Source organism: Panthera uncia, chromosome X, assembly GCF_023721935.1.
Source record: "Panthera uncia isolate 11264 chromosome X, Puncia_PCG_1.0, whole genome shotgun sequence".
NCBI classification, from domain to species: Eukaryota; Metazoa; Chordata; class Mammalia; order Carnivora; family Felidae; genus Panthera; species Panthera uncia.
In genome coordinates, this window is record NC_064817.1 from 15,269,750 (window position 1) to 15,413,928 (window position 144,179).

The 144,179-nt window shown below is 37.2% G+C and overlaps 1 protein-coding gene across 5 annotated transcripts; it reads right to left on the reverse strand.

Annotated features, from left to right (window-relative positions):
- Positions 1 to 1,963: 1,963 nt before the first annotated feature.
- RPS6KA3 (ribosomal protein S6 kinase A3) lies at positions 1,964 to 119,265 on the reverse strand. 5 transcript variants are annotated; one of them, XM_049643573.1, is made up of 22 exons: positions 118,785 to 119,264; positions 87,431 to 87,487; positions 59,091 to 59,207; positions 53,391 to 53,472; positions 44,155 to 44,235; positions 43,285 to 43,364; positions 42,577 to 42,683; positions 38,249 to 38,286; positions 37,898 to 38,040; positions 37,649 to 37,719; positions 28,334 to 28,422; positions 28,071 to 28,135; positions 27,893 to 27,995; positions 24,734 to 24,858; positions 22,617 to 22,742; positions 18,027 to 18,116; positions 15,952 to 16,110; positions 13,796 to 13,957; positions 10,628 to 10,704; positions 9,981 to 10,098; positions 4,629 to 4,769; positions 1,964 to 3,341 (listed from the first exon to the last, which is right to left on the reverse strand). In XM_049643573.1, the coding sequence occupies exons 1-22, from the start codon at positions 118,851 to 118,853 to the stop codon at positions 3,219 to 3,221; spliced, it is 2,223 nt and encodes a 740-aa protein (XP_049499530.1). In that variant the 5' UTR covers positions 118,854 to 119,264; the 3' UTR covers positions 1,964 to 3,218. The 5 variants fall into 5 exon arrangements, with proteins under 5 accessions (XP_049499530.1, XP_049499526.1, XP_049499528.1 ...); XM_049643569.1 differs by lacking the exons at positions 1,964 to 3,341; positions 4,629 to 4,769 and adding exons at positions 93,116 to 93,152; positions 94,129 to 94,222 and having other exon boundaries at positions 9,011 to 10,098; positions 118,785 to 118,860; XM_049643571.1 differs by lacking the exons at positions 1,964 to 3,341; positions 4,629 to 4,769 and adding exons at positions 93,116 to 93,216; positions 94,129 to 94,222 and having other exon boundaries at positions 9,011 to 10,098; positions 118,785 to 118,860.
- Positions 119,266 to 144,179: the final 24,914 nt, after the last annotated feature.

The window sequence follows — 144,179 nt, forward strand, 5'->3', positions numbered from 1 at the left end:
TAATGTGTCCTGGCCCCAACAGCAACGACTTCTTAAAATTAGGTGAGAAACGGTTGATTCAAACCCATACTTGGCAGCCCTGGGCATGTGAAATGTGAATCTCTACTGCATACACACCACACCACTCACTAAATGGCTTTTCCCACACATTAACCTTGAAGCATCTTGATTCTGTGCCCTGGCAAAATCACTACATTTTTGGATTTCTGGGGTTGCATGTGAATGAACAAATCCGCATCAAAACTGTTAAAGTTAAGGAAGGGTCTATTATTGTACTTAGAAAGAGGCATCTCTATAAATTAGAAGGAGCTGAAATGAGTTACATAAAAAATTAAAAGGACAAAACTTACCTTAATTTAACATCATCACTTGAAAGAGAAGATATAAAACACATGGTAGTGTAATCCATATTTTTCAGCGTGTGCTTGGCAAAGTTAAATGCAATCTTCAATTCTAGGTATTATTTTGGATTATAAGCTAAGAGGGGGGTTGTAAAAGTGGCCTGATAGTTTCGTTCCTTCTTTCACACTGAAATATCTTTAAGACTGAACTTAAACCTTTCTGGGAGAAGCCCTGGTAACCAGCAGAACTAACTGGTGAAGGGCCCAGAAGAAGTGGACTCAGAAATTAATGAAAAGGTAAACCCGGTGCAAGCACTACATTTAGAGCACAATTGTTGGCCAACTTGCCTAAGTCAAAGGCAATAGGAAACCCAGGACCACAGATGAAATAAATTAAGGTTATGAACTGCATTTTAGGCAAAAGCCTTCACTTGTGTGAACATATGACTTGATATTCTCCAATAAAACTGGCAGCTGGAGTAGGCAAAGAAGGCAATATCTTTGAGGGCAATCAATTTGGCATTCATATACCAGTAGAGTAAATGTCCTAAGAACTATATATATATATATATATATATATGATTTGAACAAGTCTGCTCCTGGTTGGGTGATAATATGAAGGGAAGGCAGCATGGTGTTATGAGGGTAAAAAACCAAATGAGAAGTCTTTGCTTTGGGTCTTAGGTTCTTTACATGCAACATGAGAAAGCTGGAGTAGATAATTTATAAGGGTTTACACATTTACTTCTGGTTCTAAGATTATGATGGACAAAACACCTAAGCAATTATGGAATTGCAACAGTGTCCAAAATTTGCAAATGTATCTTTTTTCTGTCCAGAGTTACATTAACATTTTAAAAGTGACAAGAATTTGGGATGGTCATAGTTTGAAATACTGAATAGAGAGAGAAAGGAAAAAAAAAGGTTTCTTTCCAGGCAATGGGAAGCAGTTTTTGATAGTTAGCATTTGTAAAAAAAAAAAAAAACACTTTCTTCTACTAGATCTTCTGAAATCCTTCCTCCTATATGTTTTTTATTTAGAAGATAAACTTACATTTGATTTCGATGTGATAATCATTTTGTGTCACTTAAGCAAAATTAATGTTACAGACTCTCCCTTTCTCTTTAGTTGCACAGAGGAGAAATTAAGAAATGATAAGTGGCTTCCAAGACATTTAACTAAAGTATGCTTTCTTGGCTTTGTACTTTCAAGAGAAGATTTAAAGCTTCAGGCAGGAGAAAAAGACTTCTGATGTAAATGGCTTAGTACATGACTAAGATCCGTTGGGTACATTTCTGATAAGGCTAAGCTAAATCACTTTCTCTTTGTTCATGTTTTTCATATTATAAATTGATGTATGGTAGATAGCTTGACCAAAATACAGGTAATAATGGATACAAAAGTTTCCTTAATTAAATGAAACTGTGAAAACTACCCAGATTAGATGTAGATAATGAATACTGTAATCGAAGCAGACCCAGTGACCACTATGAAAGCTGATCAGTTCTGAAGTTAAAGGAAAAATTATAAGGCTGTAAATCATCAGAAGGAATTCAGAAAACACTCAATGGTGAACATTCACTTAGCCTACCTTAGCTATGATTTCAGGTGAGAACAGATATTGTTTGATCAAGAATGTTTTATTCCCTCGAATAAAAAAGTTTAAATCCAATTTCATATAGAGGCTGGTGGCCTTTATTACATTCAAATTAGTGTTTAATATAGAGCATTGTAATGGGACAGAACTCATTATGATTTACCTTTTTTCCAAAAAAAGCATACTTTTCTTGCAGGTATACAAGAACATGTATCCTGTTATTCATAAGCGAAATTCTGCAACTTGATCTATTTAAATATGAAAGATCCAATGGGACTTGAATGACCTGTTGCTAAATTTTCCTTTGCCAATCTCTTCACCATAACTCTTAAAGGCCTGATGTATACTGGCAAAATCCCAAATTATATGCCAAATACTAAATATGGATACTATTCAAGATTAAAAGTGCAAGAACTACTTCCTCAACTAAGGAAAAAAGAACCCTAAGGAGTTGCAACGTATATGGACTAACTTCATAGTTGTACTCTTGATGTCATGCCACACACATGTGATAACTTTCTCTACCGTAACAGCTCTCTAGGTTAGTCTGACAAAGCACCTGACTTTAAGAAACAAACAAATGAACGAACCAGTGAAACAGACATGGGGAAAGATATGTACATTTTGGAAGTATTACATTCAACAGCTGTTCCACAATCTGGCCATTTTTAGGGCTGTCCAACAATACTGTTAATCCAGGTGAACTATTTAACCAGATTTAATAGTCAATTGATTAATAATAATAGATTCCAAGTTAAACAAAGCATGTATACATTAAAGAAAGCAGTACAGAAATGTACTGTATATGAACTGTTTACAAAAACATACAAAATGTTGGATGGCACAAGGGATACAGTGCTAATAGAAACGGATTGTTTAAGCTAAGTGCTTAACATAAACTGTCCATCCCTATAACTAACAAAGAATATTTCAGGGACATGAAATATTTCCTATAAAAATAATGCTATATGGTGTAGAGTACTTTATTCAGTGTATTTTTAGGTGGTATTCATATGTTCATTATTCTCGTTGATTCAGTGAATATGTCTTCATCATGTTTCCATTTTCATTTCATCCGAAGCTCCAGGAAAATCTAACTTGCTAACAATCATTTAAAGCGAGAAGAGACGGAAGCAGGAGCAGCAGCAGGAGCAGCAGCATTATGGGTACCAGCTGGGACAGTGTGTGCTTGCAGGTGTCTCTCAGATATGTGCTACCTGTCGCCAGAACTTGTGCTATCAGCTTACACCATGGTACCAAATATCTCAGTGAGGTCACTTCACAGGGCTGTGGAGGTGATTTTTTTAATACCTCTCCGCTGAGCAAGAGTAGAACGGCCTACTGGTTCCAAAACCGGCGACTGATTACGGTTTAAAGCAGAATACGTAGCTGCCATGGCACCCTGAAAACAGGAAAGAAAGGTCATAACACAAACGACAATGGGTAGTCATATGTACACAGAATATGAAATTGAGATTCCCCCCTCCCTATTTTCTTCATATGAAAATGTATACAGATTTAATAGGGCTCATAATGAAAACAACCACCCTGGTCAAACCCTCTGATTTACCTAAAGTTGAAGATGCAAATGTGGGTGGCTGAAATTATGGATGAGAAAGGACAGGGATGGTCTTATAACAAGCAGTCCTCACTTTTCTCAGGACTATTCAACTTGTTGTTTCTTTGCAATCCTTTAATGTGAGAGGTAGCAAAGCATGCTCTTTGGAACCTGTATTTTGCCACCACTGGTGACCTCAAAGTTTGTTTTGGGTTTTACATAAGAAAGTAAAGTATAGAAAAAAATTAGGAAATGCTTAAGCTTATCTGAATGATAAATTCAGAAGTCATTCTTTTTTAAAAATTTTTTTAACATTTCTTTTATTTTTGAGAGACAGAGACAGAGCACAAGCAGGAGAGGGGCAGAGGGAGAGGGAGACACAGAATCTGAAGCAGGCTCCAGGCTCCGAGCTGTCTGTCAGCACAGAGCCTGATGCGGGGCTTGAACTCATGAACCGTGAGATCATGACCTGAGCCAAAGTCAGACGCTTAACTGACTGAGCCACCCAGGTGACCCAGAAGTCATTCTTAAACTAGTTTTTTTTTTTAACTTTTAAAAAATGTTTTTGTTTATTTTTGAGACAGAGAGAGACAGAGCACGAGCAGGGGAGGGGCAGAGAGAGGGGGGGACACAGAATCCAAAGCAGGCTCCAGGCTCTGAGCTGTCAGCACAGAGCCTGATGTGGGGCTCGAACTCACCGACTGTGCCACCCAGGCGCCCCTTAAACCAGTTTTATTGTGATATTTTGGTGTGCCTTGACTTTTCCTTTTCTTTTTTAACGTTTACTTATTATTGAGAGACAGACAGAGCATGAGCAGGGGAGGGGCAGAGAGAGGAGGAGACACAGAATCCAAAACAGGCTTCAGGCTCTGAGCTGTCAGCACAGAGCCCAACGCGGGGCTCGAATTCACAAACCATGAGATTGTGACCTGAGCTGAAGTCGGATGCTCAACCGACTGAGCCACCCAGGCACCGCGACTTTTTCTTTTCTAAAGTACTCACTATAAGGGAATCCCATTCGAGAAATGGAAACAGGATGAGGGAAAGGGAAAGGTGGTGTGGGCATGGAGAGGGCGGCTCAAAGTCTTCTGCAGAACATGTGGAAAAGAGTGCCTGAATAGGGACACTCACCTTGACTAGATGGGGCGCGTCCTGTCTGTTTAGTTGGTATTGCGGCAGTTGGTCCCAGTGGACAATCCAAGGATGCCTGAGCACGAGGGCAGCCGTCAGTCTCTGATGAGGGTCCACATGAAGCATCTTTGACACCAGGTCCTGGGATGGGAAGAATAATAATAAAACAAATTTAAATCTTTCTGTTTGTTTTTCTATAGCCCTTGACACTGGTCAGCATTCTTCCTTAGCTTCTATGACACTATTTTTTCCTGGTACCAAACCTTTGGGCTCAAAGCAATTTGGTCAACATGATAATTTCTTAAAAAAAAAAAAAAAACAAACAAAACAAACAAACAAACAAAAGCAAAAACCTAAGTCTGTTTTCTCTTCCCTTAGTTAACAGTAATTTTGGTGCATTACAAAGAGTAAATTTACCACATTTATGTATCTTAAAGTACTTTGGCTCTTTTTTTCATCTAGATATTCTGATTTTTCTATACCTTTGTAAGTTTATTTCTAAGTACTTTTTAGCTACAGACTTTTTTTGTGCTGCTTGTAATAATGAAAAACAGAATGTAACTGCCCAATAATATAAATTTAATTGGAGGGCTCCAAATGCCCCCTACAAAAGATTAGAGTTTTTTTTTTTTTTTTTTTTTTTAAATAGGCTCCATGTCCAATGCAGGGCTTGAACTCACGACCCTGAGATCAAGAATTGCATACCATACCAACTGAGCCAGCCAGGGGCCCCAGATTGGAATTATTTTTATTTTTTCCCACTTCATAAGCAACTTATAGGCATTATAAAAAAAAATTAAGAACTACAGAGAAGCAAAAGAACATGAAGAACTCCCAGAATCCCATTCTTCAACAAGAGACAAATGCTTTCTATCTATCCAAATGCTTTCCTATGCTGAGGTATAGATCCATATAATTGCTAGTTTTATACTTTCAAAACTAACACAGTTACGATTTATAAAAGCCTTCTCTAACTTGATTTTTCATTCAGAATGTATCTACTAAGTATCCACTGAAGGCCAGGTATCCTGCTAGGCATTGGGTATTTAGAAATGAATAAGATAAAATGAACTCTAACCTCATGAAGCTTTCAGCCCAGTGAGGGAGAGACAAAGAATCAATTACAAAGCAAACAGTAAGTTCTTGGATGGGATGAATAAAGAGGTACAGTTGAACACAAAGAGACGCTTAACCTGAACAGGGTGCTGTGGCTTAGGAGTGACTTCCTTAGAGGAATGTGAGACCTGAAGGATGAGCAGGAGATGGATTAGAGAAGAGGGCGGGGGGGGGGGGGGGCGGACAGAGTAATTCAAGGAGGCAGAGCCGAGTGTATTTAGAGAGCCCTCAGGGATAGGAGAACATGCCACAGTTAAGGAACTGAAAGGAACGGCAATGTGGCTGTAACAAAACCTGCAAAGGAGACAGTGGCAGCAGATAAAGTGAGAAAGGTGAGAAGGGACCAGACCCTGAAGGCCCTTGTAAGCTACATTAGCAAAGGTGCACTTTTTCCGGAGGTAAGAAATCATTTAAAGCAAAGGAGTAATACAGTCACGTTTGTACTTTAGAGAGATTATGCTCACTAAGTGTGAACGAAAACGGATTGCAGGGTACAAGCCTGGAGACTCCAATGTGAGACCGGTGAGAGTTGATGGCTTCAGGGCAGTATAAGAAATGGAGAAATATGGATGGAACTGAGGTACTTAGAAGAAACAACAGAACCCGGTGGCTGACTGGATATTGGGAATCGAGATGTTATTCTAAGGATTCCTCTGCTATTAGATACTACCAGTTTCTTATTTTTAGTTTTCATTAACAGCTAAGAGCGGGAATAACTTACTGAACAGAATTAGAAATAAAAAGTGAAACAACCAGTAACTCCCCTTCAAAATTCTTAAAGTGCGAAAATGTTCTTCAAGTACATAAAAGGTTGCAAAACTGCTGAGGGACACAACAAAACTCTACTATAACTTTAATCAAATCTGTGCATTAAGCAGTGCACTTGGGCCAAGTCACTGAGAACCACTTCTCTTCCTCCTGTTCTGTTACCCTTCAATGGCTATTCCTCCTAAGCTTTCTCATTAAATGGTGGTGGCTCCCTTGAATTCCTTCCATAGCTCTCATCACTCTGCTCAGAAAAGCTCCTTTGTGCTCATGGCTGTAGCTACTCCAGATGATGACAACTTCCAACTCCACAGTCCACCCAAGACTTCTACTTCTTCCTAAAATCTACATCCATATAGCCAGGTGCTTGATGAACACACATCTCTTAATTATATATCATAGTCACATTTCAAATTCTTAATTTCCAAATCTGTAGTCATCACTCCTCTCAAAACTACTTTTGCATTCCACATCTTGGTGAAGGACACCACTACCCTGCTCGTTTGCCTGACGTGGAAATAAGGACTACATGCTTGCTATCTGCTTCTCCCTTGCTTCTTATGTCCAATTAACCACCGAATCTATTCTGCCTGCCAAATTTCTCTTCCATTTGGCTCAAATCCTGCTACAACTGCTCTAGTGTAGATCTTCATCATTCATGACCTGAACTACTGCAAAACCTTACAAGTAAAGTCCCTAATATTAGGTCAGTGAGGAATGAATGAAATAATGTAGGTAAAAGTACTAGCATAGTTCTTGGCACATAAATGCCCAGTAAATGGTCCTGTTCTTCTCAAAGCCACATATGAAACATATGGCCCATATGACTGATGACATTCACATGTGCAATGTACTCTTGAGGTGACATATCAGATTGATAGAACCCCCCTTCTTCCCAATATTGTGGGTATTCAATTATCACATTATACTTGCAAACTCAAGTCTTTTTAAAAAAATTGTTTTAATGTTTATTTATTTTTGATAGAGAGAGGGAGAGCGCGAGCGGGGGAGGGGCAGAGAGAGGGAGTCATGGAATCTGAAGCAGGCCCCAGGCTCTGAGCTGTCAGCACAGAGCCCAACACGGGGCTCAAACTCACCAATCATGAGATCATGACATGAGTGAAGTTGGACGCTTAAGTGACTGAGCCGCTTAGGCACCCCAACAATCTCAAGTCTTAACTGGACAAATTAGCAAAAGTTGTTAGTAATGATGTAACATTTATAAGAAAGGCTGTGACTTAGATCCCATTTTTATCTCATCCTCACTTTTCTTTCGCCCAAAACAGCATACTGGCATGCAAGTCAATGAGAACGAAATTATCAAAATTAGAGCAAGGTGAGGTTATCTCTAGAATTTATTTAAAAAGCAGGCAGTGGGTAAACTCTGATACTTCATATGGTGACATTACTTGATATGCCTCACAACTGATCATGACAATGTGTGGTAGACTCCATGGATAAGAATTACCCCACCACAGAATAAACTTAAACAAGGAAAATTTTCAGGGCGCCTGGGTGGCTCAGTTGGTTGAGTCGGTTGAATCAAGACTCAGTCTTGATTTCGTCTCAGGTCATGATCTCATGGTTTGTGAGATCGAGCCCTGTGCTGGGCTCTGTTCTGACAGCACAGCCTGCTTGGGATTCTCTCTCTCTCTTTCCCCCTGCCCCTCCCCTGCTCTCTCTCTCTCGATAATTAACATTTTAAAAAAAGAAAATGTGATCATGAAAATGCTTAAGATTTTTCAACACTTCTCCAATACCTAGAATAGACCCCAAATCCTGAGCATAATCTACAAAGCCTTTCATAATCTGGGCTCATCAGCTACCTTCTCACGTGTACCCTGTACTAGTCCCATCAAACCGTGTGCAGCAACCTGGAGGCGTTCTGCCATGCTCAGGCTGTCGTGACCACAAATAGCATGTGTTGCTCTCTCAGCCTGGGATGGAATACATCCTTCTGCTCCCTAAAGCTGCCAAGAAAGTCCCTTCACTGCTTCTGGAAAGCTTTCCTGGAAATCTTTCTGACTGAGCACCATCTGTGAACTTCTTCAACATAAAAAAATGTACCACTGTAACAGCACACGTGACACTGTACTGTATACTTGGGGCCATCTCCCAACTAGACTGTGAGATTCCTGAGATCAGGAATTCTATCTCAGTCACATCTTTTATCCCTGGACTTTCACTTATTAAGCAGGTTGTAGGTGCTCAATACATGGAAGAAAAAGAAATCCCCAGAAAAATGAATCATCTGGTTTAAGAAATGTTACGGCTAAAAAAAGGGAAAGGATACCAGGTCATTTTAAATCAGTTATAAAGCCAAATGTTATCTATATAGACATTAAATTGGCTAACATAGGCTTCACCTCTAGGCCAAAAGTATCAATCGACATTTGTTACATGCCCTATTTACTTACACAATCATCTCACCTCAGGCTTCCACCTCTAAGAGAAACCAGCAAGCACTTTTACCAGTAATTATCTTCTTTATCTCCTCTATGTTTTTCTTCCTTGGAAGTGGAAAACTCTGCTCTTCTTTTTTTTTAGGTTTTTAAAGATGTTTATTTATTTTTGAGAGAGAGAGACAGAGCACAGGTTGGGGAGGGGCAGAGAGAGGGAAGGAGACACAAAATCCGAGGCAGGCTCCAGGCTCTGAGTTGTCAGCACAGAGCCCGACGTAGGGCTCCAACTCACGGACCTTGAGATCATGACCTGAGCTGATGTTGGAAGCCTAACTGACTGAGCCACTCAGGAGCCCCTCTTTTTCTTTTTAGTTTTTAAATTTTTTGCTCTTCTTTTTAAAAGAGCATTTTCTATGAGTAAAGTGGAAGCAGAGCAGAATTGGAAAGCAAGTCAGCCAGAGGATGGCAGATCTTTCAGGGACAAAGGCTTTTCAAGTGGATTTCAAACAGACACTATAAAACTATACTACTGTTTACTGTGAAGAAGAGGAGACCCCTTTCTACATAATATGGACCAAAAAGAGAACATAGTATAGTCTATTCTAGGGAACAAGGGCTTTGGAATCAACTGTTTAATTTGAAGCACCCACATGTAGCTGGTGGGTAACCAAAAACAAATTCACACCAAAATTCTGGGCCTTGGTTTCCTTCTGTGAAATGGAGATACTAACGCCTATTTTACAGGGTTTGTTAAGAAGATTAAATGGGATAATTTAGGAGAAGTGCAGTGTGAGGCACAGAATAGACACACGAATCATGAAGACTACCACCATTATTATTCATTATGTTTGTAAGTAAGAAGTAGTTTTAGATATATAGATAATAACAAAGCCAAACCAATACCTCTGGGAAACAAATTAATTGGTCCATTTGTGAGTTCAAGTTATTTGGTAACATCACTTCAAAATACTACTTCATAAACAAAAGTTTTTAACTGGCATGATTTTTTCTCACTAGGGATTATGAAAAATTATTTTCTCAAAAGTTTATTATAGGAAGCTATACTTGCCTTCGCTGTGTCTGAAACAGAATTCCAGTAACCACCACTGAGTGAGAATTTCCCGCTGCCTATCCGTGCCAATATTTCCTCTGGTGTATCATCAGGGCCATTTGCAAATGGAGTGTAACTATTTTATAATAAAATTAAAATGTTAATGAATAAAATTTCTTTTTGGTTGGTAATCTTCACATTTCTTTGCAGTATCCAAGAGTACTCTGAGTAATTTAATGTAATACTTCATTGAAATCTCCGAAAGTGAAAAACATCAACATCATGAAGCTTCATAAAGCGCCAGTTCAAGGTATAAGCTATGAACTATTAATTAGACTTAATATATTATAAAATAAATATTTTAAGATATGGCACATAAGAATAAAATATTTAAAGTAGTGTATATTTATGATGTAAGAATACAAAAAAGGCATGGAAAAAAGTCAAGCTAAGACCTTAAGACATTAGTAAATGGTACATTATAGAAAATCATCAATGATACAGTTATAAATATGTATTTACAAATCCACACACACATACAGGATTGTATTAGGTAATAGGAGAAAACATGAAAAGAAGGATATTATAATGCAGAAATGAAATAAAACTAAATAATTTGAAGAAAATATTGATGAATAAATGCTTGCAAAATATGGTCCACTCACCCAGTAAGCATTGTATAGAGGAGGACACCAAGACTCCATATATCACAAGCAGCATCATAGCCTTGTCGTTTTAAAACCTAGAAAAAATAACAATTAGTATTAATACACCACTGTTTACTTTAGAGATGTGAATAGGCCATGAACTACACTGTATCTTCTAAATCAGTGTATTTAAGAAAAACCTCAACAGAACATGATTAGCAAACAAGGCAATAATATATTAACCCTATTCCAGAACATTCTATGACTAATATTTCATATATATGTAAAATTTCATTTTGGTATTTGAATTAGCATTTATTGAGTGCTGCTGTAGCATAGAGAGAACTATAAAATAAATTGAAGCTAAATTTCTTTCCTTCCCATCCCCACTCCCCTCTAAGTTTCTTATTTAAATGAATATATATTTAGTTTGTATAAGGCTGCAAAACTGGTTACATAAAACCATACTTTTAAGAACACATATGAAAGTACAAATGATAGAGTGCAAAATTATACTTCTACATATATAAAATGATTCACTTGAGCATTTAGTAATCGCCAACTATTCCTAGGAATGAACAGTGATAAACACAAAACACTCTGGTTTCCTTAAGAAAATCAGAATATGGCAGGGGAAATAAATAAATAAATAAATAAATAAATAAATAAAGTTAATAATCCAATGTGGTAAGTATTTTTTTGGCTGATTTTTTTAAATGTTTATTTATTTTGAGAGAGAGAGAGCAAGCAGAGGAGGGGCAGAGGGAGAGAGGAATAGAGAATCCCAAGAGGCTCCATGCTCAGCATTGGGCCCAATGCGGGGCTTGATCTCATGACTGAAAAATCACCACCTGAGCTGGTATCAAGAGTTGCACTTTGACAACGGGGTAAGTATTATAACAAAACTATATTTAAAGTGGTCTGAGTATAAAGATGAGGAAACAATTCATTCTTGAAATGTGGAGAGAAGGAAGGCTAGGGGGCAGCCTGCTTGTACTGGGCCTATAAGTAAGAATTCAGGAGGCAAAGGGAGGAGGTTGGGGAGGGCAGAGACACTCAAAGGGCAGAGGCAAGTGAGCAGAGCATGCTTAAGGAGAGGCAAGGATTCAGTGTGGCCAGATCTCTAGGTAGGGTACACTGGAGAGAATGAAAGGCTTTTACATGTATCTTGTTAAGGAATTAAAATATTTTTCCTGTAGGCAATCAGTTGTCACTGAAGCATTAAACAGGGAAATAAAATAAGTAGATGTGTACACCAAAAGGCTAACTCAAGGTATAGAGGAAATGCTGGTAAGAAGACAGACTGGAAAAAAGGCCAAATGACAGAAAACAATTTGTATCAAACCAAGTGAAAGGCTGTGAGGAACCACACCAAGGCAGGACATGGAGAGAAAGAGATGTAAAGATAAAAGGAACAACTTAGTTCAGATGAGATGTAGAGGGTAAAGGATAAGAGGTCTAAAATATTCAGGAATCAGAATGGAAAGGGTTTGGTGACCCACTGGATGTAGAGAAATGATGGGGAAGGAGGATTTTAGGAGGGCTTCCAAGTTTTAACCTGGATGACTAAGTGGTGAGTAGGAGACAAAGAGTTAAAAGCTCAAGTCTAAAGAGAGTTTAATTATGGAAGATTTCCTGAAAAAGATGAATTCAGAGGCTTTGAAACAAAAAAACATCCAACGTGCCAAGGCAAAACAGCTACATGGTGATTTCAAGAAGCAGATTGATTGTGTGAAGCAGAAAACACTGATGGGGAAAAATGAAATGGCTAGATGAAGTGACTATGCTTGGATATGTGTCAGATGCTGTGGGTATGTGGACAAACAAGCAGAGAGTCTGTCCCTCATTAGCTCTAGTACCACCAGAACAGGTGCAAGGAGTCTTTTTAAAAGTATTATTTTATAACTCAAAGTAAGAAAATTACAAAAAGTTTGGTAAATATAATGCAACCATTCTAACACTACCAACTATTATCATTTTTTGTGAAATATATAATGGTAAATGCACAGACTTTGCAGCCATATTGCTGGGGCTCAAATCTCGACCTGACCTCAAATAAATTATGTAACCTTTCACTGTGCACCTGGTTTCCTATAAAAATTGAGTGAAAGTACTTACTTCACAAAGTTATAATTAGAAGGAATTATTACCTGTAAACCCTATGTTGTGAGGATGAAATCACTTAATACATGTGATTGGCACATAACCCCTATCTTAGGGTTGACTATCTTTTTTTAAGTTTATTTATTTGTTTTGAGAGAGACAGAGAGAGCATGAGTGGGGGAGGGGCATAGAGAGCAGGAGAGAGAGAATCTCAAGCAGACTCCATGCTATCAGCATGGAGGCCAATGCGGGGCTCGAACCCAAGAACCATGAGATCACGACCTGAGCTGAAACCAAGAGTCAGATGCTTAACCAAGTGGGCTACCCAGGTGCCTCGGTAAACTATTACTTTTTCTTATCTAGTTCATAGTTATGTGTTTTTACACAATGATAATAAAAAGACAAGAAATCTTGAGGGCAAAGCAGTGGATTTTAGATTTGCTACAATGGGGAACAGAAATTTCTTAGGAAAAGAAGCAACTTGATCAAAGTAGGGCTTGAAAAAGACTTCAGTAATGCTGCAGCTCTTCTGTGGAATGATCAGAGATCAAGAAAGGGAGCAAGGTGAAATTAGGCCATGGCAGTCATTTGGGGTGTGGTGAAGGAAGCAGGGCCTAGGATGGCAGTTTTGTGAACAGAAGAACCTCAAACTGGTTTTTGAGGATAACAGAGATGATACCTAGTTATGTAGCTAAAGACAAGAAGAAACCATGATGTTTTAGCCTCAGAAACACAGGAAGATGGTGACAAAACCAGTAAATTAAAAAGGATATTAGGAAAGGATGAGAATAAGCTACTTTCCATTTAATTCCATGCGCTGACAAGCACAAAAGTGTTAGTGACAGTAGACCACTACAGATGAGTGATTATGTAGAAAGACAGAAGTTAGGGCAAGAAAAGGACTAAGTAGTAGGGGACTGAGGACAGGATGAACTACCATCAGAAGAAAAAGAGCTGACATTTTATTTTAATTATTTGTTCAGTAAGTCTTCAATTAAACAACTATTAACTACTCCATATTAAACACAGCAAATGAGTTTTTAAATATACTGAAACACTGGAAGCAAATAACTTCACAATTACCTCTGGTGCAACAAAATTTGCAGTATAACAAGGAGTCATAAGAAGACCGTTTTCTGCTCTTAGCTGTTTGGCAAAGCCAAAATCACAAATTCGAATAGATTCTGGATTGCCAGATTCATCCACGTAAAGAATGTTGCTAGGTTTCAAGTCTCTGTGAACCACCTAATTGAAATACAAATTAAAGAGGTACATTAACAATACAACAACACATTTCCATGATGGAAAATTCTTTATTCACAAACTGTCAAGCAATGTACTTAAGAGGATGTGAGTGCTGACCTTCAAATGATCTCAACATTATAAAAGGCTGATAATGTAAGCATAACTCTCTAATACAGAACCAGGGCAAGGAAAGAAGGAAGAAAAAATAGTATGTACTTCCCTCCTCTTTGTCCATTGAGTACGTAGGTTAGGTCAAGGTAAAATGCAAATAGCAGTAATATCTGCCTCTAGGTTATTCATTTATTCAACAAATATTTATTGAATGCCTATCATGTGCCAGGGTATTATATAAGAAGCTCCAGATACCATATTAAACAAGACCTGTAAGATCCTTGCCTTTCCATGCTAGGAGCTTGCACGGTAGTGAGGAAGGCAGAGAATAAACAGGTGATACGTCTCTAGAGGAGGTAACATCTGGTCCAAACAAGCTGGAACAGTGAGGGACAGTCATTCTAAGGAGAGGGAACAGCATGTATAATGGATGTATGCAACAAACAAGTGCTGACAGGCTCAATGGAACAGGCACTGGGTTTAGGGGTAAAAAGGAAAAAAAAATCCAGACTTTAAGTACTGCCTATTTAATATCCAAGTGACAATGTCACACATACTAAAAGATATTGTTCCTTTAGATTTTTGTAATATTTCTCCCCCTTTACTTACTTGAGTACTTCTTTCACATAAACCTTGACATTCCTTATTAGACTTCTATGTTCCTTCTACCACTAAATTCTGAGTCTAGATTTTAATCAATCACCTCAGTTTTAGTTTCTAACATTGAGAACATTACTTCTCCAGATCATCTGAGTAACTAATTACTGCTGAAGCAATGGGAAAAGAATATAGAAGACTTAGATGACTGCAAGGTCATCAATTCTCCAGCGACTATGGAGTCCCACTAATTCTTAGCTAGTATACTAGGCGAATCTGGACCATCTAGAAATCAAGAAGCTCTAGAATGAAAGTGACACTTCCCACTTGTTAGCTTCTAGGAGCAAAGACAAACAAAATGAGAATAACATATTGAAAATAAACTCCTTAAGAAGTAGTCTCTTAATTTCCTTTTATTTATTTAAAAAAAAAATTTTAAGTTTATTCATTTTTGAAAGACAGAGGCAGAGCACAAGCAGGGGTGGGGCAGAGAGAGAGGGGACACAGAATCTGAAGCAGGCTCCAGGCTCCAAGCTGTCAGCACAGAGCCCGACGCGTGGCTCGAACTCACGAACTGTGAGATCATGACTGGAGCCGAAGTCGGATGCTCAACCGACTGAGCCACCCAGGCGCCCCACGTATTTATTTATTTTTTAATGTTTATTTATTTTTGAGAGAAAGTGCGAGCAGGGCAGGGGCAGAGAGAGACATGTGGAGAGAGGATCCGAAGTGGGCCCTGCACTGATAGCCGCGAGCCCAATGTGGGGCTCAAACTCACAAACCAGGAGATCATGACATGAGCCAAAGTCGAACGCTCAAACAACTAAGTCACCAAGGTGCCCCTCTTAATTTCCTTTTATAAGTGAATACAACCCATGATTCTATGGTTCTGCTTCTAAACTTGCAATGGATCTAATTCTCAAGAGCACAGAGTGGCCTAGCAAAAATGGTGATGCGTCTTCCTGGTCAGAAGACCTCACTCACGTTTTGTTGGGAAGCATAAGAACTTAATATAAACAAGTCAGGATTTCAAAGTAGCACTTCAACCTTGGTGGGAGAAATTTTAGTAAATGAAGAACAGCAAAATAATTATTAAGCTAATAGTAGTTATTTTCCATTAATGTATAAAGTAACTTCTACCTTTATAATTTTAGTTCAAACATTCAGAAAGAATAGGTTAAAAAAAAAAAAAGAAAAGGTGAAAGTGTGTGTGTGTGCATGTATATATATGTATGTATGTGTGTGCATGTGTGTATTTGTATATATAAAATGTTAAAAAGACTTACCCCTTGTGCGTGAAGATATTCAACAGTTTTGGTTATAGTAAAGAGGACAGCACTGGCCTCTCTTTCAGAGAAAAATTTCTGTCTAAGAATTTTATCCAGCAATTCACCCCCTTTCATAAGTTCTGTCACTACATACACGTATTTTCCATCATCATATACCTGTAAGATTTAACACCAAAATGTCAAAAATTATTTGAGGCTTTACATGTGCTCAGAACAAAGTCTATAGTCAAGGAAATTTTTATTTATCACAACTGATAGAGGATATAAAATTTACAAGCCATTTTATGCATGCAAGAATATTAAAACAGGAATTGATTAGATTGAATGTCAGAAAAATAATCTGCAACTTCCTTCTGTGAAACCTAAGTCATGGCAATCAAAGTAACGATGGGCATCGTATATGAAGGGGTACTGAACTGTTGCTCTCAGGTTTGTTTCTCTTGATCTTTCTATCGATGACAGCGGGGACTGTGATTTTCCTGGAACTTCTGCAACTGCAGAACTTCCATATTTACATAAACAGTACAATGAATCAATTCTGGTTTTGATTAAACTGAAATACAAGCTGTGGCACAAATTCAGTAGGAAGATCAAGTAGCAGAAAGATATTCCATCTAACCACACAGAAGCATACAAGTTTCCTCCCAATGCAGAAATAGAAAGTTCATTGTAATTTTGGATTTGTACTTCAGGCAATCCCAAACTGAGATAGCCTCTTTATTAAGCTTCAGTTTCTTTTATTCCCCATCACCACCGGGTTACTGCACACCTTTATTTAGCTCCGTAAGAGGTAGTGGGTGCTGGGGCCCCAAATATGTAGAAAACAAGGTACCTGTCCTCAATGTTTTTATTCTAGTAGGGAGAAACAGACATAGAAATAAGTTAAAAAAATGTTGGAGATGCTATGATAAAAGCAGGAAAAATTTTAGAGACCTTGGAATTTGAAATCAAAGAAGGAGGAAAGATGTAAAAACCAGTAACAGCTTAGGGAGTTTCCAAGTCAAGGAAGAAAGAATTTTCTGTATTTCCTTTTTTATTTAGTTGGTCAGATTCTTGGGAGGTTATAGTAATTAAAGAGTCACTTAAGATATGCAGCTTCACATTTTAATGGGACTAAGTTAACATTCTTCTTCTAACAATGAGCAGTGATAAATTAATCTCAGGAAACTGGAGTTTTGGTTAGGAAAAAGGAAGAGTAAACTTTGGAATTCACAAAATCTCAGAGGTGAAAGGCAAAAGGTACCTTAGAAATTCTCTGGCTTAGTTGGCCATGTGACATATCAGGTCTATGACACCCAGATATGGCCTTTGAGCCTATGTGAGCACCATCAGCAAGAGAAGGTTTAATGCTGCCTGGGGAGTTCACACCCTTCGCCAACAGCTCTGGTATGATAAAACCACAGGCAGAAAGGAAAGGATACCTCACTCGTCTAGGGTGTGGCGATCCGAAGAACAGACCTCCTGGAGGAAGTAATGTTTTAGCAAAGTTTTAGAGGAACGGTGGTTAGCCAGGCAAAGAAGGGAAGTGGTACTGTTCATTGAGGAAACCATAAATTCAGACAGAGCAGCATGAGAAAAGGAGGAAAGCTGAAAGATGTGTACATACTAGAGCATGGTTAGAGCATGGGGTATGAGAGGAAGTGTGAAAACTACTGCAGACAGAGGAAGGCAAGAACTGGAGGTGAGTGGGGGTATGAGATGTAGGTAGGCAAGTAACATATCTGAGTGTTTGCTTTCTCAGGCAGTACTGTGGAAGAGAGTTTGGGGAATCCATGGAGTCTGAGACTAGTTAATCCCTAATACTAATTAATACCCACATGTTCCAGTAAATATAGGTATTAAAAGCAATAACGTCAGTAACATTTTTCTTCTTAAAACAAAAATACAAAAATTAACTACATAAACATATTTTTCTTTATAGCTGAAATTATGCTACATATGTTGCACTCCAGTCAATTTTTTTAAAACTTACGATATTGAGTTCTTTGTCTACCACATGATATTTGAAAACATTCCCAGAGCGAGTTAGACAACTGATTCAAATGATCGGAGTTAAAGAATTTACTACTTACATCCTTTAGAGTAATGATGTTTGGATGCTGTCCATAACGAAGAAGAATTTCAATTTCTTCTGTTGGGTCTCTCTTGCTTTTATCAATAATCTAAAAGGCAGATATTTATCATAAAATCTCATGAACTATACAGTCACAAACCTTAAGTATTAAAGCTACAGATCTTAAGTATTATCTTATATAAATACTAGACATATGAGCCATTTATCAACCAGTCTTATTCAAGTCCCTGGCCACACTGTCTAATCAAAATTTGAAAGCCAGTCTAAGTTTAGAACTTATTAAATACTCAAAGGCCTCAAGAAAAGGTACCAAGAACATCTCTTTCTTCCATCCTTGAATGTCTTTTTTTTTTCTTTCTTTTTTTTTTTTTTTTAATATATGAAATTTACTGTCAAATTGGTTTCCATACAACACCCAGTGCTCATCCCAAAAGGTGCCCTCCTCAATACCCATCACCCACCCTCCCCCATGGGTTTCTGTTATGTTTCTCAGGATCCACATAAGAGTGAAACCATATGGTATCTGTCTTTCTCTGTATGGCTTATTTCACTTAGCATCACACTCTCCAGTTCCATCCATGTTGCTACAAAAGGCCATATTTCATTTTTTCTCATTGCCACGTAGTATTCCATTGTGTATATAAACCACAATTTCTTTATCCATTCATCAGTTGATGGACATTTAGGCTCTTTCCATAATTTGGCTATTGTTGAGAGTGCCGCTATAAACATTGGGGTACAGGTGCCCCTATGCATCAGTACTCCTGTATCCCTTGGATAAATTCCTAGCAGTGCTATTGCTGGGTCATAGGGTAGGTCTATTTTTAATTTTCTGAGGAACCTCCACACTGCTTTCCAGAGCGGCTGCACCAATTTGCATTCCCACCAACAGTGCAAGAGGGTTCCTGTTTCTCCACATCCTCTCCAGCATCTATAGTCTCCTGATTTCTTCATTTTGGCCACTCTGACTGGCGTGAGGTGGTATCTGAGTGTGGTTTTGATTTGTATTTCCCTGATGAGGAGCGACGTTGAACATCTTTTCATGTGCCTGTTGGCCATCCGGATGTCTTCTTTAGAGAAGTGTCTATTCATGTTTTCTGCCCATTTCTTCACTGGGTTATTTGTTTTTCGGGTGTGGAGTTTGATGAGCTCTTTATAGATTTTGGATACTAGCCCTTTGTCCGATGTGTCATTTGCAAATATCTTTTCCCATTCCGTTGGTTGCCTTTTAGTTTTGTTGGTTGTTTCCTTTGCTGTGCAGAGGCCTTTGACAAAATCCAGCACCCTTTCTTAATAAAAACCCTTGAGAAAGTCGGGATAGAAGGAACATACTTAAAGATCATAAAGGCCATTTATGAAAAGCCCACAGCTAACATCATCCTCAACGGGGAAAAACTGAGAGCTTTTTCCCTGAGATCAGGAACACGACAGGGATGCCCACTGTCACCGCTGTTGTTTAATATAGTGCTGGAAGTTCTAGCATCAGCAATCAGACAACAAAAGGAAATCAAAGGCATCAAAATTGGCAAAGATGAAGTCAAGCTTTCGCTTTTTGCAGATGACATGATATTATACATGGAAAATCCGATAGACTCCACCAAAAGTCTGCTAGAACTGATACATGAATTCAGCAAAGTTGCAGGATACAACATCAATGTGCAGAAATCAGTTGCATTCTTATACACTAACAATGAAGCAACAGAAAGACAAATAAAGAAACTGATCCCATTCACAATTGCACCAAGAAGCATAAAATACCTAGGAATAAATCTAACCAAAGATGTAAAAGATCTGTATGCTGAAAACTATAGAAAGCTTATGCAGGTAATTGAAGAAGATATAAAGAAATGGAAAGACATTCCCTGCTCATGGATTGGAAGAATAAATATTGTCAAAATGTCAATACTACCCAAAGCTATCTACACATTCAATGCAATCCCAATCAAAATTGCACCAGCATTCTTCTCGAAACTAGAACAAGCAATCCTAAAATTCATATGGAACCACAAAAGGCCCCGAATAGCCAAAGTAATTTTGAAGAAGAAGACCAAAGCAGGAGGCATCACAATCCCAGACTTTAGCCTCTACTACAAAGCTGTCATCATCAAGACAGCATGGTATTGGCATAAAAACAGACACATAGACCAATGGAATAGAATAGAAACCCCAGAACTAGACCCACAAACGTATGGCCAACTCATCTTTGACAAAGCAGGAAAGAACATCCAATGGAAAAAAGACAGTCTCTTTAACAAATGGTGCTGGGAGAACTGGACAGCAACATGCAGAAGGTTGAAACTAGACCACTTTCTCACACCATTCACAAAAATAAACTCAAAATGGATAAAGGACCTGAATGTGAGACAGGAAACCATCAAAACCTTAGAGGAGAAAGCAGGAAAAGACCTCTCTGACCTCAGCCGTAGCAATCTCTTACTCAACACATCCCCAAAGGCAAGGGAATTAAAAGCAAAAGTGAATTACTGGGACCTTATGAACATCCTTGAATGTCTTAAGCCCTTGTAAATGTAGTCAACTTCTAACCCCTATCAATACAGAAAATTAAGGAAAAGATGTATATATAATACCACCACTAGCCATCTGTTTACTAAATTACCTTTACTTCCTTTAATAAAATGCTTCAGTGGAAGAACCCATTAGTTGTAAGCTACTTATAAAGAATTAATTAAGAGTTAAGTGGAACAAGCTCAATTTTGAAGCTAGGCAGAAAGCTAAGCAGAAAACCACACCTAGAATTTTACTTGGCTAAAGTTAAGTTTAATTATTATAATAAAGCCCTTTAAAATACTAATATAGCTTTCCAATCCTTTTATGTCAGCTGTTTCTTAAAAATACATCTCTTAAAGTTTTAATCTGTTAAAGTAATATTATATTTTTAAAAGGATAACGCGTTTTGGTTTCATTTTGTCCAGAGGGTAGTCTGAAACAAATTTTGTGACCTACATATTTTCGATTTAGGCTTAGTAATTAATGTACGCAATAAATAACTCCAACGCTCCAGCAATCCAGGAAAGAGTTTGCAACTCACAGTGTGAGCCAAATCTGCTATCAGAAGTGAATTTAGTTGTAAAACAGTTCCGTATGTGAAGAACAAGGAATACAAACATAGGTGTACAATGTAATCAAATGCAAATGACAGTGTGGAATTAGGCAAATGGATGATTAAGAAGAAGGTATATTGAATAGACATGCAAATTCAAGGAAGATGAGTCTTCTGAAGACGAGAACACAATGGAAGGTGTTATTCCTAGCAACAATCTCTTTCATCTGTTAATCTGAGCAGAGCTTACATTTCATTCATACTTTTGCTTGCAGATCTTTGATTTGTAGTAATTTCAGTAAAATGAATTTATGCTGGAATTTGTTTTATGAATCTAATTTAAGTCACAAGACTCCACAAATAGCTTGGAGATATTCTCAAGGTTTTGGTATACTGCTCCTGGTTTCTGTAATTCATAGGGGGCCTCAGGGCATTTCTACTTTTTTCTGATGTGTTTATGGAGACAAGATACATCCTTAAACTGCCTACCATGTACATCACTCACCTTATCTCCTTTCATGTAAGCAATCAGAAAATTTCTATGTACTCCATATTTCACTATGAGCAAAAAGTAGAAGAGCAAATTAAAATGCCTTTTTATGGTTCATCCTTACACTTTACAGAAGGCCGGACACTGATGACTTTTAAAGCAATTATATCCAAGTTTAGAATAGTAGTAACAATTTTTTGTGTATGTGTGTCTTCCCAGCTATTTGCTATGCATATATAAAAGACATTTATTTTATTTTTACACAGTGAAATCACGGTAGATCTGTATGATAGATGGATGTACAGAAGTAATAACAATTAATGCCACTCCCCTACTAACTCAACATTTATAGATCACTAAACGCTTATAGATCATTTCTAAGGTTCAAAATAAGCTGAAAGCTTTAGACATTGAATTGTTTGCACTGGGAGAGCAGAGACTACCATCCCAAGAAGTGAAAAGGCAGAAACCTGAATACAGTATTTTTTCACTTTCAACTAAAGGTTTGTAATTCAAACTTTATCATACAGCCATGTGCTTTGGTTTTTGACTTAGAAAATTCTTACTGTCTTGACCCTTGATGAAATTAAAACAGCTAATGATAACAAATTTTATAACGGTGGTGCATATTCTTTTATTGGTGCACAGATTCTTTTAAATGTGAAGGACAGTATGAACACTTTTTGCCAGAAAAATGTAAACATAAAAAATTTGGCATACAATCTTGAGGAATTCCCTGACTCTTAGACCACAAAATTGGGGACTTTTTAGAGTAAAAGAGTGTTACTAAAAATCAGGTGTAAATGATACTGTCTTGAGCAAACTGTAGGTATGTACTTACCTTTAGTTTACAGGTGAATCCATGGTTCCAGATTAAGGGCCCTGAAGGTTGCAGATATTTCAGTTTACCATACCCCTCCCCGCCTTTTTTAAATAAGAAAAAGCACATTTACCAAAGAAGAGTGTAATTTTTAAGTGGTACGGACATGCATGAATAAGAACTGTTAGAGATGCATTTTAAACCTAAAAGTATTTACCTTTACTGCAAACTCCATGTTCGTAGCTTTATGTATGCATCTCTTGCAAACAGAGTAGGAGCCAACGCCAATATCTTCTTTTACTTCATATCCATCAGTAAACTGAATACTGTTTCTGTGCAACTGCTACAAACACAATTATAGGTTGACAAAGAGTTTTATAGTGACTATGGTATAATTCATAATAGTGGAATATGTTACTCGGTATGCATTGTTGATATTAACAATAAATATAAATGAGTATCGGCAAAAATAAAAATGAATCTTTACAGCATTTATTCTTCCACAACTGTGTATTTTAGCAGTGTCTACCATAAAATGTACAGCAAAAAATAGGGTAAAAAACTTGTGTTAAAAAGAAAAAATTGAGTACGTACAACAGAAAACACAGAGTTATTGATAAGGAGCTGAAAGCCTTGCCTGTGATTGAGCCCTATTCCACTCCCCAGCCAATGCTAGGTCCCTGAAGTACTTTTGCAAATAGGGAGCAGTGTGAAGCCTCCGGTACGGAAGAAAAGATTTAGGAGGATTCAGAATGAGAACATCTGGATGCTTGTCTCAGATGCACCTCTTGCAGGCTATGTAACCCTGAACGTGTGTTTTTTCAGAGAGCAATGGTGAGGATTAAATAAAATATTTGAAGGTGATACCTGTTATTGTCATTGCGGACTATTAGTAGCCATGCCCTCTGTTCTCTACCCTCAAGTCGGAGCTTCAATAGACCTTCTGCTAGAGAAGCTGTTAATGGGTTAAGGACTAAATAACATGGGGTAGGACGGTGGCTAGCAAATGAGCGCTTTCATAAGTACGCTGAGGGAAGTTGTGCTGCTCTTGGCTATACTGAAGGGAGAGCATCCCCTGCCACACCTGGTGTCTATGCGCTTTGTATAGGTTAAAATTTGAATTCTGTAGAATATATGTTTGTGACTTCTATGTTAGGTAGAGAAGTTATAACTTATAAACTTCCTATACATCACATGCTTGTTACAGTAAAAGGGACAGACTATTTCAACCATGAATTTTATTTAAAAACCAGTGCTTAAAATGGTTTTCTCGAAAGTGGAAAGATGACTAACCCAGGAAAGAAATGTTAGAGCAAAAGCAACTTCATCATGGAGCAAACTCAAGCACTAATTAGTACCCTAAAAAGCAATCAATGCTTCAAAAGACATATCTAGCTCCCTCTATGATTAGGAAGATGAATTACATTTATCTTTCCATGATACTAGGATGGGAAGGAATAAATCTAATGGTTTATACTATTTGTGTTCCTCGAATAACATTTAATTTACTAGTCCAGTCTCCTGTTACAAACACACAGACATCTAGAAACCTGCTTCTGTGGCTTTTACCTCCTTCTCCAACTCTGATACACAGATGGGATAATGAGGAAGGGCACACCCTAAGGTAGTACCTACAACCATTTCTTCCTAATAGCAATGGGGATTCCCAATGAACAAGGATACAAAACACGGAAAACATAAGACTGAAGTTCACGCTTATTTCTTATACATTTCTATGGCAGAAGTTGGCAAACTATAGTCTCTGGGCCAAATCTGCTTCACTGCCAGTTTTTTCTTCACTGCCAGTTTTTATAAATAAAGTTTTATTGGCACACAGCCATGCTCATTCACTTAGCTACTGGTCTATAGCTACTTTTGTGTTACAATGGCAGATATGAGTGGTTGTGACAGAGATCATGTAGCCTACAAAGCCCCGAACATTTAACTGGCCCTTTAAAAAGCAAGTCTGCTGAACCCTGTTCTAAGCTATCAGGGAACCAGGAGACCTCAGTTCATCATAGCTGACCTGACAGAGAAGATGAAACAAACTAGGCCTGATAAACATTTTTTCCTGATAAACAGGAAAGGGTGGAGACAAGATGGTGATATATGTCTCAACTCTCTTAGAATTCCCCTTTTAAGTCAGACAGATATCCAGAATTTTAGTGCATGCCATCTTTTTAAAAGCAAATGAAAGGAATTTCTAAAAGCAATGTCAATGGTATAAAATTTATTTTAAGCTGCCCACTTAAAATCAGATCAAATATAATGATCCACACAGTGAACTCTATCTTACAACATTTCACACTTTAAATTACTTATACATTCACTCACCTGAACAATTGAATGCACACCAACTGTCTGCATAGCTTGGCTTTCATCATCTGAGGTGATAGCAACAAAACTAAACCCCCGAAAAAGCTGATGTGCATTAGCACTGGGTGGAATGCCAGGTGAGTCTGAAAAGAGTAATACATTACTGAGAAGGTAATACTTGAAAGGTAATTAAGGGAATAACTGTTGACAGTATGGCCTTTCTCACTAATTCTGGAATTTTACTTCTTAGGCACCCAGTGCTTTCAGGATAAGTCAGTAAAATCAGCCCTGTCCTGATGGCTTATAGGTATCAGAGCTCTAACATCCTAGTTCTTCTGAGCCCAGAAAATAGCTAATTCGTTGAAGAATATAATAAATCGATGAATTACTGGGCTAATGTTATTGTAAATTAGCAATGATCCATAGAATTTTCTGTAGTGATGAAAATTTTCTTTATCTGTGCTGTCCAATATGGCAGCCCCCAGCCACATGCAGCTCCTGAGCATTTGAAATGTGGTTAGTGTGACTGAGAAACAAAATCTTAAATTCAGTGCTATGGCTCCTGGTCATGTGGAGATACATGTTCATCTACAGATAATTTAGGAGAAAGGAATTTAGGCCAGTAATCTTAATACACAATATCAGAATCTGGAAATCTCAACTACAAGTTAAAAATTACTGTATTTAGGGGCGCCTGGCTGGCTCAGTTGGTTGGGCCTCTGACTTCGGCCCAGGTCATGATCTCACAGTTCGTGGGTTCGGGCCCCGCGTCGGGCTCTGTGCTGACAGCTCGGAGTCTGGAGCCTGCTTTGAATTCTGTGTCCCCCTCTCTCTGTGCCCCTTCCCTACTCACGCTCTCTCAAAAATAAACATTGAAAAAAAATTACTATACTTATATATATATTTAAGGATCAAAAGTAATTTTGAGGACAATCATGGCATGTAGTCCTTAAACTGTATCTTGTGACATGACATATATTGTTATTCAAATTATTTATGTGGAATCTACTGGCATTAACAAAAACAGAAAACTACTTTTAAAATATAGTTAATATTTACTGTAAAAATAAAATAACAAATGTACTACTCATAAATGTAAAGACACAATTAAGCATACTAATATTTATAATCATATTATAAAGGCTAAGGGCAAAAACCAAATAGGCAAATCTACTTAAACATCAACTCTGCATAAAGTTCTTTTTTAACATCAGCTTCATAATATCAGCAATAAATACTGTTTAGTGAATTTTAAATCAAGGTGACAGTATTCTACTGAAGACTTTTGCTAACTATCTGGGCAGAATACAATATAGAATTGTGCTATTCTGAGGTCTTTCCTCTATCAGGACAAATTGTAATGAGAAAGCAAAGTAAAACATTACCATCTATCACCAATTCAATGCATATCACTGTTAATGTTTTTGATAACATTGTGCTCATGTATTAATTCAAATTTCTAAGACTGTCTTATAAAAATAATAAACATCCATCAATGCTTAACACAAATTATGAGGATACTGACTGGAAAGTTTTTTAAAATTTATTTAAATTTATTTTTTTAATTTTATTTTTTAAAATTTACATCCAAATTAGCATATAGTGCAACAATGATTTCAGGAGTAGATTCCTTAATGCCCCTTACTCATTTAGCCCATCCCCACTCCCACAACCCCTCCAGTAACCCTCTGTTCTCCATATTTATGAGTCTCTTATGTTTTGTCTCCCTCCCTCCCTGTTTTTATATTATTCTTGCTTCCCTTATGTTCATTTGTTTTATATCTTAAAGTCCTCATATGAGTGAAGTCATATGGTATTTGTCTTTCTCTGACTAATTTCGCTTAGCATAATATCCTCCAGTTCCATCCACGTAGTTGCAAATGGCAAGATTTCATTCCTTTTGATTGCTTAGTAATACTCCATCATATGTATATATACCACATCTTCTTTATCCATTCATCCATCGATGGCCATTTGGGCTCTTTCCATACTTTGGCTATTGTTGATGGTGCTGCTATAAACACGGGGGTGCATGTGTCCCTTCGAAACAGCACACCTGTATCCCTTGGATAAATGCCTATAGTGCAATTGCTGGGTCATAGGGCAGTTCTATTTTTAATTTTTTGAGGAAACTCCATACTGTTTTCCAGAGTGGCTGCACCAGCTTGGATTCCCACTGACTGGAAAGTTTTATAGCAAGGTTTGAATGATGTGCTCTATGGAAAATACATACAAGCACACTTTTTATTTATTTGCTTGTCAGTGATAAACCTGGGGTCTGGTACACCTAAATGAGGGAGTATTAGGGTGCAAAACATACCCTTATGTGTACACACACACTAATAAATATAGATTACCATTTCAAAGATAATTTCTCTGTAATAGTCACTGTTAATGCAATTTTAGGATAAGGCATGACACAGGATATGAAGCATTTTTAAAAATGTTTATTTATTTTTGAGAGAGAGATAGAAAGAGAGCATGCACAAGCAGGGGATGGGCAGGGAGAGAGGGAGACAGAGAATCCCAAGCAGACTCCATGCTGTCAGCACACAGCCTGACGTAGGGCTGGAACTCACGAACCATGGGATCATGACCTGAGCCGAAATCAAGAGTCAGAAGCCTAACCAACTGAGCCACCAGGTGCTCCTGAATTACTTTGAAATGAAACTTTACAAGTACTTGCAGAATTGTACTTAATATTAGAGTTTTAAAGAGCACTATCTATACTGAATAGTGTTTTAAGTAGAAACAGCTACAGGTAAATAAACACACAACCAAATAATTTTTTCACATAAATAGTATCAAAGTTTAAGGCACAACATAATTTGCTAAAAGATTTTTTTTAACTTTGAGAGAGAGAGGGAGGGAGAGAATCTTACACAGGCTCCATGCTCAGTACAGAACTTGATGTGAGGCTCGATCCCACAACCCTGGGATCATGACTTGAGCCTAAATCAAGAGTTGGATGCTCAACTGATTGAGTCACTCAGGTGCCCCCATAGTTTGTTATAAGGTTCAACGTGGATCTTAACTGCTATAAAATGCTGTAAAGGATTTTCGAATTATCTAGTTACCTTAGCATGCATATGGTAGGAAGGGGAGGTATGAGGATAGCATAAAGACTTATATATCTATATATAGTCTTACATTTGGGTTTTCACATTTTCTCCTTACCTTTGGGAGTTTTTGCAGTAAACTCAGGATCAAAATAGAACGTATCTTCAGGTCTGCCAGTTGCAGGTTTAAAAGGTGGATGAATTTCTCTTCTGTACAGTTTCTAGAGGAAAAAGGAGAGACTTAGATATGCGTTAATTATAAAAAAAATTCAAGCACATTTTCATTCTATACTTACATTCCAGTCTATTGTTGAGAAAAATGAGTGTCTTTTAATTTCCTCAACTCCATCTGGTCCTGCACCTATCAAAAATTAAATGGTTTAGAATTTTTGATTAAATATTTTTATTTCAAGGAGGAATATATAGTTTATTTAGACTTTGCTTTTAATATTTGCCCTAATATGTCATAATTACACATTAAAAACAAATATCCACCTCCCCCTGCCAAAAAACCCCAAATACCAACAAACACAAAAAAGAAACTAATTACAATTTTTACCTAATCTGTTTGCAGGGTTTCGTTTGAAAAGCATTCGCAAAAGACTCTGGGCTTCAGGACTCAAAAACTGTGGCATCCCAAGTTTGGCTCTAAATAATAAATCCACATAACAACATTTTATTTTCTGGAAGTATCTGTATTTCATTTTAAAAACTTTTAAACTAGTCTTTTCATTTTAAGATAATTGTGGGTTTATACTAAGTTGTAAGAAATAATACAGATAGATCCTGTGTACCCTTTCCCCAATGGTAATGTCTTACAAAACTAGAGTATACTATCACAACCAGAATACTGACACTAATGCAATCAACTTATCTCATTTAGATGTCTCCAGCTTTAATCGCTGGAGTTTGTTTGTGTGTGTACATGGAAGTTCAGTTCTTTGCCATTATGTTATAGGTATAGGTCCCTGTATCCACCACCACAGTAAAGATACTGAACAGTTCATCACTACCAGGATACCTCACACTGTCCCTTTATAACCATACTGGCCTCCCTCCCTCTCCAATTCCTAACCTCTGGCAATCATGAATCTATTCTAAATTTCTATAATTTTGTCATTTTAAGAATGTTACGTAAATGGAATCATAAAGCGTGTAATTTTTTCACTCAGCATAAATTTCCTGAGATTCATCCAAGTTGTTGCATGTATGAATAAATCATTCCTTTTAGTTGCTGAGTAGTATTCCATGGCATGGATGGACCACAGTTCATTCATCCGTTTACCTGTTGAAGGGCACCTGGACTGTATCTAGTTTTGGATTACTACAAACAAAGATGCTAAGAACTTTTGTATATAGGCTTTTGTGTGAACACTTAATAGAATTTTAGTCCATAATCTTCTAATAAACTTTTCCATTTTTTCTGATTTTTGCAAAAAGCACTACTGTGAGAGTAAAATGATCTGAGTCTTAGTTCCTGCCCTGTTACTAAGAACTTTGTGACCTTGTGAAAAGACAATCCCTTTGGGTCTGTTACCACTCCTTCATAAGCAAAGGGTTGACCGTTACATCAATGGCTCTCAAACTGTAGCCTTGGAATTTTTTTTCAAAAGGAATTTAAGAAATCCACTATTTTAAAAATTTTTTACTTTTAATATTCATTTATTTTTGAGAGAGAGAGAGAGAAAGAGACAGAGCATCAGCAGGGGAAGGTCACAGAGAGGGAGACAAAGAACCTGAAGCAGGCTCCAGGTTCTGAGCTGTCAGCACAGAGCCTGATGTGGGGCTCGAAACCACAAGACATGAGATCATGACCTGAGCCGAAGTTGGACACTTAACTGACTGAGCCACTCAGGCACCCCAAAAACCCACTATTCAAAACTGCTAAAAGAAATGTACTTCATATGCCTATTTTTTCCTCCCATTCCCTTTAATAGTCCCACAAGGAAGAGGAGCTGGTGGGAAAGGGGTCTGTGGAACACCTAAGAGTCTGTGGCACATAGTCTGAAAACCACCAGCCTGAATGAGCTTGAGGGTCAGTTTCAGCTCTAATATATAATTTTATTCTTTTTCCTAACCTACAAATTAAGGTAACTACTGATCCCATAAGTATGAAAATAATAACAGAGCTGGGGAAATGGCTAGCGGAGAAATTTCTACTTCAGAAATAGATCCATTTATTATTCAGTGAGTTGTTATTGTGCTACTATGTGCCAGATATTGCCCAGTGCTGAGGAAATAGAGATAAAGATAGGCCCCCACAGTCAGCAAGGAAGACGGAGACAGATAACCCTAGTACATTAAGAGAAAACTTCAGAAGGACATATGGAAAGACTGCTAAGGGAACAGCAGGGGATATCTAATTTAACATGAGAGACTATCAAAGATCTTAAATGCAGTTTAAAAGTTGAGAATTTATTCATTTGGCAAGTGTCCCCCTAACATTTTACTAAATAACATTAATCTTTCTAGAGCTCAGCAACAACATTTAAAAATATTTCATGATCTAATGAATTTGTGGAATACTATCTATTTTACTCCCTGTTGGAGACACAGAATAAAATACATTGTATATAAAAGGCTGAAAAATCTAAAGTAAGGAAATCATTATTTTTCTAAGCATTTGTTTCCAGTATGTCTTTTTCAGAGAATACCTATTCACATCTTGTAGGATTAGGGCTCTACCAAACAAATCCGGAAAATACTGCCATATTAGGTAATAGGTAGATAGCAGAGGTTTCTTTCTTTTAATTAAAAAAATTTTTTTAAAGTTTATTTATTTCTGAGAGAGAGAGAGAGAGAGAGAGAGAGAGAGTGAGCAAGTGAGCATGAGCTGGGGAGGGGCAGAGAGAGAGGGAGACACCAGAATCCGAAGCAGGATCCAGGCTCTGAGCTCTGAGCACAGAGCCTGACATGGGGCTCGAACTTGTGAACTGTGAGATCATGACCTGAGCCAAAGTCGGACACCCAACCGAATGAGTCACCCAGGCGCCCCGTAGAGGTTTTTTTTTTTTTTTTTTTTCTCTCTCTTTGAGAGAGATAGAGGGAACATGAGCCAGGGAGAGGAGCAGAGAGAAAGGGAGAGAAAGAATCCCAGGTAGGCTCTGCACTGGCAGCACAGAGCCTGATACAGGGCTTGAACCCAAGAACCATGAGATCACGACCTGAGCTGAGACCAAGAGCAGGACACTTAACCAACTGAGCCACCCAGGTGCCCTTAGCAGAGGTCTTTAAACAGTGCACTAACGTGACCAAATTTATTTCCAAGAAGGTAACTGCAAAGGTAGTAGTATAGAGTGATCTGGAGTAGAAAGCAGTGGTAGGTTGTAGGCATTCTATTTAGGAGCTTGACCCAAAGTGTAGGTAAGAGACCTCCATGGTCTGAGAACTGTAAGCAGTGCAATGCAAAGGAAAAGCTGGGACAGAAATATTTCTGAGAGCAAATTTGATGAATACCTGCATGTACAAGAGAAGGGAAGAAATCAAGAATGATTCCAAGTTTCTGGCTCGGGGAGTGAAAACACAACAAGAAGAAAAGAACAGCAAACAGATAAATTTAGTCATGTGTTTTCATGTTTTGGGAGAGCCATGCAGGTGAGGACATGCAAATACAGGTCTGATGTCTGGTTAAGAAAGAATAATTTGAGAGTAATTAAAATGCTGAGAGTAGTTACAGAAAAGACTGAGGTCAGCCAGGAAAATGAGCACAGAAGGGAAGAAAAGCCTATCAAAGATGAAACCCTAGGAAACAAGAACATTTAAGCAGTGGTCAGAAAAAGAACAATTTGGGCATTAAAAATAATGAATGCAATTATTTGTAATTGCTGAATCACCCTGATTATTAAATCCCAGGGGTTCATTATAGTAAAATAAGAAAAAGTCAAAGCTAACATAAAAGTCAACTCACTGGACACCATCCCCACTGGAGGTAACCAGGGCTCTGATAACTGGAAATAATTAAGAAAACAATCAAACACTTATTCTGCCTTTCTTGTTTGAGCCTTATTTCAAGGTATTTCAACAGCCCTAGTTGATGAGAGAAAGTTCACGGTTTTGGAAAATATCAGCTAATAAATGAAGAAGGAATAAAAGTAATAGAAAAGCACAATTTTGGAATCCCTACTAAAATTGTTATTTCAAGTAATGATTACCAACGTTTGAAACCACTAGATGAAAGCCTGCCAGGGAACGTTGCATAGAGGGATCAGGTGTAATCATGGGAACTCATCACTTAAAGTTGGGCAACCAGGTGTTATAACCCTTCTGATGTGATGCAACAGAATGCAGCATGAGCTATGAAATAATCTTGCCAAAAAAAAGTTTAACCAGAAATGGAATAAAGGAACAAGTTCAACAATATTATAGGGAGAATAAAACAATTTCAGTACTCCTAGGAAAAAACTAATTGTTGTGTAACCATGTTAACAAGAGAGCCACAAAAACTGACTTTAAATTCATTCAATTGAGCAAAATCAACGTGCCCAGGTAAACATAGATTTTTTTTTTTTTTTTTTTTTTGCAAATCAACCAATCAGTAACTGCTCTCCATCTGTGAAAATCAGACAAAAAAGAAGGGACTCCAACAACCACACCTGAGTGCAAACTGATCAACAGTCCCACCCAAGTAACCACTCTTACAGATGATGTCGACCCATTTATGGCCCTGAAAGTCTGCCAGTTCTTGAGCTCCACCCTTCCCCCAAATCCTCTGTAACAACAGTGGTCTGTGCTGCTTAGGCACTCTATCAGATCAGCATCACTCTTCCTTACTAGAGTAAGCAACAGTATCAGCTTTATGCTTTTTGTTTCATACACTGAGAGGTTGTCTTTTGACAAGATAAATACAGAAAGTGGAATTCTATAAAACTGTATTGGTTTCTTCTACAAGTAAACGGTAGGGGGAAAAAACAAGGGTAGACTGTTCTAGAAGAACGGAAGCTTAAGAAATACAACCAAATGAAATGTTCAGATGTGATTTGGGGCTGTAAAGACAAAGTTCTGGAGAAAATCTGAAAAATCAGGTTATGAATTGGTATTAGTGGATACCTTACCAATGTTTTGTTAGGTGTGGTTATGAATGAAAGAAAACATCCTCACTTTTTAGCAATGCACACTTAAGTGGGTGACAAACGATATGTCTGGAATGCTTAAAATATTTCAGTGAAGAAGAAAAAGAAAAAAGCAATAGATGAAGCAAATGTGGCAAAATCTGATGACTGTTGAATGTAGGTGCCTGGTATTTGTGTGTTCACTGTATTAATTCTATTTTTGCAAATTACATTAGATAGTTTTCATAATTAAGCAGAGAAAAGCAGGCAGAGAGGAATGGTCAAGCAAGAGATCAAAAGAGGAACTGTTAAGGAAGTAGGAGAAGCAGGTGAGAAGAGGAAAACCTAAATGGGGAGAAAGGTGCCAACTGTCAAATTCTCCTCAGAGAGACTTTTTTTTTTAAATATGAAATTTATTGTCATATTGGTTTCCATACAACACCCAGTGCTCATCCCAACAGGTGCCCTCCTCAATGCTCATCACCCACTTTCCCCTCCCTCCAACCCCCCATCAATCCTCAGTTTATTCTGTTTTTAAGAGTCTCTTATGGTTTGGCTCCCTCCCTCTCTAACCTTTTTTTTTTCTTCCCCTCCCCCATGGTCTTCTGTTAAGTTTCTCAGGATCCACATTCAGAGAGACTTTTCTTAAGTGCCTCACCTAAATTGGCTCCTGCCCCTGCCCCTTCCCTCACACTTAAGGAATATTCTGGTTTATTATCCCTATTGCTATTACTTTCTGAAATATATTAATTCCTTGTCTCCCCAACTAGAATGCAAACTCTGTGAGACCAGAGATCTCCTCAGTCTTGTTAACACTGCATCCTAAGTATATGTAGCAAGACCTCAATCATCTGTTGAATGAATTGTGTGAACAAATGGTACAGAGAGTTGCCTTTCTAACAATCTGCCACTGATTTAAGCAACCAGATCACTGGTGACCATAACAAGAGGAGTTGCAATAGAATGGTGGAAATGAACGACAAACAGGCTGTGGAATAAAAGCAGCCAAAAAATGGTAACAGAAAGCACAGACTACTCTTTACAGAGGCTCTGTGTTGAAAGGATGCAGGAAGATGGTGCAAAAACATGAAAGGAAGGCCAGGTCAAGAAAAGGGTTGATTTTTCCCAACACTAGAGTCAGCTGAAAGGAAGGGGCCGAAATAGATGGAGTGATGAAGGTTTAGTGAACATTCATTTATATAGCAAACATTTTTTTTACCTTTTTTATTGTGAAAAATAACATAAAGTGTAAAACAAACAAACAAACCCTGAACAACCCCAACACCAAAGTATACAGTTCAATGATCTACCACAAAGTGAATAGTCAACTGGCCAAAAAATAGAACATTGCCAGAACTTCTCATCCAATGTAACCACTTTTCTTATTTTGCCTTCCCTGTTGCCATCTGAATACAGACCTTAAAAAACTGGTTTGTCTGCTTTTAAAACTTTATATACAGAATCATATAGTATTTATTTTTTGGTGTCTGAACCCTCCTTGCTCAAAATTCTTGCACAATTTACCCAAGTTGTTGCATATAACTATGATTTGTTCATTTTCTGCACCCCTGGACCAAAGGCCTCAGCCTGTTTTGGTATGGCTTTTGAGCTAAGAATGGTTTTTACATTTTTAAAAAATGTTTATTTATTTTTGAGAGAGACAGACACAGTGCGAGCAGGGGAGGGGCAGAGAGAGAGGGAGACACAGAATCCGAAGCAGGCTCCGGGCTCTGAACTATCAGCACAGAGCCTGATGTGGGGCTCAAACTCACGAAGTGTGAGATCATGACCTAAGCCGAAACTGGATGCTTAATCAACTGAGCCACCCAGGTACCCCTTTACATTTTTAAAGTGTTGGAAACAAACAACAAACAGTGAGAATATATGACACTGTGTGTGGCCTGTAAAGCTAAAACATTTACAGAGAGTTTAACAACCCCTGCTGTATTCCATTGTATGAATATGTCATAATTTATCAATCCATTCTACTGCTAATGTCCAGTTCCCACTTTTTAGCTATTACAAATAATGCTGCTATGAACATCTTTGTACTACTTTCTTGATGTGCAAGTACCTTGATGCATGTAAAATGAGTGCACCCTAAGGATTGGGATTATTGGATGAGGGTATATATACATTTGGCTTTAGAAAATAATGCCAAAAACTGCTTTCCAAAGTGGTTATAGGAGTATTTATATTCCTTCCAGCTATGGATCAAAGTTGCCACAGCTCCACATCCTGTCAGCACTTTATATTGTCAGTCTTTTTACTGTTCGTCATTCGGGTGGGTGTGCAGGTGTAGCTCGTTGTGGTTGTGATTTGCATTTTCTGATTAATGATGGTGAGCAACTTTTTATAAGTTTATTGGCCAGTGAATATCCTCTCTTGAAGTCCTTATATCTCCTACCCATGTTTCTACTGGGCTATCTTTTTCTTATTGATTAACTGGAGTTCTTCATATATTCTGGATACAAGCTCTCTGTTGGTTATGTGTCTCAAATGTCTTCTACTCTCTAGATGGAATCAATGTGAAGTTATCAGTTTTAATGTAATAATAATTTATCAATTTTTTCTTTTATGGCTAGGGGTTTTTGGGTCCGAAGACTATTTTTCCAACCCAAAAATCATGAAGATACCCTCCTATACTCTCTTCTAGAATCCTTTTTGCCTTTTTACACATATATGTAAAATATATGTATATTTGTGGCTCACTTTGGCAGCACATATACTAAAATAAATGTATATTTGTAATACTCTTGGAAAGGATTTTTGTGTGTGGTGTGAGATAGGGATTTTGTTTTTATCTTTTTCTATATGAATACCAATTTTTCTTGCATAATTTATTTAAAAAGGCTGTTCTTGGAGCACCTGGGTGGCTCAGTCAGTTAAGCATCTGACTTCAGCTCAGGTCATGATCTCGCAGTTCATGAGTTTGAGCCCCACATTGGGCTCTGTGCTGACAGCTCAGAGCCTGAAGCCTGCTTTAGATTCTGTGTCTCCCTCTCTCTCTCTCTGCCACCCTCCCCCCACCCCCCACCACTCACACTCTGTCTCTCTCTCAAAAATAAATAAAAACATTAAAAAAAATAAAAAGGCTGTTCTTTTCCTATAATTTCCAATGGTCATAAATCGTGTCTATATATGTATAGGTCTGTCATCTGACTCTCATTTTATTGTGCAAGTCTATTTTTTATACTTCTTTCAGTGACATATTGTCCTAATTACATTTATAGTAAAATTGGATATGTGGTAAAGCAATTCTTCTTATCTTGATCTCTTTAGGAGTGTTTCAGCTTTTCTTGGTCCTTTGTATTATGTGTTATCATATTAGAATCAGTTTACCAAATTTCACACAAACTTCTTAAAATTTAAATTTGATTTTCACTGAGGCTATAGTTATGCTGTTCAATATGGTAGCCACTAGCAGCAACAAACAGCCACTTGAAATATGTCAGCCCAAATACCTAGATAAAGTCCAAACAGGACTTGAAATATGGTCAGCCCAAATTCTAAGTGTAAAATGCACACTGGAGAAAATAAAATGTACACTGAATTTCAAATAAGTATGAAAAAAATAATGTATTGCATTAATCATGTTTTTGTAGTTTTTTTGTTTATTTATTTTTGAGAGAGAGAGACAGGGTGAGCAGGGGAGGGGCAGAGAGAAAGGGAGACACAGAATCTGAAGCAGGTTCAAGGCTCTGAGCTGTCAGCATAGATCCCCACACAGGGCTCAAACCCACAAACCGTGGGATCATGACCTGAGCTGAATGCAGAAGCTCAACTGACTGAGTCACCCTGGTGCCCCCTATCATTTTTTTTTAATGTTAATTACATGTTGAAATGATAATATCTCGGACACATTGGTTAAATAAAATATATTACAATTAATTTTACCTTTTTTTTTTTACTTTTTCAATGTTGCCACTAAAAAATTTATAATTATGTATGTAGCTCACATTACATTTCTATTGGATGATGCTGATCTATACAAACCCACATCTTTACAACACTAGGTCTGTCATAATGTGAATACAGTACAACTTTCCAAGTTATTTTGGTCTTTAAAATTTTCTTTAAAATACAATCTTCCAGTTTTCTGCATAGAGTTCTTGCATAACTTTTGCTAGATTTATCTAGGTATTTGAGATTTTTAAAATACCATTGTAAATACTATCTTTTTAAAAAAATTTATTTTCTGTTGCTAGTATACAGACTTGAAATAGATCTTATTTACTGACCTTTTATCCAACAACTTTGCTAAACTGTTATTAATTCCAAGAATGTATATGAAGATTTGGATTTTCTATGGACACAATCATGTTGCCTAAATAATGACAATTTTATCTTTTCTTTTTAAATCTTAAACCTTACTTCTTTTACTTGCCTTACTGTAGTTGCTAGTACCTCCAGGACAATGTGAATGGAAGTGGAATAATGGATGTCCTTGTCATATTCAAAATCTCAAAGGTAAAGCTTCCAATATTTTACCGTTAACATGAGGATTATATGAGTACTCGTTTGGAGGGTGTAACCCAGAGACCCGGGCCCCTGGAGTTTCTGCTTGGGGCAAGGATCTTGTCTCTGGCTATATTTGGTGGGGGGCATAAATAAAGGCCACAGGCTCCAAACATGTATGTGGCAAAAAAAATAAAAAGGTAAGTTGAGTACTCTAAATCTATGGGGCTTGTTCATATTTCAAACGTCGTATCGATGAATTTCTTAGGTATTTCTTATAGTATAGCCAACACTCTAAAATTTCATTTTTTAGTTTGAAGCATTTATTTTTAAATCTCACCAAAACATATCCACTAAGGAGTACTTACTTAAGAATCATAGTCATTGTTTCTTTTCGATCTTTTCCTTGGAAAGGTAGTGTACCAGTGAGCATTTCAAACTACAAAAAGGCAATATCATTAAAGGTATTAGTCAATAAGTATAAAATCTCAAGGCCAGAAAGTAAAAAAGCATCATCGTAATTACAACCAAATCTTGTAAAATTGCTATGTAATAAAACAAATGATTTATAGTTCTACTATATTTATTACTGACCTCAAAAACACCCCAAACCTTACCATTAACACACCAAAAGACCACCAGTCTGCACTCTGAGTATGACCTCGACGATTAACTACTTCTGGAGCCATATATTCCACAGTTCCACAAAAAGAGTATGCCTTCTTTTCATGGTCAATAGACTCTTTACTTAGGCCAAAATCTGCCAAAATAAATATTGAATTCATAAATATCCTACAATAACTTCCCCACTTAAAGTTTAAACTCTGAGTACGAATATTTACCTTAACTATTACAAAATTCTAATCCAACTTTTCAAACAACGTGCTACTCAATATTTGTACCATGATCTACTTAAAAGAAATTATATAAAGTAGAGGAGAATATTTTAATAAAATTAGGATTTTTACCTGTTAACTTGATGTGACCTTCTTCATCAAGAAGTATGCTGAAACAAAGTCAGAAAATCTTTTCAAACCACTAGATAGAGATTTATGGAAGCTAGAATGGAAAGTACTGTGTTAAGCACTAGATTACTATATTATTCTAAAATATTTAGACTGTGAATAAAGCAAAGATAAAAAAGGAGAAATAGTTTTTAGATGCACATATGTAACAAATCCCAAAGGCAAAGTCTTATATATGTGTATTAAGGACACTTAAAAACTATTAGAAAAAGAATCAAAACCTATATATATTCTTTCCAATTTCTAGTTGCTTTCCTTTTTTTTTTAATGTTTATTTTTGAGAGAGAGGGAGAGAGTGAGAGAGACTGAGTGCAAGCAGGGGAGGGGCAGAGAGAGAGGGAGACACAGAATCTGAAGCAGACTCCAGGCTCCAAGCTGTTACCACAGAGCCTGACATGGGGCTCGAACTCACGAACTGTGGGATCACAACCTGAGCAGAAGTTGGACACTTAACTGACTGAGCCACCCAGGTGCCCTTCTAGTTGCTCTTTCTAATGCCATTCTTCAGAAGTAGCCTAATGCTTGCACAATAGACAGAAAATCCACATATTTGAGTCAACTGCATTAAAGGTGTAATTTTCTTGGTCATATTTTAGGCATCTGACTCAATCATTCTTTCCTAGCTTTTCCATCCAATCCTCTTCTTTTTTTTAAATTAAATTTTATTTTTTAAAGTTTATTTATTTTGAGAGAGAGAAAAAAAGTACGAGTAGGAGGAGGGTCAGAGAGAGAATCCTAAGAAAACTCTGCAGCACAGAGCCCAATGTGTAGCTTGAAACCACAAACCGTGATATCATGACCTGAGCTGAAGTCAGACACTTAACGACTGAGCCACCCAGGTGTCCCCATCCAATCCTCTTCTTAATACACCTTCCTTACACTCCTGGTTTTTCACTGACCTATCCCTTCACTGTATACAGTCTCCAGTGTTTTCTCTCTTTCTCAGAAAACTGTGAGCTCCTAGAGGGTTTTACCTTATTCATCTTGTAGCGCAGTGCCTGGTAGAGCAGAGACAAATAAGAAATGTATGTTGAATGCATGGGGCCAGTCTACAATGGGTCAATAAGGCATGCCGAATAGTTTGGGCTTCTTCTCAAGTGCACTAACATAAAAGGTTTATATGCGTGGAGGGTAAGGATAATCAGATCTTCATTTTTATAAAACAATTTGGAGGGGAAAATAAAGGGTATTTGGTGATCTCTTAGATATGGACCATGATAAAGGGCATATAGAGAAGACATTCAGGTTTCTGGCTTTAACAGATACTTGAGTGGAGAGTAACATCATTAATTAAGGAGCTATAAGAAGGGGTAAGTACTAAGCTGTAAGCCAATAATTCTATTTCTGGATAGGTATTTTAGCATACTGACTTGAAAGGCCAAGTAATAAACTGTTTCACTTATATTCAAAGCTATTCCATAACATAGGCATTTCATTACTTTTAATTCTAACTAAAAATATGTGAAAGCCAAATTTTGCTGTAATATAATTTTACTGTGTCAAAAAACTACTAACCCTCCTATGTCATTAATTCAACTATGATTATAATAAACTTTACAACTGAGGATAATTCATTAGGGACATATTTTTCATGTCTCTTTCATAAGGGATTTAATATGAAAAAAATAAAAATCTTGATTATTCTTGATTACAAAGCAGACCAACCATTTAAAGAATATAAAGGGAATTATTAGGTATGGTGGAAACCATCCTTCCTTCTGTCCAATAAATACATAAAAGACAGTTGTAAAAACAAAACAAACTTCAAATCATTCTTAGTAATTTTGAGAAAAAAAGAAAACATGGCTAAAAGAACATTACTTATGCCTTCTATAGCAAATTCATTCTCTTAAGATAACCATGCCCACCCTTTATCTTTGAAAGAAAAATAAAGTTATATTACTTTTAATAGGGAAAGTTCCCTTTCAACTACTAATAATCATTTTTAGCCATATTTATTATAATAGAGTTTTGGTTTAAATAGAATCTGGAAAATCCTTTACAGTGCATAAAACAGTCTAAAAACTGAAATGTCTTCCAAGTTCTATATGATGGTATATATTTGGATTATTTAACAACTAAATGTTATTTCAATTAAAAGCGTCATCTAGACATCTATGTGAAAGATCTCACTTCTTACATACATTTGCTCTTATTCAACCCTTAAGAAGGGCTGATGTTCTATACATAATTTTATTACCAATGCTACTGCAATGGTCTACAGTAAATACATTCAATTAAAGGACATAAAACAAGGGGCACCTGGGTAGCTCAGTTAGTTAAGCATCTGACTTCAGGTCAAGTCATGATCTCACAGTTCGTGGGTTCAAGCCCGGTGTCAGGCTCTGTACTGATAGCTCAGAGCCTGGAGCCTGCTTCAAATTCTGTGTCTCCCTCTCTCTCTCTCTCTCTCTGCCCCTCCCCTGCTCTCACGCTGTCTCTGTCTCAAAAATAAGTAAAAAAATAAAAAATTAAAATTAAAATTAAAAATTAAAAAAAAATTAAAAAAGTATATAAAACACTAACACATATTTTTATTACAAATGTTTAATCATGTTTATAGTAATTTTTTTTCTTCTAAGGACTATATGCTTGAATATTTATTCTCACCAGAAATTATATTTTATGTAATGATAGTTAGAAATGGGTAAAATAATGTGAAAAGCTCAGTAATTATCTGGGGAGTAACAATGGAACCAATATGAAACTTATCCAAAACCAAAATATATGAAAAACAAAGGTAAAATGTGAAAGTGTAACAGTTTCTAAATGATCATGTAATAGGATTCCAAAGGAGCATTTCCTCTGTTTCCTGTTGTAATATATAATTTAAACATTGTATGTAATGTTTTAATGTAAGTAGTATCTAAATTCTTGATAAAGATGATGGTTGTACAATTCTGAATATACTAAAAACCACTGAACCATACATTTTAAATGGATGTCTTGTAAGTGAATTAAATCTCCTAAAAAATAAAGACTCTTATTTATATCTTTAAAAAGGAATAAAAACTTTTTTTGCTCAAAGTAGTAGATAGTAAACACCAGCTAATTAAAACACAGAAGTGTGTGCAATTTAATATCAGCTTCTTGATAGCTGCTACTACAAAAACAATGGGAAATTTGCTCAACTCACACTTAAAATTTGAAATTATGTGGAAAAGGAATAAATGGTATTTGGAGGGAAGCATTAGCTCTATGCCATGCTTCATACCAAAAAATTTCCAGATGCAGTTAAAAGTAAAAAAAGAAACCATAAAATTAGAAGTATCAGATTATGGGATTGGAAAAAGCTTTATAAGAATAAAAGTCATGGAAGAGATCACAAAAGATTGATCTGAGGAAAAAAAATACTTGTGTAGGTAAAAATACAAAGTTAAAATTAAAAAACAAACTAGAAAAATCTATTTGCAATATATGTCAAATGGTTAAATTCTTAATTTGTAAAGCTCTCTTACAAATCAAAAGGAAAAAAAAACAATACTCCAAAAGATAAATGAACAAAGGCCATGAACAGAATAGTCACACAAAAATACAAACTGCCAGGGACACCTGGGTGGTTTAGTCGGTTAAGCATCCGACTCTTGGTTTTGGCTCAGGTCATGATCTCACAGTTTGTGAGTTCTGGCCCCATGTTGGGCTCTGTGCTGACAGCATGGAGCCTGCTTGGGACTTCTCTCTCCCTCTCTCTCTGCCTCTACCTGGCTTGCTGTCTCTTGCTCTCTCTCAATAAACAAACAAACAAACATAAAAAAATACAAATTGCCAACAAACATATGAACATGGATTTCAACTTCATTAGAAATAAAAAATGCAAATGAAAGCAAGATAACAATAACAGAGATTATGACTGACAGATTTTTAAAAGTATGAGAATATATAGTGTTAGCAGAAATGTGAAGCACAGGCGTTCTAGCACAATTCTTGTGGTAGTTCTATGAAGTAATTTTATTTTATTTTATTTTTTTTTTATTTTTTTTTTTTAATTTTTTTTTCAACATTTATTTATTTTTGGGACAGAGAGAGACAGAGCATGAACGGGGGAGGGGCAGAGAGAGAGGGAGACACAGAATCGGAAACAGGCTCCAGGCTCTGAGCCATCAGCCCAGAGCCTGACGCGGGGCTCGAACTCACGGAGTGCGAGATCGTGACCTGGCTGAAGTCGGACGCCCAACCGACTGCGCCACCCAGGCGCCCCAGTAATTTTATTTTTTATTCCCTCCTAAATAATCACATTACATTGTATTCGACTTAGTAGCATAATTCCTTACTTTTCTGGTTTTAAGTCTCTATAGATTATTCCCAGGCTATGTAGATGGTCTAAAGCAAGTGCAAGTTCGGCCAAGTAGAATTTGACATCTTCTTCTGTGAACATCACCTAAAATAAAATAATAATTTTTCTGTCTTTATTTTCTTTCTGTGTCTGTAGTTTTTATTTAAAATTCCATCCTAGAGTTCAAATATTCAAAAATTATAAATATGCTAGCCACATGTAGTTTTATCCACAATTTACTTATGAAAGGAATTTGCAAAAATTATTGAATCAGTTAACTAATCACTTTCTAAATGCTAAATGTGCACTGTGGGAGAAATAATTTTACATTTTGTTAAGTAACAACTATATTCAGATTGTGACACTACTGCCCCACCACAGTAACATCTTAGAAATGAAAAATGATCTTTAAAATGTATGCTGAATTTTCACTACTAATCATTTAAGGATATCTTGATATATTATTGCTTCTGAAAAACTATAACTGAAAGAAGCAGGACAAAAGACAAAGAATTTATTAATTTAAAGTCCTACTTTCAGAACAACTTCAAAAAGGAGGAAAAGAACTCTTTTTGGCTCTAATTCCTTAATATAAGAATCTTGTGCCACTAGAGAAAATACAATAAACACAATATTGAAATATAACAAAGCTTTAGTTAAAACAGGATGCATATAGATAGATTAAAAATAGAGATTAATTATATACCTCTTTGGATAAGCGTGTAAACAAATCTCCTCCCCTGAGAAAATCCAAAATAAGATACAACTTCCCTTCAGTTTGAAAAGCTGAATGAAGAAATGAAAATTTGTTTAATCTACCAGTTTTTTTTTTGGCTTATATTAGGTCAACTCATTCACAAATGAATATCATTTTTAAGCAAATTAATGATTATATCACAGATCTAAAGAGATTTTTATTTAGAAGATAACCAATGATTTTCCTAGTTTCCATGCGGAAATGTTAAACGTAGTGTTTCTTATTATGGAACCACTAGAACATTTGTTACATTTTCTTCAGGCAATAGTCTCTCAGGAATATAATAGTTTTAAAACATGTGATTAATAAGAAAAATTCCCAACATGGTCACTTTACCATGAAACAACAACAAAAAAACATGTCACTTAAGTGCAGAAAAAATGTGGGTTGGTTAGCTTTAATCACACATAATAAGAATCATCACAACTTTACCCACTGAGAAAAAGCACATATACCTTTGGGGAAAAGAAAGGTGATAAAAGCTTCAGGATGTGACATTAGGGATTTTTTCTTCCTTTTAAGAGAAGTTGGGCTGGGCTAACACATATGGACTACAAAATGCTGATACACTGTTATTAATTATTATAATAAAAAACAATGATTATTACCTATTCCTATGGCTACCACTCAGAAACATAAGTATAAATGCAATAAAAGCTTCTAAAGTTTAAGAAGTAATGGCTTAATTTCCATGACTTTATTTATCTATTAAACACATATAAATCTACACAAGCAAATATATACATTAATACATCTGAATGCACTCAGGGAGTGAGGCATTAGGTGGAGGAATGAGGCTGCAGGTGGTTCACAACTTACCATAATGCAACTTGACAATAAAAGGATGATTAACTTCTACCAAGATATCACGCTCCATTTTTGTCCGAACACGGTCTCGAACTACAAAATATTGCACATATGGCTATACTACAATAGCTTTCAGAGACAATCCTTAAGACAAAATCTCTTTGGGGCCTATTTTAAGTAAAATTTTGCTAAAATGTGAATCTACATTTTTATATATGCCAATAAAGCTATTTATACATACAAATAAAACTATGACTCTTTAAGTTTTAAAATTAATATATTGTTTACTAAATTACACAACCAGAAGAAATTGTTTGTATTTAAAAATCTGTGCTTTTAACTTAAAAAAAATACAGATAACAACATATCAGATGTTGAGTCAGACGTTGGCTTTAAGATCAAATTTACAAACATTTTAATCAAAGTTATGAAAATGGCCAAAAAGGATTAACTTTTGAAAAACAAGGCATCCCAATGAAATACTAAAACATACACACAAAAACGGAATAGGTTTCACTACCCCTACCAACCTTATCAACCAAATAAGCATTCATTAAGCATCTATAAAATGTGGCAGACATGGTGAAGGATGAATGAATATACCGAAAAAGGTCTATTTTTAGTTAAGGAAGAGAAGGAGAGGGAGAAGAAATAATGTAGTGCAGCTGAAAGGGCGAAGGCTTTCTGGAGTTACAAAAAATATCTCAATTTAGATCTGTGTAATACTGAGCAAGTTACCTACTTAAACTGAGTCTCAGTTATCTCTCATGGATAAAACAGGGATAACACCACTGTACCTTTGGGGGCTGTGTGACCATTTGAGATAAGGTTTGTACATCCCAGAGCCTGGTACATAGGAGGTACTAAATTAAATGGTAGCTATCGCACCATGAATACGGTAAAGGGATAAAATGACTTATTACCGGGAATAAGGAGTACAGGAATTCAGAGAAGGGAGAGATGAGTTTTACTTGCATGGGAAAGCTAGAGGGAAGAGGTGGATTTAGGAACTTTTAGAGTGGAACGTAGACGGGTGGGAAGGATCAGGCCTAAAGAAGAAAAGTCCAGGTATGGAGTACCAGTGCAAGTGAGAACATGGAGGCATGCATGAAGAAAAGAAAGCAACCCAATCAGTATGGAAATTGGGGAGGTGAAATTGGGAAGACCCAGATTCTTGATAATTCGGAATGGCACGATAAATTTATGTTTGATCCTGTAGGCAAAGCTCTCTTTTACCAACCAAACATTTCCTGAGTAAATTTTGTGTGTCAGGCACTGGGAGATACAAATACAAATAAAATCATCTTCAAGAAGCTCATAATCTGGTGGGAATGACAGATGAGCAAAAAAAAAAAAAAATTGAATACATTCTGGTAAGTATTCTGTGTTGGCAGCTCAAGGGATTTGAGAGGTGAAAATAATCATTCATGAAAATTTTAATTTTTTTCTGTTGCATAAGAAGGATAAATCATAAATAACTTTTATTTTTCAGGCCAGAATGACTGAATGGTTGTGTCAGATATTAAGCAGAAAGAATGGGAAAGAGAATCTTTTGTGGGGGGAAAGAAGGGACAGAAAGATGAGTTGACTTTTTTTTTTTTTCCAATTTAAAGTGACTGCAGATATTTAAAACACAGAAATAAGACCTCTGGAAAAAATAAACAAAGAAGCTAACACAAAATCCTATGTTTCCCATTCTACCAGTTTTTCACTTCTAACTGGGAGATTTTGGTGCCAGTGACTGGAAATGGGCAAACCAAGTATAGAAACTAATTACTCTTGATACCTATAAAGCTTTGTCTTTTAAATGACTTGTCCAGCTGGTGTATCAAATTCAGTATCAATCTCTTATTTCATTATCCTGTCCTATCACAACAACTCTGGTGTCTTCTATTATTTATGTGAATGAGGTTCATCACCTAGGACTGCTAATAATTCTGCTCCAGTCTAGCCCACATCTGTGTTTTTTCTACTGCTACCCATATGATCTTGGATTCAGTTCCTATTACCTTAAAAGGTAGATTCCAAATTCCTACCTCTTTCAATAATTATACAAACATTACAAATCTTATCATTTAAAACTCACCTCTCTGTTCAGTAAGCAGCAAAAACATCCACCAACATACTTACTGTATATCTCTCTTCTATTATTCTACCACAATGAAAAGAACAATCATTTGGGAGTCAAGAGCTACAGTTTTTAGTGGCTCTGCTAACAAGTAACTGAATTACCTTAGTCAAATCCTTACACTGCTTGGGGACTTCCTGCTTCCTTCTCTATAAAATGAGAGGCTAGAGGGACCCCTGAGTGGCTCAGTTGGGTAAGCATCCAACTCTTGGTTTCGGCTCAGGTCATGATCTCACAGTTCATGAGTTTGAGCCCTGTGTTGGGGTCTGCACTGTCAGTGTGGAGCCTGCTTGGGACTCTCTCTCTCCCCCTCTCTCTCTGCTCCTCCTCTGTTCTCTCTTTCTCTCAAAATAAATAAACTTAAATAAAATAAAATGAAATGCTAGAACAAGATGATTTTCAATTATGATTATCTTGTGAGGTGGTTTCCTTACATGTAACACTGATGAGACCTTGTTTAGTTGAAAATGAGCAGTGAGATATTGTCACTAAAGGATTCCTTCATTTTGTCTGAGGTAGGACTGTTTAATAATTCTAATCTGGTTTCTTTTACTTATGTAAAGACCTATTGACAAATATAAATCGTCCTACAATCAGGAGTTCTGAGGAGGATATACTGCTTTAGAAGAAGGCATGTTTTATATTGGTAAACTCTAAACCCTGAAATAGAATTTGTTAATAATGACTCATGCCGGCAAAGCAACTACATTCCTCTGAAATAATTTTTCTCATATAGTAGTTATTAGGTTTTAAATCCTCCTTGACTTGAACATGAGAGTGAACAAGAAGAAATGGTGTTTATGTTTCCAGGATTATATATTAAGAAACTGTTTAAGCAATGGTTTACAAAACTTTTAGGCCCACAGACTACTGTATTAGGACAGAAGTCCCCACAAACTCAACCTCACACTACTGACTTCTATTTGACTCCACTTATTGAATTAATAGGAACTCTGAAATGGAAACAAAGAGACTTCTGCTTAAATATAGATGTTTTACTTTCTACTTTCTTACAAACCCCCAGTGAAATTACATTAATGGAACAATTATGCATAAACTCGTAAGGACAAAGAACAGGAGAGGAAGCAAGAGCAGAAGATGACTAAGTGGTAACTTATACAGTAGGTAAGAGAAAGCTAAAAGCTAAGACTAAGGGAATGAAGCCAAGGAAAAATAAGCAAATTCTTGCCAAAGAACCCTTTCCAATTGGTTATTTGGTACTTCACTCTTAAATGAGAAAAAGTTAGCAAAGGACCCATAGGCATTTGAGGAAAGGCTCTAAAGATGAAAAACAGCTCTCAAAATAAATAGAAAGAAAAAGGAATATGGTGAAACAGAGACAATGTAAAGAACACAAGAAAACTTAAAAATCACCCTTGTCATTTATATCCACCAAGAGAGCAAAAACCATATGGCACCCATGAAAAAGAAGCTTTAAAAGGGAAAGGGGGAAAGGAACCATTATCTTCAATAAACTACAAAGAAAAAAAGTGTAGAAGAACTCACAGATTAAAAGACTTAAAAGAGATTATCGACCAACTACAAAATACAGATTTTATATAGATCCCGATTCAAATATACTGCAAAAAGAAAATGAATCATAACAATAGGCATAATTGGAAATGTGAATACTGACTGGATATCTGTATATTAGTTTTTTAGGTATAATGTTAGAGTTGTATCATTTCTTTTAAGAGTTTTTATCTTTTAGAGATACATACTAAAATATTTATGGAAAAAATTGTACAATGTCTGGGATGTGCTCCAAAGTATCAAAAGAGGGGGAAGGGGAAGAACACAGATGCAAAAAAAAAAAAAAAAAAAAAAATTGACCGTGAACTGGGAAATGCTGAAGCAGCAAGGAGGGTATATGGGTGTTCTCTATATTCTTTGGTTTCTTTCTTCTTTTAAATTTTTTTAATGTTTATTTATTTTTGAGAGAGAGAGAGAGAGTGTGAGAGAGACAGAAAGAGAGAGAGAATGAGTGGGAGAAAGGCAGAGAGAAGGGGAGAGAGGATCTGAAGCAGGCTGTGTGCTGACAGACCAACACGGGGCTCGAACTCACGAACTGTGAGATCATGACCTGAGTTGAACTCGGATGCTTAACCAACGGAGCCACCCAAGGTGCCCAATTCTTTAGTTTCTTTCTCTAAATGTTTGACACTTTCTTTCTTTTAAAAAAATTTTTTAATGTTTATTTATTTTTGAGAGAGAGAGACAGAGACAGCGAGCGAGTGGGGGAGGAGCAGAGAGAGAGGGAGACACAGAATCTGAAGCAGGCTCCAGGCTCTGAGCTGTAAGCACAGAGGCCGACCTGGGGCTTGAAATCACAAACCGTGAGATCATGACCTGAGCCGAAGTCAGATGCTTAACGGACTGAGCCACCCAGGCGCCCTGACACTTTCTGTAAGAAAAAGTTTTAAAAAATGGAATAGAGAACAAGGAAAATCTAGGAAATTAAAAACGGTGGTAGAGGGGCACTTGGGTTGCTCGGTTGGTTAAGCATCCAACTCTTTATTTCAGCTCAGGCCATGATCTCATGGTTCGTGGAATCGAGCCCCACATCAGGCTCTGCACTGACAGTGTGTAGCCTGCTTGGAATTCTCTCTCTCCCTCTCCCCCATTCCCTCTCTCTCTCTCTCAAACAAACAAACAAAAATGATGGTAGAAACAAAAAGGTCAATAGAAAGGTTGAAAGACAGTTGATAATATTTCCTAGGATATAGGGGGAAAAGGACAAAACTGGAAAACAGGAGGGAAAAACAAAATTAAGAAATGATCCAGGAGGTCCAACATATTCAAAGAGAAGCTGTTACAAAATAGGGAAGTAATGACAAAACACTCTGCCAAAACTGAAGAAATGAGTTTCTAGAATGGAAGAGGCCACCCCATACCTGGTATGATGAATTTTAAAAGTCCACACTAAAGAAATACCACTGTACAAGTTCCAGAACACCAGGGATAAAGTATAGAGTGATTCTAAAGACTTCCAAAGAGGAAAAGCTGCTTATGCACAAAGGACTGAAGTCAGAATTGCAATAAACTTCATAACTGCAACACAGGAAACTGGAAGACAATGGAAACAATGCCTTCAAATATCGGAGGGAAAATTATTTCTCACCTAGAATTTTACAGTCAGCCAAATTATAAATTAAGCGAGGGGCAGAATAAAGACATTTTAAGACATTCAAGGTCACAGAAAAATTAGAATCCATTCACCCTTTCTGAGGTAGCTACTAGAAGATATGTTGCACCCAGACTGGAAAGTAAACTGAGAAAAAGGTAGAAACAGAATTTAGAAAATGAGATCTAATACAGCAAAGATGTGAAGGAAAAGTGACTCCACTATACTATTTGGCTCTGAGGAACAGTATGTACGTACGTATGTACGTACGTACGTATGTATGTATGTATATACTTATGTAAATTTAGTTGTTTATTTTTGGGGGGGGGCGGAGGGACAGAAAGAGAGGGAGAGAGAAGATCCCAAGCAGGCTCCCCGCAGTCAATGCAAAGCCTGACGTGGTGTTCAAACTCCCATGAGATCAAGACCAAAGCAGAAACCAAGAGTCATACACTTAATTGAGTGAACCATGCAGGTACTCCAAGAAGTTTTTATAAACCTGCAATAATGAAAACATTACTGGGAAGACATGAAATGGGGAATTGTGTGTGGGTGATAGTATGAGAGAACTAAATCCTAATCTTCCATGTTACGAAGTCAATAAATTATAATATCACCAAATGAAAACAAAGAATTGCAATAAAGAATACTGAATGTGGAGGTAAATGGCAGAAGCAGCAGTTGAGTAGACAGACGAAAGTCACTGTCTCTGAGGGTCAACAACTGGATGGGAGGGGTTGGTAAAGCTCTGCTATTTTATAAGATTCTATATATAAATTACTTTGATAAAAATAAAAATTGAGTTTAAGAATACATTAAAAATTATCTGACAGTTTACAATTCCAATATTTTCAGATATTTTCACTTTTCTATGGTTTCTTCTATAGCTCATATCCGTATAATTTTACATACTTGTGGTAGCCAAATTTGTTACAATTGTTTACTTTCATATTTTCGTTAAGTTCATTTTGGGGATTATATTTGAAATATTTCCTTTAAGTAATATTCTATTAAATTATATGCTATATTAAAATATTCCTCCATTTTTCAATGTTTGTGTGATTTCTAAATTATCAACATTATAAATTAATGTTGCTGTGAGAACTGTCAAGTACATGAATTCTTTCTTTGAGATTATTTCCTGAGGTTAATTTAGCAGCAATAATGGCTCTTTGTATTTACTGCAAAACCACTTTCCAATTTATGTTGCCATCATATAAAATAACTCATTAAAAAATTTTTTTTTAACATTTATTCATTTTTGAGAGACAGAGAGAAACAGAGGGTGAATGGGAGAGGGGCAGAGAGAGAGGAAGACACAGAATCCGAAGCAGGCTCCAGGCTCTGAGCTGTCAGCACTGAGACCGACCGGGGAGCCCAAACCTACGCACCGTGAGATCACGACCTGAACCGAAGTGAGACACTTAACCGACTGAGCCACCCAGGGAACCCAATATCCAATTTTTTACATGTATTTCTTTATTAGCAAAATGAACATTTTTCCAAAGATTATTTTATCCCCCTGCATAAAACTTATCCTGAAATCCTTTAGGTAGAGGTTGTAATGTTACCTTTTAGGAACTCCTATTAATTGTTACTTTTACATTTATTAGTTGGAATTCTACTATAAGGAAGAGCCTTCCCTTTCTCCATATTACTTAATATATGGATCAATTCATGGATTTTATACTATCACTATCATGAATTGTTGCAATGTTCAAATTGTCCTAGATTTGGCTGTAGGGGTCCTTTACTGATTCTTTATATTATTATTTTGTAATATTTGAAGTGAATAATTTCATGATTTCCTATTTATACTACTTTTCATTTTATGAAAAACTAAAATTTTTGAAGTGTCAATTTATTTGAGATTTGTAATTTGCTCAATATCTCTTCACAAGTTTCTTAGATGTGTTAATTTGTAAAATCCACTTAGACTGTTCAGTTAGATTGTTATATTTTTTATGGCATAGAGTTTAAGAGAAGACTAATTTTTTTCCAGGTTGCTCAGGAATATTTCGAACAAAACTTATGAAATCATTATTTTTCAATGTTCTGTATACCTGGTTTGTCATACAGCACAGCAAGTATTCAATATTTTTATAAATACATTAAAATTTAATATGTAATACTTTTTTTCATTCCAATTCACATTCAATCAGTGTTTACTGAGGGCATAAAATATGCCACTTTCCTTTTTTTATTTTTTATTTTTTTTCCCTTTTTTAAAATATGTAATACCTTTGTGATGTTTTATTCTGATTTGTATGCCTATATTATTCCCCCCAATAACATAGTGAATTATTACTGTTTTAAATAAGCTTTAAACCTGAGAGAGCTTATTCCTTTCCCATTCTTCTTTTTTCAAATATTTTTTGAGGTGTATGCTTTGTTTCAAATGAAATTAAAACAATTTTTTTTAATGTTTATTTACTTTTGAGATAGAGAGAGACAAAGCATGGACGGGGGAGGGTCAGAGAGAGAGGGAGACACAGAATCCGAAGCAGGCTCCAGGCTCTGAGCTGTCAGCACAGCTCGACGCGGGGCTCGAACCCACGGACCGTGAGATCATGACCGTGATATCATGAGCCAAAGTCAGACGCTTAACTGACTGAGCCACCCAGGCGCCCCTCAAATGAAATTTTAAATATTTAAAAGAAAATTCAATTGGAATCTTGAGGATATGGAGCTAACTGGATGGATGGCTAGATGAATACTGGGATTCTTAACAACAGTTGGCCTTCTGTAAAAGGAATTGGGCATTTATTTTCCTTCCTGATATCTTTTAGATTTTTCAGTTTCATAGTTTATGTATGTTATGCACTACACAGATCCTGTTAAACATTTGAAACCTACTTTTGTTGTTTTTGTGAATGAACTCTCTTATGTAAGTTCCACCTATGGAGTTTTTTAAAAATTAATTTTGAGAAAGGGGGAGAATGAATGAGTGGGAAAGGGGCGGAGAGAGAATCCCACGCTGACAGCGTGGAGCCCAACACAGGGCTTGATCTCACAAACTGTGAGATCATGACCTCAGTTGAAATCAAGAGCCGGACACTTAACCAACTGAGCCACCCAGGCGCCCCTCCACCTATGCAGTTTTATAACATGGAATTCCTAAGCATAAAGTTATAGAAGTACTGATATAAAGGAGGGCACTGAGGATAAAATTTAATTTCCTGGTCCTAGCAAGAATCAATTATGTAGTGTTCCAGGAGTAGAGACTGGATAGGAAAGAAAATACATTCAGGAAGGGAGCAAGAGAAAGGAACCAAAGGATGTTTATAGAAAAATGTGGAATTTCTTAGAATAATGATATCCAGAGTGGGTGACTAGCTTGGAAGAATAACATCAGAAATAATAAATGATCATCACAGATATTCCTTTCAGAATATTCTAAAATCTTTAAAATTACATGTAAATTGAAGAAGAAAAAAATGATGTTGGGAATCAATACAAAAACAACTAGAGGTTATGTGGTAAAATAACCAATACTGCTACATAAAAGGAAGATGTAAATATTTTAAAAACTATGTATAATTTCCTCTAAATGACTATTTACCTGTAACAGTCAAATCCTACATTAGATTGTTCAAAATCTGAGGCTTAGTATAAAAATTTACTTGGAGACCAAGATGATAAAGTCCTTAAAATAAACAGTATTTTGCATCCAGTAAATCAGTACGTTTTCAAAACATTAAAATAATGACATTAATTTGAAGATGAATCAAACCCAGTTTGAATCTTCTCAACTTCTACTTGCATAAGCCCAAGACGAATTTACAATACTTCTTTTATAATATGGCAACTCCCATTCTCACTAGCCATGATTCCTAGCCCAGTAGAAAAAATTCACTAAAAGAAAGTCTAAATTTAAAGACAGTAATAGGAACAGATTCAAAATGTAAGTAACTGGCCTAGGAGTCACTGGAGATCTACTGAGACCTTTCAGTCTGTTTACACTACACAAACGTTATAAATAGTCGCAGCACTTACCTTTCAAGGTGGCCTTCTTCAATACTTTCATGGCATAAAGCTGTCTAGCATCAGAGCCTGAGATTTTTTTGACTAAGAAAACCTGTATTTAAATGAGAGAAAGAAAGTTTGACAAAGTATCACAAACGACACCACTGTTAAAAATGAGACCCTTTCTATAATACAGTTTATTATTAGAAAGATTCTAATACACTGTAGAGGCCAATTTCCCTTATGTATCAATTATAAGTACAATGAGTTGTAACAGCTGGCTATAACTTGAGGTGTCAACATAAGTGAACACAGTGTTTTCTTTCTTTTTGTTGTTTGCCAATTCTCGAAAAGTATGTCACATATAAGACACAAATAAAAATTTTTAAGCTATGTCATAATTAGATAAAAGTCTAACTTGTTTAAAGTATAACACAGGTGGTCATTGCTCTGCTTTTAACAAAACAAAAATTCTTCTGATTCCATAAAAATTGTCACACAGGAGTTCCCCTTGACCACAATTTTCTGTTGATACAATTATTCATTGATGATTGGTCTTTGTATGAAAACTACACATAAATTTCTCATTGCTGGGCAGAACAACTTAAAACAGTTACACTGAAGAAGGTTATTCACAAATATTTTTTTAAATTTTGATTATTTATCTTTATTTATTTTTGAGAGAGAGAGAGACAGAGTGTGAGCAGGGGAGGAGCAGAGAGAGAGAGGGAGACACAGAATCTGAAGAGGCTCCAGGCTCTGAGCTGTCAGCACAGAGCCTGATGCCGTGCTCGAACTCATGAAATGTGAGATCATGACCTGAGCCAAAGTCGGCGCTTAACCGACTGAGCCACCCATGCACCCCGTTGACTGTTATTTATTTAATATTCTAGTTTTAAATTCTTTTTTAAAAATAAAATTTATTGTCAAATTGGCTTACATACAACACCCAGTGCTCATCCTAACAAGTGCCCTCCTCAATGCTTATCACCCATTTTCCCTCTTCCCACCCCACCGTCCATCCTCAGTTTGTTCTCTATATTTGTTTCTTGTATTCACAAATATTTAATGTGACTTAAGCCAGAACCCCACCTTTCAAAAATCAAATTATCACATATATCTAAATATGCAAAACACAGTTCCTAGGTATGTTACTGAGCTTCTTGACTTTCCAAATATTTTTAGCTCCTTTCAAAATACAGTGTGAAATTTATGCAAAATGAATAAAGTCTGCTGTAAATAATTCATGGTCGTGCTATATAACATGGCTAATACAAGACTACCTATAAATCTCTTCTATTCATTTTGATCATTAGGCTTGTGATCTTTTTTTAAAAAGTTTTTATTTAAATTCCATTTAAATAAAATGGGCACCTGGGTGGCTCAGTCACTTGAGTGCCTGACACTGGCTCATGTCATGATTTCATGGTTCGTGGGTTCAAGCCCCATGTCAGGCTTTGAGCTGTTAGTGCAGAGCCTGGTTCAGATTCTCTGTCTCCCTCTCTCTCTGCCTCTCCCCCAGTCGCGAGCTCTCTCTCTCTCAAAAAAATTAAATAAACATTAAAAAATTCCAGTTAGTTAACATACAGGGTAATAATAATTTCAGGTGTACCACATAGTGATTGATGATCTTTTTCATGAAATCTTTACACATACTTGCTAAATGGACCTGAATTTCAACTCTTTTTTCTACCTGTTCTTTCCTAGCAGTGTTATTGAGCTGCCACAGATGGGAAAAGAAGCAATTATATTCAACAATTAACTTTAAGGTCAGCTCTCAATTATATGCACTAGCATGCCAGGTTATTAGCGCAAAATTAAAAAAAAATACTACATTCAACTGATTCTAGGGCAAGGCAGAGTTCCTCACTTTGAGAAATTGTGCTAAAGGTGATTGGCAATGACCTCAAGCCTAGTAAAGAGCACTACAACTTGCACAGAAACCCTGATGCATTGGAGGTTCCTCTCCCCAAACCAAATCCCCCATCCTATCCCCCTCTGTGATGCTCCACTCTTTAGCTCCTTGTAGCCAGTTAGCACGGAGCCAAACTAGGGAGAAAAAAAGCATTCTTAATCAGGTTCCTAAGATGGAATGACATTCAAATGCTAAAGGTAAGCAAAGATTATTAGTATTTTTGAACAGAAATAAATTTTAATTAGGTGGAGATAATTAGGATTTTTCTAATATTTATTCTTAAGATTCCCTAACCAAGCTTCTTTGTGCCATTGTACAAGAAAAATTCTCCCTGTGGATTGCAAACTTTCTTCACCCTTCTTTGAAAGTACTTTACCACATCGGCTGCCTGGGTGGCTCAGTTGGATAGGCATCCGACTTCAGCTCAGGTCATGAGCTCATGGTTCATGAGTTTAAGAACCACATCACGTTCTCTGCTGTCAGAGCAGAGCCCACTTCAGATTATCTATGTCCCTCTCTCTCTGCCTCTCCCCTACGCTTTCTCTCAAAAATAAAATCATTTAAAAAAAAAGATTACCTTAATACTTTCAGCACATGTCAGTTTGCAAAGGACCTTCACAAGCATTTGTAATACATCATCATGATAATTTTGGGAGGCAGGAGGACTGAGCAATGCCTATTTATAACTGTCCAAGCTAGGGCTTAGCGAGGTTAAATAATTTGACTAGTGTCACAGTGGATGTATTGGAACGAGAACCAGTGGATGTATTGGAACGAGAACCAGGCCAGCCACCCAGTTCTGTGCTCCTGCTTAGGGCACTATTAATGTTCCCTCTGGCAGGTTACCAGTCAATGTAGCAGAAGCAGCAGCGGTCCCAGATGCCATCGGATCTTCCCCCACCAGAGCATTTGTGACCTTTCGAACTCCCCCATGAAGCTATTCTAAGCTCTGACAGGTCATTCCTGTTTCCTTGGCTTACGCTGACTTTTTTGGATGAGTAAGAAAGGAGACGCTGTATTTTTAATGTTTGCTATTTATAGTAAGGTATTTAAATTACTTTTAAAGAAATAAAGGGAGATGCATGCTAACTTCTGGCAACTTAAATACTCTATTCCTTGAAAATCTAATATAGTATAGAAAGGAACCCATCTATTTGGGTTTATCTGTAATGCATTGCAGGATAATACAACTCCACAGCAGATATTATGTGCGTGGCCTTGTATCATTTAATTCTCACGACTAACCTATGAGGTCAGGACTATTATTTACTCATTGCTTCTTTCCAGAATTATATGATAGGTACTGTGTTGCCAGCTCAATGCTGAGACATGTTACAAAACATGTCCCCTGCACTCATGGAATGAATATATAAGAGACAGCCAATAAACAACTACACAAATGAAAAGCTGCAATTGTGGTGAGTGCTGTGAAGATGAGGTATAAAATGTTCTGACAGGGTAAAATAGAGGAATATGACCTAGTCAGAATGGCAGAGAAGACCTCTTTGAGATCATAAGCATGAGAGGAGTTAACAAGATGAGGAGGGGGTGGGAGTGGAGCGGAGTGTTGCATGCAGAGGGAAGTGCATGTGCAAAGGCTTTCTAGTGGGATGGAGCCTGGTGCATAAGGACTGAAAAAGGTGGACAGTGTGGCCAGAACACAGGTAGTGAAAAATACATAAAGTGGTGCTGCTGAGGTAGCTAGGCGCCACAAAAAGGGCCTCTTCAGATTTCTTAAGAATATGTCTTTATCCTAAAGACAAAGGGAGGCTACTAAAGTATAAGATTAGCTCTTGTTGGCTGTTATGTAAATAGTGGCTTGAGAAAAGAATAAATTTGGGAAGCCCCAGTTAGGAGACTCCTTCAATAGGCCAGGGAGAAATGGTGGTTCCATAGACTTGAGGAGTGGCAGTGGAGAAGAACAGGACAGACAAGATTTGAGAAATCATTACTAAATGAATAGGACTTACTGACAGATTAGATTGGTGGGGGGGGGGGGTGGCAAGAGGAAAGGGTAGGCAGTAGAAGGATATGTCAAAAATGACTCCCTAGTTTTTGGCTTAACTGGATACCATTCATAGCTACAGAGAAAAATGAAACAGGGCAGGTTTGGGGGGGCAGGGGAAAAATCATGAGTTTTGTCTTAGACATGTTGAGTTTAAACTGCCTTGGAGACACGTTAAGAGAAAAAAATATGCAGCTGTCCAGAGTTCAGAGCTTAGAGGCATGATCTAGATTGGAGATAGAAATCTGTTAAGACAGCTGTATATGGGTTATAATTAAGATAGTGGGTATAGAGAAAATAATTAGTAGGGAGTGTAGAGTGAGGAGAAGGAAGCTAGAATGGAACCTTGAGGAATTTCAATACTTAATGACTGACTGGGAGGAAAATGAGGCTCGAAGAGGTTAAATAACTTGCTCAAGAACATGAAGCAAGTTGAGCAGAAGGAAAAAAAATCAGATCCAAGTCTGACTGACCTATAGGGCCCAAACCTGCAACCATTACGTTATGCTGCCTACTTAACCTATATGTGAATTAAAAGCATCACTTTGGGGGGGGGGGTTGAAAGAGGTTAAAAGCTGTAGTAAATTACCTATATTAACCAAGAATTGCTAAAGAGTCCCTCTAAAATACACAAGGAAGCTCAAGTATTGTTTTGAAGTTTGCAAAGCACATTATCTTCAAATGTCTCCTCACAGGGAGGTGGTAAGGAAGCACTGCAATGTGCAAGTTGAATGCAATCTCAGAATTTTCCTATCACTGAGAAACGGATTAGCAGAAAAATGAAGATATTGCATTTTGCGGAACAATTTTAGTTGGTGGGTTTGGGAAACATTTTTTGATAGTAAAGACAAACCTGGACATCACTGAATACAATGCAACCTTTGTATTCATTTTAAATTTATTTTATTTTTATATTTAAAATTTTTAAAAAATATTTATTTATTTTTGAGAGAGAGAGAGAGAGAGAGAGCGAGCACATGCAGTAGGCTCAAACTCAAGAACCGTGAGATCATGATCTGAGCCCAAGTCAGCGGCTTAACTGACTGAGCCACCCAGGTGCCCCAATATTCCTTTTAAAGACAAGATGTAAGTCCCCAAAATTTCATGACTCATATTGGCAATCCACACCCTAATTCCTTAGAAGTATTCATCTACTTTCTACTGGTATTAGGGATAGTCTGGAGGGAAAACTGAGACATAGTGTGATAATGTATCTGCAAGAGCACCTTCCAATTCTACATGAGGACTCAAAAAGAGTATCATAAAGTGTACAAAGGGAATATTTTTTGATTTTTAATCATTTGCAAAGTGCAATTAAGAGAGGTCACATGTTCTTTTTAAAAAAATTTTTTTATGTTTATTTACATTTGAGAGAGAGAGAGAGAGAGAAAGAGATAGTGCACGAGAAGGGGAGGGGCACAAAGAGAGGAGACACAATCTGAAGCAGGCTCCAGGCTCTGAGCTGTGAGCACAGATGTGGGGCTCCAACTCATGAGCCATGAGATCATGATCTGAACCAAAGTCAGCTGCCCAATCAACTGAGCCACCCAGGCGCCCCTTAGAGTGGTCACATGTTCTTGAAGATAAAATGAATATGAAGTGAATACTGCCAATTTACAAACATTTCCAGTGTACTTTTCAATGACTTTATTCACTTTCCAACACTTACTGATAGTGAGAAATGTAAGAACACAGAAACACTGCTTGTAGGGAGATCAGTATTTCATAAAATAGTTCCATTCCCCATCTGTACGAAATACACATGAATTCCCCCCAAAAAACTTTTTAAAAACACACACTCATGACTTACCTTTCCAAATGATCCCTGCCCCAATACTTTTAAAAGTTCAAATTGGGAAGGATCTGCCTTTTCATGTCCTTCCTTTACATGATGTGTGATTGCAATTTCTTTGATACTGCCTTCTTCCTGTTGATGCAAATATAAAGAAAGAAAAGAGAGTCAGAGATACTTTCTCCGGCTAAAAGTTAAGAAATATAAATTTAACATATCATATTAGAAATCCTCAAATTATTATTTTTTTAAGGAAGCTTTATGCCCAACATGGAGCTTGAACTCATGACCCTGAGATCAAGAATCACATGCTCTACCCACAACATACTTTCAACTTAAATGTAAGAGAGAATAATAGCAGCCCACTACATAAACCAATTTAACTTCTACTTGACATTAGCACTGAGTATTTCCAACTCTTCATTCTTCCTACTGGAGATAATTAGAACTAATAGTTTCATGGGGTGAGTGCAGAGGGTGTAAAGAAGTCTGGAAACAGATTGGAGTAATCTGCTGTGCTTTGACGTGTGCTTGTATTTGGTAGAACCAATGTTACACACACACACACACACACACACACACACACACACACACACACTTTTTGGGAGATGAGTTGAAAAATATTCCAAGGCAAACATAGAGATTTCTACCCTCAGCAGGGCCATTTGAATCAGTATGCTGAAGTTTATTCTGTTGGAAATATGTTAAGATACTTTCTGTTTCTAGGACTACTTGAGATCTGACAGTGGAGAAAGGAATAGCTCTAAAACACAAAACCCAAAAAGATTTACCATTTGGACAGAGGATTAGACACAGGAAAAAAAAAAAGTACTATTTAGCATAATGAACAGTGGAAGGTCTTGGGGTTAAGAAGATTTTTAATTTTTTTTAATGTTTATTTATTTTTGAGAGAGACAGAGACAGAATGCAAGTGGGTTAGGGGCAGAGAGAGAGGGAGACACAGAATCTGAAGCGGGCTCCAGGCTCTGAGCTGTCAGCACAGAGCCCGACACGGGGCCCGAACTCACGAGCTGTGAGATCATGACCTGAGCCGAAGAAGTCGGATGCTCAACCGAGCCATCCAGGCGCCCCTGGGTTAAGAAGATTTTTAAAGACAGTGGATGCTTCAGTGTATCTGAGCGAAAGTATCAGAAAGGAGAGAAAGGTTGAAAATACATCCAAGTATACACAGAATTTTAGTTACTTATTCACTCCGGGATTAGCAGATTAAGTATACCTTATTTAATCAAGACATGTACTATATGTTACAGCCAAAAACTACAATAAAACAAAACTCAGACTGTCAAAGACTCTTTTTACTTCTTTTTTTGGGCCCATGATGTTATTTTTCTGATTGCCTAAGTATTATTAGTAGAATCTAAATGTGCTGTACACAAATAATTCATTATTTTTATTATTCTTGTTTCATATAAATGTTTGAACTCAACACTGAGACAGAATGTTGGCTATATATGGAATTCAAAGATTTCTGAAAAAGAATATTAGGTATCCTAATGTGGCAGGTTTTGAAAATGAATAGTAAAAGGAAGAAAAGCTCCTATAACAGGTCAAAAAATATATCCAGGCCCAGCATTTTACTCTGTAAGACACAAGTTTGTAGGCTGTGCTACAGTGAGGCAGCTTAATCATGCTGGACTCTCTCAGAACTTTGGCAACAATAAAACAATCTCCTAATATGGTTTAGTCCTTTATTTTGTAATTTCACATGCACTACCCCCTTTACTTCTCACAAACATCTTGTGCAGTAGGTATTAGGGTAGGATCAAGCATTACCTGACTCTGAGACTCTGCCCCATTCCTGGGCACCCCTTCTCTGCAAATGACACCGGTGTACAAGGGCTCAAGAACGATAGCTATTTGTAGCTATATTAGCAAAGGCAGGAAGCAAATTACTAAATTCTTTTAAGAAAACTTTCAAAGAACAGTGCATTCGTGGAATTAAGTAAGATTTAGATTAAAATCCAGCAAATATTTATTAAGCACTTACCATGTACCAACTCTGGGTTAGGTACTTTTTCACATTTTTATCTTATACTTAGGCTTCATGACAAATCTCTAACTACATATCAATGTTAGAGTTGATAATAACAGGGTGGAGTATACCCCAGAACAAGCAAAAACATCTCAGAATTCTCTACAGACTCCCCCATTCCCCACTAGAAATTTGACAGACCTTTTAAAGGTCAAATGGTTTGAATATAGTCTGAAGTTTAAAGAGATTAAGTAAAAATCATAAGCCAGTAACTGGTAGACTTATGGCTCAATTCCAGGTTCTGACTTCTAGTGACTTCTAAAACAAGGTTTTTAGCATTATTCTACACTGAGAATGTCATAGGCTTCTGGTGGTTCCCCATCCAAGATCAATGGCAGGAACATACAGACTTATTCCCTTGATCTTTGTAACTGGTCTGTATCTCTTGGGTCAGTTAGCTAAAGTGATTAGAGAAATGTCTCAGAACCTTTGGTAGCATATCCTTACCAGCAAAAAATAAATTTTTTAAATTAAATTAGCATATACCCAATATTTGTACACTTATTGGCTTATAAATTATATATACTTTTGTATTGCTAAATTATATACCTTATGCATGGAATGAAACTATAAACAAGTTCTCCTTTTCTGTAACTCAAAGTGCTGTCACATCACATTTTAAAGACTAGTGGATTACAGACTTAAGAGGCCAAGTTCATGGGTTGGATCCCAGCAATGTGCCAGTTAGCCTCCTATGGAAAAAATCATCTGTTCAAGAGCCCAATGGGAATCTAACAGCCATTTATGCCCTTAAATCACGAGGCTGTGAAGAACTATACTCTACAAGGTTCTATATGTCTTACCAGTTTTCTTTCTTGGGTAAGTGGGATTTAATTTTAGGTTGCAATATTGTTTCATCTTTTATTTCATAACAAATACTATAGTTGTGTGTCACAATGATGCAACACAGGGAAGGCATCACTTAGTTAAAATGTTTTGCGTTTTGTAGCAGGCATATAGAATCAAGCCTTACTTTCATAGTGAGAGCTACAATCAGGTCATGGATATCAAAATAAACAGCAGTAACTATTTAAGAAAGATTTCATCTTTGATGACTACCCTTCCTTTCCTCTCTTGTCAAACAAGTTACCAAAAACCATGGAATCTCCCTTTGATCCTTTCATTCAACAAACATATACTAAAATATCTACCATGTATCAAACATGGTAATGGAAATATCCTTTCTTTTCTTTTTCGTTCCCTTTCTTTCTTTCTTTCTTTCTTTCTTTCCCTCTCCCTCTTCCTTCCTTCCTCTTTCTTTCTTTCTTTCTTTCTTTCTTTCTTTCTTTCTTTCTTTCATCCATTTCCAACAGCATCACTCAGGTACAATCCTTCATTACCTTTCCTGTGGAAAATTGAAACTAGCTTGGTTACTCAGAATGCTCCTTTGTGCCACTGCCAGTCCAATTTATCCTCCTGACAAATTCGTTTTCTAAAAGGAGACAGCTCCAGTCATATGACCAGATGGCTCAAACACTCTTCCGAGTTTTCCCAAATTAAATGCACTGCTTCACCTTGGAATTTGAGGCCCTCTACAATACGGCTGCAACTTAGTTTTCTGGTATTTTCTCCCAACATTGCCTTACATGTAACCTTTCATCAACCTGGGTTACTTCCTGTTCCTTAAACGTGTTTTTAAAATTAAAGTAATATGTGCACACAAATGACAAATCAAATAGTGACAGAATACCTTATGATGAAAAGCAAGTCTCCTTTCACCCTCATACCTAGGCCTTTAAACAAAAGTTAGTTCTTTCTGCACCTTACTTTGATAATTCCTTGTTTGATTAACTTCAAGACAATGCCTGCTGATTTAAAAAAAAATTTAATGTTTACTTATTTTTGAGACAGAGAGATACAGAGCGTTAGTGGGAAAGGGACAGAAAAGAGGGAAACACAGAATCTGAAACAGGCTCCAGGCTCCAAGCTGTCAATACAGAGCCCGACACGGGGCTCAAACCACGAACCTGAGCCAAAGTTGGACACTTAACCGACTGAGCCACACAGGTGCCCCAAGACAATGACTGCTGATTTAAAAATTAGATGATTCACTTATATCCTTTTATCATCTTTCTCTCCACTGTTTGATAATTATATTACTTCTACATAAACTTTTCTTTTTTTTTTTATGTTTATTTGAGAGAGAGTGCCTGAGCAGGGGAGGGGCAGAGAGAGAGAGAGGGAGAGAAAGAATCCCAAGCAGTCTCCAAGCTGTCAGTGCAGAGCCCGACACAGGGGCTCCATCTCACAAACCCTGAGATTATGACCTGAGCCAAAATCAAGAGTTGGACTGAGCCACCCAGGTGCCCCAAACTTATGTTTTCTCTTAGTTTTGGATAGAATCCTAACTCCTCACTTTGTAAAACGAGGCTAATTAGTGCCTATACATTTTTTTCTCTCAAGCTTCCCCAATCTGCTGCTGATCGTATTTTTATTTTTATTAATATTAAGAAAATTAACATTCTCTGCTATAACCACAGCCAAATCCTTCACGTTGTCTCCACAGCCTGATTTTAAAAGCAGAAGGCTTATAAGCCAGCATCCACATATATTTTCATGACAATATATTGTTTAAATGTAGGCTAGAAAGTACATTTAAATTTCCTTTTATATAGGCCTGTAACAGTGACTTCCAAAACAATCTGAGGGGACTTAAAAAACCACCATTTCATCAAATGCTTAAATTCATGATACATTTTACTTTGAGTTCTATTGGGACCATGAATTTTTTGCATGTTTTTTTTTCCTGTTTGTAACAGCAGCACCCCCCACCCCCACCCCATCATTCTGGGGGGAGGAAAAGGTTAATCTGACCATTAGTCTTAATTTCTCCTTAACCCTTTACCATACTTCCCATTCTTCTGAGAGCACTCTCTTACTCTCCCATCAGGAATGGTTGTTCTCTAGGCCTTGCTGCGCAGCTATTACCTCCGGATACCTCTTCAGTGCTTTTCTGGTCGAATCCACTATTCTCAGTTTCCCATGTCTTTCTCTTTCTTAGATTACTCCCTTGTAACTTCCTAAGAAAGGTGATGTAGAAAAAAAACTTTCTGAAGCTTGCACATCTGAAGATATCTTTATTTTGTCTTCACATTTGTATAATTTGGCTTTGTACCAAATTCTAGAATAAAAACAATCTGGCCCCAGAACATTGACACCAATGATCCAATGCCCTCTAACAGCCAGGACTGCTACTGAAATGGGTGATGTTAGCCTGATACACATTTTTGGGAAGGTGAACTGGTTTTCTTTCCAGAAGCTTTTTTTTTTTTAATTTCTTTTTTACATTTATTTATTTTTGAAAGACAGAGAGAGACAGAGCACAAGCAGGGGAGGGGCAGAGAGAGAAGGAGACACAGAATCCAAAGCAGGTTCCAGGCTCTTAGCTGTCAGCACAGAGCCTGATGTGGGGCTCGAACTCACGAACAGCGAGATCATGACCTGAGCCAAAGTCAGACGCTTAACTGAGTGAGCCACCCAGGCACCCCTCTTTCCAGAAGCTTTAAGAATTTTCTCTGTCCTTGGACTTCTGAAATTACTCATTAGTGAGATAAATATGGGTCTTCTTTCCTTCTGAATGTTAGATGGTTAGTGAGACTTTATAATCTAAAGACCTGAATTCTTTGCCTCTGGGGGAAATCTAACATTTCTTTTATAATTTCCTTCCATTCATTTTTCAGGGTTTGTCTTTTTGCAACTCCTCTATTTAGTTGGGTATTGTATGTCTGGGATTGAATCCTGTATGCCACTTATCTTTTCTCTCCTATTTTCTGAGACACTTCCTTGATTTTATTTTCCCACCCTCATACTGAATTTCTTATTCTGGCAAATCTTATTTTATTTTATTTTGTTTTTAAAGAGAGAGGGAGCATGAGTGGGGGACAGGGAGAGAGAGAGAGAATCTTAAGTAGGGTCTGCACTCAGTGCAGAGCACCACGTGGGGCTTGATCCCACAACCCTGGGTTCATGACGAGCCCAAACCAAGAGTCTGAGGCTCAACCAACTGAGCCACTCGGGTGCCCTCAGCAAATCTTGTTTTAAAATAAATTTGCAAGTGCTCCTTTTCTCAATGTTTCTTTAAAAAAAATAGCAACTTTGGGCGCCTATGTGGCTCAGTCCGTTAAGCATCCGACTTCAGCTCAGGTCATGATCTCGCGGTTTGTGAATTGGAGCCTTGCGCGCATTCTGTGCTGCCAGCTCAGAGCCTGGAGCCTGCTTCCGATTCTGTTTCCCTCTCTCTCTGCCCCTCCCCCACTCACTCTCTCTCTTAAAAATAAATAAAAAGTTAAAAAATTTAAAAAAAAAATAGCAACTTCCTCCACTCCCTATCCTCTTCCCCCAAAATGGATGCAATCATTCCAAACCTCTTTGAGGATATAAACTAGAATTTCAAAAGTCTTTTTCTAAATTGGTGCTAGGGAAGTACAAAAAAGTGTTCTTGGGTGTGGAGACAAAAGATCAAGGCCTATGGCCCAAGTTCTGAAAATCTGTCACTGTTTTATCTTCAACACATGTTTTTGTTCCTTCCATGTTTAAATTTTTACTAGTTACATTAGCAAGCTATTTTCTATCTACTTTTATGTATATGTAGTCATAGTAGTATAAGAGGTAAAACATCCTTGGTTGGTATCTCAATGTCTAGCCTGTGCTTAATGTCACCCATGTTTCCAAGTTATAGGACCATGAGTATTTTAGAAATGAATTTGAGGTTCACCTAGGACGTAATATTGATAATGTTTGGGCAATCTCAGACAACAGGTAAAAAAGCAAACATGTGCTCTTCTAGCTCACACCTAGAATCCAATGAGATGGATGCAGAGAGGAATATCAAATTTGTGAAGTCAGGACTGACATTTGCATGTGAAAAACATATCTTGTCAATAAATCACCTGTTACTGAAATAAATCTGTCACATGAAAACATAGAACTAAAGTTTGACAGTTTATAAAATTGTGTTTTTGCCTGTAAGTACACAGAAAGCAACTATAATTTTAAGAAAAAAGAATGTTGCCAATGAAGTGGAGCACATATTTAACTTATATCCATTATTACTCTGTGAGGTTCACATATTTATACATTTTCTAGTACAAGTGTATTTTCTGCCCATTCATCATCACAAAAAAACTTACTTTGTGTATTTTCAAAAGTTATAGTAAATTCTGTATTTTTATTTTTACAAAGTCTATGTTTATTTTGTAAGTAAAGTTCTAGTTGTAGGCAAAACTGTGAGGCTGGCAGCTGTTCTATACCACAGCCCTGTATCATTTGTCTATACTATCACTTTTGGATATTTGCCGCCCCCAGCCTAGGTGTTCAATACCTTCAAGCTATGTATGGGAACTCATTTGTCCATTTAAACATTTCTTTCCTGAGTACCTAATACATGCCAAGCACTCTTCTAGGTCTCCAAGATATACAATAAATGAAACAGACCAAAATCTCTGGTGTTTTGGGGAGAAACCAAACAATAATAATAGGTATATTCATGTTAGAACATGATAAATACCATAGACAAAAGATATTAAGTTGGGTAAGAGGGATCAGAAGTGCAGAGATGAAAAGGACAGCTTCCAATTTTAAATAAAATCATCAGTGTAGGTTTTATTGAAAAGGTGCTATGTTAGTAAAGACCAAAAGGATGTGATGGAGTCAACCATTTGGGGAAAGAGCATTTCAGGCAACAGACAAGCCAGTGTAGAAGTCAGTGTGGGAGCATACATGGAAACCAGTGTTTGCATAAGAGAATGCAAACGAGAAGAAGAAAATAGGTCGAAGAGGGAACTAAAATTCAGGAGGCTCTGTTGTTTCTGCTTCTTTCTGATTGGTTCAAATACAAATGTTTCTGATCTATGACAGACTCTCTTAGAAGGCAACTCAGATCATGAGCCAGGTAGTGTGCTAGCTGTTACAGATACTAAGATGAAGAATAGTGGGGCGCCTGGGTGGCTCAGTCGGTTAGGCATCTGACTTCGGCTCAGGTCATGATCTCGGTGTTCGTGAGTTTGAGCCCCGTGTCAGGCTCTGTGCTGACAGCTCAGAGCCTGGAACCTGCTTCAGATTCTGGGTCTTCCTCTCTCTCTGCCCCTCCCCTACTCATGCTCTGTCTCCCTCTGTCTCAGAAATAAACATTAAAAAAATAAAAAAAGTTTTAATATCATCACTGATGACCGGAACTATGATACATCAAGAAATTAACAAAATCACTGTTCTATTTATACTGTGATTAATACCCACATCCAATAGTGAAATAAACAGAAACAGTTTCTCAGGTGTGACAGACTTTGGTTAACAAAAATTCACTCTTTGTGTAGCAAAGAAAGACAGTAATTTGATCAAGAAAATGTGCCTATAGGGGCACCTCGGTGGCTCAGTCAGTTGAGCGGCTGACTTCGGCTCAGGTCATAATCTCACAGTTCACGGGTTCCAGCCCTGGGTCAGGTTCTGTGCTGACAGCTCAGAGCCTGGAGCCTGCTTCCGATTCTGTGTCTCCCTCTCTCTCTGCCCCTCCCCCACTCTCACTTTGTCTCACTCTGTCTCTCAAAAATAAATAAAATGTAATAAAAAAAATTTAACAAGAATAGTATCTTCCCTCTAGGAATTGACCTAGGGATTCCAAGATTTATTATTGGATAAATACTTGTTGAGATATGACCCCTGATAGAAAAAACAAGGCCAGTTCAACTAAAAAATATATAATTTTAGGAATTCTGCAAAGAATGTCATTTTAGACATCACAGAAAAATGGCAGAAGAAAATTTATGGACAGGTAGATCTTATGGTGTTTCTCCAATCACACAGAAAGCCACCCTGTTTGTTTCCCAGGACTACCAAGAGGTCCACAGGTTCCTTCCTAAATGACCCTTAAAGTTCACCCTTTAATGGGGAAAAAAATTAACTTAGCGTTTCCTTTTTAAGTTGAGAAGGAAAAGATACAAGTTTGTTCTTAAAATGTAAAAGGATTAAAGAAAAGGAACAGAAAGTGATGTTATTTGAGTTATAGAAAACCTAATATTGTAACATACTGCCATTAAGTAAACAAACTGGGTGATATTAATTGATTTTAAAGAATGATTCAACATTTGGCATTATGCCCTGACTTGTATACATAATTTCCTTTTTCCTGCCCTCCCTTGAGTCAGGAAGTGTGTTCTTAAGGCATTTGTATTTTCTAAATTGTTTTGAATGTCAGAAAATATGGTTGAAACTTGAAGTAAACTATTTAAATGTTTCTTGGTAAAAACTAATGAATAAATCTTTTCTGACCATTAATAGTAACCAGTTTTTGGCCTAACATAAAGAAGAGCTTACAAATGAAAAATGTATACTTTATTTGCCTCTTAAATGTAACTCAAAATCAAAGTATTAATCTCTATATAGATACAAGGTTCTATAACGTACCGTATTTTTTAATTTAAAAAATGTATGTTAATTTTTAGATGATCAAGATACATAAAAACTATTTGGCTGTGACATAATTAGGCTGGTTATTGAAGCCATGGTGAAAGCCATATTTTAATATATTCTAGATTACAATTTGACCAAATCCAATTTACCTTTTTTCTAATGGATTATAAATATGCTCAGCATTTTTCAGCTAACCACAGTTTCTAAGAGAGTATTCCAAGCCAGCTTCTTATATTTGTTTGAGAAAACAGTATTGCTGTTTTCCAGACTAACTCTCCTAATCACTGCTGGAGAGAGCACAGTTTTCTCCTAATCGGGAATCCCAATCAACAAATTTAATTCTCTTTAAAGAGCAGCAGGATAGCACAATTCTCATGGCAAAATATCAAGTTAATTTGGCAGAATTTTAGATGACATAAAATGCAAATTATCATTTGTTATAAGCACATTTCAACAAAGTAATGCTTTGAAAACTCTGCCTACTCTAAGTCAGATAAAATTACCCAAAGTCACTTAAATACAGTTGATAAAAAACTTCAAAACTTTAAAAGAACCAATTTCAACAAAAGTCTGAATTTAAGGTCTTAATTCTTTAAAATAAGACATTCTCCTACCCATTAAAATATTGCTTACATTATAGTAATCTCCTATTAGTAAGTTCACAATTTTTTTCATGTCTAGTTTAATACTGAAAGTTACCATCATCATACAAAATTATACCATATAAAATTACCATCACTAGCAAAGTAAATATTACTCTCCAGTAAAAGCTAATGCAAAAATAAGTTTACAAAATACACAGAGTTGAAATGTATAATACACATGACTGGCTTACTTTTGGCAAACAGCCTACAAAAACTGGTTTTGAATTTTGAAAAGCTTCTTAAAAGAACATATAAAATGAAATTATTGTTTAATTAGTATAACTATACTTAGCTCCAACTAAAACATTTTAGTCTTTAAAGAAGTTGAACAAAGCTTACCTGTATAGAGCGAACACGAAAAGACAAAAATTTAAACATGGCTACGAAACCATGATGGTGATACAAGAATTTCTGACCGTAAAACTTAGGTTAGAAAGGGAAGGCCAAGCCCCTGCAAAGTTTTCTCCTACCAGCTGTTCCGGCAATTAGAAAATTTCCTGTCAGGCGGGTCCTGAAATGCTAGAAAAAGAGGCCTGACAATTTTCCTGTGGTAAAAGAAAGGAGAAACGTAATGGCGAGGGCACTAATGTAGCTGATAGGTAGGGAGGCCAGAACAGGAAACCAAAAAAGATTTGCTGATAGCAAAATCCTGTTGAAATGTTCTTAACTCCTAGTTCCCAGCAATCTAGACAATTTTCACAATCAGTGAGATGAACATTATTTTATTTCAAAATCCTGAGAAATTCTAGTATTTAACTACATGACTCTTCAAAAGCAAATGAAACTAGTCAGCACTATTAAAGTCATAAAAGTCATTGATGCACATGTGAAGTTTTACCCTTTGTAATGCTTACACACACACTCCAAAGGGTAGTCTCAAGACTATTTTAAGGTTATATATAGACAAGTCATGGGTATTCTCTGTCAGTGAGGAATTGTTTCATAACTATGGGAAGAAAATGACCACTTGTTGATTGCAAGCAACTTTTTGATTGTGATATAAGGACAAATTTTTTCAGTTTTAAATGAAAGTAAATTACATTTAAATTCACATTGGTTATAGACATCAATTATCAGCCAGGTTAAAGCCTTTTAGGTCCATGGCTAAAAATCCTAGTTGATAAAATCTAAATTAAAAAAAAAAAGTCTAATCCCTGGGTTATTAGTGAGCAAAAAGAACACTTACTGAATGAGCCAAACTGGAAAAGGAGAGGTCAAGTTACCAGACAATCCTTTACTCCATTTCATCCTCTAATAGTCTCCAGAAGTTTTTCTAAGGTATTTTTATTTTGGAAAATATTTTGTAAGTATGCTAAGAGTCAGAATATGATCACTGACATAGTGGCATTTAAACAAAACTCAAGGACAGAAACATCGAGAGCTGTGGGAAAATGCTCTACCTGATGTACATTAACTTATGTGGAACCAACAAAAACATCACGACCTAGATGAACTGAATAAAATAGCTGCATTTTCAAAACCCAAAGAGTCTCTAGAAAACCCCCAAAATGATCAGCTAGTTTTCTGGATGAAGGAACCATGGTCAAGGCAGGCACATACTTGATGATGTATCTAAAATGGGAGCTCAGTTCAGTACTCCTTTACTGAGCAAACATTAGAGTGTCCATTGGGTGCTTACAGGTGCCATATGGCTCTTCCTGTCAGATCACAATTTTGCAGCTATGTTCTATAAATGTTGCTGCTAAATTTAATTTTTATGGCAATATTTTACAAATGACATAATCAAAGTTAAAGAATAAAAAAATTGCTCAATTTAAAAAATTATCCTATATAATACATTAGAATCAACTGGGAGGGGTGCCTGGGTGGCTCAGTCAGTTGAGTATCCGACTCTTGATTTCAGCTCAGGTCATGATCCCAGGGTTGTGGGATCAAGCCCCGTGTTGGGCTCCATGCTAAGCATGGAGCCTACTTGGGATTCTCTCTGTCTCCCTCTGCCTCTCTCTCCTGCTTGCATGCGCTCTCTAAACCCCCCCCCCCAAAAAAAAAAACAAACCAAAAAACAAAGAAACAAAACCAGAAAAATCTTTAGAATCAACTGGGACCCAGATAAACGTCCAAGATAAAATTCTGAATTCTGCTAGGAGATTGTGCTGTCCTCTTGATTAAAAATGCATGCCTGAATTTTTCACCAATCTTAAGGAAAGCACTTAAGATTAATTTTCCATCAGAACATGAACCTACCCATCTCCAGAAGGAATTATTTAAGTCTCATTACAATGCTACATAAGGGCAGCAAGGTTAGGACAACCACCTAACATAAAACTGCAGTCTAAACATGAGGTGTCTCTTAAGACTGCCAAGGAGCAGCAAACAAGCAGCATGGTTAATGCACAACTGAGTAAGACGTACAAAACAAAATAGGAGTGTCTCTATACAGCAGTCATCAACTTTATTCAAGTAATACTTAAGGAACAACCAAATAACCTTTTCGGAATTTAAAGGATTAGTCTGAATTGGCTTTAATGACTACTGATGCTCAGGTTAACAGTCACATTTTGCTGTGTGCTGTGCTTTTTAATATTAGCACTAAGAAAATGAAGCAGTATTTCAAATACCGAAACCTAAAATAAGTTTTCCTGAGTTGAAATAATACCTTAATTAAAACAGTGTGGTACTGCTATGTAAAAGATAAACAGGGCGAGAAAAAGAGTAAAAGAATAAACTTGACACTTTACATCTGAGGGAGGGAGATATTAGGACAGTTGGTTATTTGGGAAATGGAGAAGCCATAGAGGAAAATATTGATACAGATTTGATTATAATATTCAAAAACTTCTCTACATCACAAGGTACCACAAATAAAGTTACAAGACTAGTTCAGGTGATTAGAATCCCTTATAATTATATTACGACTCATCACAGAGCAACTGCTTTATTTGGGTGTTAGCTATTTCCTAACCAAAAATGAAAGCTCTTAGGCCCTTTGGTATACTGCTTAGGGCACTGATTACTGTTTAAGTCCATGCCACTGCCCCTGCCAGATTGTTCTTCAGAACAGGCACCATACTTACTTTTGTATCTCCATAGCAAAGAGCATACAGTAGGAATTCAAATAAAGCCTGCCTGAGTAAGAAGCATATGCTGAAATCTGAAATGGACACTACTTGTGCGGTTGTGTGCATGAAACTAGATATTATTGTTTATGTTTATCCTGCCTCTTTTAACTTTACTTAAATTTGTTATTAAAATTTCAGCTAGTTTTTCTTTATTCTTTTATCTTACTGGTTTTAATGTTTTCCTTACTATTTAAAAAAGTAAATTTTATTATAAAAAGTATGCATGTCCATTACAGAAAACTTAAATAATGAACAAGAAGGAGAAAAACAAAAGAAAAAAATCACAATTTTATTTAGTGCTTTTCTTTCCAGTTTTTTTTTCTGTATACACACACGCATACACTTGAATCCTACTATATGCATGTATCCCTTTTTTCTATAAAGGGCTGGACAGTAAATGCTTTTTGACTTTGTAGGCCATATGTTCTCTGTCAACTCTGCTACAGTATACTCTGTATACTGAGGCTTAGTATACAGCCAGAATAATCTTTTAAAATTTATTTATTTATTTATTTATTGAGGGGGGTGGGCAGGGCAGAGAGATAGAGAATCCCAAGTAGGCTCCACACTGTCAGTGCAAAGCCTGATGTGGGGCTTGAACTCACGAACTGCGAGATCATGACCTGGGCTGAAATCAAGAGTCACTGCTTAACTGACTGAGCCACTCAGGCGTCCCACAGCCAGAATAATCTTAAAACAGAAATCAGACTGGGTCATGCCCCTGCCTCAAATTCTTCAATGGCTTCCCATCACAGAACAAGACCCCAATTTCTCAGTCTATGGACTGTAAAGCAAGCACTAATAAACACTACTTCATCCTGACTTGGGAATATACTCCCTAAATCATTCAGATACGATGTCAATATTTGGTTTTAGACAGTGTTTTATTATGTTAAGGTCAGACTTTCTCTTTACTAAAACAGGCATGAATAGTCTATTTTATAAAATGTCTTCTTATCTATTAATATAATCACTTAGTGTATCTCCTTTGACCTAAAGATTTGATAATGCAGATCAACAAATGTCCTAAGGTTTGTATTTCTGGGAAAAATCCATTGTTTTAATATATGTATTTGATTTATAATTTATTTTATTTTATTTTTGATGTTTTATTTATTTTTGAGAGACAGAGAGGAGCAGAGAGTGAGGGGGACAGAGGATCCAAAGCAGGCTGTGTGCTGATAGCAGCAAGCCTGATGTGGGGCTTGAACTCACAAACCATGAGATCATGACCCGAGCCAAAGTCAGACGCTTAACTGACTGAGCCATACAGGAGCCCATGATCTGTAAATTTTTAAAAGGATTTTTGCATCTATACTCATAAGTTAAATTGGCACAATTTCCTTTTGTGTGTTAATTTTCATTTTTAGGGCCTTGTTAACTTTACAAAATAAACTAGAAGGCAATGCAAATTTTTCCTATGCTTTGGGACAATTTAAAAACCACAATTTAAATGATCTATTTCTTAAAAGTTTCAAAGATTTCTCCAGGAAATCATAGGCACCGTAGTTGGGAGGCACAGAGTTTAATAGCTTAAATTTCTCCTTTGCTATTGGTATATTAAGTTTTCTATACCTTCGTAAATGATACCATCTAGATTTTCCTAGAAAAGCACATATTTCAGCAAGACTTTTGTATTAGTATATAGTTACACTTAGTATTCTGTTTTCAAAATTAAACTTATGGAAAATTTCAAGCATATCCAAAACTAGACAGAATAGCATAAGAAACCCTCATGTCCCCAGCACTCAGCTGTAACAATGACCAACTCACCGCCAATCTAGCTGCATACACTCACTTCACCCTACTCCCATAATTAATTATTTTGAAGCAAATCCCAGACATTATATCACTTCACCTATAAATATTTCTGTTGTTACGATGTTAGAAACTCTTTCCTATCTATGATTATATTGTGTTTTGCTTTCTGAAAGTTGTATATCTGCCTTTTATCTCACCTCCTGTTTTCTCCTTCACTGATTTTGGAATCTGTATTTAGTTCCTTCCTCTGACTTTCCGTAAGTTCACTTTGTAGTTATTTCTCTAGCTTCTTTCACTGAATCCTTAGATCCTTATTTGAATTCTCATTTATTAATACATTTTTCTTTCAAATATATTTCTAACAATATCATTTAAGATACTGTATTCTAAGCACTGTAGTTACATGAAATTATTTGTTAATTCTTACCACACTGAGATAAGTACTATCATCCATACTAGAGATGAAATAACTGAGGCATAAAGAGAAGTTAAGGAAGCTGCTGCCCAAGTTCACACTTTCCTGAAAGTGGGAGGGCTGTGATGTTGGTGGGAGCATAACCAGGCAAGTCTATCTGGGGAAGGAGCACGTATTACGTACGGCCAGTGGCTGACTTAGGACACAAACCAGGAGGTACTAAAACTTGTGATAAGACCCAGAAGAAAGATAGCTCAGTAGAGGGTCCATAGCAGAGTTCCTGAATGCTTTTCTACACCATATATTATATTCATCTGCAAAAACACCAACCCTGGCCAAACCCGATTATCAATCATTTTCATAACTCCACGACAGCTGAACCATGCTGGGGAAAAATCAACCCCTACGACAGCAACTTAAAATGAACATATTTTTTAAAATGAGTTCTTTAAAAACAAAACAAAAAAGATAAAAATAAAAAATAAAAATAAAATGATTTATTTGGATACAATTTTTTGTATGGACAAATTTTTCAAACCCTGAAAGGTTAATATCTAAGGTTTTCCATTTAAGTACAGAAGAGTTACTCTCTAGCACACATCCATCAGTAGATAATGTTACAAAGTGCTGAAGTTCTAAGGTTTTAAATCAGAGATAGGAAATATCACGAACCCGAACCAGATAGTAGTGACTTCCTAGAGCACTGAGAGGGGTTCCTTCTAAGATCCTGTCTCAATGGAAAGCATGCTGTGTTCCACTTGCAACATCTCCCATGAGTATGGAGAGAGCGCAAGGGGGCAGCTGCACCAACGCCCGAGGTAAGAATACTGCAGTAAGCAGGGATACATCCTAGGTGGTACTGCTCATCAACTAATCCACACGTGTTTTTGTGTTGTTTTCTTCATGTAGGTACAGAGGTTACAACTTTGAATATATGACAGTATTTCAGATTGACTTAATAAACCTTTTATACTTAAGCAGAACTTAATCAAATCAGTTTTCTCTCTTTCCAATTGTGGATTAGATCACTCAAATTGAAAAAAAAATGTGTAGACTCCAGCAAAGGAGAAGCAATTTTGGATCAGAGGTCCCATATGAGGTAGGCAAACCATGAAAAAAAGGGGGGATATTTTATTTTTTTAAAAGCTCTTAGGGGTGGATGAAAGGGACACTAGGGAGTGAAAAAATAGCCCTGAAAGAAAGCCAAAAATGTATCAAAGGGAAACCTTACATGCTTGGAAATTTTGCCTATTGTACACATACTCCATTTAATGCCACCATGCAGGCTAATTATAATGCTATTTATCTCAGAAATATTTTCCTAACTGGTATATACTTACATGTTCTAGAGTATATTTTTCCCATGCTCTGAGTGCTAAAATATACTCTCAGCCAATGAGTTAGAACAACAGACAATACTCTACACAATTAGTAAGTGTCGTTAATATACCACTCCACAAACGTTCCCTGCCAATGAGCACTCTATTGTACTTGCCTGTGTTGAGTGGGTTCTTCACTGTCTATTGTCTACTCTGCTAGTTTCTCTTTCTATAGATTATTTTGTGTTTGACCCATGGTGACTGCAAGAGGTGTGCAAGTTATATGCTGGACTTGTGGCTATGAGTATCACTTTGGATGTTCAAATGCAAGTTTTAAGGCAGCATGAGGGAAACTTCAAGGAAATGGAGGAAATCAGCAGACAACTGGGAACTGGTAAAATTCCCTGGATACTATGAAGGCCATTATACACATTACTGCAGCCTCAGGGTTACTATATGAACAAAAGCTAGAGCATCATGTGGAAGTTGGAAGAAACTACTGCTAAAGGTCTATCATGACTTCAGGGGATGTTAAAAGAATAGGGGGAATTTCAGGGTGCTGCCTGTGTCCTTCATAGGGGTACTACTCCTTAACCTGGCATTTAAGGTCATCTATGAACTATCTTCCCTGTATCTTTTTAAGGCATTTTTATCACTATTGCTTCTAACAAGCCTTCTCCAATTAAAAAAATAATAATGTTTATTTTTGAGAGAGAGAGAGAGAGAGAGAGAGAGAGAGAGGGAAAGGGAGGGAGGGAGGGAGGGAGAAGGGAGGGCAAGGGAGCTTGAGTCAGGGAGGGGCAGAGAGAGAGGGAGACACAGAATTTGAAGCAGGCTCCAGCCTCTGAGCTGTCAGCACAGAGCCTGATGCAGGGCTCGAACTAGTGAACCATGAGATCATGACTTGAGCCAAAGTCGGATGCACGACCGACTGAGCCACCCAGGTACCCCCAAGCTTTCTCCAATTCTTGACAATCATGCAAGGGACTATGATACAAGAGCTACAAAGACTGAGTTGATAAATACAATGTTTAAGACTATAGTCATATAATATTATGAAGTTGATGTCATAAGTAATTAATGTATTCACAGTCACTGGAAATAAATAAGAGAAATGGAAGGGTCAAAGGACCAAGTTAAGAGAAAAGTAACCCATTTCATATTTTTTTTCTGAGGCCAGGCCTATTGTCAGCCACAAAATTACTGCATATCACCATAGTTCCTAAGAGGCATACTTTATCTCTGGTGAAGTCTGAAAGACTAGGGTCACACTCTGGAAGGAAGAAGACAGAAAAATGAACACTTACTGGGTTCCTACTTTGTGCTAGGCACTTAATTATCTCCTTTAATTCTGAAGCCTCAGAAGAACATTTGCCTGGTACTGCAAGAACCATTAAGATAATTATTTCCCTACTAAGCAAGAAATTGTTTTAATGATGGTTTCAGGATGACTGTAGAGACTTAAACAATCAAGACTCCCTATTTCTTCAGCATGGATCACGAAGAGCATAGACTCCTCTAGCCAGCTGAGAAAAGATGGAAAATTCTGGAGTCCAGGAAGATATCTTGGCTTGATATACTACATAGCACTCTACCTTCTGCTATGAAGGTAGTCTCTCCCCAGCTCCACCAGAATAAAGGCTAAAAATAATCAAGTGTCTAGCAGGGGGTGCGGAGAACAAAAGACACTGGCTAGAACAAGTTAACTGGTGAGAAATTCAACAAGTTATACGTAAATATGGATTAATATGCAAACATTCCTGTTATATTCCAGTATGAATCAATTTAATTGGATACATTTTCTTACACTTTATGATACATGGAGGATATAAAAGTTTTTACTTCAGGTGAGTAAAGACAGGAAAGGATTGAACCTTTTAAAAGTAAAAATAAAGGAAAAGAGTATTGAAATTCCAGAAGATGGAAGAGAAGTGGATCTACGATATGGGAAGAAGGCAGATTGCAGGACAAAGAACAAAGGGAAGAGAGAAGAGATGAGATGGGAAGAAGGGAAACAATCCAGCTAGAATGAAATGGCTCTACCACAAACAGAAACCAGTAGACATGTTCAAGAGACAACACAAGGGCAGCTCCATATATCAAGAGGGTCTGAGTGGAAGTATTTTGTTTAGGAGAAATTTGGCTTACTTTTATGATTATCATTTTAGTCAAACTGATGTAGCTACCTCTCACATTCCACTCCCCACTTTTGGCTTTTGTTTACTCCATTTTCCCATGAGAATGCCTTCACCCAAATATTGACATTTACGTCTAAAAACCTATATCAAAATTTTATGTCTTCTGTGAATTACCTAATTACATCAGTTATACTAATTTTATTTTAAATTCTAGTCAACTTAAATTTTTATCAATGGTTAAATGGTCAAATAGTGCTGCAAGGCTTATATGACAAACAGCAGTACCTAGTGCTTCTGGTACCCTTCCAGCTCTTTTCACTGCTCCCTCTGGTATTTATCTCTAATCAACAACATAAGAAACAACAGGCGTTGGCGAGGAGAAAGGGTAACCCTCTTGCACTATTGGTGGGAATGCAAACTGGTGCAACCACTCTAGGAAACAGTACAGGGGTTCCTCAAAAAGTTAAAAATGGAACTACCTTACTACCCAGCAATCACACTAGGTATTTACCTGAAGAATACAAAAGTACTGATTCAAAGGGTTTCATGCACCCTGATGTTTACAGCAGCATTATTTATAATAGTCAAATTATGGAAAGAGCCCAAGTGTCCATCAACTGATGAGTGGCTAAAGAAGATGTGGTGTGTACACACACACACACACACACACACACACACACACACAGGAATATTACTCAGCCATAAAAAGGAATGAAATCTTGCTGTTTACAACAACATAGATGGAGCTAGAGAGTATTATGTTAAGTGAAATAAGTCCATCAGAGAAAAACAAATTATGATTTCACTCATAGTGGAATTTAAGAAAGAAAACAAATAAACGAAGGAGAAATAAATGAAAGGCAAACCAGGAAACAGACTCTTAACTATAGAGAACTGATGGTTACCAGAGGGGAGGTGGGCAGGTGGATGGGTGAGACAGGTGATGGGGATTAAGGAGTGCACTTGCTGTGATGAGCACCTGGTAATGTATGGAAGTGCTGAATCACTATATTGTACAGCTGAAACTAATATTATACTGTGTTAACTGGAATTTAAATAAAAACTTAAGAAAAAGAATAACCTTATATTACTTCCTCTTGACTCATCAATGTCAGATATTATCTTCAGACGTTCTATTCTAAGATGACTTAACATTCACATTGCAAGGTATGGTTAAATCAATATTTAGCTTTTATAATTATTGTGACTATGCAAACATTGTTCACTGCTAAGAAATATACTCCAGTTATATTTCTTGTGTACAACTTCTGTTTTCTTCTTAAGTTTGAAGTTGGTTTGTTTTAGAATTTGCTTTCTTGGTGCCTATCTCAAATTCTTCTCACTTTGCCTCTTAAGTGAATTTTCAATACTCCAACCTATTGGATAATTCATCACTTCTATTTTTTTTCCCTAGGAGAAAGCCTTCCTGGAATCATCTGTCTGCTTCAATCTGGACTGAGTACTCTCTAAGCCTACAGAATGAACCAGTCTTCTGAAGTACCCTTTATTCATCACAATGGGAAGGAACTGTCTTCATTGTGCTTATAAATGTTGGATCCTTTGTTGCCTGAATCACATGTCTTTTTCTTAGTTAACAACCATCTAGTGTTGGCAAAGCCCATTTTCCAGCAACTTCCTAAAAACAGGTATATGTCTGAAAATATCCTGGTTGAAAATCATTTTCACTAAGCATTTCAAAGGCATTATTCCTTACCTTCTAACTCAATGTTGAAATGTTTCATATCATTCTTATATCCAGTCCTTTATACATGATATTTAAAAAATCTCTAAATGGGGCACCTGGGTGGCTCAGTCGGTTGAGCTTCTGACTTCGGCTCAGGTCATGATCTCACGGTCTGTGAGTTCGAGCCCCGCGTTGGGCTCTGTGCTGACAGCTTAGAGCCTGGAGCCTGCTTCGGATTCTGTGTCTCCCTCTCTCTCTGACCCTCCCCCATCCATGCTCTGTCTCCCTGTCTCAAAAATAAAATAAACATTAAAAAAAATTTTTAAAAATCTCTAAAAGCTTGTCTTAGTCCATTTGGGCTGCTGTAACAGAATACCATACACTGAGTCACTTATGCTAAACAACAGAGATTTATGTCAGAGTTTTGGAGGCTGGGAAGTCCATATCCAAACTGTCAGCAGAATCAGTGTCTGGTAAGAATCTGTTTCTTCATTCATAGACAGTCATTTTCTTGCTGTGTCTTCACATGGCAGAAGGGGCAGGCAAGTTCTCTGGTCTCTCTCTCTCGTTTTTTAATGTTTGTTTTTGAGAGAGAGAGAGAGAGAGAGAGAGAGAGAGGGAGGGAGGGGGGAGGGAGGGAAGGGGGAGAGAGAGGGAGAGAGAGAGTGAGAGGGAGAGAGAGAGTGAGAGAGAGAGAGAGAAAGATAGAGAGATACAGAATCCAAAGCAGGCTCCAGGCTCTATGCTGTCCACACAGAGCCTGACACAGGGCCCAAACTCACAAACTGTGAGATCATGACCTGAGCTGAAGGTGGAAGCTGAAGTCAGAAGCTTAATGGACTGAGCCACCCAGGAGCGACTGTGGGTCTCTTTTATAATGGCACTAATCCCATTCACGAGGCATTTGCCCTCATGACCTAACTGCCTCCTACAGGCCCCACCTCCAAAAACCATTACGTTGGGGATTAAGCTCCAACATATAAATTTTGGGGGGACACATTCAGTCCATAGCAAAACTTCCAGGGTTGTTGAGCACTGGTGTTTGAGAATTCACAATAATGATTCTTCTTGAGAGTAGGTATTCTTGTCTGTTTGTTTTTATTAATAGGCTTTCGGTATGCTGTTTAAATCCAGAGACTCACAGTCCTCATGTTGGGGGAATTTTTTTTTTTTTAATCTAAGAGAATGATTATCACTGTATCATCATGGAAGAAAAAAATGCTAATTTAAATGTGTCACACCATTGACTTTAACAAACATTTTAATTTTAGAGATTTTAAAATGTGGGGGACAAGTATCTTTATCTAATTTCTTCCTTTCCATTTCCCTGTTGTCTCTTTCCGGAATTCTTATTAGGCAGATGTTAGATTGCTTCTTTTTCTTTTTATCTCCTATTTTCTATCTCTTTCTCTTATTCTCTTTTTTGGGAGATTTCCTTAACATTAGCTTCTAAATATTCTACTAAAATGTAAGATATCCCTATCCCATTTTTTTTAAAGAGAGAGAAAGAGTGGGGAGAGGGAGAGAGAGTATCTTAAGCAGAACACAGAGCCCGACATGGGGCTCAGTGTTATGACCCTGAGATGGTGACCTGAGCCAAAATCAAGAGTTGAACGCTTAACCAAGTGAGCCACTCAGGCACCCCCCCACCCCATTTTTAATTCTAAGAATTTATTCTTTTTCTGATTATATAAAAATAGCACCCTACTCTTATTTTAGGATTATCAATTTTGTCTCTTAACACTCAAAAGATAGTAATTTGACTTTTCTTTTTCCTTTTTTCTACATTGTTCCTTCAAGAGCTTATTCTTTCATTTAGAAGCCTTCCTCAAATGTCTAGTGATACTGGGCTTTTTAGTCATACTTAAAAGTGAGGCACTAGGGAGTAGACCAGATGTCCTGGAGCTTGTCAACTGTCAGGCATTTTTGTAGGTTAGTTGGCCAAGTACGCAGCCTTTACGTTAAAGATCTCCTAAATGTCAGTATCTGAAGGACTTTTATGAAAGACCATTCAATTTCTTCAGGAAAGAAGACTTTACTTTTCTGCCTGAAGATACGGTCCTGGTTGGTGTAATGGGTAAGGGAAGGGGGGCATAACACCATTTAGTAGTAGGTTCTCACTTGATCTCCCTGTTTCTAGCCCAGTGCCTCACCCCACTTCCTACTATACTTTGGGTTCTATTAAGTCTGGAGCCACTGTGATTCATTTTTCTCTATAAAATATCTTCTATCTCTTCCAGGGGTAGGAGAGGGAAGAGAATGGAGGCTATTTATATTGACACTCAACCAATCTCTGTTTTCAGCCTCATGGCATTCTTCCACTTTCCCTGGTACCTGGCAACCTCATTCTTGAGCTCTTCTGGGGCTGTGAGGGCAATAAATAAGGCATACTTCCTGCCCCTATAGCCCTCTAAAAGCACTTAGGTCCTTTAACTTAGGTCCTCTTGTTCTGACTCTTTTATCTGCTTCTCATATTTATATGTTGTGGTTCAAATTACAGAAGTCTTCTAACTTCAAAGACCATGTTTCTGTTTCTTATTCTCCTTGCTATTTTGTGTGATTATTTACCAGAAGAGAAGAGGACAAAAACAACTTTATTTTTCCATTTAAAGACTTAAAAGTTTCCCTTAAATGCTTGTATGCCTCCAACAGCCTAGCAGAGTTCTTGGTACCTAACAGAAACTCACTAAGTACTTGGCTAATGAACGATTAGAAGTAGTCAGAGTACAGACTAAACAGCTATAACAAAAAGACCCCAAAATACAATGGCTCAAACAAGGTAAGTGCCTATTTTTTTTCTCATGGAGCAGTCCACAGGTAAGAGGGTAAATTAGGGTGAAGAGGTGTCACAAGATCATTAGGTCAATAAAGGACCCAGGCTAATTCTCTCTTGTTACTCTCCATCTATCTTATGGTCTTATTGTGGTCAAAACTGGCTATTCATCATATTCTACATTCTACATTAAAAGGGGCCAATCAACCTACAAGAAAGCCCACCAGTTGAAAAGCTCCCATTGATATAATTATTAATCACAGTTTCTATGGGCCAAGAATCTGGGCTAATGAACATGTAAGCTTGGATGCAGAACCTTTTTCAAAGTTCAGATGAGAATCTAGCCCTGGCCAACTCCTTCACTGCAATCTGTGAGACTCTGAACCAAGGGTTCAGAGAACCAAGGACCCAGTTAAGCTGGGTCTCCCAGATTTATGACCCATAGAAACTGTGAGATAAGAAAATTATGTTGTTTTAAGATACTAAATCCAGGGTAATTTGTTATGCATCAAACACATAACTAATGCTTATGCATCAAACACATAACTAATGCAAGATCTCCATTTTTGCTATTTAAATTATCAGTAATTGACAAAATGAAAACTTTTAATTGTACGCTAAAGGCAAATACAATTTAAAAGTATAAGGCTAATATATATTTTGACAATCTTTTGGATTTAATACCATTAAAGAACTAGTAAATATTAGGCTTTTGTCTTATACTCAATCCTAATTCCTATAATCTGGAATGCTCTGCTAAACAACTTGATCCACACTGCTAGTAATATTTTAGTCCTGCGTTTTTTCGACCCTATCTCTAAAATGCGATGTTCTTCCAGATGTAAATGTTACTAATGTTCTGAGGGAAAGTATAAGGCATACAATATCACAATGGAAAATGGTTTTAAACTAGAGAGAATAAAAAATTTGAAGGTTTTCCTTCCAAAGAAAGTGTTACATAAGGAAACATAGGTAACTGGTGGCAGAAAAATCAATATTAACACTTACTGTTTGTTTTTATGTTTGCTTAAATGCTAATAAATATATACTACAGATGAATGAAGTAGAATGCCTCAAATAGCTTGGGAGGTGTAGAAATCTAGACTAACTGTGAAGGTACCCTCAGGCACAGGTCCCAGGCACAGGCCTGGGACCCTGTGTTAGCTAACACTTAGTTTATGCATTCATTTAATTAACAAGCACTTATTGAACACCTACTGGGTACTGGATTTAAAACAAGGAATAAATCAGACACAGTCAATGCCTCATGCAGCTCACAGTTCACTAGGGAATAAGTAAATAAGTAATGGGATCTAATGTGGTATTGCCATTTAGGGTATACTCACAGGTTGCTATGGAAGCACAAAGGAAAAACACTTAGCTCAAGGCAGAAATGGAAATGGTAGTTCTGTCAGGAAGATACCTCAGTTGAAGGGATATCAAACTTGGACCTGAAGGATGACTGGGAATTAACTGGAGGGAGGTGCTAAGGGAAAAGAAATCTGGGAGAGGGACTATCACCCATGAAGGTCCATAAGCAAAAGAGAACCTGATACACTGGAGTACACTTTCAGGAGAGGGCAGAGGAATGTGGCTGACACAGAGAAGTACACAAAGGCCTTATTATACAGGGCCTGATAGGTCACACTGTAGTGTTTGGACTTTATTTAAAGGAAGCACAAAACCACTGATGATTTTAAGAGGAGTACAATGATCTTACTCTTTCATAAGTGACAAAATATTCATGACAATTTGCATGATTTCTGAAAACTTTCCCAAGATGTTAAAAAGCATAAAAAACATAAAACATTTTTATATACTAGCAATAACTGGATGGAAGACAGCAGAAAAGAAATCCCACTTATAATATAACAAAAACTATAAAATACCCATGAATTATCTTAATAGATTAATGTATAATACTATAAGAAACCATAAAATTTTGATAAAGGATATAAAAGAATATCAGAGTAAATGTTCTTGGGAAGTGAAGACTCAACATTAAAATAATTTTTAAATTATTTAATAATTATTTAATAATTATTAAAATAATTTTCTTCATGTTAATCAGAAAATTTAACGGAATTTTGATAAAAATCCCAATAACTTTTTCAGGAGTACTTGATAAACTGATTGCAAAGTTCATCTGGAAGATGTATAAGACCACAATTCTGAAAAGTAAAAAGGTGGGAGGGCTTGCCTTGCCACATAAAAAAAACATAGTAAAAGTACAGTAATTGAAAATGTATGTGAGACATTCAGGGATGCTATGAAGTGAACTGTGTCCTCCAAAAAGGTATATTCCATTTCTAATCCCCAGGATCTATGAATGTGATCTTATTTGAAAATAAGGTCTTTGTAGATTTAATAATGTTAAGATGAGGTCATAATGGAGTAAGATGGGCCCTAATCCAATGACTAGTATCCTTATGTGAAGAAGGCAATTTGGACATGGAGACTTATAGGGAAAACACCATGTGACAACAGAGGTAGAGATTGGAGTAATGTGTCCAAGGAGCACCAAGGACTGCTGACAGGCACCAGAAACTGGAAAAGTCAAGGAAAGATCCTCTCCCAAAGCCTTCAGAGAGCATTACTCTGTCAACACCTTGGTTTTGGACTTCTAGTCTTCTTGACTGTATGAGAAGAGAACAAATTTCTGTTATTTCAAGCCACCCAGTTTGTGGTACTTTGTCAGGGCAGCCCTAGGAAACTAATACATGGAGTACATGGCAATTTTATATATGATAAAAGAGGAATCTTGAATGAGTAAGCTGTATAGATTTTATTTGTTCAGTAAGTAGAGGTTAGGACAAAAGGCTATTTGGAAAGAAAAGTGAGATTTCTACATCATAATGGGAACTAAAATTCCAAGTAGACCACAGACCTAAATGTAAAACACAAAACCATAGGTGGCAGATGAAAATGTAAGAGGATATTTTTATCACCTTGGGGCTGGGAAGGATCTTCTAACTGAAATATAAAACCCAGAAGTCAGATCTGACCATTTAAAAATGAAAACTTCTGTACACATACAATGAAAGACCACGTAATAAATGTTAAATAGGGAGAAAACATTTGCAAGAGACATTATAGACATGGAGCTAATATCCAGAATGTATTTGATCATATAGACCATGAGGAGATAATAAGCAACACAAAAGAAAGTTGGTGAAACACAAAAATACAAAGGCCAGTAATACATGGATACTCAACTTCACTAATAATCAAATGAGATGCCAACTGAAATGAGAAAGTATTATTTATTTAAAATGGCTTGAATGAAAAATAATGTCTAATAATATCCAGGGTTGAATAGGATACGCTTGAACAGATACTCTCATACACTGACACTTTTACAACCTTTTTGGTTTGGACAGCAATTTGGCAATGTCTATTGAAATTCAGATGTTCATACCCATTGTTCTAGCACATCCTTCTCTAAAACTATATCCTACTGAAACACAAGTTCCCAAAAATAAATAGGAGGAAAATTATATTAAGTCTAGGACATGCATAAAATAGAATATCATGTAACAATTTAGAAAGAGGCAGATTGGGGCGCCTGGGTGGCTCAATCAGTTTTAAGCATCCAACTCTTGGTTTTGGTTCAGGTCATGACCTCATGGTTTCCTGGGTTCAAGCCCTGTGTTGGGCTCTGCGCTGGCAGCATGGAGCCTGCTTGGAATTCTCTGTCTCCCTCTCTCTCTGCCCCTCCCTACTCGTACTATCTCTGTCTCAAAATAAACAAACTTAAAAAATAAATAAATTAAAACAGGCAGATCTGCATGTATTGCCATAAAAAGATGTTCAAGACTTAGTAGGTGAAAAGAACAGTTGGAGAGTATATATATTTTGTAAGTATCAGTAATAATGATCTTATGTATGGAATAAAAAGATAATAACTGAACTTCTAACAATGAATCTCTTATAGGCGGAGAATTTATTAATTCATTCATGTAATATTTAATGAGTGTCTATTATGTCCCAGTCACTGGTCTAGGTGCTGGGGACTTAGGAGTAAATAAAAAAACAAGATGAGGAAGGGGTGAACGTTTATCTTCTACATTAAATATTTCTTTCTTAAAAAATGTTTACTTATTTTGAGAGAGAGAGAGAGAGAGAGAGCGAGAGAGCGAGAGAGCGAGAGAGCGAGAGCCAGTGAGCGAGTGAGGGAGGGAGGGAGGGAGGTAAGGGCAGAGAGAGAGAATCCCAAACAGGCTCCACACTGTCAGCGCTAAGGCTCATACGGGGCTCAAACTCAACGAAACCTGAGCTGAAATCAAGAGTCAGATGCTTAACCAACTGAAGCACTCAGGTGCCCATACATTAAATATTTCTATAAAGAATCACTTTATATTTTTGTCCTAATGTGTCTATGGTTAGTGTGATTTTTTTTTTAAAAATAAGCTGTAAGGTACTAATGAAAAACTTTCAACAACACAAAGCAAATTATTTTGTCTTTCTCGTAAGATCAGTCTTATCAAACAGTTCTTTTTTAATGTTTTATTTATTTTTGAGAGAGTGCGAATGGGGGAGGGGTAGAGAGAAAGGGGGACAGAGGATCTAAAGCAGGCTCTGTACTGACAGCAGTGAGCTGGATGTGGGGCTCAAACTCACAAACCGTGAGATCATGACCTGAGCCAAAGTCAGACACTTAACTGACCGAGCCACCAGGCATTCCATTAAACGGTTTTTAAAAATGGCACTGGCAGGGGCCCCGGGTGGCTTAGTAGGTTAAGTGGTTGACTCTTGATTTTGACTCAGGTCATGATCTAATGGTTCATGAGTTTGAGCCCCACATTGGGCTCTGTGCTGACAGTGCAGAGCCTGCTTGGGATTCTCTCTCTCTCCCCCTTTCTCTTTGCCCCTCCCCTGCTCATGCTCTCTCTCTCTCTCTCAAACTAAATAAACTAAAAAAAAAAAGGCACTGGCATATTCAAGATTATATTTTGGTAAAATTAAGAAATCATAAACAAGTTTCTAATACCGTAGAATCATTATTTTGTCCAGTTAAAAAATAAGAATACTTAAATTTTATGGTATCTGATTTATCTATATCCCTTATGATACAATATTTTACTTACAGTTTGTGGATTAATCTCCTCCTCTCCCATAGGTTCATCCATAATTTGCTGTCCATTCTGTGAAAAGCACAGCAAGCAGAAAGTTACCAACAGAGATTTCACATCAGTTAACGTTAAATGAAGGCAGACAAAGAAAAATCATAATAGAATATTTTCACCCCTACAGGATTCTAATGAAGTACCAAACCACCAGATAAGTATGTAGTTGTCAATATGCAACCGGTTGTGCTTTAAAAGTTAACTATAAAAACATTTTTCCATGGAAATTATATAACAAATGATGATTACCTTTCCAGGTGAGTCCTTGAGTTTATTTTAATAGTTAAATGAATTACAAATAGTATTATTTAAATCTCACCAAACATCATTTATAATACTTTCTATGGCAAAACACATTCTAAAATCCAACTCCATTGACTGATTAATCAGGACAATGATTAGTTATTTCAGGATTTGAAAAGTAAGCTAGATCTCCATATCAAAATCGATTCCAGATGGATTAAACATTTAAATGTCAAAAATAAAATTATATAAGTATTATAAGAAAATATAGGTAAATAATACTTATGGGGTAAGGAGGGTGGAAATCATAAAGAAAAAATGACATTTGAATTGATAAAAGTTTAAAATGTCATCTACTAGACACAAAAAAGATAAAAAGACAAATTGATTACAAAAAAAGCAACATATGACAAAGGGCTGGTATCCTCAATGACATAAAGACCTTTGTTTTACCAACCTGTAAGAGAAAAATGATGAACCTCAACAGAAATGAGCAATAAGGGAAAAAAGAGTTTAGCCTTAGTACTAATCAAAGATACACATTTAACAGAAAGATACCTTTGCCTCTCAAACTGGTAATGATTTACAGAAAAAATAAAACCCAGCACTAATATGAGTATGGGGAAAAGAGCACTCAGGATATACTCTGCTAGGGAAAGTATAAATCAGCACAACCTTTTAGGAAGATAATCTAAGTCTGTATTAAAACAAGTGTGCAAAGATGTACATACAAGAATGCTCACCATAAATTTTTCCAAAAAGAACTCCAAATTGGAAACCTAAATTCTTAACAATAGAGAACTAGTTAAATATATGATGGTACATCCATATAATGGAATACTATACAGTCATTAAAAATGATAATAAAGATGTAAATTTATTGACATGGAAAGACAGTCACATGTAATAAGTGAAAAAGCAGTTTACAAAACAATATGGATTGTAATGATCCCATTTTAAATAAATATATACATGTTCCAATGTATATATTTCTATGGGAAAAACTCTGGAAGGGTATACACCAAAATGTTAACAGTGGCTATTTCTGGGTGGTAGAATTTTAGACAATTTAAAATGTTTGTTTTGCGTATTTGAATTTTCTGATGTGTCTACAATGAATATGTATTATTTGTGTAATTAATAACAAAACAAAACCAGAAGTCAGGAACACAACATCTTCTCTATTACTTCAATGAAAAAAGGAGTAAATGCCCTTGACCACTTGTCAATTCAACAAATGTACAAGGATCTAAGCTAACCATCTTTGGAGCATTATTAACTAGGATATGCAAGGTAGCCCACCCATTACCCTACCCACATGAGGCAGATGCTTTGAATTTGAACTCTGTCTACTCTCTAAATCCCTGTTTATCCATCCATTCATCCACCCGTTTCATTTCATTCACACTAAGATTTAGGTGCCAAGCTGGAGATGAAGGGTTAAGAAAACATGACCCCCAACCTAGAGATCCATCCTAGAGGGTCTCACAGGTATACTGACCCATAAAAAGAGCACCTTTTATTTTCAAACACTCATAGAGTATGCATCTAGGTTAGGGAATACATATACAATATTACAAAGCACAGAAACGGTGCTAAAATGCAGAAAAGGAGGAGGCAGGTATAAAATCTTTATTATCCTAAGACACTTTCAGAAGCTACAGTATTGCTCTCTGCTATGGTAAGGACTCAAATAACTCCAGGATACATCTTTCTACCAAAACCCACAACCATTTACTCAATTGAATACTGATCGTTTTTATCCAAACATCACAGATAAACTTTAAACTAGGTCATAAGAATGCTGGTTTTGGAGTCAGACACCTAGATTCAAATTTCTGCTCTTACACTTAGTATGAAGCCTTGGACAAATTATTTAAACTATGCTTTAGTTTCTTCATATGAAAAGTAGAGAGTAAAAAGTCTCATCTTCAGAGAGGTATTGTAAAGGCTAAATGAGATAAAGGATATAAAATCCTAAGCACAGGGTCTGGAACTTAATAAACAATCAATGGTAGCTATTTTAATTATATCCAACATTCAGTCACCCCCTTCATGGCCCACCAATCTGCTACTTCTCCCGTATTTGCTATCTTAGTGAATGGTACCATCATTCATCTAGTAGTGCAAACTAGGTTTTCTCATTAATTGTACACAGAGTTCTCTTTCTATAACACAGATCTGCTGAATGGATCCCCATTATTTGACTCTTAGAACCCTTGGTCTAACTGAGCTACAATTACACTTTCCATGGGAATATAATTTGAGAACCATCTGTTCCATGTAATTTTCAGTGCATACAAAGCAAGAATCACAACTTATAACTTACTTACTTTTTAAGGCAAACTGGTATAGTAGAAGCAGCACTAAACTTTGAATGGTAAACCAGAGATAGAGCGCTAGGTCTGCCACTTACAAGTTTTATGATTTTTGGCAATTCAGACAGTCTCTAGCCTACTACCTTATCTGTTTAAAATGGAGATACGTGCCCTGTCTACCCAAAGGGTTAGTGTTAGACTCAAAACTGAGATAACTCAAAAGAAAGTACTTTATAAATCATAAAGAACTGTACCAATGCAAATTACTATTATTAAGGTGAGGTAGCTTCACTGAGGATAAAATAATACTTCCACAAAGTCCTTTTAATCTTTGAATCAAAAAAAGTTTAGGATTGGTAAGCGATCTTGAAAGTCTTCTGTTCCAAATAAACATATGCTTCAATTCTTTTTTTGCCATTCTCACCTAGATTTGAAAACTATCAGAACAAGAATGTACTACTCATGTGGTAGCCTACTAAACTATCTCAGAAAAAGTACTGGCTGCTAGATAAGATTCTTCATCATATAGTAATTTTCCTCAGCTACAAATTCCCTTTAATAGGATTACTAACATACGATGACTAACTTGCCTGTAGTCTATCTGCAAAATCACAGGAAGTAAATCTACACCTATGACTGTAAATCATCCTGAGTCTGTTTTTCACTAGATAACTCAAGTTCTTTCAAACATTCCTTTTAGACAGATGAGACTAATTTTCTGAGCATGCACTCAATTCATCTTAAAGGGTGGTATACAGAACTGCATTCAATTAACACTCCAACCTTGATACAACCAATGCAGAATAAGGAACATTATCACCTCCCCTGTCCTAGATAACAAACTTCTATTAATTCAGTTCACATATGCATTGTTTTTGAAATGTCTGAAACACATTGCTGAGTCATACTAAGTTTTCTGTCAATTAAATTCTTGTCTTCCTTCTACTGCAACTAAGTCCCATACTTGTTACGCTTCGTCTCATGAAGAAAACCTCAAATTTTTGATTCATCTTTTTCTAGTTGTGATCTTCTACAGTATTACTACAGCCTCTACAGAATGACTTCTGAATCTGCTAATCAGCCTCTTCACTATTTTCATCTTCATGTAATCCATAAATTTTACAATGTATTTTCTTTTCTAAGCTCCTCATTCAGCTAATTAACAGTAATATACTAACAAAGCAATCTGAAAAAAAAAATTAAGTGAAACATGATCTAAAGGCAGTTTATGCTCTACCTTTTGCAAAAATATCTACTTCCTTTGTGAGTTTAGCAAAGACTGAAAATTTTGAACAATTTAATTTTAAGGCAGGAAAATATAAAAGCCAATGTTGTCCTACATATTGGGGAAGCTTTACAAATATCTACTTTAAAAAGCACTTTTACTTCAACAAATCTTTTGTATCATTTCATCAAAATAAGGACTCAAATGTTATCTATTAGAAATGAGCATAATTACTCTTGCAGCTAAAAAGTTTCCTTTTTGAAAATGGCCTTTGGCTTCACTAAAGATTAGGCTACAATGGGCCATCAGTCTGACTTGATAGTTCAACTTCTACAGTTTCAAAACACATGTGGTCGAACCTCACTACCAGGTTTAAACCCCAGCTGTTACCTGATGTTGGGTAAGTTACTCAACATTCTGAGCTTCAGTGTCTTTATTTGTAAGATGCATATAATATCTATCTCAAAAAGATGTTGCATTTAAATGAATACATCAAAGGACAGTAGACGCTCAGTAAATGCTACTTCCTGTCCCTTCTCTTTTGCCTGAACTGTGTAATACATACACTTCTACAGTTAACTTCTAAAGATGTAGAGCAACGAGGAAGTACTGGAGAGTGTTGAGATACTTATTTCACCACCTAATATAGTCAATTTCCCACCAAGCAGGGTGAAAGAGATCATTCATACATGTGGTATATTTTTATATGATGTGGCCAAAGAATGAGTACAGACAAAAAGGATAGTTTAAAAGTGAGGCAAATGTATTTATCCTCTCTCATCCCACCATTATGCCATCCAGCCAAAAAACTACAGAGCTTGGCAGATTGTACATATGCAAATATTATGTGAAATACTGGAAAAGGTTAGGAAATGCTAATCATGCTTTACTCCGTTAGTCTGAAATGTGTAAAAGTCAAAATTTAGAATAACGTACAATATGGGTCTCATCAGAACAAATCAGACAAAGGAGACTGTTAGCTTGCATTTCAGCAGGAATTCTTTTCAAAATAACTTCTAAGGTTGTGATATAAAATGATCACTTAAGATCATCTTTCTGGTTTCAAGAGGATGAACAATTCAAATCAGTAACTCTGAACCAAGGTTTCAGGACTTCTAGGGTATTCCCAAGTACTTTAAGAAAAAATCTGAAATGTTAAAAAATACGAATATTTTACTAAATAAAAGTTTCGTTTTAAGCAACTTTATTAAACAGATTGTTTTATTGTAATGGCATGTTACAACAATGCACATTTCTGAGTTGATGTTTGATACCTTTGAAGAAAATATAAAATACGTTAAAAATGCTTTGAGCCCAGTAGGAGATCATCATGTATGAGTATACTAGAACTAAAAAAAAAAAAAAGAAAAAAAAAAGATACATGATTAGTAAAATGCTACCTTGAGATTACTAGAAAGTATCTACTGACATCCTCCTATGTAAAAATGAAATATACATATGAACACTGGGAGAAAAGAATTCCTCACAGAGAATAAGAACCTGAAATAATAGGAAGGGAGGAGGAAAAGAAAGGCTCCAGAGCTCTACTGTGCTAATCTGGAGACCCAGGTTGTAGGAATAAACAAGGACAATATATAAATATTCTTTTACCACCCTCAAGTTCCCACAAGTATATTTGCCTTCCAAGCTCCCTGATAGGAGCAGTGGTCTTCTTGCCCAAAGCATATGGAATAGAAGTTGCATGAAGGTGCTGAGGATGAGGCATAAGAAACCTCTCTTGAATTTCAGTTCAGATACCATCAAATTATTCAGAATCCAAAGAATCTTCTATGCAATCACATTGAAACAATAAGAAACAAGCATTTTATATTCTTAATAAGGAATGTATATAATCCTTACCAATATGACAGGATTAAGAATCAGCTCCTCATTTATCCTAAGGAAATATCAGAGATGTGCATAAAGACTTATGTACAGTGATATTCATCATACTCATTATACTGAAAAATAGAAAACAATCTAGATGACCAACAGGGGACTGGTTAAATAAATCATAACACATCTATTCATATGTAGGAATACTATGCAATGCTTAAAATAAGGGCCTCAAAAAATTAATGATGCAAAAATATGCTTGTAATATATTAAATTAAAAAGGATACACAACTATATAGTATGACCCCAATTTTGCACCCCCCCCAAAATGTGTGCATGTAACTGGCAAAACATATATAAAATCTTAGCAGTAGTTACCTGGGTCCTAGGATTTTCTTCTTGTACTGTATTTTCAAAATTATATGCATTTATTATCTATTCTTTTTATAATGAGAAAAAAACAACCAATATATTAGAAAAATCCATTATTTCTAGTTAAGGTGCCCTTATGCTTGCTTTGCTATTCCTTGAGTAACTAAACACCTGCTATTACTCAGGACTGTTCTACTTTCTAGACTAGGGTAGAAACGACCTCTGGTTATATCTATGTTTTTAAGTTTTAGAGGACCCTTTCAGAAGCTTTTTTTTCTGTCTGGTCCTGTGGTTATGGCCTCAGAAAATAGATCAGTTTTAGGCCTGAACCCCATCTTATGTTTCTTAGAGTGTACCCCTAAGGGAAATTCTGCTTATGAAACAGGAGTATGTTGAAGTAAGAATTAAGAAATGAAAACACAGTAGCCAAAATTAAATCTGCATTGTGAACAGCAAATATCAGAATTGACACTGCAGAAAACAGAATCCATGCCACAGAGGACAAACTTGAATAAATGAAAAAAAATGAAAGAAAATATTAAAAAACTATGGAGGACAGACATAGAAATAATCTATGAATAACAGATGTTCCTAAAGAAAAAAAAAAAACAGCATTTTAATCAATCAAAAGTATAAGAAAACTTTCCAGTTCTGAAAAAAAATACCTGAGACTGGAGACTGAGAAGGTTCAACAGAGATCATCAACACCAAGACATGTCCTGGCAAATGTTTTTAAATTTCAAGGATAAAGATATAATCCTACAAGCATACAAGCAGAAAAAAACAGGTTATTTTCAAAGGAACTAAAATCAGATTGACCTCAGATTTTTCCTCTGCAACAATAAAATGCCAGAAGACAATGAAGTAATGACTTACAGAGAGCTGAAAGGGGAAAGTTATGAACTAAGAATTGTATACCTTGTCCTAGTTTTTCATGTACAAAGGTCACAGGAAATTATTCTTAGATCTGCAAAGTCTTATAAAAGTTCACCATCCTGTTAGTACCTTTTTTCATAATTTGTTCAAAGGTATGTCCTAGACCATTGAAAGAGAATCAAAGTAAGAACTTAAGAATATTGAGGTCGGAAAGAACTGGTGAAGTATACTGACACCAACTTAATATTTACAAACAAATGAATAAAATAATTAACCCCACTAAAGGAGAAAGGGTCAGTAATGAAGAGTAAATAGCTGATATAAGTATATAAACAATATAAAACCTTAGAAAGCAAAAGGTAGGATTTGTAATCTCAGGCTAAATTAATGTGGACACAAAAGAGGTAGTGGAAGAATGGAGAAAAAGATTCTCAATTCTCTCTTTCCTAAAAGAATTATTTAAAAATCACTATTTTTCGTAATTACCTAATAAATATACATTTTGCAACGTTCTGAGAAACCATACAATAACCAAAAATTGTATTTATTTATTGCAGCCCAAATCACTAGAGAAGATAATAACTGACAAAGACTATAAAAAGTACTTTACGAAAGCATCACATTCAACCCTAAGAACATGAGGTAGGTATAATTCAGTCCTATTTTACAGATGAGGAAACCAAGGCTCAGCAAAGTCAATTAGTGAACAGCAAGAGTAAGACTCAAACCCAGGTCTTTCCAGCTCTATAATTCTTTCTTCAATATTTCATAACCTCCTCAAACAAAAACAATCTGCATGTCAAAAGAAAAAAAACAAACCACAAGAATAAAAAACTTACAATAGAAATTATTCCAAAAGTAATAATGTAAGAAATGTAAAGTTTAAAGTGCCTATTTAAAAGAAAAGTGTCTTACTAGAATTTGATGCTATTACAGAATTATTGACATTTTTATGAGTTTTGATGGTATGGTGGTTATGTATTTTAAAAGTCTATCTTTTAAGAAATACAAATGAAATATTTACATATAAATTGATGTATCTAGGATTACCTTCAAAATAATCCACTGGAGGCAGGGAAAAGAAGAGAGAGTATGTATGGGGGGTGAGGGGAGTATAGATGAAACATGAGTTGATAATCTTTGAGGGTGGCTTATGGGAATATGGTAGTTCATTATACTATTCTCTTGGGGTGCCTGGGTGGCTCAGTCAGTTAAGTGATTGACTCTTGATTTCAGCTCAGGTCATGATCTAATGGTTCATAGGATAGAGCCCTGCACTGGGCTCCATGCTGACAGTGTAGAGCCTGCTTGGGATTCTCTCTCTTTCCCCCTCTCTCAAAAATAAATAATTAAACCTTCAAAAAATATATATATATATATTTTATTTTATTACTATATATATTACTATATATACACAGCAATAAAATTACTACTGCCTTAAAATTTTTTTTTACCCTTTATTTTTGAGAGACAGACACAGCACAAGTGGGAGGGGCAGAGAGAGAGGGGGAAACACAGAATCTGAAGTAGGCCCCAGGGTTAGGGTTAGGGTTAGCTGTCAGCAGAGTCTGATGTGGGTCTCCAACCCATGAACTACAAGACCATGACCTGAGCCAAAGTTGGATGCTTAACCAACTGAGCCAGCCAGGTGCCCCTATTTACTGCCTTTTTAAAAAAAGTTTGTTTATTGAGAGAGAGAGACAGACAGACAGACAGACAGAGACAGGCAGAGAGCCAGGGAGGGGCAGAGAGAGGGAGAGAGAATCCCAGGCAGCCTCTGTGCTGTTAGTGTGGAGCCTGACATGGGGCTAGAACCCATGAACTATGAGATCATGACCTGACCTGAAATTAAGAGTTGGATGCCTATTGGACTGAACCCCCCAAGCCCCCCCAAATACTTACTGCTTTAAAGAGAAATTCAAAGAAAACAGGTAAAAATAGCACAAGGGACAAATAAAAATAAAGTGTAATATTAAGGCCAAAAATAAAATGTAAGGCAAAAACCTTAATCCAATTAAAAAGGTCATCTGATTTGGACTAAAAATACAATTAGTGCTTAATACATATAGTGATAATAATTGCTATTGTTTACTGAGCAATTACCATACACCAGGCAAATGTTAAGTACCATAGATCACCTTTGATGCTTTTATCAACTCTATGAGGCATTATCACTAATTTACAAATGAAGAAATTAATTCAAGATGAGTATGTCCATCTATTTAAGCACTATATCCTCAGGCCCTAGCAAAATGCCTGGCACACAGTAGGTGTTCAATAAATATCTGTCAAAATAAATAAAGAAGTCTAATATCTTGCCTAAGGTTAATAAGCAGGGCCTAAATTCAATCCCAAATCTGAATCTAAAACCCCTACTCTTAATCACATTTAAATCTTTTAATAATGATATTTCACAGAAGAGTAAAATTGTTTACTTTCCTTCTGCATAGGTTTCACTATTTTTTTAGATCTTCTATAATTAGCATGTTATTTGTTCAAACAAGACATTAAAAATAATAAATGCAAAGTAGTATTCAACATTAAGTCACAGAATAACAACAAAACACAAAAGATGTTTTGGGGACTATAACATGAAATGAACACAAAATAGAAGGGGAAACTTCAGCACACTAGTATAAGCTAGCATAATGAACAATATAAGGACAAAGTATTTGAAGTAATTTACATTAGAATAGGTAGATATTGAATTTTATAATGTAAAAAGAATGTTCTTTTCAAGTATCTATGAAAAATTATAAAGATTGTATCTAGATCATAAAGTAAATACAAAATGTTTCAAATCAGGAATTGTACAGATATTTTCTGATTATGATAAAGAACCTGAATAAAGAAGTAAAATAAAGCACTCATTCAGAAATTAACATTCTTATAAATAACTACTGGTTCAAGGAAATACTAATGGCAATCATCACTTACACAGTGGTTTTTTTGTTCGAAGTACAGTGTTAGCCATGTTACATATATTCTCTCATTTAATCCCAATCAACCATTAATAAACCATGAGGTATGTTATTATGTATAGCAGAGAAGAAAAACTTGAGTTACGAACTTGCTCAAGATCACAGAGCTATCAGGTTTGCAGATAAGATAACCAAACTCAAGTCTGAATTCAAAGCTCATACTCCTACACAGAAATGCTATCATATTAGTCAGAATTCATGTACAGACATCTACCTATGCTCATTTTTCTCTATTTATAAAATAAAAATTTATACTAAAAAGTAGAGAAAGCTTGAGTTCCTCCACAATTTACACATGTTCTGAAAGTGTCCATTTGTTAAATACACTATTCTAAGAAGGTAATGGTTCATTTTCTAACATATTGTTCAGACACAGTATTTCAAATTGCATAATCTCCTAAAAGCGATCCCTTTGAATGTATTTACACTCTCAGTAGGGCATTTAAAAGAAGAAACCATAAAATTAGATAAAGTAGGGAATCTATGGTAAACAGGATTTGCCACTAAACTAACTTCTAAAAAGCAGTATGATTGTGGAAAAGTCATTATTTTCTGGTACTTATCTGCAATCCATGAGTTTGATGGAACCTTGGTCAGCATGGATTTGAAAGTCTGCCACAGGACTGTGGGCAAGTCCTTAAGCCTCTCTGAGTTGTGGTTTCTTCATCCATAAAATATGTGGATATCTAAGAGCTCTTCCAGCTTGAGAATGTTATAATCTTGTGACTTTAAGGATTAAAGTTATTTAAAATTTGTAGAGCTTTTACACCTGAGAAAATTATAGATTCTGTATTTAAAGCTGTTTTTATGGTTTTTTTTTTTTTTAGTTTTTTACATTTATTTATTTTTGAGAGACAGAGAGAGACAGAGTGTGAGCAGGGGAGGGGCAGAGAGAGAGGGAGACACAGAATCTGAAGCAGGCTCCAGGCTCCGAGCTGTCAGCACAGACCCTGACGCGGGGCTCAAACCCACGAACTGTGAGATCATGACCTGAGCCAAAGTCGGAAGCTTAACTGACTGAGCCACCCAGGCGCCCCTATTTTTTTTTAATTTTTTAAATGTTTATTCATTTTTTGAGAGACAAAGAGCGCGACAGGGGGAGGGGCAAAAAGAGAAAGACACAGAATCTGAAGCAGGCTCCAGGCTCTGAGCTGTCAGCACAAAGATGCACGCAGGGCTTGAACCCATGAACTGTGAGATCATGACCTGAGCTGAAGTTGGACGCTTAACCGACTGAGCCACACAGGCGCCCCTGTTTTGATGCTATTTCTAAGTCTAACTCCTATTTTCTCTTCTGCATCAAAACTACAGTTTTATCTATATCCTTCAGTGGTGCCTTTGTTCCCAAGTGTAAACAAGGAGAATATGAAAGAACAATCATTTAAATGTTGTCATCTGAAAGAGAAATACTAAGAAAATAAAACACTGTTTTTCTGCACAAAATAAGGAACCTAAACCAATTTTATGATTTCCAGAATCCAATTTTACTAATCTTTTTATTCTTTCTTTCTTTTTTTTAAAGATTTTATGTTTATTTTGAAGTAATCTCTACACCCAATATGGGGCTGGAACTTACAACCCGGAGATCAAGAGTTGCATGCTCCACTGACAGCCAGCAGGGTGCCCCCCAATTTTACTATTCTCATTTCATTTGTGTTGAAAACTAATTGTCAACTTGTTGTTTAAGGCCTTTTAAATTCCCAAACTTATTCCTGCTTTCCTAATACCTTCAAGTCCCACCTCTTAGTACTCTAATGCAGTTGGTAGTATTTTCCAAATCTGTCTGATGACCAGAATCACCTAAGACTCCTGGTAAGGATATATTACCTGGCCTTATCCCAAGCTGAGTCAGAAGTTCCAGAAGCCCCATGGCCTCATGGTATTTCACTTTTTAAACAGGTACTTTAGGTGACTCCTGTGATTAGACAAGTCTGGGAAATCACAGTGTAGAGAAAAGGTCATGGGCTTTGGAGTCTGACATATTAAGCTTCAAAACCTGACTTTGCCCTTTACTGTAGGTGTGACTTTGGGCAAGTTACCTAACATGAGCCTCAGTTTTCTAATCCGTAAGATCTGTATACTAGTTATGCTGCAGGTTTTGGTAAAGTTCAGGGTCTAGGGGGTTCAGTGTTAGCTTCTCTTTCCTCCTGCTCATCTTGCCAGAGAAAATGACAAGTACAAATATTTGAGAGGATTCTGATGAGTCTCATATCCTAATGGATCCACTTCCATTTAGAGGGCTAAAAATCTGAGTACTAGATAACTCTTTAATGCATTACTTGCGTTGGCTAATTTAAGAGTCTCAGGAACAAGTCTAATGATTTCATCTAGTTTCCAGAGGCTTAACGAAGCCCTCCTATCTAAAACAGATACAGCGTGATGATGGGCTTCAAAGCCCAAACTTCTGGGGGGCGCCTGGGTGGCTTGGTCGGTTAAGTGTCCGACTTCGGCTTGGGTCATGATCTCATGGTCCGTGAGTTCGAGCCCTGCGTCGGGCTCTGTGCTGACAGCTCAGAGCCTGGAGCCTGTTTCGGATTCTGTGTCTCCCTCTCTCTCTGCACCTCCCCTGTTCATGCTCTGTCTCTCTCTGTCTCAAAAATAAATAAACGTTAAAAAAAAAATTAAAAAAAAAAAAAAGCCCAAACTTCTGTTATGTGACTGTGGCAAAAGGACCTGAACCTGTTTCCTCTGTCTCCACATTGGTAAAACAAGTGGTGCTTAAATGTTTGCTGAAGTGAACCCAACATACGTTAGTGATAATATAATGGTTAACAATCACTTAAAATAAAGATATACAGTCTTACAAACATCCTTATGAACAAAAAGAAGGCAGCAATAATAGCTTGCAAGTAAGTAAAACAAGACAGAATGGGATTTGCTCAAATACACAATAAATTAGAGCTTAACATTCAAGCAAAATTCCTATTTGTGTAGTAGAAGTTGGATCTTAACACAAAGTGCTTTAGACAAGTTGGGAGTTGAATTTACTTGGGAAAAAACAATCCAAACTACTCACTCATTAAAAAAAATATGTGTATACATATTTAAAAATTACCACAGGTATAAACACAACCTGGCAGGAAGGCTTATTTCTGAAAAAATAATCAAAGATATAGTTTCCAGTTATAACTCCATGACTAATTCTAGCTGCATATATTAAACATAAACACTATTAATAACAGCATTTTACTAAAAATTGTTACTATTAATTGCTCAGATAAGCTATAAAGTAACTAAACACGTAAGAAATTTTTTAAAAACTAAAAATCTGGGTTCATTCAAGACAGAATAAAAAGTTACCCTCGATTCTTAAAAAATAAACAATAAGAAAAAACAAACTTTAAATCCTACTGAAAATAATTTAAAGAACCACGGCTTTCCTATCAATTTATTCAAATTATTCTTTAATGCAACTAATTTTTTCATTTAGTTCCTGCCCTTTGATTATTATGTTGATTTTCAAACATTTAATCTTTTTTACTGTTTTGGATGACTTTTTTTCCATTACCCATTTCTAACTAGGAAAGCTACTTATTGATTTCTTAATATATTTTGTATAATACCACCTTATTAGACTCTCACTGGTTTTAAAGAACTTTTTTAGTGATTTCCTTAGATTATCCAAGTAGATGATTATATCAACTATGAATAGTAATCCTTTATTATTCTTTTTAATACTCTGATTTTCTGGTCTAATTGCATTAGTAAACTCTCCCAGAATGTTAAATAGAGGCGAAAACAGCAGGCATAATCTTAATGAGATTGCCTTAAAATATGTCCCCATCAAGCATGATGCTGGCTATTGGTCTGAAACTGGTTTGTTTTTTTTTTAACGTTTATTTATTTTTGAGACAGAGAGAGACAGAGAATGAACGGGGGAGGGTCAGAGAGAGGGAGACACAGAATCCGAAACAGGCTCCAGGCTCTGAGCTGTCAGCACAGAGCCGACGCGGGGCTCGAACCCACGGACCGAGAGATCATGACCTGAGTGGAAGTCGGCTGCTTAACCGACTGAGCCACCCAGGGGCCCAGTGAGACTGTTTTTTAATAACATTAAGGAAACACCCTTTTGTTCCTATTTTACTAAGTTTTTAATTGAGAATAGACATCGAATTTTATCTAGTGCTGTTTTTAACTTTTAAATTAGAAATGATTATAGATTCACAGGAAGTTGGAAAAATAAGAGAGGTCCCATATACCTTTAACCCAAGGGTTGCATCTTACATTAACTTCCTGTCAAAACCAGGAAATGTATACTGTACAAAGCCCAGACCTTATTTAGATTTCACTGGTTTTACAGGTTCTTGTGTGTGCATGTGTTCTACACAGTTTATCACACTATAGGTTCCTGTATCTACCACCACTATAAACATACTGACAGTTCATCACCACCAGGATCTTATGTGCTGCTCCTTTATAACCCACCTCCCTCCTGCCCTCTTTTTAACGCTGGCAACTACTAATGTAGTCTCCAGGTCTACAATTTTGGCATTTCAAGAATGTTATATAAATGGAATTATGCAGTATGTAACTTTATTCATGAAGTATGAATTCCCTTGAGATCCATCCAAACTGCTGCATGTATCAATAATCCATTCCTTTTAGTTGCTGAGTAGCGTTCCACAGCGTGGATGTACCACAGCTTGTTTAACCATTCACCTACTGAATGACATTTGGTTTCAATTTTTTGATATTACAAATAAGATGCTATGAAAATTTGTGTACAGACTTCTGTTTGGACATATGTTTTCACTTCTCTGGGATAGATGCCCAGGACTATCACTGCTGGGTTACAGAGTAAGTTTATGTTTAGTTTTTGAACAAACAGCCAAACTATTTTCCAGAAAGGCTGTATCCTTTTACATTCCCACTAGCAATGCATGAGGGATCCAGTCTGTCCATATCTTCACCAACATTTGGTATTGTCACTATTTTTTAATTTGGCTGTTCTAATAGGTGTGTAGTGATTATCTCATGATTTCAATTTTAATTTCCCTGATAGCTAACCATACTGACATCTTTTCATATGCTTATTTGCTATCCATATATCCTCTTTGGAGAAATATCTGTTCATTTCTTTGGTCAGAATTCTAAATGGATTGGTTGGCTTAAGTTAGTTAAGTTTTAAGAGTTCTTTATATATTCCAGATACAAGCCCTGTCTCAGATACAAGTTTGCAAATATTTTCACCCAATCTATGCCTTGTCTTTTTATCCCCTTAACAGGGTCTTTTTCATAGAGCAAATGTTTGAATTTTGATAAAGTCTACTTTTTTTTTTCTCTTATGGATTGTGTTTTTGGTGTCTGGTCTAAAAACTCTTGGTTTAGCCCAAAGTCCTGAAGGTTTTCTTCTAGGTCTCAATTCTAAAAGTTTTATATTTTACATTTAAATCCATGATACATATTTTTTTCTGTTTGAGTTGATTTGTGTGTCTGTGTGTCTTTTTAGCAGAAAGTTTATTTTCTATTTTTTATTTTAAATGCTGTATAGTTACCAGTGTTACATTAGTTTCAGGTGTACAACATAGAGACTCAACAATTCTATACATTATTCAGTGCTCAAGATAAGTATACTCTTAATTTCACCATGATATATTTTGAATTAGTTTTCATATGAGTTTATTGTTTTACCCATGGATCTGTAATTGCTCCACATACCACTGTTGAAAAGGCCTATCCTTTTTCCATTAAATTACTTTTGCGTTGATAAAAATCAACTGGCTGTACTTGTATGCATCTATTTCTGGGTTCTATATTATATTCCATTCATCTATGTATTTATCCCTTCACCAGTACCATAGAATTTTGATTGCTAAAGCTATATGGCAAGTCTTAAAATTGGGTGGAGTGGATCCTCCCACTTTATTTTTATCTTGTAGTAGATATTTTAGTTCCTTTACCTTTCCATATAACTTTTATTTTTTTTTTTAATTTTTTTTAACATTATTTTTGAGACAGAGAGAGACAGAGCATGAATGGGGGAGGGTCAGAGAGAGGGAGACACAGAATCTGAAACAGGCTCCAGGATCTGAGCCGTCAGCACAGAGTCCGACGCGGGGCTCGAACTCACAGCCCTCACGGACCGCAAGATCATGACCTGAGCAGAAGTCGGCCACTTAACCGACTGAGCCACCCAGGCGCCCCTCCATATAACTTTTAGAATAAGCTTGTGTTAAACCTATACAAGAATTTGGGGAGAACTGATATCCTTAGTATGCTGAGTCTTCCAACCTATGAACACAGCATGCCTTTCTCTATATTTAGATCTTTGAATTTTTTTTATTGGCACTTTTAGTTTTCAGTATTTAAGTCCTATACATGTTTTGTTAGATTTATACTTAAGTATTTTTTTGAGCAATTACAAATGGTACTGCTTTTCATTTTTGTTTCCACACATTCATTGTCAGTATATAGAAATATAATTTATTCTTGGATTCTCATCTTGTATCTTACAAATTTGCTGAACTTATTATTTTTAGTTTTATGTAGATTCCTTCGGATTTTCACTGGAGATAATCATTTCACTTGTAAATAGGGACAGTTTTATTTCTTCCTTTCCAATCTGTATGTATTTTATTATTTCCTTTTCTTGCCTATTACACTGTTAAGAACTTCCAGAACTATGTTGAATAGCACTGGTGAGAAAGGAGATCCTTGTGGTGCCTGGGTGGCTCAATTGGTGAAGTGTCCAATTTCAGCTCAGGTCATGATCTCATGGCTCATGGGTTCAAGCCCCACGTCAGGCTCTTTGCTGACAGCTCAGAGCCTAGAGCCCGAAGCCTGATTTGGATTCTGTGTCTCCGTCTCTCTCTCTCTCTCTCTCTGCCATTCTCCTGCTTGAGCTCCGTCTCTCACTCAAAAATAAACAAACATTAAAAAAAGGACATCCTTCTCTTGTTCCTTCCTGATATTGAAAGCATTCCGTCTTTCACCATTGAGTATGATGTTATCTGTGGGTTGTTTTGTTTTTGGTATATGTTCTTTAAGAAACTGAGAAAGTTTCCTTTTATTCTTAGTTTGATCAGTTTTTGTTATGAATGCTTAATCCAGTTTAATGCATTTCTGCACAATTAACAATGTGATTTTTTTTCCTATTTAATATGGTGGACTATACCAAATGATTTTTGAATACTGAGCTAGTTTTACATCCTTGGAATAAAATCCATTTGATCACAGTGTACATTTCTTTTCATATGTTACTTGATTTCTTTTGCTAATATTTGTTGAGGATACTGGTCTATACTGCTTTCTCTTCCGTACTGTCTTTAGGTCTTGGTTTCAGGCAATAATGTCCTCATAACATGCGTTGTGAAGTGTTTTCTTCTTTTTTTCTGGAAAAGACTGTATAATTCATGTTATTCCTTTATTCTTGATATTTCCAGATCCTTCTTTTAAAATTTCTTTTCTGCTTGAAGAACTACCTGTAGTCATTCTTCCAGGGTCTGCTATAGACAAATTCTCTTAGCTTTCCTTTATCTGAGACTGTTTTGAACATACCTTCATTCCTGAAGGATATTTTCACTGGGCATAGAATTCTGGGTTGGCAATTCGTTTCTTTCAGCACTTGAAAAATGGTGCCATTTTCTTCTGGCTTCCATGGTTTCTAATGTGGGATCTGTCATCATTTGAATCATTGTTTCCTTATATGTAATAGTTCATTTATCTTTAGCTGCTTTCAAGATTGCCTTTTAGTTTGATTAAATTTTTTAAAAAATTGTGGTAAAATACAACATAAAATGTGCCATCTTAAACACTTTTTAGTGTACAGTTCACTGGTGTGTTAAATATATTTACAGTGGCACCTGGGTGGCTCAGTCTGTTAAGTGTCCTACTCTTGATTTCGGTTCAATCATGATCTCACGATCTATGAGGTCCAGCCCCACAGTGGGCTCTGGGCTAACAGCATGGAGCCTGCTTGGGATTCTCTCTGTCTCTGCCCCTCCTCTGACCATGTTCTTGTTCCCTCTAAGTAAATAAACATATTCACATTGTTGTATGACCGATCTCCAAACATTTTCATCTTGTAAAACTGAAATTCTATACCCATTAAACAAGTTCTCATTTCCAAAGGTTTGATTTTGATGTGTCTGGGCATAGATTTTGGGTTTATCTTGTTTGGGTTTCAGTTTCTTGAATCTGTAAGATTTTGTCTTTTGCCAAATTGGGCAAGTTTTAGCCATTATTTCCTCAGGTCCACCATAAATCTTTTGTTAATGTTCCCCAGAATCCTAATGCTCTCTTCTTATTTTTTGTCAGTTCATTTTTTCCTCTGATGTTCAAATCAGGCAATTTCTGTTGTTCTATCTTCAAATTTATTCTTTCCTGTTATCTCCATTTTTCTATTAAGCCCACGTAGCAAATTTCAGTTACTCTATGTTTCAGTTCTAAAGTTTCCATATTCTGCTTTATATCTTTTCTGAGACCAATTCTTCATTTGTTTCAAACGTGTTTGTGATTGCTCACTGGAGCATTTTTATGATTGCTGCTTTAAAATCCTTGTTAGATAATTCCAACATCTGAAGCATCCTGGTGTTGGTATCAATTGACTTTTTTCTCATTCATGTTGTGATTTTCCTGGTTCTTAGTATAGTGTTCTTCAAATGAAGAATGGACATTTGGAGATAAGACTCTGGATCCTACTTAATCTTTTTTAGCAGGCAGTCCACCAGTTGAGATGCAGTGTGAGGGCAAGGTGAATGTGTATGTTCAGCTTACCACTGGGCCCCACGGAAACTACCCTGGCAAAATAGGAGCAATGACTCTTGCTTTTTTGAACAGGGGTAGGATGGAAGTTCAGCTACATTCTTGGTCCCAGTGAAGGTTGGGCAACAACCTGCACCATCGCATTGCTTCTGAGTAGGGGTGCAAGCTCCCTGATGGATCACATTGACAAAAGGGAGACAGAAAGCAGAGGGATGACTCACACTGCTTTGTTGCTATAAGGTAGAGTGGAGAGCTCAGCTTCCAGAAGGGCCCATCTAACAGGATAAGTGGAAGGCCAACCAGCCCTGCCATCCACCATTTTGTTCTGCCTTATAGATGCCAGATGGGGGTGGAGGCTGAGTTGTCCACCAGGCCCCAATCACATCAGGAAGGAAGGGAAGCAGAGTTGACTAGTCCACCTCCAATCATCTTGTTCTGCCTTGTTGATTTTGAGTGATGGGGTAGGCTCAGCTCCTCAGTAACAAAGGGGAGGAGGAGGCTTACTGGGGACTAGCCTTGCCTCACATCACTTTGTTAAGTCTCGTTTCCAGATTGGGGTGGAGACTCAACTTGGCTCCTAGACCCCACTGACACTACCTTAGTGGCAGCATCACGTCCTTCTGCAGGTGGTGGGATGGGGGGGCAGTGAGGGAAGATCAGACTCCTACTCCACTTGTCAAAACCACTCAGCTGGGGGGAATCAAAGTGTTGTCTGCTTTTGCTAGTCAGGGAATGAGATATGAGGTCCTTGATGTGCATAGCTAACATCACCAGGTGGAGGAATTCAAGCACTGCCACTTGCTTCTTTGGAGTAAGATAGGGCTTTTCTGGGGTGTTTGGCTATAGTAGGGAGGGTCCTACCAAAAAATTAACTGTTGTTCGGCTACCCTTTCCCCAGTCACTTGGCTAAAGAGAACAGACTTTTCCTGATGCCCTTTTTGTCTGTGCCTGTTGGTGGTTCAGGTTGGAGGCTTTTACAGGACACTGTCCAAGATATATGGGAGGCAATAAAAAAAACCCAAGGAACTCACTATTAGCGTCATTCCTTGAGTACCAAAGTCTGTAGGAAGTCTGCCTTATTTCCACATTTCAGTGTTCCTGTGCTTGTTTGATGTGTTATGTCTAAGGTGTTTTAGCTGTAAAAGAGAACTTAGGAGGAATAGGGCTCCTCCAGCTGGGCAGAACCAGAAGTCTACCCCCAAGTAATTAATTTTATGTTGAAAATAACATTTATCTTCTTTGTATGTGTATGTGTATTTTAAAAGGAACTTTATTGGGTGTCAAGGGTAATAATATTTACTTTCTAGTCTTCTACATTATGGTTAAAAATGCACTATGGAAAATTGCTATAGCATTATGGATCCTAATTTTCTCTTAAAGTTCCAATTATATCTGTTTATAACATTCCTGGCTAATTTAGCTTGCTTCATGTTATTTAACTACCTGTCCACTTCAGTACTTTTTAACTATAATATTTTAAGGGAAAAAATTCTGTTTCATTCGTCATCACCTAGTAATATACTTTACACACTCAGAACAGCCAGGGTGAAAAGTTCACTTTAAAATTCATTTATGAGCTCTTTTCGATAATCCAAAGGTAATCTTATTTTTAATTTGTCTGTTACATATCTCTCTTTAAGAAACACCAACTCTGCTACCAAAATCCATTGTGATAGTTATTCCTCTTGAATTATACCAATAGCCAGCAGAACTTGAAGGAAAGGAGGCAAACGGTTTTGTTTTGCATTTTCCTAATTCTTTAAATGAAACACCTGTATATCTCACCTAACCTAAGAAATGGATTCTTGAATTCATTTATCTACTGACTTATATTTAATTTTGGAGAGTCTAGACATTTGGTTTTGACTGACCTGCCATTACTTCCTGTACTCTTGCTTTAAATAAGAAACTATAGAACAGTATAACAAGACTGAAGAGACTGTAAGGAAAAAACCATTGCTTTGCTCTTTGCTTTCTTGCTATCATTTCCTATAATTAACATCCTTCATTGTGTTCTCTAGAAACTTTGCTCTGGCTGGGAAAAGGGGTAGTCCAGGTGATGAGGTAACATAAGGTGTCTCCATAGAATACAGGGCTCTACTGACCCAGTTGAAAAACCAGTATTCTAGGAAAAGCTTTGAATTTATCATATATAAAAATGAAAACAAATCTATTGAAAGCACAGATTGAAACTAAGTTTTCTGAAGAAATATGTACAAACAGTCCCTGGCTTATGATGGTTTGACTTCTGATTTTTCAACTTTACAATGGTGCAAAATGAGTATTTAATTTCATTCAGTAGAAACCACACTTTGAATTTTTATCTTTTCCTGGGCTAGCAATATGTGGTACAATACTCTCTCATGATGCTGGGAGTGGCAAGGAATGGCTCCCAGGTGGCTATGTGATCATGAGAATAAACAACCAGTACACTTAAAATAATTGTTTTTCACTTTCAGTTCAGTAATCAATAAATTAAATGAGATGTTCAACACTGTTATAAAATAGGCTTTGTGTTAGATGATTTTGACCAACTCTAGGTGAATGTAAGTGTTCTGAGCATGTTAAAGGTAAGCTAGGCTAAGCTATGACGTTTGGGATGTTACGTGTATTAAGTGCATTTCCAACTTATGATATTTTCAACTTATGATGCAACATAACCCAATTTAAATTGAGGAAGATCTGTATACAACAAAGCATAGATAAGGATTAACAGCATTAGAGCAAACACTCCATTTAAGTCTCCAAATCAGTAAAAAATAAGCACAATTATGTACACAAGTAGATGATAAGCAGGTGAAAAGATCCTTAACATTCTTAGTTATTAGGAAAATGCAAATAAAAACCACAATGAGATCCCACTTATTGCATACTACGATGGTTATAATGAAAAAGAAAGTAACAAGTGTTGGTGAGAATGTGGAGAAACTGGAACTTTCACACACTGCTGTTGGCAATGTAAAATGGTTCAAGCAAGTTGGAAAACAATTTGTCAGTTATTTAAAACATTATAGACTTAACATATGACCAAGCAATTCCACTCCTAGATATATATCCAAGAAAATTGAAAAATGTATGTACAAAATGTTCACAGCAGCATTATTCACCATAGCCAACAAGTGGAAACAACCCCAGTGTCCCTGAACTGAGAAGTGGATAAACAAAATGTGGTATATCCACAGAGCAGAGCATTACTCAGCCCCCAAAAAATGAAGCATTGATACATGCTATAACATGGATGCATTTTGAAAATATTGCTAAATGATGTGAGACACAAAGGTACATATTATATGATTCCATTAATACGAAGTGTCCAGGAGAAGCAAATCTATAGAGAAAGTAGATTACTGGTTGCTAGGAATGGGGACAAGAAGGAATAGGGACTGACATCTAATGAGCATGGACTTATTTCTGGGGTGATGAAAATGTTCTGGAATTACTGGTTGCAGAACCTTGTGAGTACACTAAAATCCACTGAATTGTATACTTTACAAGAGTGAATTTTGTGGTATGTAAATCATATCACAATTTTTAAAAAATTTAATTAGGGCTATTTAACCTAACAGGTAAAAAAAAAAAAAACCCACACAAAGGAAAAAACCTGCCAATGATTATGCAAAATTTCTTTAATTTCCTTTTCTTATACTGTAGCAAGATAGATGGTAACTTTTTCAGACTGAATCATATCCTATTTTCTGATACTTTGAGGGAGTGTCAAATACACTTTTCTGAAAAGATGCAAGTATAAGGAGACAATGATTTAATAAGTGGCAATTCAAAAACAGAGCACAGTTCCCTGAGCATACACCTAGGGACTTCTATGTGAAGAGCTGATAATTAACATCTGGGCAGCCCCTCCTTTTCCAAATACTGTAGTTTTTATTTCAAATGTTCATTTGTAAGACAGCTGTTTAGAAATACCAAAACATTTTCCTGTACAATGTCACACTGTTTCTCAGGCCAGCTCACAAAAGCCTATTTAACCCATAGTATATTTGGAGAGTAATACCCATTTCACTTTTCTAACTCTACCTATACTTTCCCATAGAAATATCTTCTCATGTAAACCACCTAGAACCTTTCTCCCTATAGGAGATTTCATCTTGAACAAGTCACTCACCTACACGCTGTTCTCAACTCAAGCAGGGTAGTCTAGTGGAAAGTCAATGGAATTTGCAACCTGTGATAATTGGGTTTGAATCCTGCCTTCTCTACTTACTAGTTGTGCAACCAAGAGCAGCTTAGTTAACCTTTCTAGGCTTCCTTTCCTCATCTGTAGGTTGAGAAGAATTAGATCTACCTCATTCAAGTTGATATAGACAGTGTCCATTCAGAGAGGGCATCCAGTAAACATTAATCTATGGGATGTATCAATCCACTTTTCTAGTATTAATTAGCACAGTATAGTGAACAAAATGCAACATTTTTTGATAGCTTAATTTCCCCAGTGCTTGGTGTTATCACTTCAATGATAAAGGTCACTGTAAAACTAGCTAAACTGTAGAAAGTGCAGAATGGTGATTTGAAGAGCATATACAATGTAGTAGAGTTTATAAAAAATCTTCAGGGTAGTCGAGGAACAAGACAAAGCTGATTAAACATAATTTGAAAAAGCATAGTAAATATGTTTTCATTTAGAAAAAGCTTTAGCCTATTAATTTCAAAATAACAAATAATAGAATGCAGGGCTGAAAAACATTGGTGTAGAAAAAAAGTTGGATTTGTACTAATCCCATAATCTAGAACTGTGCTGTTCAATGTGGTAGCCAATAGCCACATGCGACTATTTAAATTCAAATTAAATTTAAATTCAGTTCCTCAGCCACACTAACTACATTTCAAGTGCTCAATAGCCACATGTGGCTAGTGACTACCGAACAATGCTGATCTAGAAGTTTTGTTTTGTTTTTAAGTGAATCTTTCAATTATTTTATATTGTTTTCAAGCTCCTAAAAGTGAAAAATTGAAATAACATTTTGGGTAACAGAGGTGTTTAGCATAGGTCCTATGACATTTCTGGAGACAAGTTTTCTCCCAAAACACTGTATGTGAGATACACTGCAATCTATTATGTCAAAGTGATCTTTGGCTTCAGACTTATTCAGACTTGACATCTACTTCTAACACATATCAAATGACAGAACCAAGTTTCCTGTAACAAGCTTTGTGGACCACAGGATTAGAGGCAAGCTCACAGAGATCTAGATGACCAGGTCAGGTTTGAAGATGAGACCATCATTATCAAGATTATAAAAGTCAATTTACATGGTAGATTAAACATTAATTAGTTTTTAAGGTATGTAAGATACCATGGATATACTAGTTAAGATAGGGAAATCTGATTTAAGTTATGCTACTGCTGTAATTCTATTCATACTAATAGAAGAATGACAGGAAGTGTAACAACATTTTTGGTTTACACATAAATGTAGGGTAGCTAATAGTCAGGAAACTAGCACTATTTCATGAAAAAAAAAATCCCAACAAAAATCTCCAAAAGACAACATGGACACCTAACTCCAGGAGGGGCAGCAGGACTAGCTTTCCATCTTATAGCTGCCTGCTCTTTAGCTTATTCACAGTCCTTTCTAGCTGACACCTTCCAGAGAGGAAGGTAAATATGCAGAGCAGGCAATGCCAGGAAGTGAGCCATTCAGTCAGTGTACGCTGAAGCATAAAACACTGTTTATCAGTAGGTAATGTGTCCAAAATGCCCTCGATCCCAGAGGTATGTGTATACGACACACAGAGATCATGAAAAGGGTAAGGATGTTATTTTACATTATTTGGTAAGCTGCAAGTGTAACAAGGTTCCCAAGTTAAAAATGACTGCATCAAATTATCATTAACCTTAGCTGTTTTCTAGTAACTGCAAATTACAAGCAATTAATTTAAAAAGGAGAGTGGGGGAGGTAGGCAGGTTGATGGCAGCATAAAGTTGCCAAATGATAAAAAGAGTTTTTAAGAATTAAGAATTTGAGACATAAGTTACAGAGCAAGTCAATATAGAAACCACTTAATGAGGGCAATTAGCTTGATATTATGGTAGAATATGACCATTAATTTTCAGAACATGGAATAAAAAAGTTTAAGTTATCTTAAGCTTTTATTTAAATTATATTTAAATGTTTAGCCCACTATTAAGATGGAAAATTGTTCTACAATCTAATTTGCAAGATTTCAATCCAAAATCAAACAAAAACTCTTGACAGTTAAAGAAAAAAGCTTTGATAGAGTCAATTAAACATAACAGCTCATTTGCAGGCAATACTGGATCATGTTACTATAGTTATCAGACTGTCCAAAACTGTCCTTCAAAGCACTTGTGTCCTTTGAGACTTCAATACGGTTCATGAAAAAGGGGTTCTGACATCAAGTCTCAAATGCTGTAGGCTATATCCTTTTTGCAGATTCATCATAGATAACATCATCTTCAAGGTTCTATGAAGTTATGCAGTAAAGACATTGGTCAAACCCTGTTTAACTCTATAATTCCCAAATTCATTTGATTAGGTCTCACTCCTTTGGTTTGTATGTTTTCGGTTTTGGATGGCAGAGATGGTTGCTGGGGCACAGATACACCATTATTTCCAGAGACTTCCCAACTAAAAATGCTGTATACCCTACATAAAGTTCTTTAAGTACAAATACCGCATAACAGACCAAATCCAAAGTATTATATTTCTAGACAGAAAAAAACAGTTCCTCATGGCATATTCAAATAACCAAAACAAATGTATTTAGAGTAATGAGGAGGGAGGTGTGCCATATTAATTTCTGTCCCTAAAAAGTGAAATTAACAAAATCAATCCTAAAGTATAAAAAGTGTGTACATTTTGTTTTGATATGTTTTAGAAAGTAAGTTAAAATTCTACTTCTTGAGACTATATATTGACTTCATACATTTCTTCAGGGACATACTTCCTTCAAGAAGTTGACAACCAGGATACACCAGGTTTCATCGATTATAAGACACTATCATGTGTAAGATACACTGTTATCTTCTATATCACTACAGAAAAAAAAAAAACACTGCTAATTGAACAATGGTATGCCATGGACTATGAGATGCCTTCCAATTTGACCAATGTTGAAATGTGAACTTTTCTTCCTTCTTCCACACATATTCTTCAAATGTTCTTTATCTGTTTTCCCCTTTTAAAGAAGATATCAAAGAAGGGAACAATACAAAAAGGGACAAGATTCAAGAGATTTGCATTTACCGTACCCTTACAGTTATATTCGGATATTATAATGGATCTGTTTAAACAGATCAAACGAATCATTTTTAATTGCTCTACTTGATTCTGAAAAAATCACCCCAGAGGAAAAACAGAGAACTTCCTCAGACAATTCGGTTAGAGACAGGATTCATTATATTACTTATTAAACACTTAAACCATGCACTGAACCACCTACCTTACATATATTATCATTTCATTTAATTCTTACCACAACCCTATGAGGTAGGCATTATTTCATCCCTCTTTTTACACATTAGAATGTTGCAGCACAGAGACCTTAAACAACTTGCATCAGATTACTAAATTATTAAGTGGTAGAGCCAGGACTCAAAACCAGGTCTGTATGGCTCCAAAGCTTAAGTTCTTTAACACTTTGCCATACATTCAAATTATCTCATAAAGTACCTTCTCAATTTCAAGGAGATAAATAAAATTGAAATATTTAATTGCTAGCAACTGATATACAAAATGTATGAAAAACTTGTGTCTTATATGGATACATTTTATCCTAAATCTGCTTCATAAAATGCATACATTTGTGTTTTTTAACTCTATATTTCATAACAATTAAAATTTATAGTTATTTTATCTTTGCTTTTATGTTATTTGGTATTAAACTGACAAACTGGAATATATGAGCTCTGCTAACTGTTCCAGATTAATGATATGGAAAACTGTATCAATTCTGAAGTGCAGGAGGGGAAGACATCTAATGCCAAGAATTAAAATACAGTTGTTTGTATTTTCTATTATGTGAATTGGGGAATCAGATATATAATATATATGTCTGCACAATTGTATCCCAAGGCTTTGAAAGTTGTTATCCACCAAAACACATAAACAACTGAGCTCTATCACACTCATGCATTACCAAGAGACCACCAAGATGTCACTGTTGTACACTGTAATCTGAATCACTGGGTCTAAAGCATCTGGTCTGCACTTGGCAAACTGGGGCCTTTCACGTCACCCAACATTCACAGCCTGGTATATCACATGTCCCTGAGCATGGAACTCTAGAGCAAATCTTGTTAATGATCACAATGGTATAAACTTCTTAGTACGTGACAAATTTTTAAAAAATCTTTGCAACAATTCTGCCATTCAGACTTCTGATAAATCGTCTGCTACATTTTTGATCAATCTGTAATTCACTGATTATCATGTCCTAGGTCAAGAGTGAACATCCCAATTATGCCACTCTCCTTATATAAAAATAGGATATACTCATTGTGATTTCCTAAACATATTTAAAAAAAGGCAAAGTCGGGGCGCCTGGGTGGCTCAGTCGGTTAAGCGGCCGACTTCGGCTCAGGTCATGATCTCGGGGTCCGTGAGTTCGAGCCCCGCGTCGGGCTCTGTGCTGACAGCTCAGAGCCTGGAGCCTGTTTCGGATTCTGTGTCTCCCTCTCTCTGACCCTCCCCCGTTCATGCTCTGTCTCTCTCTGTCTCAAAAATAAATAAACGTTAAAAAAAAATTTTAAAAAAAGGGCAAAGTCTGCCTATACTTGTTTCTTTAAGTTTATCTCTTTATGTTAAAACTTAAATGTACCAAATAAATTTCACATTTTGGGTCAACCTAATTAGTATAGGAAGAGCTGTCAAAATAAAACAAACTTTCCTAAGTTTAACAAAAACTGACATCCTATATCATAATCAGTGAAAACAATGAAGTGTTCAGTAATGTGTCACAGTTATTACTAACAGTTGGCATGTAACAATACCTGTCCTGTCCTCAGATCTTCACTTGGGGGAAAGAAAAAAACCCTGAAAGGTGGTACAAATGAAACAGGAAAAGGAAAAGAAACTTAATGAAACATTTTTTTTTTCAAAATCAATGATCATACTTTAATAGAATGTTTTTCCCTACACATAAAATATAAGAAACCTAATATCAATATAGTAGAAATACTATAGAATCCAATATGATCTTTGAAGATAAAAATGGATGGACATCCACTGAAGATGGTTTCTAACACAAGGGTCTCAATTTTTTATAAAGAAAATATTTATGTAGTTAATATTTTAATTCATTATGGGTACTTGCTATTTAAAAGAATTCAAGGCGGCTATTTTTATACAGCACATTTCTATAAAGCAAACATAACCTTAGTTTTATTATTTTGGAAAACTGTTCTTATTTAAATTTACTATCATTTATCCTTTATTGAAAACTGAGAAAAAGTGTCACTTGAGGTCAGGCTTATGATCCAGTAAATGTTATCTCTGAGAGCGGTGGCAAGGAATTTACAGAAGAGTCACAGTCCTTGATACCCATCTCCTAAACAGTCAGATACTCAAAAACATACTAGCATCTTTCAATAACTCATTAAAGAGTTGTGAATTCACCTGGACTACTTAGGAAGCTATTTTGTTTTTAATCTTGTACCAACCTTGACTGCTTACATAGTACTTCCTTTATTATCCTAAATTTGCTTCTTTAAACATTTGGCCTAGTTCTAGCCTATCACGTTCTGACCCATGTTTGAGTTAACCACAAGGGTTTTTTTTGTTTTGTTTTGTTTTGAACATCATGAAACCCATGTGAGGTTTGAAAGCAGGAAGGCCATGTAAAGGAATGAAGAAACTGCCTGTACTGTCGGTGAGGTACTCAGGTCTTTTAAGATTGTTCATATTTCAATGTAAGATTAAAATAAGAACAGAAAGAAGATTGATAATCACCCTATTCCTGACCATCATAATTCATTCAGTGGTCATCTACTGGGTCCATAATACATATGTGCCAGGCACTGTGTTAAGTGCTGAGGATACAGAGGAAAAAGTCTCTGCTTACAAGATTTCACAGTCTACTAGGAGATACGAGGCGACAAATGTAAATTCCTATAGAGACCAACCCTGAAACCTTTCAGCCTGGAGAGAAAAAATTTGATGTATTTACTCAAATAAATGACTTTCAAAAAACCGATTTTATTCTGGTAAAATAAAATTACTCTCTGGTAAGTACTCCTTACTGAGGAGGAGATAGCATAATAGTAGGCATAATAATAAATCCAATATTAGACTTCTGAATGAAAATTCTCAACCCTTTTCCTTACTGGCTCCAATTTCCAAAGTTGTAGCAGAAGTAATTTACTTGAAACAGCTGAACAACTAAAGGCAAAATATCTACAGTCAATTTTTAAAAATCTTTTTAAAATTAATCTAGGCAACACTAGCTCTGTGTGACATACCTTATGCCAAAATATCAAGAAGATTCTTTGAACATGGCAAATTATGGAATCCTATCTGCCAGGTTCTGGAGACCATGACAGTAACTGAAATAACTAGGCTTTAACAAGTGAGATTGCTTATAATATCATAACTGTTTCTGAAAAATACATGACCTCTAGCTACTGGCTTATTTATTTATACCCTAAATTTTTCCACAAAGGATTGGAAGCAGCTAATATAAAGCGAAGCACATGAATTACATGCACCTGGCTTTGAATTATGGCTCTGCCGTTTACTATTTATAATCTTTGGGCCCTTAACTTCTGAGATTCAGTTTCTTAATCTGTAATAATGAGGACCACAATCGTACTATGTTGGGTCATAGCAAGGATAAGATGAAATAGCATGTAGTATCTGGCATATACTAAGTGTCAGTTTTGTGCCTTCCTTATCCAAAAGTATGCTATGTAGAAAAAGGATAAGGTGGAATTTTAAATGATTTTTTTAACACATTGATACGTGCCAAGCAGAAATGTGGACTGATTATGAGTTGCAAATGTTACCATTTGCATGTAACAATCAGGCTCAAAGCAAATTCGATTTCTTTTCACAAGGTCAGCACTTTGAGAACATGTTATTAACCTTTTAGCTACACTGTTTAACGCAAAAAAAAAAAAAATATTAAGGAAAAAATGAATGAAAAGACCCTATTGGCATACTGATTTTCACACTATCCATTCAAAGAATGATTAAACGTTCTAAATTCAATTTTCTCATAAAACATCTATAGAATTAAACGGGCTAACATAATTTTAGATGTAATTCTGCTAGTCTTATAAACGTGATTTCCTTTAAAAAATATTCAGTAACTTATCTCAAGATCTTTTCTATTGAAGAGCAGGGTTTAGTTTAGATTTTAAAAATATGGTCCAAGTCACAAAATACTAAGTACCAGTCGTAAGCAGTATTACAACTCTGCTCACGTTAGGGAGAGCAAGTAAACATTTTAAGCAGCAGTGGAGGTGACTAGGAAAAAAACTGAAAAGCGATTTGAACTGATCCCCCTCCCCCTCCATTATACCCGAGAATGCAAGTGTCCCGCATCTCAGATCAAACTGAGCCTCGGTCTTACTGACGTAACCGGTAACCCTATCCACCTCTCACACTGCGGAGGCCGGCAGGGCAGCGGCTGCCGCCAAGTACACCACTCATCGGAGCCTGCCCCATTCCACCCCCGCGTTTCAGTCATGCTTTCCAGAAATGGGGTCACTCACTAACTATTACACACACGCAGCCTATCATCCTGTAATCCCCCAAAGTCCGCTGCGGGGACAGAAGACAGCAAAAAGTCAAGAAGGAAGAATCACAGACAAGCCACCATCAGGAATTAATTTTCCACTTCGGAGAGGAGCGCTGATGCCCAGGAGTGGGTCTCGTCTGGATTATTTTCGCAGACCCCGAGTTGGTTCTGGGACAGGGGCGGCTGCAAAAGCTCGATGCTGTGCTGTGTCCAGGGAAATTCTGTTTTGCCGTGTTTGGGTACACTGTTTGGGTTTTGGGCACTCGGTTGGGTGTCTCAGGGACGGTCACCCCGGGCGAAGAAAACCTGAAAGCCTTTTACGGCGGCTGCTGATCGCCTTGAATATCACCCTCTCACCTCCACGGACAGGAAATTCGAGTTAAAGCTCCTAGGGACGGGGTCCTTGAGCTCAGTGACCTCAGATATGGGGGAGGAGGAAGGACCTCAGGCTTCCACTTTCCCCTTTGCACCAGCAGAAACCGCTGCGGCAGACAGACTGGGGGAAGGCAAAAACCTTGGCTGTCTTGCACCCCTTAACCAAAACCCCCACAGGTCGCCAGCCCTGCCTTGGGCCCTTCCAGTCCCCGCGCGCCCGACTCAAAGCACCAACTCTCTCCCCTGGCCGGACTCGAGAGTCCCTGCTCCCCAATGAACCCAATCCATACCCCTCCCTTACACCCCAGAGTCACCAGGATCCAGGGGGGGCCCAACCAGGCAGGGCCAAACTTCCCAACTCCTCTCCGGCCCCCGCTCCGCTTCCCGCTCCCCCCACGCAAAGTTGATTAAAATCGGCTTCTTGCAAAGCCCCAGCGCCCACTCCAAACCCCACGCGCCACCACACCACAGCCCCCCGAGCGAGGGAGGGGAGGTGCGGGTGGAACAGAAGGGCAAACAGACCAACCCCAACTACCCAAACCGGAATCACGGACCAAGGGGAGACGCGAGCGGCAGAGGAAGGGGCCAAGTGGCCAGCTCCAGGGAGGGGAGCTGGCCGGCGGGGGCGAGGGGAGGGGCGCACCAGCCCCCGACCGCCGGGCTGCACTCACCTCAGCGCTGTCGGACGGGCTCTCCACAGCCATCTTCTGCCACGGGTCCGCCAGCTGCGCCAGCGGCATCTTCCCCCCCGGCCCGCCGCCTTCACCGCCTCCTCCCTCCCCGCCCGCCCCGCGGCCGGCCCCGCTCTGTCGCCACCCGAGCCCCACGACAGCAGCGGCGGCAGCAGCAGCAGCACCAGCGCCGGCTGCCCGGGAGAGGGCTCGGCGCCGACACCGAGCCTCGAACGCCGCGCGCCTGGCTGACGACGTCCGCGCGCCAAGCGAGAGCCTCGCGCCGCTGCCGGGCACCGGGTCTCGCCCCTTTCTTCCTCTCCTCCTTCCGCCGCCGGGACTACAGCTCCGCCCCCCCCGCCGGTTCCCGCGCCCGCTCCCAGCAGAACAGCGGCGGCCGCGCGCTCCCCCACTTCCGCTCACAACATGGCGCCTAAGCGATACCTGTCTCTCAAAGCGAGGCTCTGCCGCCGCCGCCACCGCCGCGCGCACCCGGGGGCGGGGCTTGAGAAGACACGCCCCCTGCCGCCGCGCTTTGCCCCTCCCTCCTTCCTCGCCCTAGCCGGAGATTCTGGGCCTCGCCTACTTTCAGGAAGGGCGAGCCGGAGAGATCTGGAGGCGTCGGCGGGTGGTGGGGGAAAGAAGAGGGAAAGGGCAAGAGGAGCGAAAGGCTAGAAGCTTTTAACTGCCAAGGGTCCGAGCAGGTCGGAGGATACTTAGCGATGTAGAAAACAGTGGCCCCGCCTAGCTGGGGAGAGAGATGGGCGAGGTGCAGTGAGCGCAGTCTGGTGCCAAGGACCCGGGGAGGGAGCGTGGGGTGTCTTTTCGGTCTGACTCCTCGATGGGTATTTGTGGGCACGTCATGTCTATGGGCACATCCTTTAATGGGCCAGGACCCGCCCTATCCAGGCTCACACGCTGAGAATTCACCTGCCCCCCCCCTCCTTAACGCACCCCACGACGGGGACACGTAAGGCTTTGTGCCCTGGAGCCCCCTGGAGGTTTGGCTCTCGGTTTAAGGCTCTCCAAATCGAGGCTCTTGTTATATTTTTAATGTTTGGAATGTATTTGTCTTGCTTGAGTTGCCCCCCACCCAAAGTCTGCAGAGCCCTCAGGCATCATCAGCTTCAGCTCTGGAAGTCCCCCACTCCTTGATACCTAAATCTGCACGAAGAAAACAAGGATGTTTCTTGAGGCCGCTCCTCTCGGCAGAGGTTGGGGAATTATTTTAAAATATACTGTTGGCAGGAGCCTGGGGTTCCTGCTCCTCTTGTTGACTTTAAATAAAAGATTAGATTAAAAAACCAGGCTGGCCAAGGGTGGAGGAGGGAGAGTGAGGGAGGGGCTCTAACTCCTCCTCCGGCCTAAGATAGGGAAGCCCTGGGTTAAGGAAACCCAATCCCCAGACGGCAACGGAATCCAAGAGGACGGAGTGTTTGTGGGGAGAGGCCTGGGCTCCTGGACGGAGTCCCGCCGGGGGTGGGGGTGGGGGTTCTACCCCGTGTTCCCCGCGCCGGGTGCCTTGCGAACTCCGTACGCGTGGGCAAAATTGCGTAAAAGTCCCCGGGCTGAGTGGAAAGGTACTGCAGCCGCCGGTCATTGCCCGACCCCCCCACCCCCACAAGGAAAAGGAAAAAAAGTAAAGGGAAATCTCCAGGCCGGCCAGTGCCTTCACCCCCTCCGGCCTCAGCCCAGGCGCCCCAGCCCTCCCACGCCCGGTGGCCACAACGCGTCCCCCACTGAGCTTCCGGTGCACGCCTTTTAACAGCTCCCTTTCATCATCCCGGGACCCAGACACCTGGAGAGCCCTCGTCCTCCTCCCTAACGCAGGTGTGAGGTTGAGATTAGAGCCCCACACCTAGCTGGCCTGGTCTGCGCGGGCGGTGCAAGGTTTCTCGCTGGGCCCGAGGGAGGCAGGTGCTGGGATCTTTCTGCTGCCTTCGCCTGCGCGCCCTCTGGCACAAGCTCGAGGCCCGGGAGCCTCGTGGCCACCTGAAGGGGCTCCATCTGTTTAGGGAACCTGAGGCCGGAAGTCCTTGCTGCGCGCCCTGTCTTGCAGCCTTGGACTCAGGGGGACAACTCAGGGTTGAGCAACATCTGGGTAGGCTCAACGTGGTCTGGGGGGTGGGGAGGATTTAGCTCGTGATTTTCACCTCCCCTAACATGCTTGATTCAAGTGCTGCAAATGCAGTCTGAATCCAAACTTAACTAATTTTGGTAGCACCGACTCCGTAATTCCAGACGGTAAAAACAATTCACAGAAGTTTCAGGATAAGGAGTTGTGTATTGTTTTGCATTTACGTAGGAAGTGCCTAATTTGTCTTTCATTTACATTGCAAAGCCACATTACCATTACTTATAGCGAAAAGAAGTTGGTCAGTTTAGTTGTTTTAAGGTAAATTAGCTCGCTAAACAGTGATCAATTATTCCAACTAACATTCTTGCTTTGATAAAATCATACCTATTTAAGGAGACAATTATGTGTCCTAACACAGCCCCGTGTGAATAATTCACTGTAAGGGTGAACCAGCCTTTTTAAAATCAAATTGTTTACTGAAAAGTTGATTTCAGTATCAACTTTTATTCTTTTTACCTTGAGAACTAGAAGAATAACTTCTAAAACAAAGTTAATGTGAACAGTAGTCACATTGCAGGAATGAAGCATGAAATGCACTGTTAATAATGGGCTGTGTACCTGATAAGTATTTTTGAATTGATTTAGAAAAAGCACCAATCTCCTTCCTTTGGCCCGAAGAGAAAAGCGATATTTTTTCTTTCAGTTAACAAACCGTTTTCGTTTATTTATTTTATAAATACAAGAGAAGTGCAAGAATTGGGGAATTGGGGTGGGAGAATTTGGGAAAATCAAATGAGGCTGGGGGCTTGTAGGTGGCTGCAAAAAGTTATTTGAACAGAGAAGCTGACATTACCCTGAGCAGGAGTACTTTTTTTTCTTTCCTGTTTAAGAGAGGAAAAGCCTTAAGTGTAGTTATTCAAAGAATAGATGCCTCTAGAGATCACCCTGTGCAGGCTAATATGGTAGCTACTAGCCACACAGGGCTCTTGAAATACTTAAAATAAGATTGGCTGGTCGCAAATGAGATGTGCTGTAAGTGTAAAGTTCACACCAGACTTCAAAGACTTAGTACAAACAAAGAATGTAAAGTAGCTCAGTAATAATTTTTATATTGACTACATGTTGAAACAATATTTTGAAAATATGGAGTTAAAATATTTCATTAAAATTCATTTCACCTGTTTCTTTTACTTTTTCACACGACTACTATAAAACGTACACTTATATATGGGGCTTACTTGTCAAGAATGGCGTTATAGTTCTAGAGGACAACACTACTTTAGAACTTTCACATTCAGCCTTTTATGTCCTAATATAATGTTAAGTGATATCCTCACATCCTACTGTCTTTTTGGGCTGCTTGGTGTACAACCAGCACAAAGGGCTGATTCTATGCACCCTCTCCCCCCGCATAAGTCTCTCAGTCAGAACCGAAATATTGGAAAGTTATTACTTGAAGCTACAGCAAAAGGAAACAGCAAACCTCGGTCGAAAATCTGGACTAGATTTCCAAGAAATCATTCCTGATGTATGACAAGACAACCAAATTTAACTTCCTCTGTCCCCAACAATTTCCTGCTATAATTACAACCTTTGTATACCAGTTTAAATGGGCATTTACTTAACAAAATAACATTTGTTCAAAAAATGGAGTTCCATCAGTCTGGAAAAGTTACAAGATGACTAACTCTGGCTCATGGCACAATCTCTACCTTATATACATCCAGAATTCACAGCTCTATTACATATAGTTTTGTTACTACTATAGAAAACCCATGAGGTGTAATCACTGTCAACTCTCTGAAAAGTCCTTTCCCTTTACATTATCTGAAGCATGTTTATTATTCACAAAAAAAGAAAAAGTAATTGCTAGAGACTATTTAACAATTTCTTTACAGAGAGAAAGAAAGAAAACTTAGGTTCAAATTATCTCATGTAAGATAATAATCAAACAAAATACATGGTGACATATCTTGCATGTGTGCAAATTTTGGGTTTTTTTTTAAGTTCCCAAATAAATATCAAGAATATTTTCTTAATTGACCCACATCTTAAGTGACAACAGGAATTTCTACATCTATTTGAACATTTTAGTTGAGAGAATTCAAATTTTGGGAAATGTAAGGATTTTCTCTAGGTTCCCCTCAAGATACAAAGTTCAATGATTCTAGAGTTGCCTATGATGAAAGACGCTGATATGCTCTATAAAGAACTAAGGGGATTCTATGACACAAATACTTGAAATGCGTCTTTAACATTCTTCCCAGTAAGGCAATATGGGATCATGATAAAAGCTAAGACAGGCCTTGGCCCAAACTGCAGGTTCCTTTATGTCTCTAAGCTTCAACTTGTTGGCCTAGAAAAGGGTCTGGCACATAGTAGTTGCTCAATAAATATTTGCAGACCAAGCTTTGTTTTCCTCATTTGAAAATAAGGATGATAATGATACACACCTGGTAGGACTGATAGGAAGATTAAATGGAAATGTCTGTAAAGCATTCAGCACAAAGCCTGCCACATAGGAACCACTCAATAAGTGGAGGCATTGTTATCAGCTTCAGAAAGGGAGTATTCCTGCATATATAATGTAATTCAAATACTTCACTCAAAAGTTATGGTTGTGTGAGCATTTTATTACGGTATAATCTATTTAGTGCATTCTTGTATCACAAAAAATGATACGGTGAGTAGCTTCCTGTGGAATTCAAATAAAAGAGCATGTAGGGTAACTTACTGCTCTGTTTTTCAAGCCACATATGTTGAAATGCAAATGATTACAGGTCAGTTGCCTCATAGGCTATGATCAAAACTTTGTTTATGTAATGCTCAAAAGAAACTACCCAATGTCTGATTCAAAGTTAACATTACCTGACTCATGGAGGGAGGATAGGAGGAACAGGGAAGTATGGAGGAGAGGTCTGTGTCAGACATGCTTCAATGTTTTCTTTTATTGGTTTCCAAAATGCTTAATCCTTAGAGGTGTCATGTTGTTTCAGAGTTGTTTGAAGGGAAAGAATTATGGGACTTTGAGACATGACAAGGAACTGAGAAGCCATTCCTGGAGCTTTAATAAGCTACTGTTTGCCTTCAGTTTACATTTTACTAGAATAGAAAAGACCCACTAAATGTTCTTGTTTATGAACACTAATTCATAAGAGGGAGATAATACATTAAAATTTCATTTTCAAACTGATATTAAAAACGGCTGCTTTCACATTAACCAAAAATTGCAGTACAAAGTACTCCTTCAGAGGATAAACATTGCCGTTTTCTAGCTATCAATTTAGTTTGTTTGGTCAGAGCAGTGGTTCTCAAATTTTTTCACTCCACAAACCATTTTAAAGCAAAAACCAAAGGACCACCAGTTTCTACTGATCACTGTGAAAAAAAAAACAAACCCCAAAACTTTATGGAACTGTTGTTTTAGACCATGGCTGTTATTGTGGTTACATTTTTTAAAAAGTTTATATTTGTGTTTTTGAATGCAGATTTGAGTCTGCAACTAGAAAAGATACTTTAAGAAAAGCCTGACTTTTTTTACTGAGTTGGATTTAAGACTAGCCCCACAACAGGACCTCCACTGAGGAAGTGACTTGGAGGAAAGCTATGGAATTAAATGGAACTCTATTCCTTGACCACCAACTGAACTCCAAGTCTATATGCTTGGAAATCTGCAGCTTTAATCATGATAATTATATGAATGAAGGAGTGTTGAATCAAATCTGTTGCAGGAAAAACTGGCTGTAGATTATTAATGCCTTACTTGTGGATGAAATATATTTTTTATCAAAACAACACACTGATTATGATTTCAGTAGCTTATTTTAAGGGCACGTTCCTGTAGACTAGTAAATAAAATGTATACTTTGGGGCACATAAATATTAAAGAATTCCTTTATTAAATAAGAAATTGGTACAACTTCAAGAAAAGAAAAAGAAATTGAATTTAAATAACTTACAATTGCCTACTAAATAAGGGATGAATTCTATCGACCAAATGAAATTTAAAGAAACCTTACCTAATGAAACTACATGAATATGTTGAGTTCAACTGGTGTTCATAGTTTCAAACACTTTACCATCTTATATAATGATGGTGATGTTGACAGTAAAGCTAGACATTTACTGAGTACATACTACGTTTCAGGCACTATTGTTATGTATTTCACAGGTATTAACCTATTTAATATTTATTGCAATCCTTTTTCTTAAAGAAGTTTATTTACATTGAGAGAGAGTGAGAGAGAGCATGTGTGCATGAGAACTGGGGTAGGGGCAGAGAAAGAGGGACAGAGAGAATCCCAAGCAGGATCCACGCTGTCAGCACAGAGCCCAACATGGGGCTGGATCCCACCAGCCATGAGATCATAACCTGAGCCAAGACCAAGAGTCGGACGCTTAACTGACTGAGCCACCCAGGCACCCCAATAATCATTGCAATTCTAAGACTACTAAATATATATTATTGGCAGCTAACACCTATTGAGTACTTGCAAACTGTTAAATGGTTTACATACATTATCTTGTTTCATTCTAACAATAGATACTGTTAGCAAAAATTAGTGTTTCATTCTGATAAAGAATAAATGTTTTTCACTATAATTTTTTCAAAAAATGTTCATGAGAATGCTTGGGGAAAATGTGCCATAAAATACAATTACAGAAGTGTGTAAAAGGATCTTTGTTAAATATGTTTGCATGTCATATCACTTTCTTATTCTTTCTTTTTTTTCACCTTGGTAGGGACAGCAAGATTCTGTGAATATCATTTTTCAAAAAAAAAAAAAAAGATGTTTCAGTTTCTCCAAACAGTAATCAATATAAAGCTTTTGAAATAATGCTAAAGGAGATAATTTTCAAATGGAAACTTTTCTTTCTGTAATTCATCAAGGGTCTTTAGACCACTCTAGTGGATTGAATTGTGTCCCCCCACGATGATATATATATATTGAAGTCCTAACACCAGTGCCTCAGTATGTGACCTTATTTGGAAACAGAGTTGTTGTAGATATAATTAGTTAAGATGAGGTCACACTTGAGTACAGTGGGCTGCTAATCCAATATGACTCGTGACTTTATAAGAAGATGGCCATGTGAAGACAGAGACGCAGAGACAATGTCATGTAAAGATAGAAGATTGCAATGATGCATCTACAAGCCAAGGGACGCCAAAGATTGCTGGCAAACCACCAGAAGCTAGGAAGAGACAAGAAGTTAGGAAGAGCCAAAGAAAGATTCCCTTACAGCGGTCAGAGGGAGCATGGCCCTGCTGCCACCTTGATTTTGGACATTTAGCCCCTAGAACTGTGGGCAATAAAGTTCTGTTGTTTTTAAGCCCCCGGTTTGTAGTACTTCATTACAGCAGTCCTAGAAAACTAACACAACCACTGAGAAGATTTTTGCTTATACACTTGTGTAGCGTTTTTCACTTCTGAAAACATTATACCTACTATTAAGGATTTCCTAAAATAGTGGGTACATCTCTGTAAGCAACAGAAAAAAACAATGATAGGTGGGAATTTGGAACGTGTTTAAAAATGGATTAGGAATAGAGCCTAAACTTTAATTTCTTCAGGTTAAACACTTAATGCTGACAAAAGAATCCCTGAGTTTTATTTATAGATCTCTGGAATCCAGATGATTCTATATCAGCATTCCACCCCCCCCACCCACCCAGCATAGTATAACATGCACTGACTATTATTTGTTAGATTCAAGTGAAAAAAATTATGCTGCAGCTTCATAAATCGTTCCTGCTGTCTGGGAGGTCTGTGTTTGGGCTGATTTAGTTTTTCATTTGGAAAGTACTACTTCTACTTTCTACTTCTACTTCTCTTCCTGTATTTCTCAAGGTGGTTTGTGACATTACCGGCTACTTAATTCACCAAATTAGAAATCTAGAGTTCATCCTGTCATCCTATTCTACTCCTTCTTGCCTTGCCCACCACGTTATTGACAACTAAATTTTGTTGATTCGATTTTCTAGTCTGGATTCTGTCAAACTCTCCTACTCGACCACCCCCACTAGAGTTCAGTCCCTCACCATCTCTGGCCTGTATTATGATGGCTCCCTCTAGAATCTTCCTGACTTTAACCCATTTTCCACACATTGGCCAAAGGGTGCTTCCTAAAATGAAAAATTTCATTTTGTTCATCCTCTTCTTTAAAATTTTTTTCTAATGTTTATTTACTTTTGAGAGAGAGAGTGAGACAGACTGTGAGCGGGGGAGGGCCAGAGAGAGGGAGACACAGAATCGGAAGCAGGCTCCAGACTCTGTGGGGCTCAAACTCATGGACCGGAAGATCATGACCTGAGCTAAAGTCGGATGCCCAACCGACTGAGCCACCCAGGCGCCCCTTTGTTCATCCTCTCCTTAAAACCCACAATGGCTTGGGGCGCCTAGGTGGCTCAGTCAGTTGAACTTCTGACTCTTGACTTTGGCTCAGGTCACGATCTCTGGATCGTGGGATCTAGCTCTGTATTAGGCTCTGTTCTGAGCATGGGGCCTGCTTAAGATTCTCTCTCTCTTCCTTTGCCCCTCTCCTCCACTTCCACCTTCTCTAAAAAACAAACAAACAAACAAACAAACAAACAAAAACACCTCATAATGGCTTTCCATAGCTCAGGATAAAATCCCAGAAGCTTTGTATAGATGCAAGACACCTGCCTTTTTCTCCAGCCATTAATGGCAATTAAGAGAAATAATTAAGGATTTATCATGCCTTTTCTTGTATAAACTGTATTTCAGACCAACCATACAAATTAGTTGATGAAAGTTCTTTGTAGAAGAATTTTGGCTTATAAATGTAGAAGAAATGATAGACCTAGAAAGCACCATTTTGAAACCTGTAATGGAAGAACTGATTTAGGCAAAAACTGTAAATTAATGAAGTCATTAGATGAAAAGTGGATGGGGAACTTGAAATGGAAGGATCAGGCTATTACCACTTGAACTCACTGATCATTCTTAGCACTAGAAAAGGTGGGACAACTAAACACTATAAGCCTCTTATGTCATGCAATGGGAATCATATAGTACTACCTATGAAGTCTTCTTTCTAAGAAGCTGAAGGGATTCAATTAAGCCTCTAGAGCTGTGCTGTCCATTATGGTAGCCACTTGTCACATATGACTGTTTAAACTTAAAATAAAATAAAATAAAAATCTAAAATTCATGTCCTCAGTGCAATTAATCACATTTCAAATGCCAATTTTCATCTATGGCTAGTGGCTATGGTATCAGTGTACATTGTAAAACATTTCCACTCTGGCAGAGAGTTCTATTGGACAGTGCTGCTTTAGAGCTAAGTTCTGTTTTCAGGAAAAAGGAGGCTAGAGAAAGAAATTGAATGACACCAGAAGCAAGAAAGTAGACAAATAGATAAAGCAATACTGAGAGAGAAGAACAAAGCTGGAGGTATCACAATCCCAAATTTCAAGATATACTATAAAGCAGTAATAATCAAAACGCTATGGTACTGGCACAAAACTACACACATAGATCAAGAGAACAGAATAGAGAGCCCAGAAATACACCCACACTTATATGGTTAATTAATCTATGATAAATGAGGCAAGAATATACAATGGGGAAAAGGCAGTCACTTAAATGGTGCTGGGAAAAGTGGACAGCCATATACATGCAAAAGAATGAAACTGGACCACTTACTTACACCAGACACAAAAATAAACTCAGAATGGCTTAACAGCCTAACTGTGAGACCTAAAATCATAAAGCTCCTGGAAGAAAACTAGGTAGAAACTTCTTTGACATTGGCCTCAGCAACATTTTTCTAGAAACGTCTTCTGAGGCAAGAGAAAATAAATCAAAAATAAACCATTGGGACGACACCAAACTAAAAAGAAGCTTTTTTCAGAATGGAAGAAACCATCAGCAAATGAAAAGGCAACCTACTGAATGGAAGAGGATAATTGCAAATGATATAACCAATAAAGGGTTGATATCCAAAGTATATAAAGAACTTAGACAACTCAACACCAAAAATCCCTACAGATAACGTGCCTGATTAAAAAATGGACAGAGGATCTGAATAGAATTTTTCCAAAGAAGACTGCAGATGGCCAACAGACACATGAAATTTATTGGTGCAACCACTGTGGAAAGCAGTTGTGGATATTTCTCAAAAAGTTAAAAATAGATATACCATATGATCCAGTAATTCCACGACTGTGCATCTACCGGAAGAAAGAAAAGCACTGGCTCGAAAAGATACATGCACTCCTGTATTTATTGTAGCATTATTTACAATAGCCAAGTATGGAAGCAGCCTAAGTGTCCATGGATAGGTGAATAGATCAAGAAGATGTGGTATATATATAAAATGTAATATTACTCAGCCATAATAAAGAGTGAGATCTTGCTATTGGTGATAACATGGGTGAACCTAAAGGATATTATGCTAAGTGAAATAAGTCCGACAGATAATGACAAATACCAAATGATTTCACTTACATGTGGAAACTAAAAAACAGAATCAAATAAACAAAAAAGCAGAAACACCCACGAATACAGAGGACTGGTGGTTGCCAGAGGGGAGGGAGTCAGGGGGATGGGCAAAATAGGTGAAGGAGAGTAGAAGGCACAGGCTTCCAGTTCTGGAATGAGTAAGTCCCAGGGATAAAAGGTACAGCATAGGGAATATAATCAATGGTATTGTAACAGCACTGCCTGGTGACAGTAGCTGCACTTGTGGTGAGCACAGTGTAATGTATAGAGCTGTTGAATCACTATGTTGTACACCTGAAAGTAATGAAACATTGTGTGTCAACTATACTTCAATTAAAAGATAAAATATCACTATCAAATCATGAATTCTAACAACACAAAAGAGAAAATAGGCAACTATAAAGAATGTGGGGGAGGCTGTGTGGCTCAGTCGGTTAACCAGCCGACTTCAGCTCAGGTCATGATATCATGGTTTGTGGGCTCCAGCCCCACGTCGGGCTCTGTGCTGACAGCTCAGAGCCTGGAGCCTGTTTCAGATTCTGGGTCTCCTTCTCTCTCTGCCCCTCCCCCGCTCATGCTCTGTGTGTCTTTAAAAGATAAATAAACATTACTCCCCCCCAAAAGAATGTGATTATATTCTTCAGGTTTAGTTGGTCCAATGTCTGCAACAAGTCAATGAAATGAATAAAAAGGGGGGGGGAGGAGGTAATTAATGCTCTATATTAAAAGAAACAACCAGATGTAATGCGTGGACCTTGTTAGGATCTTGACTTAAACATACGAATTGTAAATATGTTTTTGAGACAATCATGGAATTTTGATTATGGATAGAATTTTAGTGGTTTTAAAGTTTTTACTAAACTGTGGAATCCCATTTAGCTGTTAGGGCACCCATTTCCCTGACTTTAACATCTGTGGCAGCTTCAAGTGAAGAAGAGGACTCCAAGTCTGCCCACAGGACATCCTGAATGTAGTGAGTGAGCAAGCAGGGAACAAGGCAAAAGCAAGCAAATATGGACATTGGGGAGAGCAGAAGAGTTGTCCCTTCTGTTTGGCAAAAGGACGGCCCACGGCAAACAGTCCCCGAGTGCGGCAGAACTTTAGAACTAGTCTAAGGTGTGTATCACTCTCCCAGGTATGTCTGCTCTTTGGGAGCAAGATGGGGCTGTAGTTCTGAGAAGGATTAGAAGCCAACTGTATTGTTAGTAGAGAATAATCAGTTTGATGTGAAACCAAGAGACCAGAATTGAGGTCTAGGACTGGGAGATGGGGTTGGCAGGAATGAGAAAAGAAGGTGGATCTGGGGTTGGAATTTCCACCATGGTATTATAAGCCTGGATGATTGGAGAAATCAGGTGAACTCTAGAACCCTGGAGAGAAGACGGCCAGATGAGCAGATTGCTCTCCCCTTTCCTTTACGGAGGAAAGGCTCAACTCCAGAACCCTGTATCTTACAGTGGTCCTTAAAGACAGAAGGACCATTTTCAAATCCCATTTGCTGGATTGGATTCCACTAGTTTCAGACTGCACAAAATTTGTTTCCTTTGGTTCTCCTTTTCCTCTTCCCCCACCCCCCAAATATGGGTCATATCCAAAGTTCTACCTTTTAAAAGGTATTTGATTTTTAACTATGATAACAAACACATAATGTAAAATTTGCCATCTTATCCACTTAAGGGTATAGGTCAGTCAGTAGTGTTAAGTATATTTACACTATTGTGCAACTGATCTCCAGAACTTTTTCATCTTGCAAAACTGAAACTCTGTACTCATTAAACAACAACTTCCATTTCTCCCTCCCCTCTCTGGCCACCACCATTATACTTTCTGTTTTTATGAACTTCACTATTTTGTGTCATATAAGTGGAATCATACAGTTTTTGTCTTCTTGTGACTGGCTTATTTCACTTAGCATCACATCTTCAAGGTCCATCCATGTGTAGCATGTGTACATTTCTTTCCTTTTTAAGGCTGAATAATATTCCACTGTGTGTATATACCACGTTTTATTTATCCATTGTTCTGTCGAACACTTAGGGTTGCTTCCACCTCTTGGCTATTGTGAGTAATGCTACTATGAACATGGGTGTGCAAAGTCAAAGTCCTTTGACTACTTTGGTAGATTGCAAAATGGCCATAAATTATTCCCCTTTCTGTATCCATGCCCCTTTGTGATGTGACTTTGCAGTTCTCCCATCAAAGCGTGGAGTTTACTTCCTTACTACTTGAATCTGAGACAGCCTGATGACTAGCTTTGGCCAGCAGAATGAAATGGAAGCAGTGTGTTTCTGATTCCAAGTCTGAGCCTTAAAAGGTTTTGCACACTTATGCTTGCTCTCTTGGAATTCATGTGTACAAGCCAAGGTTAGACTACAAGACAATGAGAGAGCATATGGAGCAGAGATGAACCATCTCTGATGAGGTCTGAAAGATGTGCATTCTACATAATAGATAGGTAGCAATTATGGAGTCATACTCATAAAGTTTGAGTGGTGAGTTTTATCAATATCCACTTCAACATAATTCCAACAACTATCAGCAAAGCTGATACATGAGTGAGCCTGCAAGAGACCAATATAAATGTCCAGCTGATCTCAACCCAAATTGCTAACCCACAGAATTATGAGCTAAATAATTGGGTGTTGTTTTAAGTATTTTTGATTTGCTATGCAACAATAGATAAATACTACATATTATTTATCTTTTAACTATATGACTTCCTTGGAAATTTCACCCAATTTCTCAGAGACTTCAATGATCACTTCTATATTAAATGACTCCAAATCACCCTCCCTAGCCTTGACTCTGATCTTTTGCACAGCCTTATCTTGAATTTGGAAGTTTATGTTGCATACTCCCTCTGGATATCTTATTAACACTTCAAACTCAATGTTTTGAAATCTGAATTTATTACATAATACCCAAGCTTTATATCCTCTACTGATGTTTCTATTTCTGTTGGTGGTACTATCATTCTTTTAGCCAACCATACTTGAAACTTCAGTGTCGTCTTTGATCCCTCTCACTTCTTCCCATAGTCAGATGATATTTTTCAAAGTAGTTTTTTTTTTGCCATCTTTCCTATCTTTATGTCTATAGAACTACTCACTCATCAAAGTTTTATTACTGTTCTCCCATCTCTGGCCTCTGCATCCTCCAATTAATCTCATACACTGATTTCAGTTTCACTTTTCTGAGATTCAGAGTGATGAGTTCACTCCTCAGCTTTTCTCATTACAAGCATATTTTCCTTATGTCTGCCTATTTCAACATCTGGGTCATCTCCATTGATTTTCTCCGTTGTTATTTTTGCTCTTGAGTGTGGGTCATGTTTTTCTCTTTCTTCATATGTCTAATAATTTTGGATTGTATCCTGGATATTGTAAATGACATGTTTTTGAGATTCTGGATTCTGTTCTCTTCCTCCAAAGGAGCTTTTTGTTTGTTTTTGCAGGCAGTTAACTTGGGTGAGCTCACATTCCAAACTGTTTCCCCTATGGTGGGCAGCAGCTAAAAATCTCAGTTGTTGTTGTTGTTGTTTTTAACCTTACCTGGACTTTTTGGAGTCTGCTCTCTATATGTGTACTTCTAGGATCAGCCAGAGATTTAGGGGAAGTTTAAACATAGAACTTAAAGTATTTCCTTTCTGCCTCTCTGTTCAGGTTTCTATCCCCTCCCCCGCCTCAGTCCAAACTCTGCTCTTGGGTTTGTCAAACCAAGAAAACTGAGGGTTTAGCTGCCCTGCCAGGTGAAGACTGGAACTTGCCTTCAGGCAAGAAACTATAAAATAAATATGGGAAACTCACAAAGAGCTGATGCTGTCCTTCAACTGTTGATGCTGCCCCTCCCGCCCGCCTCCTGCTACCCCAGCATCTGCCTGCTTTTGTTTTGCTCTCCAGCGACTTCAGGTAGGATTTAAAAAACAATCTTGTCAAGAGTTTAAACTTCTCATCTAGAGAAGAGTGGTCACAAAGGAGCTACTCCTACTTTATCAGGAGCAGAGTCACTCCACTGATTCCTACTCAACTTTGACCAAATCTAGGACTTGGTATCTATTACAGACTCCCTAAATGGATTACCCATGTTTCCCCACTTCTGCTCAACCCCTTGCTGTCCCTGAGCTTTTGGTTCACTTTGTGAACAAAATGCCTTTCTGATCTCTGCCTATCAAAATGCTATCCACCTCTCAAGTGCCCCAGGGCTTGGTCCTAGGTCTCTGTCCTACTCTATCAACACTTTCTCCCTACTGATCTTATCCAGGTCCATGGCTTTAAAGACCATCTATATGGTAATGATTCATAAATCTATGTCCTCAGCCCATTTGTCACCACTGATCTCCAGATTTGTATATGTAACTGTCTACTTGATATCTCCACTTGGATGTCTAAAGGTTATGTCAAACTTAACATGGTCAAATTAGAATTCTTGTTTATCTCTTCCCTCAGGCTTACTCCTGATGCAGGTCCTCTCAATTGCAGTAAATGTCACCACCGTATGTAAAGCCAAAATCCTGGGAGTCATCTTTAATTCTTCTACTTCCTTTACACTCCACATGCTATCTATCAGGAAGTCTTTGGGCTCTAACTTCACAATGGGTCTTGAATCTAGCCACTTCTCTCTCACCCCCTGGTCACCATTGGAATTTAAGTCACCATGATCTCTCACCTGCACTTTTTCAATTGCTGACTCCGAGGTATTACTGCTGCTATGCTTACTTCCCAACAACTCCTCCATCCTGCAACCACAGGGATCTTTTAAAAATGCAAACCAGATCATGTTACCTTCCTGCTCAACCCTTCAGTGCCTTCCCAAAGCACTTAGAGTAAAATCCAGACTCCCTCCTTTGGCCTACATGGTCTTACGTGATTTGAACCCCACCTACCGCTTTGACTTCATCTATCGCTCTCCCCTTTCCTCATTACGCTTTGCCCACACTGGCCCTATTTCTATTTCTTGATTTCACCAAACTCTTTCCCTTTCCCTGGAACACTCCACTCTCAAATCTTTATCTTCTTGTCATCTTTATCTTCTTGTCATCTACATTCTCCATTGGATTGCACCTTCTGTGAGGGCTGGGACCTTTCCAGTAAATTTTTCTTGAAAGAAGGAATGAATTCAGCATCAATGTACTTTCTCCACAAAGCCTTTCCTGTACCTCTCTGATGGCAATATTCTCTCACTGTCCTTGAATTTTATATCCACATCTCATTTAATATTTACTGCTTCCTATCTCTTGTTGCAGTCATTTGTGTATGTGTTTTATCTTGTCAAATTAACTCTGATATCAGAATGGGCAGAATCCCTGTCTGATTCATCTAAATATTTCCCACCTGGCCTACTACAGGGCTTTGCACGGAATGATGCTTAGAAATGTTGAGTGAGTGAATAAATAGCCGAGACACTCTTTATTTCTCCTGAAGGGGAGTATTATTAGCATTAAAAACAGCACCAACAACTGTCTTAGGCTATTGCTCAATTCCTTTGAAATTAATGAAACATAATTCACTAAAGCCTATTTTATGAAATGTTTTAAGTGGTTTGCAATGTTCTAGTGCTTAACTAGAAATGGCAGAAGCTACTGAAGTATTCTGATTGAGGTACATTTGAACAACACTGCCTGAAATGTTCATGCAACCAATATATCTAAATGTCCTAAAAACATACCAATGAGTCATGACTAATTCAGCCAACAGAATTCTGTGGGTACATTCTATATAATGGATAGGTAGCAATTTATGGAGTCGTACTCATAAAGTTTGAATGATGAGTGTTATCAAAACTCATTTCAACATAATTCCAGTCCCTGAAATAGAAAAATTTTCACTCTGATTATACAAATCTTAGAGCTGAACCTTAAATAGACTGCTTTTTATGATCTCATCTTCTTCCTTAGCTCCATTTTACTTATTCTCTCTAGTTTTCCAGCCCTTGCTTCTGAACTATGGTTTTCCCTCATACTATTTCAAGCCCCTACTCAGAATCTAAACTCATTCACCAAGCCCGGTAATATCATATCACCTTCATCTCAGAGAGAAATACTTTTAAATATATTTTTTCATCTCATAGAACTATTCACAAGTTTTATTGTCATAGTTTGCTGGTCATCTTCAGCTCTTTTTACTTGCTTTATTAACTTTTTATATAGAAAAATCAATGCTTTAGATTGTGGATTATTTATTTGGGGGTGACTTTACTTTTCCATTTTCTCTATTTTTCTGTTTTGCATGTATTCTGCTGTATTTTTCTTAGGTTCAACACAGAGGAGTTTTAATAAATTGAAAAGAGAAATTAAAGCAGAGCCAACATGGAAAAATAGATGACTGAAAACTATGTGACTAAGGTAAATGAAATGCAAAGTTAAGATGCTTCTAATCTTGAACTGCAAAAGACATTGCTCATAAATGACACTGTGGAACAAAGTATTAAATAATTCAAGGCCATTGATGTCATTGTTATCTGCACAAAAACATTTAACTGAAGATAAATAATCTTTTCTCTCTTCAAGTTATTTTGTATAAGAGATTTCCCCTTCTTGTACAAATTTAAATTCTACTCATCTTTTTATCCCAGTGGTTAAGCTTCTAGAGTAAAGCACAAAAGTCTAGTTAACATGAAATGAAGCTAAAATATTGCCCTTTTGTATTTATACCAGAAGTGGCTTATCAGTTAGGTTGTTTTTGACTGCAAAGAGATGAAGACCCAACTCAAAGAAGCTTAAGGAAAAAGGAAATTGTTATCTTATTTAACAAGAAAACTAAGGATAGAGTGATTGCAAGGTTAATTAATTTAGAGGCTTGATAATGTTATTAAAAGCCCAGGCTCTTTTCATAGAATTCTCTGCCATTCTCAGAGAATTGGTTTGGTCCTCAGGCATGTCCCATCATATCTGCAAGATTTTTACAACAATTCCTGCTGTCATATGTAGACAACAGAAATTTATTCTCTTGTAGTTCTGTTGGCTAGAAAGAAGCCCAAAATCAGTTGTCAGCAGGATTATTTCCTTCTGGAGGCTCTGAGAGAGAATCCATTTCATGCTTCTCCCCTAGTTTTTGCTACTTACTAGCAATCCTTGGCATTCCTTGGCTTGTAGATACATCCCTCCAACATATGTCTTTGTCCTAACATAGTGCTTTCCCCCATGGGTCTTTTTGTCCTCACATCGCTTTCTTATAAGAACACAAGTTATTGGTTTAGGGGCCTTCCTAATCCAGTATGAGCTCATCTTAACTAATTACATCTGCAAAGACCCTATTTCCAAGTAAGGCCACATTCAGAGGGTATGGGTGGACATGAATTTAGGGGGATACTATTCAACCCAGGACAGTGGTTAATTGCTTTCCAGATCCTTGTATAACTTAATGGGAAAGAAAGAATTTTTCCAAAGGCAAGTCAGTAGCCTGTCTGATGGTAAGTGACATGAAGAACACTGTAATGAACTTCTTTCACTATTAAAAAATTGTACTTCCATGCATAAGCGTTTAACACATTCAAATAGAATGTGTAAAAATGTATACATACAACGTTGTCAAAACTGCTATTTTATTTTTGAAGGGCTCCTTCTATATTCTCTGAATACATTATAGGTATTGAACAACTCTTTCTATAATGTTCATGCACAGATATGTATACATGTGTGAGACTACATGAATACTGTAGGTACCAGACAGCTTGCTTTGTAGTGGATGATTAATGGCAAATATACATTTGATGACGTTTTAGGAAAATTATATTAAAATACAGCAAAATCAGAAACAATAATCCTGACTGGATAGTATGTAACAAAGAAGGATTCTCAATATAATTTCCCCAAGTATGTCCAATAAGTTGTAAAGTTCTTGATGCAATCTTTCCCAAGGCTTCTTCCTACCATAAATAGAAGCTCCTTTTTAAATACCTCTGGCACTATTATTGCTTTACTCTTAGATATCAGGATGAACATAGATGTTAACATGCTGGCTTCTCAGGGTAAAAACTGGCTAGCAATTTATCAGAATACCATGGAAAATTATTGAACTCAGACCACTTAAGTATTGCTAGAAAGAGCAGGAAAGAAGACAGGAACTGGTTAGTGTCTTAGAAAACTCCTTTTTGGCTTTTGTGATAAATATGGGTAATAGATACCATGTTCTTCCCTTGTCCAGAGAGTCTAGAGGCATTGGTGGATAAATTGTCACAAATATAAGAACATCTTGTTATTTCTCTTATGTAACAATTATCACACTTATAATTACTTATTTGTGATCTTCTCTATTCTAATATAAGTCCCATGAGAAGAAGGACTAAGCCTGTTTTATTTTTGTGTCCCTAAGGCTTGGCACAGTGACTAGCAAAAGTGAGTCGAAATAGAAATGGGCTTAACTTCTTATGGATATGGATAACTCCACTGGTAAATATTGAATGAGATGCCATGGTACCCTATTAGAATTAATATTTTTTTAGTGTCACGTTGGCTGACACTGCAAGGTACTCCCCAGTAACCATTCTCTTCATCTTTAGTTGGGAACATGGCTACCTAAAACGAAGACTACATTTCCCAGTTTCCCTTGCAACTCAGTGTGGCCAATGGATATTAGCAAAAATGATGTGTGGTAGTTTCCAAGAATCCTCCTTAAAAGATGGCCAATGTGTGTTCTTTGTCTCTAATCTTATTTTCCCTTTCTTCATCTTGCTGCCCAAAGCACAGGTGTGATGACTGGAACTCTTAGCTACTATTTTAGGCCATAAGGATGAGGGCCACACCCTAGGGTTGTAAGGAACTTGGGTTCTTGAGGATTTGTGAAGCAGGGCTCTTATATCAGCCCTGGATTGCTTACTTTTTTAGAGTCCCCCTCCTCTCTGCAAGGTTTTTATGTAAGAGAGAAATAAATTTTTACCTATTTAAGCCACAGTTATTTTGGGTCTTTGCTATTTGCTACCAAATCTAATCTAAGTGATAGATAGAAATAAGATTTTAGGATGCTACAGCTGGAAGATGGCTTGATTGGAGCTCACCACTCTCATTTGACAATTATGACCAAAAATGTTAAATCATTGACCCAGGTCATGAAAATGGAAAAATCCAGTTCACTTCAGATCTCTTTTTCCTACTCCATTTTGCCTATTTAATGAAACAGATATATCAAAAATAGTTGGTATCTTCATTCTTATTTTTCCATTGACTTTAATTACAATATTACAGGTATTACTAGTCATAGGTTAATAGTCCTTTAGTTAATTGACTTGAAAATTTGGTGGAAAAGGTGGTATTTATTCCATATCTACTGATCCTCGGCTATATGCTTGAAAATGTCAGAGTTTTGTATTTGTTTATGAAGATATTAAATTAGGCTAATACAACTGGATTATAAGATAACACCTCACCACTGGTGTATGTAACCACATCAACATGACCTACCGTAACTTGAATATTCTTTGAATATTCTTTGGACATAATTTTAGCTTGATACAAAAAATGACTACTTATTTTACCAAGTCTTTGTGCCAAGTTTATCAATGAGACATACTTCTTGTGGACTATATAATAAAATCTGAAATAGCAGGTCATGAAAGTTAATGCTGTTTCCAGAAGTTATTACCTTACAAAGAAGCTTGGGTATTGGGAGAAATCTTAACTATAAAATATATTGAGTAACCAAGGACAGAGCCAGAGACTTCTCTAGCTGAGTTCTGGTTCTCAATCTTAAATATTTCATGCTCCATTTCTTTCTAGTATAAATCTTGAAACTATAATTGCCAGATATTAATCAAAGATCACATATATAATGATGATTTTTTATCTAGCCAAAGATGTGACTGGTGCCCTCATTACAGTAAACTGAATAATAATGTATAACTTGAAAATCAAACATTGCCAAGAGATTGACTATGGAATCTTTCTGGCATGATAAAGTTGTTGGTTTGATTCCAATAATTTAGAATTTGTGGGAATTTTATTGTATTTATTTTGTAAAATCCTTAAACAGTTCAAGTAATAGCATAATACAGAAATGTTTAGGGGAGTATATGTTTATCTGCACTAGTGTGGGAGAATGTTAAAGGACATAAGTTAAGGCAGTAGTTCATAAATATTTTGAGGCCATAATCCCTTGAGAATTTGATGTAATTTATGGATCTACCCCAAGAAAATACTTATACCCAAGGTAGCAGACTTAATAGGGATTATCTCCCTAATACCTTTCTTCTGGAAACTGCTTTTCCATCTACTTGGTTATCACAGGAGCCCCAATGCTGGTGCAACAAGAGCTCACCCCTGGCTGCAACTTATTGGTCAGTAGATAAACCAAGTCAAGCCAATCAGAGTCAGCCCAAGACTTGCCAACAAAAAAGGAGAAAGATGGCCAATCTGTCACCAGATACTTTAAAAAGTGAGATTTAGGGGGGTCCTGAGTGGCTCAGTCAGCTAAGTGTCTGACTCTTGATGTCAACTCAGGTCATGACCTCAGGGTTCGTGAGTTCAAGCCCCCATGTTGGGCTCTGCACTCATGGCACAGACTCTGCTTGGGATTCTGTCTCTCCCTCTCTCTCTGTCCCTCCCCTGTTCATGCATGCTCTCTTTCCCTCCCTTTTTCAAAATAAATAAACTTAAAAAAAGTAATGTCTTAGAGTTTGTATGCTATATAATATTATTTTAAAAAGTGAGATTTTAAAGGTCTTATGTATTGGTTAGTCATGTTTTCCATCACCTGGACAAAGTCAGTTTGCAGCAAGGAGAAGAATAAAGCCAATGAGCAGAGAGAAATGTGATAGAATTCATCAAGTGTGTGCCCTATTCTAGTAGTTTCTAAGGCCCAGCCAATCATATTTCTGACTTTGGATTTTGTGAGAAATCATAATCCTAACTTCCTCTTCTGAAACAACTTTAGCTTGAGTATTTTTCACTTGCAAAAGATAGAGTACTACCTACAGCACACAGATACACATGAAACTGTCCCTCCAACATTAGGGGATTTGCCAAGGGCTAAGAACTCCATGTATTAGTGTGATTACTCACGATCAAATGGATTTTGCTAATTAAACATGAATCATCTATTAAACGAAGTAATTTCAACATGTCTCATATTTACAAAAGTCTGTAAACAGTTTAGATTATTGTATATATGTATGAAACAACTTTTGTTTCATTAGCAGTGTTCTACAATTTATACTTTCCCTATTTCAGACTTCTCCACCCATACTCTCAAGATTTTAAAAAAGTTTTAAGTGCTTTTAACATTATTGCATTGATTTTCCTTTTGAATATAAAATGAGAGAAAAGAAACAACAGCATGCCACTTTATTTTCTCCTGCTCTAGGAAGCAACTGGGTCCTAGTAAACCATAAAATAAAATTTATAGTAGTTCAGTTTGTGAACCAGAATGAAAATTTTATTAATTTATACAAGGGTGTAGACTTTACTAGTAATTTGAACCACAGAGTCTTTTCTCCAAGGTACTCCCTTCATGATACACAGAGAAACCATCTTATTTATTGGAAGGTCATGCTGATAAAGATGGAATTGCAGAGAGAAGAAATTGGATGATAAGAGATATAGTATCCAGGCTTTGCTAGATCCTAATGAACTACTCTTCTAAAAACAGAATTGTAGTCAATTGGAAAGTTATAGATAGCCTTCTCATTGCACTGACAATTATTTTTTAGCATCTGTTCTGCTGGATGGATTCTGGATATCTTCTTGAATTTTTAAAATTTTCATCAGAGACATTACCTTCTCTCTGTCTTTTGACTGGTTCGCTTATCATGTAGACCCTGGCTTTCACCTTTACTTCCTGGACCAGGAGCTCTTTATTACCTGCCAGATCCAGCAGGTTTGACCAGAAGGTCCACAGAAAGCTGACTATTGGAGGCTATTCCACTTCCAATCATGAGAATAAACTTAACAAAACTAAAAGAAAACATGGAACAGCAACTTGTTCAAATTATAGGGTCACAGCCTGAGAATAAACTTGTAACATAATTGTGAAAGGAGAGGCTAATCTTTTGGAGGATGGAATGATTCTCTTCAGCTAAGTCTGCTCCCATTTCATTTACATGAGGCCTTCCCTTTTATAAATAGGTAGATGTAAGAGAGTCTCCATGATAAGAGATATTGCTTTTTATTATATCTGTGATAGAGCTACACACAGTATTTCACCAAAGAGAGTGTCAAAATCTAGAGGCTCTCTGTATTTCCTGCTTTAAAATATTCATGCTTCCTTTCTTATGTCCTTTTGATCTTACAAATGCTATTGTATTTCCAAAAGAGAGAAGTTATAGGCTTTAGAAATATACATGGGTTGTGACATTTGAAGCCAGTCTCTGACATTTAGATGGACTCATATTCAAAACACATCTTTCAAAATTAGCATATGACACAGGGAAATACAGTCAGAGAAAAGTGACTATGCACACACTTCAAGGTTTTACTTCAGGTATTAAATAGGAATCGATTTGATTGAAATAAAAAATGTCTGCAGCAGGGTTCTTGTGAGTAAACCATCTTAGAAGTGGATCCTCCATGAGTGGGTCAACCAGGCAATTAGAGAAGAAATTAAAAAATATACGGAAACAAATGAAAATGAAAATACAACAATCCAAACGCTTTGGGATGCAGTGAAGGCAGTCCTGAGAGGAAAATACATTGCAATCCAGGCCTATATCAAGAAACAAGAAGTGGATCCTCCAGCCCCATTCAAGCCTTCAGATGACTGTAGCCATGGTAGACAGCTTGACTGCAACCTCAAGAGAGACTAGGACCCTGGACCTCCCAGCTAAATGACTGACAAATTCCTGACCCACAGATATTGTAAGATAATAAATGTTTATTGTTTTAAGTTGCTAATTTTGAGGTCATTTGTTATGAAGCAATAACTGATAAAGCCTATAAGGTACTATGTAATCTTTCACAAGGCTACTGCTTTGTATCTTCTACCACTGTTCCTATTGTCCACTGCCTCCTGTGATTGTTTTAGTATTCATTGACTCATTAAGCATTTCTCGGCCTCAGAGTTTGTGTTCTTCCTGTTCCTCCTATTTGGAGTGCTATTTCTACTTCTCTGTATACAATTCACTCCTTCAAATCACTCATGTGGAAATAAGAAAAAAATATATTTTAAAAATCAATAGTTTTTCTCTTTTCCAGCAATAAGTGTCTAGAAAGGGAAATTGAAAACATCTATTGCATTTATAATATTGAAAAAAAACCCCATGAGATTCTTAACAGAAAGCTAATAAGAAAGGTTCAGAAATGCCATAAAAAGGCTTATAAACTCAAACTGAAGGTTATAAAATAAAATCTTACCAGATGGAAAAACATTTCAAATCTTGGAGGAGGAGACAATATAAAAGACTTGACTCTCTCCAAATTAATATATTAATTCAATTAATTCTAGTTAGAATGCCAATAGGTGAATTTTTTATTTAGAAAAAAAATTATTTCTTTTAACCAGGTGAAAAAATAAAGGTCTGAGTAGAGTCAGGCATTTTTTTCTTTTGAAATACCAGAATTGGGGTGCCTGGGTGGCTCAGTGGGTTAAGTATACGACTCTTGATTTTGGCTCAGGTCATGATCTCATGGTTTGTGAGATCAAGCCCCATGTTGGACCCTGCATTGGTTGTGGAGCCTGCTTAAGATTCTCTCTCTCCCTCTCCCTCTGTCCCTCTTCCACTTGCTTTCTCTCTCTCTCTCTCTAATAAAGAAAGAAAGAGAAGAAAGAAAGAAAGAAAGAAAAAAAGAAAGAAAGAAAATGGGGCACCTGTGTGGTTCAGCCAGTTAAGCATCTGAGTCTTGATTTCGGCTCAGGTCATGATCTCACAGTTTGTGGGATTGAGCCCCACGTCAGGTTTTGTGTTGACAGTGCAGAGCCTGCTTGGGATTCTCTCTCTCCCTCTCTCTTTGCCCCTCCCTGGCTCATGCTCTCTTTCTCAAAATAAATAAACATGAAATATCAGAATATCAGGAGCAATATTTTCCAAATGAGAGAACATATTATAAGTTCTGATCAATATGAACAAATAGTTCAATGGAAAAACACGGAGTCGAGAAAAAGATTCCAACATGTATAAGAATTTAGTAATGACAAACAACTGTGGGAGAGAGTGGAGAATTGTGTGAGAGAGCTGAGAAATGCAAGAGAAACAAAAATTATATGAGAAAGAATTTTTAGGACAGGGAATCATGCAAGAGACAGGGATTTGTGGGAGAGGACATAGAATTGTAGGAGAGACAAGGAATTGTGGGAGAATTGTGAATGCAACAAAAAACTGGGAGATAGAAGGAATTTTGGAAGAGACAAAGAATTGTGGGAGAACTAGAGAATCATGAGAGCAAATGGAGAAATGTGGGAGAGATAGGGATTTGGGGGAGTGAATGGAGAATTGTAAGAGAGAATGGGGAATTGTAGGAATAAATAGGGAAGTGTGGAATAATTTTGGGAGAGACAGAATTGTGGGGGAAAATGGAGAAATGTGGGAGCACAGGGAACTGTGTGAGAGAAGGGGGAATTGTGGGAGAGAATGGAGAACTGTGGGAGAAATAAGGAATTGTGAGAGAATTGTGGAGAGAAGAATAATTGTGGGCCACACGGAGTTGTGCGAGAGACAAAGAATTGTGGGAGAGACCAGAGATTCATGTGAGAAAATGGAGAATTGTGGGAGAGACAGGGAATTGTCAGAAAGAATAGGGAATTGTGGGAGAGACAAAGAATTTTGGGAGACCTAAGGAATCAGAGCAACAAAGAACTGTGGGAGAAATCAGAAATTCATGAAGAAAACTGAGATATCTGGGAGAGAATTGGGAACTAATGGCAAGATAAAGAATTGTGTGACAAAGAGTTGTGGGAAATATAATGAACTATGGGAAAATTATGGAGAAAT

Coding starts and splice junctions, on each gene's coding strand:
- RPS6KA3 (XM_049643573.1), bottom strand. CDS start 118,853: ATGCCGCTGGCGCAGCTGGCGGACCCGTGGCAGAAGATGGCTGTGGAG. Junction 38,287..42,576: donor AGAGACTTAAAACCAGAAAA/GTAAGGAATTAT, acceptor ACTTTGTTTCAG/CATACTTCTTGATGAAGAAG. Junction 22,743..24,733: donor GTGTGCATTCAATTGTTCAG/GTGAGTGAATGT, acceptor TTGTGTTTGTAG/CAGTTGCACAGAAACAGTAT.